The sequence below is a fragment of the Rhinoderma darwinii genome, chromosome 1 (assembly GCF_050947455.1).
Source record: "Rhinoderma darwinii isolate aRhiDar2 chromosome 1, aRhiDar2.hap1, whole genome shotgun sequence".
NCBI lineage: Eukaryota > Metazoa > Chordata > Amphibia > Anura > Rhinodermatidae > Rhinoderma > Rhinoderma darwinii.
The window spans coordinates 170897939-171019834 of NC_134687.1; the positions used below are offsets into that span (position 1 = coordinate 170897939).

Sequence of the window (121896 nt, forward strand, 5' to 3'; positions counted from 1 at the left end):
TTCACCAGAGAAAGTGTCAATAGGGTTATATGCAAGTTTCTCATATGTCTGTCGATCTTTTAATTGGCGGAAAGCCTCTCTTTCGTATAGGTTCATCGGCCAAATGACAATGTTCCCCCCCTTGTCTGCTGGTTTATATACCACGTGATGATTGGTGACCGAGTTCTCGTGGTCTATGCAACAATCCCGCGCATGCGCCGTGGACCTCTGATGAGGACTGACACCCGGAACTTCTCTTCTATCCCTCCTCTTTTCTGCGATCCAGGCCGTGGGACAATATAAAAGGGTGGACAGGATATAGTTTAGATCAGACCCCCTGAGGAAGCTGATACAGCGAAACGCGCGTTGGGGTGGCCTTTCACTGTCTGTGGATCACGACTTCATTTTCCTTTAACCATGGGTGAGTGTACGCTCCCTGGCTCTATCCGGTGACTCCGGAGTAGTAGCCGTGCTTATCATGTATACTTTTGCACACAGAGTGCAGTCATTACAATAAGTCCTTGGACTCTTTAGACTGGATGGCACTTTGTACCATTATTGGGGATCTCCCTGTACGGCACATTCACTTTTGATGTTAAGACTTTATGCTGTTCTCTTTCCCCTGAATATCAGTAGTGCTGGTTAAATTGCTAACTGTGCATTTGAGCAATGAATTACATTATTTGGATGATCCATCTTCCCTCTCTTGAGATGATGGAGACACACTAACGTGAGCTATAAACTTGACAAATAGCAGTTTACTTTTTGTAAATATCCATTATTATACTATATACCTGTATGCTCTTGTGTCATCCATTTTCTACGATACTAATGCACCCATGGTCGTATACTTTCCAAATGTGACCCACAGGCATATTTCTTCTTTTTAGAAACCTCGCCATGTTTTTTATCAAATTATTCATGTAAATTATATTTAATAAAATTGTCTTTTGTTCTCTATATATAGCTTATGACTCTTTCTTTCTCATATATATGCTATGCTATCAGTGAGTTTGCTATCTCATGACACTGTGGGGGTACTTTATACCAATGTGGGTTGTACCCAACCAGCTATCTGTCCCTGTGAGACATCTGTTTATATCTATGAATATTAGCTTGCATTTAAATTAAACATTTATTGAAACATGTATGTTTTTCATTCTGTAGGGTCAGACATTATTGAAAGTCAGTATTGAATATATTTCCTTTTATGATTCTTTCTTTTAAACAGGCTAGATTTTCTAAGTGGAAAAATAAAGATGATATTTCCAAGAACATCTGGATCAGCCTTAATTCCAATTTTGGAATCAGATGATTCAGCCTTAATGGAAAAAAAAAGTTTGAACTTAGGAAATTCAGAACTATTTCTCCATACAAGAGTTTATCCTCGGGGCTTGTTTTTTATTCTTTGTTAAAGTTCTTCCAAAGTTTAGCACAGCCACGAACAATTATTGTTTCTACTAAGATAAACCTATTTTAGGAGTAGTTTAGTGCTTGTCTTCAATAGGGTACATATAAAAATAGTTAATTGTGATCTGCTGGGGAACTGTATCCGATATATCACCTTCTATGGCTGTAAAAGTAAAGACTACTACTACCTACTACTACTACTACTACAATATTTTATTTGCAAGCAGAATGTTTACACACCAGTTCCCTAGAATAGAATCTGCACTCGATGACATTGGGTAGAAGTGTCTGTGTCCTTCATTCATCTTGACAGTGAGTCATTTTGGTAGTATCATTTAAACCACATCCTAACCAGCTGCTAAAATCTCTGCAATGGGAGCACTCCAGTCAATACGCCTCTTATAAGCCTGTGCCCAGGTTGCTTAGAGCTCCAGGATATAACAATATTTACACGGATTCTGTTGCATGAGCTAATTCTAAGATTTAGAATATTTAATGCAGGATAGATATAAAAAACCACTACCTGAAAAACAAATCTAACTCGAATATTTCTAAGCAAATGAAAAAACTAGCATCTCTGTATTACATCATTGTTTTTATGCTATTTTTACTTAATTTTTAGCTAATATTTGCAGGCTCTATCTCTAATTCTCAGCTGTCTCTGAACTAGTGAGAAGAGCCTAACTGTGATCATGTCTTCTATACACTGCACACATAGAAGAGGGGAATCCTGCTCTTTTAGCTCTATCTTTCGCACATTATATATATATATATATATATATATATATATATATATATATATATATATATATATATACAGTGAAGGAAATAAGTATTTGATCCCTTGCTGATTTTGTAAGTTTGCCCACTGTCAAAGACATGAACAGTCTAGAATTTTTAGGCTAGGTTAATTTTACCAGTGAGAGATAGATTATATAAAAAAAAAAAAACTGAAAATCACATTGTCAAAATCATATATATATATATTTTCATTGTGCACAGAGAAATAAGTATTTGATCCCTTTGGCAAACAAACTTAATACTTGGTGGCAAAACGCTTGTTGGCAAGCACAACAGTCAGACGTTTTTTGTAGTTCATGATGAGGTTTGCACACATGTTAGATGGAATTTTGGACCACTCCTCTTTGCAGATCATCTGTAAATCATTAAGATTTTGAGGCTGTCGCTTGGCAACTCGGATCTTCAGCTCCCTCCATAAGTTTTCGATGGGATTAAGGTCTGGAGACTGGCTAGGCCACTCCATGACCTTAATGTGCGTCTTTTTGAGCCACTCCTTTGTTGCCTTGGCTGTATGTTTCGGGTCATTGTCGTGCTGGAAGACCCAGCCATGAGCCATTTTTAATGTCCTGGTGGAGGGAAGGAGGTTGTCACTCAGGATTTGACGGTACATGGCTCCATCCATTCTCCCATTGATGCGGTGAAGTAGTCCAGTGCCCTTAGCAGAGAAACACCCCCAAAACATAATGTTTTTCTTGGTGACTGTGGTTCCAGCTGCCTTGAGATCATTAACAAGTTCCCCCGTGTAGTTTTTGGCTGAGCTCTCACCTTCCTCAGGATCAAGGATACCACACGAGGTGAGATTTTGCATGGAGCCCCAGATCGATGTCGATTGACAGTCATTTTGTATGTCTTCCATTTTCTTACTATTGCACCAGCAGTTGTCTCCTTCTCACCCAGCGTCTTACTTATGGTTTTGTAGCCCATTCCAGCCTTGTGCAGGTCTATGATCTTGTCCCTGACATCCTTAGGGTATGTTCACACGTAGTCAACCAAAACGTCTGAAAATCAAGAGCTGTTTTCAAGGGAAAACAGACCCTGCTTTTCAGACTTTTTTTACCAACTCGCATTTTTCGCGGCGTTTTTCGCGCCGTTTTCGCGGCGTTTTTTACGTCCGTTTTTGGAGCTGTTTTCATTGGAGTCTATGAGAAAACAGCTCCAAAAACGTCTGAAAGAAGTGTCCTGCACTTCTTTTGACGAGGCTGTATTTTTACGAGTCGTCGTTTGACAGCTGTCAAACGACGACGCGCAAATAACAGGTCGTCTGCACAGTACGTCGGCAAACCCATTCAAATGAATGGGCAGATGTTTGCCGACGTATTGGAGCCGTATTTTCAGACGTAAAACGAACCATAATACGCCTCGTATACGTCTGAAATTTGGCCGTGTGAACATACCCTTAGAAAGCTCTTTGGTCTTGCCCATGTTGTAGAGGTTAGAGTCAGACTGATTAATTGAGTCTGTGGACAGGAGTATTTTATACAGGTGACCATTTAAGACAGCTGTCTTTATTGCAGGCACCAAGTTGATTTGGAGATAGTAACTGGACTGGAGGAGGCTGAACTCTTAATGGTTGGTAGGGGATCAAATACTTATTTCTCTGTGCACAATGCAAATAAATATATATAATTTTGACTTTGTGATTTTTTTTATTTTATATAATCTATCTCTCACTGGTAAAATTAACCTAGCCTAAAAATTCTAGACTGTTCCTGACTTTGACAGTGGGCAAACTTACAAAATCAGCAAGGGATCAAATACTTATTTCCTTCACTGTATATATATATATATATATATATATATATATATATATATAAACACACTACCGTTCAAAAGTTTGGGGTCACCCAGACAATTTTGCGTTTTCCATGAAAACTCACACTTATATTTATCAAATGAGTTGCAAAATGACTAGAAAACATAGTCAAGACATTGAAATAATGATTTTTATTTGAAATAATAATTTTCTCCTTCAAACTTTGCTTTCGTCAGAGAATGCTCCATTTGCAGCAATTACAGCATTGCAGACCTTTGGCATTCTAGCTGTTAATTTGCTGAAGTAATTGGGAGAAATTTCACCCCATGCTTCCAGAAGCCCCTCCCACAAGTTGGATTGGCTTGATGGGCACTTCTTGCGTACCATACGGTCAAGCTGCTCCCACAACAGCTCTATGGGGTTGAGATCTGGTGACTGAGCTGGCCACTCCATTACAGATAGAATACCAGCTGCCTGCTTCTTCCCTAAATAGTTCTTGCATAATTTGGAGGTGTGCTTTGGGTCATTGTCCTGTTGTAGGATGAAATTGGCTCCAATCAAGCGCGGTCCACAGGGTATGGCATGGCGTTGCAAAATGGAGTGATAGCCTTCCTTATTCAAAAACCCTTGTACAAATCCCCCACTTTACCAGCACCAAAGCAACCCCAGACCATCACATTACCTCCACCATGCTTGACAGATGGCATCAGGCACTCTGCCAGCATCTTTTCACTTGTTCTGCATCTCACAAATGTTCTTCTGTGTGATCCAAACACCTCAAACTTCGATTCGTCTGTCCATAACACTTTTTTCCAATCTTCCTCTGTCCAATGTCTGTGTGCTTTTGCCCATATTAATCTTTTCCTTTTATTAGGCAGTCTCAGATATGGCTTTTTCTTTGCCACTCTGCCCTGAAGGCCAGCATCCCGGAGTCGCCTCTTCACTGTAGACGTTGACACTGGCGTTTTGCGGGTACTATTTAATGAAGCTGCCAGTTGAGGACCTGTGAGGCGTCTATTTCTCAAACCAGAGACTCTAATGTACTTGTCTTGTTGCTCAGTTGTGCAGCGGGGCCTCCCACTTCTCTTTCTACTCTGGTTAGAGCCTGTGTGTGCTGTCCTCTGAAGGGAGTAGTACACACCGTTGTAGGAAATCTTCCGTTTCTAGGCAATTTCTCGCATGGAATACCTTCATTTCTATGAACAAGAATAGACTGTCGAGTTTCACATGAAAGCTCTCTTTTTCTAGCCATTTTGAGAGTTTAATCGAACCCACAAATGTAATGCTCCAGATTCTCAACTAGCTCAAAGAAAGGTCAGTTTTATAGCTCCTCTAAACAGCAAAACGGTTTACAGCGGTGCTAACATAATTGCACAAGGGTTTTCAAGTGTTTTCTAATCATCCATTAGCCTTCTAACACAGTTAGCAAACACAATGTACTATTAGAACACTGGAGTGATGGTTGCTGAAAATGGGCCTCTATACACCTATGTAGATAATGCATTAAAAACCAGACGTTTGCAGCTAAAATAGTCATTTATCACATTAACAATGTATAGAGTGTATTTCTGATTAATTTAATGTTATCTTCATTTAAAACAACTGTGCTTTTCTTTCAAAAATAAGGAAACGGTAGTGTATATATACATACATATATATATATATATATATATATATATATATATATATATATATACACACACACACACACACACACACACACACACACACACATACAGGCGTACCTAGGTTCACCTGCACCCGGGGCAAATTTTCAGTTTGGCCCCCAACTTCTTGCACAACATCTCCTTCCCCCTCGCCATGTTTGCTTTCACTACCAATCAATGAGGTGTCATTTTTTTTCACATTTTCTTTTATGTAACTCGAGCATAAAACCATTTGTACATTTCACAAGCAACATAGTTATATAAGGGAGTTAACATAACAACACATTAAAAGAAAATAATTTAAAGTGGTCAGTGTGCCGGACTAAAACAGATTGTATAACTGAGGCTAATGAGAATATATAGTGAATATAATGAACAGCCTCCTCTTGTAGACACCCCACTGTAGAAAGTGCCACACACCCTTCTTTGTAGATAGTGCCACACAGCCCCCCTGTAGATATTGCCACACTCCCCCCAACTAGATATTGCCACACACCCCCTGGTAGATAGTGCCACACCCCCCTTGTAGAAAGTGCCACACCCGCCCTTGTAGAAAGTGCCACACCCGCCCTTGTAGAAAGTGCCAAACACCCCCTGTAGATAGTGCCAAACACCCCCACAACCCGTAGATAAAGCCACACAGGGGCTCCAGGAAGAGTGAATTGCAGAGCAGGGAGCGAATAGTTTCCTGCCCTGCCATAGTATTTAAAGAGGCTCTGTCACCAGATTTTGCAAGCCCTATCTGCTATTGCAGCAGATAGGCGCTGCAATGTAGATATCAGTAACGTTTTTATTTAAAAAAAACGAGCATTTTTGGCCAAGTTATGACCATTTTTGTAGTTATGCAAATGAGGCTTGCAAAAGTCCAAGTGGGTGTGTTTAAAAGTAAAAGTCCAAGTGGGCGTGTATTATGTGCGTACATCGGGGCGTTTTTAATACTTTTACTAGCTGGGCGCTCTGATGAGAAGTATCATCCACTTCTCTTCAGAACGCCCAGCTTCTGGCAGATCACGCTGTGACGTCACTCACAGGTCCTGCATCGTGTCAGACGAGCGAGGACACCGCCACCAGAGGCTACAGTTGATTCTGCAGCAGCATCAGCGTTTGCAGGTAAGTAGCTACATCGATTTACCTGCAAACGCCGATGCTGCTGCAGAATCAACTGAAGCCTCTGGTGCCGGTGTCCACGCTCGTCTGACACGATGCAGGACCTGTGAGTGACGTCACAGCGTGATCTCTCGAGAACACGCTGTGTCTGCACTTCCAGAAGCTGGGCGTTCTGAAGAGAAGTGGATGATACTTCTCATCAGAGCGCCCAGCTAGTAAAAGTATTAAAAACGCCCCGATGTACGCACATAATACACGCCCACTTGGACTTTTACTTTTAAACACACCCACTTGGACTTTTGCAAGCCTCATTTGCATAACTACAAAAATGGTCATAACTTGGCCAAAAATGCTCGTTTTTTAAAAATAAAAACGTTACTGTAATCTACATTGCAGCGCCTATCTGCTGCAATAGCAGATAGGGGTTGCAAAATCTGGTGACAGAGCCTCTTTAATTGTATCTGACGCAGATACAATTGAATATGGAAGTTGCCGGGAAATATCTGAGGCGATAATTTGCAGGGACAGTCTGTGTAAATTCTGGACAGTCCTGGCAAATTCGGGACTGTTGGCAACTATGCTCGTGCCCCCTCCTCCTTCCCTCCTATTTGCTACCGGGTCGCATGCCCTGCCCTCCCACCCCCCCCTAGCTATGCCTCTGATATATATATATATATATATATATATATTTATATATTTATTTTAGCAGTTTGGGGAATGGAGATAGGCAAAGAGACACTCTCAGCGCAGTATTCTTGTTTAAACAGGACTTTAGAAGCTTTATTTCTCTTTCAATCAGTGAAATCCTATAAACACAACGGTAGCCTGTCTCATAAGCATACACACAGGTTAGAATAGCAAGAAACGTTTCACGTAACAAAAGTACAGGTATAACTCACACAGTCCAGCCCTTTGCAGGGGTTAGTGCTCACCCCTATGTATACACCGCGTTCCAAATTATTATGCAAATGTTATTTTTCGCTGATTTTCCTAAATAGTCGATGCAAATGACAGTCAGTATAATCTTCAAGCCATCAACCGTTGGAGTATAATGCAAATTTTATTGAACAAATCTCCTAATGATAACAGATTTTTTTTTAGAAGTAAAAAACTCAAAATGCACTGTTTCAAATTATTATGCACAACAGAGATCAAAACATTTTAAAGGTTGTAAAGAGAAATAAAATGGTAATTTGTTGAATTTGCAGCATCAGGAGGTCATAAAAAACTTAGCAGGCCAAGTTAGATGTTAACATAGGACCCCTTCTTTGATATCACCTTCACAATTCTTGCATCCATTGAATTTGTGAGTATTTGGACAGTTTCTGCTTGAATATCTTTGCAGGATGTCAGAATAGCCTCCCAGAGCTTCTGTTTTGATGTGAACACCCTCATAGATATTTTGCTTGAGGATGCTCCAAAGGTTCTCAATAGGGTTGAGGTCAGTGGAACATGGGGGCCACACCATGAGTTTCTCTCCTTTTATGCCCATAGCAGCCAATGGCACAGAGGTATTCTTTGCAGCATGAGATGGTGCATTGTCATGCATGAAGATAATTTTTCTACGGAAGGCACGGTTCTTCTTTTTGTACCACGGAAGAAAGTGGTCAGTCATAAACTCTACGTACTTTGCAGAGATCATTTTCACACCATCAGGGACCCTAAAGGGGCCTACCAGCTCTCTCCCCATGATTCCAGCCCAAAACATGACTCTGCCACCTCCTTGCTGACGTCGCAGCCTTGTTGGGACATGGTAGCCATTCACCAACCATCCACTACTCCATCCATCTGGACCATCCAGGGTTGCACGGCACTCATCAGTAAACAACACGGTTTTAAAATTAGTCTTCATGTATTTCTGAGCCCACTGCAACCATTTCTGCTTGTGAGCATTGTTTAGGGGTGGCCGAATAATAGCTTTATACACACTTGCAAACCTCTGGAGGATCCTACACCTTGAGGTTCGCGGGACTCCAGAGGCACCAGCGGCTTCAAATACCTGTTTGCTGCTTTGCAATGGCATTTTAGCAGCTGATCTCCTAATCCTATTAAGTTGTCTGGCAGAAACCTTCCTCATTATGCCTTTATCCGAATGAACCAGTCTGTGCTCAGAATCAGCTACAAATCTTTTCACAGTACGATGATCACGCTTAAGTTTTCTTGAAATATCCAATGTTTTCCTACCTTGTCCAAGGGATTGCACTATTTCACGCTTTTCGGCAGCAAAGAGATCCTTTTTCTTTCCCATATTGCTTGAAACCTGTGGCCTGCTTAATAATGTGGAATGTCCTTCTTAAGTAGTTTTCCTTTGATTGGGCACCCCTGGAAAGCTAATTATCACAGGTGTCTGAGATTGTTTACAATGGTCCAAAGACACAATACCATCCATGAGTTTAATTGAAAAACTAATAATTAAATGTTTATGACACTTAAATCCAATGTGCATAATAATTTGGAACACGGTGTATATCAGGTCTGTTCAGCAGCAAAACCAGTCTTCACCTTCCTGCTTCGCCCTCACTGACACACACTCCTAGCGTGCTTTTCTTTAGTTAATTACCCTCCACCTGTGTGGAGGGAAGACCCTATGCTATATCCCAAGACGCCTATTAAGGGGTTATCTCCCTTGGTAGATTAACCCCCTGAACAGAGGCGGAACTAGGAAAGACTGGGCCCCATAGCAAACTTTTGACTGGGGCCCCCCTCCGCTGGGTATCACACAACCCCCCCCCCCCCCCTTGTAGATAGTGCCTCCCTATAGATTCCACCACACAGCGCCCTCCCTATAGATAGCACCATACACAGCCCCCTGTAGATAACGCTATACAGCCCCCCTGTTGATAACGCCATACAGACCCCCCCTGTAGATAACGCCATACAGACCCCCCCTGTAGATAACGCCATACAGAGTCCCCCTGTAGATAACATCATACAGAGTCCCCCCTGTAGATAATGCCATAGAGACCCCACCTGTAGATAACGCCATACAGACCCCCCTGTAGATAATGCCATACAGACCTCCCCATGTAGATAACGCCATACAGACCCCCTGTAGATAACGCCATACAGACCCCCCCCTGTAGATAACACCATACAGAACCCCCCCCCGTAGATAACGCCACATAGCGCCCCCCCCCCCCCGAAAAAAAAACAAAAAACGGCCGATAGCTTGTCCTACAAAGGAGATGCATCCCTTATCCACAGGATAGGGGATACATGTGTGATCGCTGGGACGCCCAGCGATAAGGAGAACGGGGGACCGAAAGTCCCCCCAAGTTCTCCATGACTAACCTCGGACTTCCGGAGTCTGCGCAGTTCAATAAAAATGAAAGGTGCGCTGGTCACGCATGCGCAAAAGCGCGACCAGTGCACAATTCATTTCTATGGAGCTGCAGACAGACCCCGGAAGTCCGAGGTTTGTCATGGAGAACTTCGGGGACATGGGGCGTCCCAGCGATCACACATGTATCCCCTATCCTGTGGATAGCGGCTGCTATAGCGGTATTTACGCCACTGCCCCTGAACCTGTTACACAACCCCCCCTCCCTTTGCTCCAGGCCGCAGGACTGGACACTTACTCCTACTAGGCAGTGTATCCTTTAGAGGGCATCCGCATTCTGATGTCTTCTCCCGGCCCTGTGCTCTACTTTCAACTTATACTCCTCTTGTTTTTGGGGTTGGGACAAGGTAGCTGCCACTTTCACTTTGTTTATCACATTGTCACCACCTTTTTTGGGCACTATCCCTGTGGACAATGACTCCCTCTCCTTCCAGGGCTTAATCAGGTTGACATGATACATTTGATATTGTTTTCTTTTAGATGGCTGAAACACTTTATAATTCACTGGGCCGATTCTCTCTATAATTTCAAAGGGTACCTGTGACTTAGCTAAAAGCTTGCTCTTGACCGTTGGGATAAGCACTAACATGAGGTCACCAGGGCTGAACTCACAGATTTTAGCAGGTTGATTGTATATCCTGCACTGAGCTTCCTGTGCTGGGAGCAAGTGCTGTCTGGCTACGGGCCTTATGGCCTGCATTCTGTCCTGCATCTGGGACACATGTTCCACCACAGTTTTCTAAGGACTGACCTCTTGTTCCCAGGCTTCCTTAACCTCATCATTTTACAATTTTTACATTTTCAAAAGCTTTTTTTACTTGGGTCTCTCAACTGTGCAGGGCCAAAATTTGTTCTAGGAACTCCCAAGTCAGGGATTTCCTGCTCAGAGGGAGAATCCTCAGGCTCATCACCAGCTAAGAAACAAAAGGGGAACACCTTATGCCCAATGCTATCAGCAATAACATTATCATCATTTAACCAGATAGATGAAGGCTCGTCCGTATCTGTCAGTGTCTTTTCCCACAGTAGCCAGAATGATGGAAAGTCACAGCCGAAAATCAGTTCATGTATCAATCCAGGTACCACCCCCACATCGCAAGTAACAGTCCCACTAGAGGTTTCCACAGAGACCTGCGCAACGGGGTACTCTTTTGTTTCTCCGTGTACCCACTGTACCGCCATTTTTTTTCCAGGGTGTACCACCTTATGGGGAATGGTAGCTCGGAGTAAGGTGACCGCGCTGCCTGTGTTAAGAAGGGCTACAACCACACAAATCTGCCGTTGGTCTGGTGCCATTGCAGGGCCCACAGAGGGGAGAAACAGTGACTGGCGCATGGCCAGAGTACAGCCTGTCACATTGGGTTCGTGGACCCACTGGGCCATAGCCACAGGTCACAGTCCACAGTTCGTATAAGGTACCTGTGGCAGCTCCGACAGTAGCAAGGCCGGCTCGGCTGGGACTAGGCAGCGGGTAGACGTCAGGCGTGGAGCAGCAGGACAGGCATAGATACAGAACAGCACGACTACAGCTCTGCACGGCACTTGACGAGGATACCACAGGATACATTTGCTTAGACAAACTAGAATATGACAAACAATGCTCAGGCAAGGATCAGAAGGGCAGAGGCCCTCTTATAGTCCAGAAAATCATGTGAGTTGATGATGAGGATTCTTTTCATGTGCGCGCGATGGCCCTTTAAGAGCGGGCACGAGCCTACAGGACACAGCGGACCGGAGTGGAAGTGAGCGCTGGCGTCTCCTAGGAAGCAGATGGGAACCAGCGCTCAGATCCATGGCTGCGGGCGTAGGGAGGTAAGTAAACCGGACGGCCCGTGGCCATGGACTCTACAGTATCCTCCCTCTTACGCCCCCTCTTCTTGGGGCCAGAGCGAGAGAGGAATTTCTTCAGAAGGGTAGGAGCATTGAGGTTCTCCTCTGCCTCCCAGGACATCTCTTCAGGACCAAATCCCCTCCAGTCCACCAAATAAAAAGTCTTTCCTCTCACTTTCTTGGTGTCCAAGATCTCATTAACCTCGAAGGTGACTGAAGGACGGCTGGAGGCAACCGCAGGGCTAGGAGTCTTGGTAAAGCGGTTCAGAACCACCGGTTTCAGGAGAGAGACATTGGTACAAGGAATTCGGGATCTTGAGGGTAGGAGGCAGCCGAAGCTTGTAGGCGACTGGGTTGATCTGCTGCAGGATCTCGATGGGTCCGAGGAACCAGGGAGACAATTTGTATGATGGCACCCTCAAACGAATATTCCTGGAGGACAGCCAGACCTTCTTGCCAGGAAGAAACTGAGGAGGTTCTCTTCTCCTAGTGTCCGCCTTCCATTTCATGTGGTCGACTGCCAGCAGGATGGAGGATCGAGTCTGCTGCCAGATCTGCAGAAAGTCCCTAAAAGCAGTGTCAGCAGCTGGTACCTCGGACGTATCAGGCAGCGGGAGAGTAATTCTGGGGTGTTGGCCATAGACAATAAAGAACGGTCTTCTGTGTGGACTCGCTGGTGTAATTATTGTAGGAGAATTCAGCCCACGGGAGCAACTGCACCCAGTCATCATGCTGCTTGGAGATGAAGTGGCGTAAGTAGTTCTCCAAGATCTGATTAATCCTCTCGACCTGAGCATTGGACTGAGGATAGTAGGCCGAGGAAAAGTCCAACTTTACACCTAGGAGTCCGCAGAGGGCTCTCCAGAATTTCGAGGTAAACTGAACCCCCCGATTAGACACAATATGCTGCGGCAAGCCGTGAAGGCGGAAGATGTGTTGGATGCGTGGCCAGTTGAGGAGCAGAAGGAAGACCGGTCAGAGGAACGAAGTGGGCCATCTTAGAAAAAAATCGATCCACCACCACCCAGACAGCACTGCATCCAGCAGAGAGAGGCAGGTCAGTAATAAAGTCCATAGCTATATGCTGCCAGGGAGCATCAAGCACAGGCAATGGCTGGAGCAGGCCAGCAGGTCTGGGGTGAGCGACCTTGTTAGCTACACACTGAGAAGGAAGAAACAAAGTCCATAATGTCCTTGGGCAGCGTGGGCCACCAGAAATGACGGGCTATAAGATCCCGAGTCTTACGAGTACCCGCGTGACCTGCCAGTCTAGAGGAGTGTCCCCAGCAGAGGATTCTCCCTCTGTCAGTCAGGCGCACAAAAGTCCTCCCTGGAGGAATGTCCCCAACTTGCAGGGGATTGACAGAGACAATGCAAGACGGATCAATAATGTTCTGTTGAATCTCCATGGTGTCTTTTGTCTCAAAAGACCTGGACAAGGCATCGGCCTTCACATTTTTGTCGGCCGGGCGATAATGGAGCTCAAACTGGAATCTGGTAAAGAACAGTGACCATCTGGCCTGACGAGGGTTCAGCCGTTGGACCGTCTGAAGATAGGTGAGGTTCTTGTGGTCCGTAAAAATCAGGATGGGATGAGCTGCGCCCTCTAGTCGATGTCTCCACTCCTCCAGGGCCAATTTGATGGCCAGTAACTCCCGATCCCCCATCAAGTAGTTGAGTTCTGCAGAAGAGAAGAGCTTAGAGAAGTATCTACATACCATTGACTTGCCCTTGGGACCTCTCTGGAACAGGAGTGCACCGGCACTGACAGAGGATGCGTCCACCTCCAACGAGAACTGTAGGGAAACATCTGGATGATGGAGGATAGAGGCTGACGTGAAGGTGCTCTTCAGGCTATTCATTGCGGACTCAGGAGTCAACACCTTGGCATTCATGCCCTTCTAGTTTGGAAAAAATATTGGCACCACGTATACGATAAAACAGTTAAGAGATCAGTGGCAACGGATACTTATTTTTCACCGTCATTTGGTTTAGACCCCAGTAGTCAATACAAGGACGCAGGGAGCCATCCTTCCTCCCTGCCGGGGAGCAAGACTTCCGTATGAAGCCCCTCTCCAAGTTCTCTTTAACATAGGCGGATATGGACAGAATCTCTGGCAAGGAGAGAGGATATATCCTACCACGGGGAAGGGATGCACCAGAAATAAGCTCGATAGGACTGTCATACACCCGGTGTGGGTAATCCTGCCAATGACAGAGGAGGCTGAGCCGAACAAATCTGCACCAGGCATCGGCTGTGACACTCGGGGCCCCACTGGAGAACCTCTCCAGAGTTCCAGTTCAGGACTAGGGCATGTAGTCAGAGCCAAGGCAGGCCCAGCAGCACAGGGTTAACGGCCTTGGACAGGACATAGAACGGTAGAAGTTCGGAGTGGAGAGCCCCTATTTGGAGCCTCAGCGGCTTGGTCACAGCTATAACTGGGTCTGGCAGAGGTAGTCCATTTATTGATGCAACCATCAACGGTCTCTGCAGAAGGGTAGTGGGTAATTGAAGAAGGTCCACCAGGTCTCTACAAATCAAATTAGCAGTGGATCCAGAGTCCAGATCCGCAGAGACCTGATGTGTTTTTTCACCGAACACTATGGTCACGGGTATGGATAATTTAGACGAGAGCCCTTCTTTGCCCAAGGTTGTATCTCCTACCAACCCTAGGCTTTGGGGCTTTTGGGGACACAGACGCACAAGATGGCCTCCGAGGCCGCAATAAAGACAGAGTCCCGAAGTGCATCTGCATTGTCTCTCCTGGGAAGATAGCTTACATTGGTCCATCCTCACAGACTCCTTAGGAGGATCGGCATCTGAGGACGGCAGGGGCTGCTGCAAGGTAGGAACCGGACTAGGAAGACCTCCCTCCCGACTAACCTCTTGGAGCCGTTCTCGGAGCCTTCTATCAATCTGGGCAGCCAGAAGGATGAGGTCATCCAGGGTAGATGGCAGGTCTGGAGCGGCAAGTTCGTCCTTAATTTTAGGAGACAGTCCATGCCAGAATGTAGCCACCAGGGCCTCATTGTTGAAAAACAGTTCTCCCGCCAGAGTGCGGAAGTGGATGGCGTACTCGTCCACAGAGATGTTTCCTTAGCGCAGGTTCAGCAAGGAAGCCGCTGCAGAGGAGACTCGTCCAGGCTCCTCAAACACCGTGCAAAATGTCTGGAGGAACCCCTGGAAGTCACAGGTCTCTGGTCCTTGTCTCTCCCAGATTGGGTTTGCCCATGCAAGGCCCTTGCCAGCAAGAAGAGAGATGATGAAAGCGACCCTTGCGCCATCAGATGCTACAGCGCCCTGTTGTCCAGCTGCCATACCGTCAAGGCGGTACGGCCCAGTGGGTCCACGAACCCAAAGTGGCAGTTGCTGCACATTGGCCTGTTGATCCTGCACAGTGGCCTGTACCAGCAGCTGGATTAACTCCTCCATGTTGGCAGATGGCATAGACATCAGGGTAGCAGCTTTCACCCAGGACATATATTCACTGCTTGCTCTTGAAAGTGTTTCTCCTAGCAAACACGAACTAGCGTAGACAGTACGCCCGTATTCTCCACCATATGTAGCAGTTTGGGGAATGCAGATAGGCAAAGAGACACTCTCAGTGCAGTATTCTTGTTTAAGCAGGACTTTAGAAGCTTTATTTCTCTTTCTCGTCCACAACGGTAGCTTGTCTCATCAGAATACACAAAGGTTAGAATAGCAAGAAACGTTTCACATAACAAAAGCAGGGTTGCCAACTGTCCATAAATTTATGGACAGTTCGCAAAAATGGGTGTTTTTTTCTGCTGTCCGTAGCGTCCAGCAGAAAAAAGCACCGTCAGGGATTTTCGGCAGTCTCCCGTCACTTTGCATTGCGCATGCGCCAAAATTCACCTGTGCAGTGCAAAGGAGTTTTAGGCCGCGGCTGGGGATAGTTTCAGATTCGGTGGAACCTGAAAATATGCAGGCCGGCCGCTGCCAAGTGAGGTCGGTGCTGGGAGTGGACCAATCCAGTCACCTGACATGAGGTCAGGTGACTCAGGTCAGGTGACTGGTCTGGTCCAGTACTGTGCCGTCACTGTCGCCGACCCCATTCAAAGTGATCCTCCGCCGCTTCGCTTCACCGCATGATCACCTCCTCCTCCTGACGGTGAGTGGTGTCAGGCAGGGCGGAGAGTGGTAGCGTTAGCCTACCGCTCTCCACTCTATTTGCACTAAGTAAAAGGAAAGTGTGTGCTGTGTGTGGCTATCTACAAGGGGAGCTGTGTGGCTATCTACAAGGGGGCGATGTGCGGCTATCTACAAGGGGGGAGCTGTGTGTAGCTATCTACAAGGGGAGGAGCTGTGTGTGGCTATCTACAAGGGGAGGAGCTGTGTGTGGCTATCTACAAGGGGGAGCTGTGTGTGGCTATCTACAAGGGGGGAGCTGTGTGTGGCTATCTACAAGGGGGGAGCTGTGTGTGGCTATCTACAAGGGGGGAGCTGTGTGTGGCTATCTACAAGGGGAGGAGCTGTGTGTGGCTATCTACAAGGGGGGAGCTGTGTGTGGCTATCTACAAGGAGGGGAGCTGTGTGTGGCTATCTACAAGGAGGGGAGCTGTGTGTGGCTATCTACAATGGGAGGAGCTGTGTGTGGCTATCTACAAGGAGGGGAGCTGTGTGTGGCTATCTACAAGGGGGGAGCTGTGTGTGGCTATCTACAAGGGGGGAGCTGTGTGTGGCTATCTACAAGGGGGAGAGCTGTGTGGCTACCTACAAGGTGGAGAGCTGTGTGGCTATCTACAAGGGGGAGAGCTGTGTGGCTATCTACAAGGGGGAGAGCTGTGTGGCTATCTACAAGGGGGAGAGCTGTGTGGCTATCTACAAGGGGGAGCTGTGTGGCTATCTACAAGGGGGAGCTGTGTGGATATGTACAAGGGGGAGCTGTGTGGCTATTTACAAGGGGGAGCTGTGTGGCTATCTACAAGGGGGAGCTGTGTGGCTATGATCAAGGGGGAGAGCTGCGTGGCGCCATCTACAAGGGGCGCTGTGTGGCTATCTACAAGGGGGAGCTGTGTGGCACTATCTACAAGGGGGCTGTGTGGCTATCTACAAGGGGGAGCTGTGTGGCGTTATATACAAGGGGGGCTGTGTGTGGCGCTATCTACAAGGGGGGCTGTGTGGCGCTATCTACAAGGTGGGCTGTGTGTGGCACTATCTACAAGGGGGGCTGTGTGTGGCACTATCTACAAGGGGGGCTATGTGTGGCGCTATCTACAAAGGGGGCTATGTGTGGCACTATCTACAAGGCGGGGATGTGTGTGGCGCTATCTACAAGGCGGGGCTGTGTGTGGCGCTATATACAGGGGTGCTGTGTGGCGTTATTTACAAGGGGAGCTGTGTGGCTATCTACAAGAGGGGCTGTGTGTGGTGTTATCTGCAGGGGGCATGGTTACTGATGGGGCACTTTTATTGTGTCGAGCACTGAGGGATCATTATTACCATCTGGATCACTGGATTACGAGTTTGTTTAGAGGATGGGGTGTAGGTGGGGAGGTGCTGGAAAAGCAAGACCCAACATGTCTGTGTGTCAAATTCTGCAGAGATGAGTCGTGGAAGTGAACGACTAATCAGAGAAAACATCACCTAAGTTAGCGGGGGAAAGCTACAAGCGGAGCTGTGATTGGTGAGTCACTCCTAGAGCACTGCACAGCCAACTGTCTCTGTTACCGGCCTGGGGACCAATCAGCAGGCCCCCATGCCGGCGATTGCTTTGATTGGTCAGTCTCTGAAGACTGAACAATCACAGCCGTTTCTGACGTCGTCTACAGGAGAAAGCTCCTGTCAATTTCTCTGATCTCATTTCTGTGAGATCCGTGAGATCAGAGAAAGACATGTAAAAAAAATTAAAAAAAACGTTTTATTAACCCCTACCCGCAAATGGGCGTATAGTAACGCCCTGAGGATGAAGCGGGCACAGGAGCTGTGCGCGCTTCATCTTCAGCGGGTTTCGGCTGTAATATACAGCTGACATCCCGCTGCAACGGCGGCGATCACTGTTCTCTCCGATCACCGTCGTTTAACCCCTTAAATGCTGTTGTCAATAGAGACAGCGGCATTTAAGTGATTGATACAGAGGGAGGGAGCTCCCTCTGCACCCCGTAGGCCCCCCACAAAAAATTGCGGGAAGCCGGTGGTTGCTATGGCAACCAGGAAGCGTAGTAACGACTTCCTGGTCGGCCAGGGATGGAAGACTATTAGGTCCTGCCAAAGGACTTAATGGACTGACTGTCAGTTGTAAAATGGCAGTTACAATACACTGCACTACATAAGTACATACATAAGTAGTGCAATAGTGCAATGTACTTTACAGGGGATCAGAAGAGCAGATCTTCAAGTCCCCAAGTAAGTGTAAAAAAAAATTTTTTTGAAAAATAAATAAATAAAAGTTTTATCTAATAAAAACTAATAATTATTATTCCTCTAATAAACACCCGCCCTATGTTTCCTTGATCAAGTCCTTTATAATTAGAAAATATTTATCGCCGCATTCGTATCGGCCTGAACTATAAAAATATCACATTATTTATCCCGCACGGTGAACACCGTAAAAAAAAAAACAAAGAAAAAAAACAATGGCTGAAATTCCTTTTTTGGTCACGTCGTTTCCAAAAAAATGGAATAAAAAAAGTGATCAAAAAGTCGCAAGTACCCCAAAATGGTACCCATAAAAACTACAGTTTGTCACGCAAAAATCAAGCCCTCACTTCGCTCCGTTGACAAAAAAATCAAAAAGTTATGGCTCTCAGGATATGGTGACACTAAAACATTATTTTATTTAGTAAAAAGCGTTTTTATTGTGTAAAAGTAGTAAAACATATAAAAACTATATACATTTTGTATTGCCATAATCGTATCAAACCGCAGAATTAAGTAAACATGTTTATACTGCACAGAGAACGCCGTTAAAAATTGATAAAGAACAGTGATAGAATTTCTGTTTTTTGGTCTCCCCACCTCCCAAAAATGTAATAAAAACTGATCAAATAAAAAAATCACATGTACCCCAAAATGATACTAATAAAAACTACAGCACGTCCCATGAAAATCAAGCACTCACACAGCTCGTCAACGGAAAAATAAAAAGTTATGACTCTCGGAACGCAATAATGCAAAACGATGGCCCAGTCTAATTTATATGTGCAGCGGTTCTTCAACTAAAACCCCACTTGATTATTTGCAGTCCCCACTGGTAGACCCTGTAAATGCAGCGGAAACTAAGACATTTTGGGGTCTGTGCTACATATGGGGCTAGTGAAGAAGTCAAAGATTAGGCAATGCTGGAGTGCAATCCCACGGAAAACCCTTTAGAAGTGTGACTCCTGCACCCCAAAAATCCGGCCTGTGCATAAAGGATTGGTTCAAAGCGGACGTCACTATCCATGGATCATTTTAGTATTAATTTACCCCATTATTACATCATCCTATTATGACCTGATGTTCTAGGCCCAGTTTACATATACCCTGATGTACTCTGCACAGCTTACATATACCCTGATGTACTCCGCCCAGTTTACATATACCCTGATGTACTCTGCACAGTTTACACGTATCCTGATGTACTCCTCACAGCTTACATATACCCAGATGTACTCCGCCCAGCTTACATATAGCCTTATGTACTCCGCCCAGATTACATATACCCTGATGTACTCCGCCCAGATTACATATACCCTGATGTACTCTGCCTAGCTTACATATACCCTGATGCACTCCGCACAGCTTACATATACCCTGATGTACTCCGCCCAGATTACATATACCCTGATGTACTCCACCCAGCTTACATATACCCTGATGTACTTCACACAGCTTACGTATACCCTGATGTACATTCGCCGCCACATTATAAACTGAAACACCAGAAAAACACAAAACTATTACCAAGCAAAATGTGCTCTCCAAAAGCCAAATGGCGCTCCCTCTAGGCCTGGCAGTTTGCCCAAACAACCACATATGGGATATTACTGTACTCTGTAGAACCCACTTAACAATTTATGGGGTGTGTGTCTCCAGTGGCACAAGCTGGGCACAACACATTGGGCACTGAAATAGCATATATGTGGGAAATGGCATTTTTGAATCTGCAACATCTACTGTGTACTAATTTCTGCAAACCCTGTGGGGTCAAAATGCTCACTACACCTCATAATAAAATTCCTTAAAAGGGGCGTAGTTTCCCAAATGGGATAACTTCTCAGGGGGTTTTCACTATACTGGTACCTCAGCGCAATGCAACATGGCGCCAAAAAACAATTTTGTAAAATCTCCACTCCAAAAACTAAATTGCGCTTTTTCCCTTTAGACCCTTGCCTTGTGTCCAAATAGCAGTTTACAACCACATATGGGGTATTTCCCTACTCAGGAGGAATTGTGTAACAAATTGTGTGGTGTCTTTTCTCCTGTATTCCTTGTGGATATGAAAAATTATGAGCTAAATCTACATGTTATTGGAAACAAAATAATTCTAATAAAATCTATAAAACACCTGAGGGATCAAAATGCTCACTACACCTCTAATTTAATTGTTTGAGGGGTATAGTCTCAAAAATTGGGATCACACCTGGGGAATTTCTACTATTCTACTGGTACTTCAGGGGCTCTGCAAATGCGACATGTCCCCCAGAAACCAATTCAGCAAAATCTGAGCTACAAAATCCAAATGGTGCTCCGTCCCTTCTGAGCCATGCCGTGGGTCCAAACAGCAGTTTATCACCACATATGGGGTATTCCTGTAATCAGGAGAAATTGCTTTACAAATGTTGGGGTGCTTTTTCTCCTTTATTCCTTGTAATAATAAGGAAATTCTATGTTTCTTCAGAAAATAAGTAGATTTTCATCTTCACAGACTAATTCCAATAAATTCATCAAAAAACCTGTTCGGTCAAAATGCTAACTATACCACTAGAAAAATTCCTTGAGGGGTGTAGTTTCCAAAATGGGGTCACTTTTGGGGGGTTTCCACTGTTTAGGTCCATCCAGTGCATTGCAAACGCGACATGGCAGAGAAAACCATTCCAGTAATATCTGCACTCCAAAATCCAAATGGCGCTCCTTCCCCTCTGAGCACTGCCGTGGGTCCAAACAGCAGTTTATTACCACATATGGGGTATTTCCGTAATCGGGAGAAATTGCTTTACAAATTTTTGGGTGCTTTTTGTCATTTATTCCTTGCAAAAATTAGAAATTTCTATATTTTTCCAGAAAAAAAGTAGATTTTCATTTTCACAGACTAATTCAAATAAATGTAACAAAAAATCTGTTGGGTTAAAATGCTAACTATACCACTAAATACATTACCTGAGGGGTGTAGTTTCCAAAATGGGGTCTTTTATGGGGGGTATCCACTGTTTTGGCACCACAAGACCTCTTCAAAACGGACATGGTGCCTAAAATATATTCTAATAAAAAGGGCCCAAAATCCACTAGGTGCTACTTTGCTTCTGAGGCCGGTGTTTCAGTCCATTATGTCACTAGGGCCACATGTGGGATATTTTTAAAAACTGCAGAATCTGGGCAATAAATATTGAGTTGCATTTCTTGGGTAAAACCTTCTCTGTTACAGAAAAAAATGTTTTACAAATTAATTTTGGCAAATAAAATGAAATTTATAAATTTTACCTCTAATTTGCTTCGATTCCTGTGAAACGCCTTAAGGGTTAAAACACTTTCTGAATGCGTAATCATAATTTTTGCACATTTTCTCAAAATGTTGGTGTTTTTCACAAATAAGCAATGAATTTATCGACCAATTTTTTCCACTAAGATAAAGTACAATATGTTACTCAATCTCATAATCACTTGGATACATCAAAGCATTCCCAAGTTATTACCACATAAAGTGACACGTCAGATTTGAAAAAATGGGTCTGGTCCTGAAGGCCAAAATGAGCTTGGTCCTCAAGGGGTTAATGATACACTTTATAAGCCAAAAGAATGTGCATATCCCTCCTAATCATTGAGTTCAGGTGTTTCCACCACACCCATTGCAAACAGGTGCATAAAATCAAGCACACAGCCATGCAATCTCCATAGACATACATTAGTAGTAGTATGGGTCATACTGAAGAGTACAGTGACTTTAAACGTGGCACTGTCAAAATATGCCACTTTGCCATAAATCAGTTGGTAAAAATGTATCATCTGCTAGATTTACCCGTCAACTGTAAGTGCTATTATTGCGAAGTTGAAACGTCTAGTGGAAGACCATGCCCAACTTATCACCTGTTCCCTGTTGCATCACACACTAGAGTTCGAAAATCCCTCTAGAAGTGACCTCAGCAACTGTGCCTAAGGAGCTTCATGAAATAGGTTTCCATGGTTGAACTGCGGCACACAAGCCTAAGATCACCATGCACAATGCCAAGCGTTGGCTGGATTGGTGGAAAGCACGTCGCTACTGGACACGATCTGGCAGTCTGATGGACAAATCTGGGTTTGGCGGATGTCTGGAGAACACTATATATCGGAATGCATAGTGCTCATTATAAAATTTGTTGGAGGAGGGATAATGACTTTTTGCTACTCATTGCATGTAACTATTGTTGTTTCCATGTGGAACAGACAGACAGTTTTTGTTTATTTTAGCTTGTTTATATAGAACAGCTTATGGTGTTGATAGAAGTTATGTATTCAGCATATTCTTCCCTCAACGTTAAATGGGGAATGTGCTGTTATTTTACACAGTTAAAAATGTATCCTAATGTAAAAAGAAAAAACAAGCTTGGCTAAAAAAAAATGTCTTCCTAACAGAGCCAAATATCTCATCAATCAATTTGTAGACAGACCATCTGCCTTAGACATGTGCACATAATTGTAATCTTATATATTGTACATTGCATAACACAATACAGAATGAGACAGATGATACAGGGAACATCGGGAGTCCTGTCAAATCAGATAACACAGGACCTGTAGAGCTGGACGCTTCACAGTCTACAATGTAAACTGTCATTGCTGTAAACTGTGATTCTATTTCATTATTTGTGGGACAAAACGTAATCCACAATTTTTGAACAACAGACAAAAAAATTTAAATAATTTCTTCTTTCGACATAAAGGGGTTATCCCAAGATCAAAATTCATCACATTTCCACAGGATAGTGATCGTGGCACTTAAAAGGACCCATACCTAGTAATTCCAGTGACGCGATAAAGGCCCAAACCTGGTATGGGCAGATAGCCCATTTCCATTGAAAGACCCCAGGGCTGTCTGTCCCCAACAAATGAATGTATACTATTAGTACATAGGCTAATGTACTGACATATAAATGTATGCCAGTACATTATAGTTAAAAAAAAAAAAACAATCTAAATTCTAAATCCCTCTAAGTAAAATAATTTTAAAAGTAATTTAAAAAAAATTGGTCAACACCCCCACCAAAAAAATCACACATTCGCATTCTTTACAATAAACTTTATTAAATATAAGTCCCAAAACATATTGTCACGACCGTGACAGCTTGTACAATATCATAATTTATTATGATCAGTGTACTTCATAAATAATAAATATTTAAAAATTGTAGTTAAATTGCTTTCTTTCTGTATTTTTGCCAGAATGAAAATTAATATAAATGAACCACTTCATTAACGGGTTCACCCCGCTTAATTGCCAAGCCTATTTTAGCAGAATTTTTTACATTTTTGCATCATTTCGCATTTATATTTTTTCATTGATGTATCTGTATGAGGGCTTGTTTTTGTGTGTCGTGTTGTATTTTTCAATTTGTGTTACATAGAAATTATTCATTTACTTTTATGAATTTTTTGGGGGAATAGAAAAAATCCCCAGAAATTCCGCCATTGTTTTTTGCCTTATAAACTTATGCCGTTTACTGTGTGGCATAAACAACATGTTGCCTTTTTTCTATGGCTCGGCACAATTATGGCGATACCAAATCTGCACAGTTTGTTTTATGTTTTACTACTTTTGCACAATAATAGCAAATTGAATGGAAATAAATACATTTATTTTTCCTTTGATGTAGCTGTATGTAGACTTCTTTTTAGCAGGATGAGTCATATTTTTTTAATAGAACAATTTTCAGGGAACATATCAATTATTGATTAACCTTTCATACATTTTTTTTGCCATTGTTTCTTGTATTTTTTTTTCACCGTGCAGTTTAAATATCGTCTTAACTTTATTATATGGCTCTAATTATTTTTTTGTCCCAGTAGAGTACTTCACAACACAATGTACTGATCGCTTTTATGATGCTTTGGCATACTCAGTATACCAAAGCAGTATTGCATGTCAGTGATAGGCACGGTCTAATAAGCATATATCTATGGCAATCCTGGGTGCCTTTGTTAGGCTGGGTTCACACCTGCGTTGTTGTGCTCCATTGTTCTGCTCCGTCCGAGGAGCAGAACAAGGAAATAACGGAACCAGCAGGCTGCACTATTGTCTCCGGTAAACCCTGCCGGATCTGCGACGGAGGCCCCTAATGGAGCCTCCGACACAGATGTGAACATAGCCTTAGGTCCCGCTGCCATTATAACCCATCGGCACCCTGCGGTTGCATCGTGGGATACCAATGGGATGACAGAGGGAGCTCTCTCCCTCTGTCTAACCACCTAGGTGCTCCAGCCGCTATGGACCGTGGCATTTAGGGGGTTATTGGCGTAGCAGTCTCGCACGACTACCATAGTAACAGTGTGGTCACAGCAATCTGCAGGTAAAGAATCATCCATTTACAAATGGTGGCCCACAATTAATTGCCTACCGCTGTGACATATATAGTCATTCAGCGGTAGGCAAGTGGCTAAATACTAAGGTATATGTACCAAAAAATTACACCTACATAAAGTACAACTCGTCCTGAAAAAAACAAAGCCTCATACAGCTACGTTGAACAAAAAAATGTAAAAAGTTATAACTGCTGCAATGTAAGGCTGGGTTCACACGATCATGTTACGTCCGTAAAGGATGGAACGTATTTCGGCCGCAAGTCCCGGACCGTACACACTGAAGGGAGCCGGGCTCCTAGCATCATAGTTATGTACGATGCTAGGAGTCTCTGCCTCTCCGTGGAACTACTGTCCCATACTGAAAACATGATTACACTACGGGACATTTGTCCTGCAGCGAGGCAGGGACTCCTAGCATCGTACATAACTATGATGCTAGGAGCCCGGCTCGTTCGGTCCGGGACTTGTGGCCGAAATACGTTCCGTCTTTTACGGACGTAACATGCTCATGTGAACCCAGCCTAAAGGAGGAAAAAAAAACTCTAGTCCTTAAGGCCAAAATTGGCCCGGTCCTCAAGGGGTTAATGAAGCACTCCAACAAACGTTTTTATTCTCTGGCCCATTGGAAAGGCACATTATGTAAATTGTGGTGAAGGTAATTTTCTTACCGGTGGCTGTATTTGTGAGTTATCCACTCCCTTTCTCAATTCATTCCTATAAAACTCACATCGAGGCTGTGATAGTAATGAATAGAGAAACTGACTTAATGTCCACACATGAAACGCTGTGGCAGTTGGAGAGTCCTATTGCTGGTCACATGACACAGCTGAGGACAAGAAGGAAGTCGATAACTCACAAATATAGCCACCAGTAAGAAAATTAAGTTTACCGCAATTACAAAATGTGCCTCTCTAATGGTCCAGAGTATAAAACATTTTGTGGGAATGCTCCTTTAAAGATCAGTAAAAGTACACTTTAGTATATTGGCAGGTTACGTGTTTACATTTTGCAGCATACTTATTTGCATGAATTTTTTCCTCACCTTTTAGTTGTGCTTTGATTAAATAAAGCGTTGGTCCTTTGTTGACTTTGTATTATGTATGGAAATGACATCAGTGGACGGGAATGACTTTACTTGCTCAATAAGGTGCTACCGTGGGGCTTTACATAAGGGCATCCATTAGAGGAAGGCAAAATAGAGCGCATGCCAAGCTCCCTCTGTATAACTCCCTGACCCAAAGTTTGAGGTTGCTAAATGCCCAAAAGGCTGCACCTGTCATTTTTCTCTCTGGAAATAAAAGTAGTGACTTGACGGGTTGCTATAGACAACTTTTCCTTTGCTCTAGTTTTGATAAGCCCCTCACCTGTATTTTGTCATCTAAATTATCTGCACAAAAAAGGACATGGAATTTAGAAAATGTGTCAACAGTGTATTTTTAAATAGAAATTCAGAATTTTGTGTAAAAAGGGACATTAACCCCTTGCCTAATCATGACATGCCGGTACGTCATAGCGGAAGGGGGAAGTATATAGCGGGATACGCTGTGGGTGTCAGCTGTGTATAACAGCTGGCACCTCGCTACAGAGTCGGCACCCCCTGTCACACAATCGGCCCCCTGAGAAGCGATCGCAGGTGTCAAGTAGGGTCTATGGATCCACTGGACAGTACCGCCTTGGCGGTATGGCAGCTGGCCAACAGGGCGCAGGTCAATGTCGATAGTTCGTATAGGGTACCTGTGGCAGCTCGGACAGTATCAAGGCAGGCTCGGCTGGGACTAGGCAGCAGGTAGACGTCAGGCGTGGTGAAGCAGTTCAGGCATGGAATACAGCGCGACACGACTTGTGGCTCAGCACAGTACTCGACCAGGATAGTACGGAATGCAGGGAACAGGAACACACTAGGAGACCATTGCATAGACAAACTAGGGAAACAACAACAGAGCTCAGGCATCAAAGCAGGGGGCTGGACCCCTCTTATAGTCCAGGGTACTCACGGCCTGATGCTTCATCAAAGTCTGGTGCGCGCGCTGCCCCTTTAAGAGCGGGCACGAGCCGCGTGCGCACCCTACGGGATTCGGCTGAGGTGAGTGGAAGCGAGCGCTGGCGTCTCCTGAGGAGGAGACTGGGGCCAGCGCTCGCTGACTCGTGGCTGCAGCTGTCATGGGGAGAGTGGCGCTGATGGCCCGCAGCCACGGACATGACAGCAGGGTGCCGATGGTGGTCACGCGTGCACGACCTTAAAGGGCCAGTATGCGCACAGTTGCAGAATACTGCAATTAGCTTAGGGACTATAAAAGGGGCTCTGCCCTCTCGATCCTTGCCTGAGCGTTGTTGTATTACCTTAAGTTTGTCCTTGCAAATGGTCTCCTAGTGTTTTCCACTTCCCAGTGTTACCCGTTCCTGCTGCCTGTATCCCATGCTACCGTGTCTCTGTGCCTTCAAGAGTTGGAGTCGTGTGCATCGATTGTATCGCACCCCGCCGGGTGTCTGTCTACTGTCGAAGCCTCATCTTAGCCTGAATCCACCGCTACTGTCTACATTGCCTCAAGTTCCCTTTCTGAACTAGACATTGCATTGTACCTGACATGGCTTTCACAGATTTCTAATGTTTTAAAAAAGGATGAATCCATAGCCACAGGTGCTGGCAAACAGAAAAATTCTAGAGAAACCAAAAATGCCTTTAGAAATCTCATCCATAAAAGAATGAAAGCTTGGTGAAATCATGCATTTTTACAAAATTATCTCCAACGCAATCTTATACCTAGGGGATTATTTATTCAGGTTTTCCCATCATTCCCCATAGATGATGATAATTTCACATCTCTGTGGTAGGATATCTGTAGCTCTTGTTCCCGTCGTATGATGGAATTGTTGATTGATTTAAACAACAAATCGCTTGACAATATGGATAGCAACTTGGAGATAATTCAATTACGACTCAAGACAGAAATGTCAAAAGAAAGTCTTGAGAATTTTAATATGCAATTGGATCAACAATGTACCATATGGGAAAAAGAGATTCAGTCCGCTAAGACTAAAAAACTCATCCGAGATCATGATGATTATGCCCAAAAAAAGATGTATAGTTGGAATCGGAAAACAACTCATGCCAATATAAGTAGTTTCTCCTCTATCTCATCCATGTCATCAAGTAGTGATCATCATGAAATGACTCTACGTAGCACTGGCTCAAGGTATGCCACCACTAGACAAAAGCGGAAGGCAAATTATAATAACTCGATATATCCAAAGAAAAGGACCAATAAGGGAATTGAACATGACTCCAGACATCAGGATAGTGGTTCTGGCCTGGGACAACAAGACATGAAGGTGATTAATTTGTCTAAACACCTTTTGACCAGCAGTGATATTTCTCTGTTGGAGAAGGGTCTAACATTTTCTCCTGCTTCCCCCTTTGATCTTTTTTCGGCAGTGAAACATTTGCATTTATTTGGGAGATCATTGATTTTTCAAAAAATTGTACAATCAGGATGAATCCATACCTAAAGGTGAGATACCAGATTGTATCAGGATTAAATCCACAAAATGTCCTGCAGTGGACCTTTTTGTGAAATTGGTTTCTGATGAATGGAACACCATACCAAATAAGATCAAAAATGATAATTTAACCATATCTGAGAGGGAGAATTTAGCAAAAATTAGATCATGGGATGATGTAGTAATAAAACCTGCTGATAAAGGGGGTAACGTGGTATTATGGCCACGTCAAATGTATATCAACGAAGTCAATCGCCAGTTAAGAAATTCCTCTTGTTATAGAAAGCTCGCCTTCAATCCTTTGTTGTCCTTCAGGTTGGAACTACTTCGTATTTTACAGGAGGCCATGGATGATGGGATTATCTCAAAATCCCTGAGGGACTCTCTAAATGTAGCGGAACGCTATATTTATTACCAAAAATACACAAGGACGCCAAGAATCCACCAGGTAGGCCCGTTATATCAGGCACTGGGGGTCTGACTGAGAAAATATGTAGATGGATAGATTTTCACCTTAAACCATTGGTGGAATGTCTTCCATCCTACCTTCGTGATTTAGCTGATGTATTGCTGAAAATCGAAGGAATTCACCTTGATTCAGACTACATTCTAGTAACATGTGACGTTGAGTCCTTATATACTAGTATCAAACATAGGGACGGTCTACATGCAGTGGCTAATTTCTTACTAATGAGTGACATCGAGAAGGAGGTCTAACAAACTAATTTAGTCCCTATTGGATTTTGTTCTTCAACATAATTTTTTTACTTTCAATGTTTCCTTCTTCCTACAGCTCCAGGGGATGGTAATGGGGGCAGCATGCACTCCCTCCTATGCCAATTTGTTCCTGTGGCTGTGGGAGAGGGATCTTTTTCTGTCAGATCGTGGACCGTCAATGGTCCTCTTCTGGGCCCGCTTCATTAACGATATTTTCATGATTTGGCAGGGAACTCCAGATGAATTATTGTTATTCATTAATACACTGAACCAGAACTCGCTTAACATCAAGCTTACTTGCAAGTGGAGTCATCATAGCATTGACTTCTTGGATATTTTCATTAAGATGGACTTGAATGTTTTTTTACAGACTGATCTCCATCGTAAGGAAACGTCAACCAATTCGCTATTGCATGCGACCTCTTCACATTCCCGACACACCATTAAGGCAATTCCAGTTGGACAGTTTTTACGTGTCAAAAAGATCTGCTCAACTTCGGAGGATTTTAAATTTCGATCCAATGAGCTAAAAGGATAGATTTATCCAAAGAGGGTATAGTCATCGTAACTTACGCAAGGCCCATTACCGACCGCTAAATACCTCTCGAGAACAACTCCTCCAAATTACTCCCAAAAAAGAGCATAAAGCGAAGGTGAGATTTGTAACAACATTTAATTCTCGTTGGGCTGAGAAGCGTGATGTAATGTGCAAATTCTGGCCGGTGTTGTTGACCGATCCAACGTTACAAAAAGTGTTACCCAATTATCCTGCTATGGCACCTCGCAGAGCACCTAATCTGCCGTATGCCATAGTACATAGTTATTTGACACCAACTAAACCTGGTAAAATGTTTGGTACAAAAGGCCCCAAATGGGGGTGCAGATCATGGGGGGATTGTTTGAGTTGTCCCAACATTGAGCGCTCTGAGTCTTTTGTTGACTCAAGCGGTACTAATCAATTTAAAATCTGCTGGCCAATTACTTGTAATACAAAGGGCGTCATCTACTATGCGACATGTTCATGCCCTAAAATTTATATTGGCATGACTACTCGCGAGTTGCGGATTTGTGTTAGAGAACACGTTAGAGATATAGCAAGCGCTAAAACGGCAATAGACGTGGAACAATTAAAAACAATCCCCAAACATTTTCGACTCCACCACTCATGCAATTCTAGATTATTTAAGGTATTTCACTTTTTCACTTGTCTTCACTCTTCTTTTTTCATATATTTTTTCATGCACTTTTTGTCATATTGATTTTTTGTCAATAAAATTGTTTCACTCATTTATTTATTAACTTTTTCACGCACTTTCACTTTATTTTTATTTTCACCATACACTTACACTTTTTTGATTATTTCTATATTCATCGTATAGTCATATTCAGGGTTTTCACTGTTCATATATATATATATATATATATACACATACACTACCGTTCAAAGGTTTGGGGTCACCCAGACAATTTTGTGTTTTCCATGAAAACTCACACTTATATTTATCAAATGAGTTGCAAAATGACTAGAAAACATAGTCAAGACATTGACAAGGTTAGAAATAATGATTTTTATTTCAAATAATAATTTTCTCCTTCAAACTTTGCTTTCATCAAAGAATGCTCTATTTGCAGCAATTACAGCATTGCAGACCTTTGGCATTCTAGCTGTTAATTTGCTGAGGTAATTGGGAGAAATTTCACCCCATGCTTCCAGAAGCCCCTCCCACAAGTTGGATTGGCTTGATGGGCACTTCTTGCGTACCATACGGTCAAGCTGCTCCCACAACAGCTCTATGGGGTTGAGATCTGGTGACTGCGCTGGCCACTCCATTACAGATAGAATACCAGCTGCCTGCTTCTTCCCTAAATAGTTCTTGCATAATTTGGAGGTGTGCTTTGGGTCATTGTCCTGTTGTAGGATGAAATTGGCTCCAATCAAGCGCTGTCCACAGGGTATGGCATGGAAAAATGGAGTGGTAGCCTTCCTTATTCAAAATCCCTTTTACCTTGTACAAATCTCCCACTTTACCAGCACCAAAGCAACCCCAGACCATCACATTACCTCCACCATGCTTGACAGATGGCGTCAGGCACTCTTTCAGCATCTTTTCAGTTGTTCTGCGTCTCACAAATGTTCTTCTGTGTTATCCAAACACCTCAAACTTCGATTCGTCTGTCCATAACACTTTTTTCCAATCTTCCTCTGTCCAATGTCTGTGTGCTTTTGCCCATATTAATCTTTTCCTTTTATTAGCCAGTCTCAGATATGGCTTTTTCTTTGCCACTCTACCCTGAAGGCCAGCATCCCGGATTCGCCTCTTCACTGTAGATGTTGACACTGGCGTTTTGCGGGTACTATTTAATGAAGCTGCCAGTTGAGGACCTGTGAGGCGTCTATTTCTCAAACTAGAGACTCTAATGTACTTGTCTTGTTGCTCAGTTGTGCAGCGGGGCCTCCCACTTCTCTTTCTACTCTGGTTAGAGCCTGTTTGTGCTGTCCTCTGAAAGGAGTAGTACACACCGTTGTAGGAAATCTTCAGTTTCTTGGGAATTTCTCGCATGGAATAGCCTTCATTTCTAAGAACAAGAATAGACTGTCGAGTTTCACATGAAAGCTCTCTTTTTCTAGCCATTTTGAGAGTTTAATCGAACTCAGAAATGTAATGCTCCAGATTCTCAACTAGCTCAAAGGAAGGTCAGTTTTATAGCTCCTCTAAACAGCAAAACTGTTTACAGCGGTGATAACATAATTGCACAAGGGTTTTCAAATCATTCATTTGCCTTCTAACACAGTTAGCAAACACAATGTACCATTAGAACACTGGAGTGATGGTTGCTGGAAATGGGCCTCTATACACCTATGTAGATATTGCATTAAAAACCAGACGTTTGCAGCTAGAATAGTCATTTAGCACATTAACAATGTATAGAGTGTATTTCTGATTAATTTATTGTTATCTTCATTGAAAAAAACTGTGCTTTTCTTGCAAAAATAAGGAAATTTCTAAGTGACCCTAAACTTTTGAACGGTAGTGTATATATATATATGTAATTGTACACTTTTTATTTGTTTTGTATTGCATGCTCTTGAAGGGTAGATGCATCATGCAGCTTTAATCCTTGAGATTCCTGTGATATACTGATCATCAATGAAATGTAACATTTGTGCTTTGTTTTGATGGGTTCCACTTACCTGTTCCAGCGTCTGTGCTCTCTGCGCCGCTCTGTCATTGGTGCGTGGTGACTGGCCCCCGTCTTCGTCACTCCCGACGCGCCGATTACTGGACTCACGTGACCGAGTCTGCTGACTCGGTGACGCGTTTCCGGTCTTGGCCCCTCGCGACTGACGACTTCGGGGGTGTGGTCGCTTCACTCTCCGGGATACAGCGGCCGGTTAGTGTACAGTGAAGCTAATCAATTATGACAGAGTTTTTTCAGCTGACGCTTTGACACGCAATTGGTCCGTTTCCATTTAAATAGTACTTGTCTGTTGTTTAGCACCACCCCCAGACGAAGGCATTTGTGCCGAAACGCACGCTGGGGTGGACTTTGACTGTGTTCCCTGCCGTATCTACCATGGGTATGACATATCCTGCTTGATATGTTGCGTTAAACTCTGCAGATAATTGCTCCTTTTCTTCAGTCTTTATTGACCATATATTTGCTTAAACCTATGTCAATGTTTTGCATGGCTCATTAATATTATCATATACACCTATTGTGTTTATATAGCACATTGCTGCACTTATATAGGGTCATTACATTACCTTTATGCCCTCTTTTGGGCTTCATTTGCACTTGCACTTTCTTGAAGGTCTACTATAGGTACAAACTTGTACTCTGTATTCATTCAGTAGTTACACAGTCTCTTGTCCCGATTTAACTGTGGTTTATGGATTCCTCATTTTAATTTACTGTTTATTGTTCCTTGTGTATTTCAATAAAGTATTTTTCTATTTTCATTATCCCTTGTGTTTTGCGAGCATCTATTTCTTTTAGGTTATATATACTCAGTTTTGATTCTTTTGGATATACACCCTTAAATCAGCCCATATAGATTATACTACTTCTACTTCTCATACTCTATATGTTTGGGCCATATTGATTCATGCTCCTTTTTCGGTTAGATTGCATTGTACCTGTTTGGCCAGCTGCTATCCCGCTATGCGGTACGGCACAGTGGGTCCACACCCCATGCCGTGACAGTACGCGCAGGCCATGGACCCCGCTGGTCAATCCAAGGGACTGTCACCTTCCCAAGCCATGCAAGCGGACCTGCAGGACCTGCGAACACGACAGGATCAACTCCTTGTGGCAGTAAACTCCATGGCACTACAGCTAGGGGCACTAGCTGCTTCCTCCTCTGCTCCTGTTACAGTTTCTCCGACTGATCCTCCAGCTACACCTCCTGTCAGCACCGGTTCTGATCCTCGGTTCTTGATGCCATTACCACCTCGTTTCTACGGAGATGCAAGCGCGTGCCGGGGATTTCTCAACCAGTGTCATATCCACTTCACCCTGCACGCCAGAGCATTTCCCTCAGACGGCGCCAGGATCGCCTTCATTGTTTCTCAGCTAGCCGGCAAGGCCCTGGCGTGGGCGAACCCAATCTGGGAACGACAGGGACCAGAGACCCGAGACTTCCAGGGGTTCCTGCGGTTATTCCGAACGGTGTTCGAGGAGCCTGGACGAGTTTCATCAGCAGATACTTCTATACTGAACCTTCGCCAGGAGGACAGCTCCATGGGCGAGTACACCATCGAATTCCGGACACTGTCAGGAGAGCTGTCCTGGAACAACGAGGCGTTAGTAGCTTCCTTCTGGCATGGTCTGTCATCCGAGATCAAGGACGAACTAGCTGCTCGTGATCTACCACCTACCTTGGACGACCTAATTTTACTTGCCACCCGGATTGACATGAGGCTCAGAGAAAGATCCCAAGAGGTTCATCGAGAGAGAAGGCGTCCTAGGTTGGCTCCCAACTTCCAGCAACCCCTCTTGTCCTCATCTGTTGCTCCACCCGAGGTTCCGAAGCAAGTAAATCGGCTTAGACGATCTGTCCAGGAGAAACAGCGCAGGCGCACTTCTGGACTCTGTCTATATTGCGGCCTCGCTGGCCATGTTGTGCGTCTGTGTCCCCAGAAGCCAAAAAACTGCAACGCCTAGGATTGGTTGGAGAGACAACCCTGGGCGAAACAGCATTTGACAAAGAATTCTCCTCCAAGCTGTCCATCCCTGTGACGATTGTCGCTGGCAAGAGGCCCCATCTGGTCTCTGCCTATCTGGACTCTGGCTCTGCAGTCAATTTTATATGCGGAGATCTTGTGGATCTTCTTCACTTGCCCACTACCCTTCTGGAGAAGCCGTTGATCGTTGCCTCAGTAGATGGACTGCCGCTGCCCGATCCAATATTGTCTATGACCAAGTCGCTGAGCCTTCAAGTGGGAGACCTTCATTTTGATCTCATCTCTCTGTTTGTCCTGCCCAAGGCCGTCAACCCTGTGTTGCTGGGTTTGCCTTGGCTCCGTCTACACGCCCAAGTCCTGGATTGGAACTCCGGAGAGGTTCTCCAGTGGGGCATCAAGTGCCTCAACCGCTGTCTGGGGCATATCAATCCGCCTCAGTCTCCTCCGCATCGGTCATTGGCAGGGTTGCCCTCTTGCTACTCTCAGTTCTCAGATATTTTCGACAAGAAGGAGGCAGAGACGTTGATACCACATCGAGCGTATGATTGTCCTATTGACTTGGTTCCTGATTCGTCTCCTCCTCGTGGTAGAGTATACCCTCTCTCCTTACCTGAAACCCAGTCGATGTCTGCCTATATTAACCCCTTCCCGACATCCGCCGTATATATAGGGCGCTCCCGGGAAGGTGTTGCCGCAAACCGCAGTACAGTTACGTCGCAGTGACGGTGCGGGCTCAGAAGCAGAGCCGGCACCATCACCGCGGGGTGACAGCTGTATTATAGATAATGGCGTCCGAGTCTGCCTTGTACAGGAGCCGATGAGGACCCGCCTGCGGCGTGTCCTCATAGGCTTGCTGTCAGTGAATAACTGACAGTGCTAATACACTGCACTACGTATGTAGTGCAGTGTATTAGAGTAGCGATCTGGGCATCAGGCCCTCAAGTCCCCTAGTGGGACAAGTCAAAAAAGTAAAAAAAAGTTAATAAAAATGTCGTAAAACAATAAAAACACACACGTTTCAAATTAAAAAAAAAGCTAAACCGACTTTTTTCCCCATAGTAAATGTTTTCTTATGGGAAAAACCGTAAAAATTAAAAAAAAAACTATAAATAATTGCTATCGCCGCGTCCGTAACGACACAAACTACAAAACTATTATGTAATTTATGCCGCACAGTGAACGGCGTAAAAAAAAAAACCATGAAAAACAACGGCAGAATCTTTGTTTTTAGGTCACATCTCCTTCCAAAAAATGCTATAAAAAGTGATCAAAAAGTCACATTTACTCCAAAATAGTACCAATAAAACCGACAATCCGTCCCGCAAAAAATAATCCCTGACACCGCTTTGTGCATGCAAAAGTAAAAAAGTTATGGGTCTTAGAATATGGTGACACAGAAAACAAATGATTTTATAAAAAAAGGGATTTTATTGTGCAAAAGCTGCAATACATAAAAAAAAACTATAAATTTGGTATCGCCGTAATCGTATCGACCCGCAGAATAAAGCTAACATGTAATTTAGGGCGCACTGTGGATGCCGAAAAAAAACCCAATGAAAAACTATTCCAGAATTGCTTGTTTTTGGACATTTCCTTTACAAAAAAATGAAATAAAAAGTGATCAAAAAGTCGTATGTGTTCTAAAATGGTACCAATAAAATCTACAGCGCGTCTCGCAAAAAACAAGCCCGCACACCGCTCAATCAACTGATAAATAAAAAAGTTATGGCACTAGCAATGCGGTGATGGAAAAACATCTCAATGCGCAGGCTGGAGGGGAACATTCCTTCAGGGCCCTAGTATTTAGGAACTAGGAAAGGGAAGGGACATAGCACATCCGCTGGAAGTGAGGGTGCCCGTATTATACCAGTGCAAAACTTTCCCAGCAATATTTCCCAAACTACGAAGGAGAAAAAGTCCCCAAAAGGTGCAGAACGTCACAAAAGGGGGATAAGAAAGAAAACCGTTTATCAGTGTGACACCGGCCTGCGCATAACAGATTGCTTCACATCGTAACACACATCTATGGATAATTGTATTATTTACCCAATTATTATACCCTCTTATTATGCCCTGATGTACTCCGCACAGATTACATATGCCACCACATTAGAAACTAAAATACCAGCAAAACCCCAAACAGAAATACTACCAAGCAAAAAATGGCGGTCTTTCCCTTCTTAGCCCTACAGTGTGCCCAAACAGCAATTTATGGCCACAAGTAAGGCATTACCATACCTGGGAGAACCCGCTTAACAATTTATGGGGTAAGATTCTCTAGGGGCACAACATATTGTGTGGTGAATGGGCAGATCAGTGGAAAAATTGAAATTTTCACTTTGCACCATCCACTGCGTATTCATTTCTGAAAAACACCTGTGGAGTCTAAATTCTCACTACACCCCTTGATAAATGTCTTTAGGGGTGTAGTTTCTAAAACGGGGTCACTTTTGTTTGGTACATCAGTGGTTTTGCAAATGCAACATGGCGTCCGCAAACCATTCCAGCAAAATCTATGCTCCAAAAAATAAATACTGCTCCTTTTCTTCTGAATGCTCCCATATATGTAAACAGCCGTTTATAACCACATATGGGGTGTTGCCGTACTCGGGAGAAATTACTTTACAAATGTTGGCATGCTTTTTCTTCTTTATTCCTTGTAAAAATGAAAAATGTTGATCTAAAACTACATCTTGTTGGAAAAAAAATATATTTTTCATTTTCATGGCTTAATTCTAATTAATTCAGCAAAAAACCTTTGGGATCAAAATTTTCGCTATACCCCTAGATGATTCCTCAGAGGGTGCAGTTTCCCAAATGGAGTCACTTTTGGGGTGTTTCCACTGTACTAGTACTACAGGGGCTCAGCAAATGTGACATGGCGCCCATAAACCATTCCAAAATCCAAATGGTGCTCCTTCCATTCTGAGCCCTACCGTGTGTCCAAACAGATGTTTATGACCACATGTGGGGTATTGTTTTACTCGGGAGAAATTGCTTTACAAATGTTGCGGTGCTTTTTCTCCTTCAGTCCTTGTGGAAATGAAAAAATATATATTTTAAAAAAAATTTAGATTTTCATTTTCACAGCCTAATACCCAAAAATTTCTGCAAAAAACTTGTGGGGTCAAAATGCTCACTATACCCCTAGATAATTTCCTCAAGGGGTATAGTTTCCAAAATGGGGTCACTTGTTGGGGGTTTCCACTGTTTTGTCCCCTCAGGGGCTTGCAAATGTGACATGGCCTCCGCAAACCATTCCTGCTAAATTTGAGCTCCAAGAGCCAAATGGCGCTCTTTCCCTTCTAAGCCCTGCCGTGTGTCCAGACAACAGTTTATTACCACATGTGGGGTATTGTTTACTCGGGAGAAATTGCTCTACAAATGTTGTGGTGCTTTTTCTACTTTAGTTCTTTTGGAAATGAAAAAAAAATTAGCTAAACCTACATTTTTTATTTGAAAAAAATGTTGATTTTCATTTTCATGGCCTAGTTCCAAAAATTTTTGCAAAAAAACTGGCGGGTCAAAATGCTTGCTACACCCCTAAATAAATTCCTCGAGGGGTGTAGTTTCCCAAATGGGGTCATTTTTGGGGTGTTTCCACTGTTTTAGTTCCACAAGACTTCTTCAAAGCTGACATGGTGCCTAAAATATATTCTAATAAAAAGGAGGCCCAAAATCCACTAGGTGCTACTTTTGCTTCAGAAGCCGGTGCTTCAGTCCAGTAGCACACTAGAGCCACATGTGGGATATTTCCTAGAACTGCAGAACCTGGGCAATAAATATTGAGTTGCATTTCTCTGGTAAAACCTTCTGTGGTACAAAAAAAATAGATTCAAAATGAATTTCTGGAAAAAAATCATGAACTTTGTAAATTTCACCTCTACTTTACCTTAATTCCTGCGCAATATCTAAAGAGTTAAGAAACTTTCTAAATGCTGTTTTGAATACTTTGAGGGGTGCAGTTTTTGAAATGGGGTGACTTATTGGGGGTTTCTAATATCTAAGGACCTCAAAGCCACTTCACAACTGAACTGCCCCCTGTAAAAATAGCATTTTGAAATGTTCTTGAAAATGTGAGAAATTGCTGCTAAAGTTCTAAGCCTTGTAACGTCCTAGAAAAATAAAAGGATATTCAAAAAACGATGCCAAACTAAATTAGACATACAGTGAAGGAAATAAGTATTTGATCCCTTGCTGATTTTGTACGTTTGCCCACTGTCAAAGACATGAACAGTCTAGAATTTTTAGGCTAGGTTAATTTTACCAGTGAGAGATAGATTATATAAAAAAAAAAAATGAAAATCACATAGTCAAAATTATATATATTTATTTGCATTGTGCACAGAGAAATAAGTATTTGATCCCTTTGGCAAACAAGACAATACTTGGTGGCAAAACCCTTGTTGGCAAGCACAGCAGTCAGACGTTTTTTGTAGTTGATGATGAGGTTTGCACACATGTTAGATGGAATTTTGGCCCACTCCTCTTTGCAGATCATCTGTAAATCATTAAGATTTCGGGGCTGTCGCTTGGCAACTCGGATCTTCGGCTCCCTCCATAAGTTTTCGATGGGATTAAGGTCTGGAGACTGGCTAGGCCACTCCATGACCTTAATGTGCTTCTTTTTAAGCCACTCCTTTGTTGCCTTGGCTGTATGTTTCAGGTCATTGTCGTGCTGGAAGACCCAGCCACGAGCCATTTTTAATGTCCTGGTGGAGGGAAGGAGGTTGTCACTCAGGATTTGACGGTACATGGCTCCATCCATTCTCCCATTGATGCGGTGAAGTAGTCCTGTGCCCTTAGCAGAGATACACCCCCAAAACATAATGTTTCCACCTCCATGCTTGACAGTGGGGACGGTGTTCTTTGGGTCATAGGCAGCATTTCTCTTCCTCCAAACACGGCGAGTTGAGTTAATGCCAAAGAGCTCAATTTTAGTCTCATCTGACCACAGAACCTTCTCCCAATGACTCTCAGAATCATCCAGATGTTCATTTGCAAACTTCAGACGGGCCTGTACATGTGCCTTCTTGAGCAGGGGGACCTTGCGGGCACTGCAGGATTTTAATCCATTACGGCGTAATGTGTTACCAATGGTTTTCTTGGTGACTGTGGTCCCAGCTGCCTTGAGATCATTAACAAGTTCCCCCCGTGTAGTTTTCGGCTGAGCTCTCACCTTCCTCAGGATCAAGGATACCCCACGAGGTGAGATTTTGCATGGAGCCCCAGATCGATGTCGATTGACAGTCATTTTGTATGTCTTCCATTTTCTTACTATTGCACCAACAGTTGTCTCCTTCTCACCCAGCGTCTTACTTATGGTTTTGTAGCCCATTCCAGCCTTGTGCAGGTCTATGATCTTGTCCGACATCCTTAGAAAGCTCTTTGGTCTTGCCCATGTTGTAGAGGTTAGAGTCAGACTGATTAATTGAGTCTGTGGACAGGAGTCTTTTATACAGGTGACCATGTAAGACAGCTGTCTTTAATGCAGGCACCAAGTTGATTTGGAGCGTGTAACTGGTCTGGAGGAGGCTGAACTCTTAATGGTTGGTAGGGGATCAAATACTTATTTCTCTGTGCACAATGCAAATAAATATATAGAATTTTGACTGATTTTCTTTTTTTTTATAATAAATCTCTCACTGGTAAAATTAACCTAGCCTAAAAATTCTTGACTGTTCATGTCTTTGACAGTGGGCAAACTTACAAAATCAGCAAGGGATCAAATACTTTTTTCCTTCACTGTATGTGTGCAGTGTATAGAAGTTGAGAGGTTTGAGGAAGAAACGGATTTTCCCTGGCGCTGCTAAATTGTAAAACCCTTCTTGAGTAGTGAAGATTTAAAACAAACAAATATAATATCAGATATAGATTTATTTACGACGCATTTCGGGGCCGGACCAGCCTCTTCATCAGGTAAAATACAAACTTCTCAACTACCATTTACCACTGGACCCTTTGGATCCGGATCGGAACCCAGGATGCAGCAATATTTTAAAACACGCTTTCATGGATGTTGTGCTCCTAGCACAACCAACCAGGTCAGCAGAACTGATCACCTATCAGTGGATTTTTCCTATATCACTTGATGACAACGGACCCGTATTTACAGGCACGGGTTCGTAAATACGGGTTAAAAACATGTGACAAAGGACCTGTATTTACGGGAGGGAAAAAATACGGTTGTGTGCATGGGGCCTTATATACCCGATCACTTGACAGGTGCCATGGTAACCAGATAATCATTGTTATTGACTTCACCTGTCAGTGGTTTCCATGTTACGGCTGAAAGGTGTACTATGCGCTTAGTGTCCACACACGGACCTTCTTTCAGCTGCAGTCCTCAAGGTTAGTGTCTGAGTATATATGTATGTAGTGTGCGGCTAGTTCTCTGCGTGGTTTTTTACATAAGCATGCATGATATGTTGCTATTATGGAACCTTTGGTTTGAGTCCTGCCAAGATTGCCTCCCTTCCATACTCTTAGTTTAAAAGTCTGCCTGAAGTTCAATAATCTGAGACAGATTGGTTGCTAGGTACATACTGCCTAGCAACCACCTTAAAAAGATTGTGGCTGGTATGCACTGTTGCTATAGCAACCAGAAGTGTTTATCTCAAAGCTGGCTTAGCATTGTGCTGACAGCAGAGAAGGGGGAAAGCAGCTTGGCAGCAGTTGGTTCATGCTTTTCCCCATCTCAGATTGAGCAGACTTTTCTAGAAATAAAATAACAAGTTTAGAACAATATTGCGAGCCTTGTACGGTGTTCCAGCCAGATCTGAATTCCAGACGTGTGGAGAGAAGGCCATACATAACCTACCACTGGACGGACCAGTGACGCTCCCCCACCCCTCACAAACCGGTCTGACAGACAGACCACACCCACCACCTGCCCTCAATGGTAAGTGGCCAATGGCATTAGCCGCGACTGGAGGCCCCGCCTCCGCACGTCATGTACAGGTGAGCTCCCGGAAAAAGAAAACAAAAAATAACAACAGGGCGGTGTAACGTGCGTCCAGCTGACAGCCCGAGAGAACACGGGATGATGAGACTCGGCAGCACCAGACTTCAGCAGCGGGTTACTGACGGGGTCTGCACTGGATGAAAATCTACGAGCTCCTCCTTTCGTTTCCTGAAACCAGAGAGCTGCTCCTCCCCCGGACGGCGGCCGCCGCCTCCTTCCACACGTCTCCCCTGCTCCTTCTCATCGCTGTACAGAGCTGAGCTGCTCCGGGACTACATAACACGTGTGCGGTCACCGGGAGAAGATGGAGCCTTCCCGACCACTAGGGGCAGGAGAAACACCTGTGTGAGCGCGCTGTGTCTGGACGTACCTGCTGTGCCTTGTGTAACGTGCGCCGCTCCTACCCTGCCGGAGGGACATGGCCTGGGTGAAACTATTCCGCCGGCAGGCGGGGGGAAACCTGGGAAAGGTCTACCAACCTGGCAGTGTACTCTCTTTAGCTCCGACTAAAGGCCTGTTTAATGAGCCCGGCCAGAACAGCTGCTTCCTGAACAGCGCCGTACAGGTAAGCGCCCATACATACCTAGGTGTAACGATGTTGGTTGCCTTCCGCTAGTTGTCGTAAATAGCTGTGTGTACATGATGCTGCTCGTGATATGTACCTGTGTGTGTACGTGATGCTGCTCGTGATATGTACCTGTGTATGTATGTGATGCTGCTCGTGATATGTACCTGTGTGTGTACGTGATGCTGCTCGTGATATGTACCTGTGTGTGTACGTGATGCTGCTCGTGATATGTACCTGTGTGTGTACGTGATGCTGCTCGTGATATGTACCTGTGTGTGTACGTGATGCTGCTCGTGATATGTACCTGTGTGTGTACGTGATGCTGCTCGTGATATGTACCTGTGTGTGTACGTGATGCTGCTGGTGATATGTACCTGTGTGTGTACGTGATGCTGCTGGTGATATGTACCTGTGTGTGTACGTGATGCTGCTGGTGATATGTACCTGTGTGTGTACGTGATGCTGCTGGTGATATGTACCTGTGTGTGTACGTGATGCTGCTGGTGATATGTACCTGTGTGTGTACGTGATGCTGCTGGTGATATGTACCTGTGTGTGTACGTGATGCTGCTGGTGATATGTACCTGTGTGTGTACGTGATGCTGCTGGTGATATGTACCTGTGTGTGTACGTGATGCTGCTGGTGATATGTACCTGTGTGTGTACGTGATGCTGCTGGTGATATGTACCTGTGTGTGTACGTGATGCTGCTGGTGATATGTACCTGTGTGTGTACGTGATGCTGCTCGTGATGTGTACCTGTGTGTGTACGTGATGCTGCTCGTGATATGTACCTGTGTGTGTACGTGATGCTGATCGTGATATGTACCTGTGTGTGTGTGTACGTGATGCTGATCGTGATATGTACCTGTGTGTGTGTGTACGTGATGCTGATCGTGATATGTACCTGTGTGTGTGTGTACGTGATGCTGCTCGTGATATGTACCTGTGTGTGTGTACGTGATGCTGCTCGTGATATGTACCTGTGTGTGTGTGTACGTGATGCTGATCGTGATATGTACCTGTGTGTACGTGATGCTGATCGTGATATGTACCTGTGTGTGTGTGTACGTGATGCTGATCGTGATATGTACCTGTGTGTGTGTACGTGATGCTGATCGTGATATGTACCTGTGTGTGTGTGTGTACACGTGATGCTGCTCGTGATATGTACCTGTGTACGTGATGCTGCTCGTGATATGTACCTGTGTGTGTGTGTGTACGTGATGCTGCTCGTGATATGTACCTGTGTGTGTATACACGTGATGCTGCTCGTGATATGTACCTGTGTGTGTACGTGATGCTGCTCGTGATATGTAACTGTGTGTGTACGTGATGCTGCTCGTGATATGTACCTGTGTGTGTACGTGATGCTGCTCGTGATATGTACCTGTGTGTGTACGTGATGCTGCTCGTGATATGTACCTGTGTGTGTACGTGATGCTGCTCGTGATCTGTACCTGTGTGTGTACGTGATGCTGCTCGTGATATGTACCTGTGTGTGTACGTGATGCTGCTCGTGATATGTACCTGTGTGTGTACGTGATGCTGCTGGTGATATGTACCTGTGTGTGTACGTGATGCTGCTGGTGATATGTACCTGTGTGTGTACGTGATGCTGCTGGTGATATGTACCTGTGTGTGTACGTGATGCTGCTGGTGATATGTACCTGTGTGTGTACGTGATGCTGCTGGTGATATGTACCTGTGTGTGTACGTGATGCTGCTGGTGATATGTACCTGTGTGTGTACGTGATGCTGCTCGTGATATGTACCTGTGTGTGTACGTGATGCTGCTCGTGATATGTACCTGTGTGTGTACGTGATGCTGCTCGTGATATGTACCTGTGTGTGTACGTGATGCTGATCGTGATATGTACCTGTGTGTGTGTGTGTACGTGATGCTGATCGTGATATGTACCTGTGTGTGTGTGTACGTGATGCTGCTCGTGATATGTACCTGTGTGTGTGTACGTGATGCTGCTCGTGATATGTACCTGTGTGTACGTGATGCTGATCGTGATATGTACCTGTGTGTGTGTGTACGTGATGCTGATCGTGATATGTACCTGTGTGTGTGTGTGTGTGTACGTGATGCTGATCGTGATATGTACCTGTGTGTGTGTGTGTACACTTGATGCTGCTCGTGATATGTACCTGTGTACGTGATGCTGCTCGTGATATGTACCTGTGTGTGTGTGTGTACGTGATGCTGCTCGTGATATGTACCTGTGTGTGTATACACGTGATGCTGCTGGTGATATGTACCTGTGTGTGTACGTGATGCGGCTCGTGATATTTACCTGTGTGTGTACACGTGATGCTGCTCGTGATATGTACCTGTGTGTACGTGATGCTGCTCGTGATATGTACCTGTGTGTGTGTGTGTACGTGATGCTGCTCGTGATATGTACCTGTGTGTGTGTGTGTACGTGATGCTGATCGTGATATGTACCTGTGTGTGTACACGTGATGCTGCTCGTGATATGTACCTGTGTACGTGATGCTGCTCGTGATATGTACCTGTGTGTGTACGTGATGCTGCTCGTGATATGTACCTGTGTACGTGATGCTGCTCGTGATATGTACCTGTGTATATGTGATGCTGCTCGTGATATGTACCTGTGTATGTGATGCTGCTCGTGATATGTACCTGTGTGTGCATGTGATGCTGCTCGTGATATGTACCTGTGTGTGCACGTGATGCTGCTCGTGATATGTACTTGAGTGTGGGTACAGGATGCTGCTCTCCTCGTATGTACCCGTCTGTGGGTACAGGATTCTGCTCTCCTGGTATGTACCCATGTGTGGGTACAGGATGCTGCTTTCCTGGTATGTACCTGTGTGTGGGTACAGGATGTGTGTGTGTGTGTGTGTGTGTGTGTGTGTGTGTGCGCGCGCGCGAATACAGAATTCTACATTCGTTGTGTGTACAGGATTCTACATTCGTGTGTGTGTGTGCGTACAGGATTCTACATTCGTGGTGTGTACGGGATTCTGCATCGTGTGTGTGTGTAGGGGAGTCTATTTGTGGGCGCAGGATGCGGCTCGTGGTACGTACCTGTGTGGGTGCAGGATGGAGCGGCCGTGGTACGTACCTGTTTGTGTTTGGATGCGGGATGCTACGCTCGTACGTACCTTTGTGGGTGCAGGATGCTGCGCTCGTACGTACCTTTGTGGACGCAGAATGAAGTGCCCGTGGTAAGTACCTGTGGGGTGTAGAATCCTGCGCACGTGGTACGTACCTGTGTGGGTGCAGGATGCTGCTTGTAGCGTGTATGTGTGGGTGCAGGATGCTGCTTGTAGCGTGTATGTGTGGGTGCAGGATGCTGGATGTGGCGCTTGTGGGGGTGCAAGATGTGGCGCGCGTTTGGGGGCCCAGGATGTGGCGCTGGTGCGTGCGTGCAGGATGCTGCACTCGTGGTACGTACCTGTTTGTGTGCAGGGTGCTGTTCTCCTGGTGTGTGGGTGTGTGTGATGCTGCGCTTGTGGTACATTAAAAGATAAATAATATATGCCTAAAGATACGGATATGAATACAGTAGCATTTACTATGAACTGTACAATGATGATGATCCTAATAACCTGCACAAGCTCCTCCAACTTTAAAAAATATGGACACCTCAATAAATTATTATTTTTTTTATACTATCAACACAGAAAAAGTGTCTCTTTATTGACTGACCGCGAGTTTATGAATAGTTGTCAATCCTGTGTGTCTCGGTACATACGTATGCGTGGGTACATGATGCTGGTTGTGCATGCCTTTGTGTGTACATTATTCCAGTCTTGAAACAATAATGTAGCTGTATGTTCCTATGTGAGTACATGATGCTAGTAGTAGTCGTACATGATACTGGTTGTTACACTTGCCTGTGTGCGTACATCATTGCAGTCTTTGTACATGTCTGTGTGGGTACGTGATGCTAGTAGTAGTCGTACATGATACTGGTTGTTACACTTGCCTGTGTGCGTACACATCATTGCAGTCTTTGTACATGTCTGTGTGGGTACATGATGCTAGTAGTAGTTGTACATGATACTGGTTGTTACACTTGCCTGTGTGCGTACATCATTGCTGTCTTTGTACATGTCTGTGTGGGTACATGATGCTAGTAGTAGTTGTACATGATACTGGTTGTTACACTTGCCTGTGTGCGTACATCATTCCAGTCTTTGTACATGTCTGTGTGGGTACATGATGCTAGTTGTGGTGCTTACATGAATCTTCCCCAACTGTGTGTACGAGATGCTGGTTGTAGTGTACACTTTTTTTGTTTATTTACATGAGACTTGTATACTGTCTCTGCAGGATTGCCCGTGTGTTCTTCATGTGTGCGTTTTCACCATGTGGCGGTACTGGTGTGCGTACTGACAAGAGCCAGTTTTACTGGTTGTGTGCAGGATTTGGCTGTGTGTGATCCCTGACCTGCTGTACTTTTTCTGGGAGTGTGTGTTGTCTGTGTGAAGATAAATCCTGTTATGACTGGTGCCACAATGTTTACAGGTTATTTGTTTATGTAGAAATACATTTTGGGCATATACTATTGTGTGTGTGTGTGTGTGTATAATATATATATATTTGTTCTGCTGTCATTTGTCGCCTCGTGTTGTATGCTTGGCATTTCTTTCTTTTTTAACAATGGACATCTGGGCTAATAAATATCATGTACATACTGATGCTATTTGTGTCCGGGATCATATGGAATGTTCTGGGACTTCCACATTTTGGCACGTTAGGTCCCTCGTGTTTTTTTACTCTGCGTCAGGTGGCATTGTAGTATACATTCAGCAAATGTGCCTTGTGTTCAAGACCAAGCATACACTGTAATGGCAGGTTCCTCCCATTGCTTTCCTTCGTTCATAGCATTGTTTTCATCTGACGGGAGGTGCCGGTAACAAGTGTCCATTATCATGTGAATAATTTATATTGGCAAAGCACATCATGTTTTCCTTTCCTATTGATGCGGCGTCGTACTTATTCCTTGTCTTTGTTCTTCATTAGGTTTTATTCAACTTGCTACTTAATGAATTACTGGACAGTGGCTTCATGGCCGTGTTCTGTCAGCATGACCATCGTCAGTCACTTGCTTTTTTGTTTGCAGGGGAACATGTCTGGTTGCATCTTAAAACAGCACTCTGTTTTTATTTTATTTTACTAATGTAAATATGTAGTTATGTTTGTCGGCATACCTGGTGCTGTATTTCACGGGTAGCCACTTTATTCCGGGACACCGTTGGGTCACGTGATCATCAATCTGACTCGGTTGTTGAGACTTGCATTGAGAGACCGACTTCTGGTTTCTACAGCAGACATTGTAGGATACAGCAAGTCAGAATGAAGATTATGCGACACAATGGCGGCCCGAAGTGGAGTGGCTACCCATAAAATATAGCACCAGCTAAGCCAATACACATGGCCACATTGCACAACATCACGTTTGCAAATGAGCGGGGAAAAAAACAAGCTGGAGTGCTTCTTCAAGCTGGCAGTATTCTGACCCAGTTGGTAGATAAATTACGCTAGACTTTAGGAGCCATCTTGATTTCTTCAGTACTCCATTCTGAGAACCATAGTTGTAGGACAAGTGTTACAAATGGAACTGTGGTACAACACCTCACAAATAGTCCACACTGCATGACCCCAATCCACGTGATCCTCATCATCTGTTGGTACAAAGTGTGTTTACCTTCTGGTTCTTGGTCTGGACTACTGGTCATGGATGACAATACAACACGTCTCTATTGCTATGTCGTAACTTGCACTCTTCTCGTCTAGGAAGTCATTCTGAGACGCTCACCTTGAAGATACATAGTTCTCCCACCTCCATGTTTGCAAAGTGCATCATATTGGGCCAATGATGGCACATTCATTATAAGATTGTAAACCCTAGGCTGTGTAGAAAGGAATGAGATGTTGCCGAGTTGTTTCCAGCTAAAGGCGTAACTCTGTTCTCATGGGTCAGGTCACTTGTTATGAAGTACTGCTACCTGCCATGTTCTACCAGTGATGATACATGTGAGGGGTCCATGTTGTTAGAGAGGCTTCTTATGTAGTTTTGTATTCACATCTTGCTCTGTAACGCCAACCATCCCACTCCCCGTTGCCTCCCCTGTACAATGCCTGACATCTCCTCCAAGCTGCTGCATGATCGTCCGCCTCATCTGAATCCTGCGTTGTGCAGTCCGTATCCATGTCGGGCAAGTGTACATGCGTGGTAACTGAGGAGGGGGGAGTCCGAGTAAGGCCTCATACACACGGCCGTAGCCGTGTGCACAGTCCGTGATTACGGCCGGCCACGTCAGTGTCATCCGCCGGCCGCAATTGCAGCCCCTTTCACGGTCCATGTAAACCACGGTCGTGTGCATGGGCCCATAGAAATGAATGAGTCCGCAATTCTTTTGCAATTTTACGGATGCAAAAACACGCATGAGGCCTAAGATGCAGAACACATCCCTTGTCCAGGGGACTCTGTGCTTAATTGGCATACAACGCACGGATGAGTAAATGTGTTTAAGCCTTCGTTCACATCTGCGTCGGGATACCATTTATGGGTTCCGTCAGACCTTTGTCAGTTTACCCATGAATGGAAACCATAGCTTTCAGTTTGCATTACCATTGATTTCAATGGTAATGCTTCCGTTGCTAATTGTTTCCGTTTGTCTCCATTCCGTAAGGTTTCTGTTTTTTCAGCAGAATCAATAGCGTAGTAGACTATGAACGGAACACCCGACGCAGATGTGAACGAAGCCGAAGCGTTTAGAGAGCGTGATAGACTCTCTTTAAAAAGATTAACAATTGGATGGTTCCTTGATCAGCACAGAATCCTATTTAAAGGGGTTTTCCACTTTCTGACAACTGATGACCTGTCCACTGGATAGGTCATCCGTATATGATTGGTGCGTGTCTGACACGCGGACTCCGCACCGATTCGCCACGCCGGCTGCCTCCAGGTGCTGGGCGATTTTTGCCGGAAGCAGATGGCTTCGGTCAAATAATAGCGGCCGAGCTGCAGTATTGCAGCTCTGCTCCTATTCAAGTGAATAGGAGCAGGGCTGCAGTTCTGCCGAACGGCCGCTATGCTAAGCCATCTGCTTCCGGCTCCAACTACTGCATCCGGACTACGGAGGCAGCCGGAGTTGTGGATCGGTGTGGGGTCCGGATGTATGACACGCACTAATCCTATGGATAGGTCATCTGTCTTCAGAAAGTGGACAACCCCTTTAAGTATTTCTATCCTGTTAACAATACCATGTGAATAATTTCAAAAATGTAAAATGGTTGAAAACCAGTGTGACCAATAGGAATGAGCCTCTATTTTTTTTTTTTTTTTTTCTAACGACCAGTAAATGCAAGCTAGTTATCAATTCGGGTTTACTTTTGTAATCTGTCTTCTTTCTTTTTTTAATTGTTTTTTTTGGCCAGCTTTAAAGGGAATGTTCACCTTCGTAGCCCCTTTCTACTTGTTACAATGCATCTGAAATGAAGAATGAAGCAATTTTACAAATAGTCTGAATTAGGAATCGATCGGTGTGTCTCTAAACTAACAGGTTATAATCCCTTCCATCCCTCTTCTTCTACTTCTTGCTAATCTACCAAATGTATGTTATTACGAAGTAGGGAAAGGTGGAAGTATGACTGCAAAATCAGATTACACAGGACTGGTTTGTAATCTGGAACTATGGAGACCTAGGGTTGACTGTTGTGCGCCTGTGATCAGGAGCGGGATAATAGCTGTGATACACGGCTGCAGCGCCGCTCTAATGGTACATCGCGATCCAAGCGGATTGTGGCATTTTAAGGGAGAGACTAATGGGGGGGGGGGGGGGAAATGAAACCCCCCTTCAATTTCTTCACAGGAAATCCCTGGAATGTGATTCAGGCCCATATTTAGTATGGTCACAACCAAGGATGCATTTAAAAAGGGTTTTTGAGACATTTATGACATATCTACAGGATGTCATAAATGTCCGATAGATGCGGGTCCCACCTCTGGGACCCGCACCTATCTTTAGAACAGGGCTCCCTAAACCCTGTTCTGCGCTCTGTGTTGCGGCTAGAGCAAGAGATTTCTGACCATGAAGAAGAAATCGGGGTAGCTTGCATGCTACGCTGTTTTCGTAACTGCCGTTCACTATGGGACTTCCAGAAACCGCATAGCTCAGCGAGCTATGCTGTTTTCGGAACTCCCGACCATAGAGTCGAAGTGGTCGGGAGGCAGCGGGAGCAGAATAAGGTGGAACGGGCTTCAGCCCCCGTTCTAGAGATAGGTGGAACCCACACCTATCTGAAACTTCTGACATATCCTGTGCATATGTCATAAATGTCCCTGATGGGAAAACCTCTTTTAAACCGGCTCTGTCACCACATAAGTGCCCTATCTTGTACATAATGTGATCGGCGCTGTAATGTGGATTATAGCTGTGTTTTTTATTTTAGAAAAACGATTATTTTTTTACGGAGTTACGACCGATTTTAGCTTTATGCTAATGACTTTCTTAATGGACAACTGGGCATGTTTTTACTTTTTGACCAAGTGGGCATTGTACAGAGGAGTGTATGACGCTGACCAATCAGTGTCATACACTTCTCCCCATTCATTTACACAGCACATAGTGATCTTGCTAGATCACTATGTGAAACACACACGTACGTATGTTACTGAAGTGTCCTGACAGTGAATAGACACCACTACCAGCCAGGGTGTGATGTCTATTCAGAATCCTGACACTTCGGTAATGTTTGTGTGAAATTTACAGCACAGCAAGCGTACTCTCGTTTTAAATGACAGTTTACAGCGTAATCTTGCGAGATTACGCTTGCTGCGCTGTAAATTTCGCACAAATGTTACCGAAGTGTCAGGATTCTGAATAGCCATCACGTCCTGGCTGGTAGTGTTGTCTATTCACTGTTCGGACACTTCAGTAACGTTAATATGTGAGAAAGTGACTGCACATAGTGATCTAGCTAGATCACTATGTGCTGTGTAAATGAATGGAGAGAAGTGTATGACGCTGATTGGTCAGCGTCATACACTCCTCTGTACAACGCCCACTTGGTCAAATAATAAAACACGCCCAGTTGTCCATTAAGAAAGTCATTAGAATAAAGCTAAAATCGGTCGTAACTCCGTAAAAAAATTATCGTTTTTCTAAAATAAAAAACACCGCTGTAATCTACATTACAGCGCCGATCACATCATGTACAAGATAGGGCACTTATAATGTGGTGACAGAGCCTCTTTAAGTACTCCGGGTCCGTCTGTTCATGTTTCCTCTGGTTGGGGCATACTTACAGGCTAATGTACAGGCAACTATAATGTACATTATAGTTAAAAAAAAAAAATTCCAAATGAAACCCCCCCGCCCCCCCCTATTAAAATAAAAAAAAATCGCTAAAGAGAACACACACAAATACACATTTTGTACAATAAATAAAAGTATTAAATAATATACATGTATTTGGTATCATCATGGCTAACAATAACCATTAAGATAAATTTGTAGCATAATTTAAAAACAACAAAAAAATTGCAGCAGAATTGCGTTTTTTTTTTTTTCTCCCTTTTCAACCAAATAATAATGAATAGAAATTAAAAGCTAATGTATATGTGCCAAAAAATGGCACCTGCATGAAGTCCAACTCGTGCCCGAAAGAAAGCTTCATACAGCTACGTCAAGTAAAAAAGTTATGACCGCCAGAATGCAGAGGAAAAATCTAAAAATGTTTGGGTCCTCACGGGGTTAAGGAGCCGTAACCACAATATATTTAACCTAACTCGTCAGCCAGCCAATGCTAGACTTTTCCTGTTTACACCTACAATTTTGGATATTTATTTTATTTTTTGTAATATTTGTGGAGCCTCTTCCCCCTAATAGTCGCTGCCTGATGTGTATGTCAGTCCAGTCTGAGGCAGCAGAACAGCATTTGCATCCATTGACCTTGATATTTATTAAAATGATATGATGCAAGCATTTGGTATGCCAAGATGTTCAATTTGCCTGTGCTAGGGTACGTGACGGCACGTGAAGCGATGTGGTTGTACGTGATTTCACTGCTCTTATTAATTCATAGTAGATTTTTGTGCTGTCCGTAAAATAAATAGGATGTGAACCGTTATTTCAAACCAGTTCTGAATGTGAGACTGGTCTTACTTTGACATGGGAAACTGAAGTTTCACGCAGAACGTATCTGATTCATTACAGAACGATTCCCAATTGAATGGTGACTTTTCCTTAGAGATCTAGATAAAAGCGGTCAAGAGACCTTTTAAAATAAAAAGGAAGGAAATGCTTTTGAACTCCAATTGACTCAGAAATACATTTCCTTTATGAGATGAAAGAAAATACTCGTCTTAATGAAACCACTTGTAACCATATTTGTATGAGGAAATTGTTTAGGAAAATGTAGCTTAAGTATTGCTTGTTCTTTTTTCTAAGGTCAAAATAAACCTACAATATGAACAAATTAAGTTTGTGAACTGTTATTTTCCTGGCATATCCACGACGGCACTCACAGGAGGATTCTCCGTCTCTCAAGGGACAGGAAACAACATGGACATGGAAATAAGAGGCCCCTCCTCTATACCTTATCCAGTTGTTTCCGGTCAATCTGGGAAGCATGGACATCTCCTGCCAGTGTGGAAGAGCAGGAAAGACATTTTTTCGCCCTGTCTGATCTTTGCCCGGTCCTAACCAGCGGTGCGTTTTGGAGGGCTGGTGCAGTGAGTGGGTGGCTTGCAGGCTTCCCTCCTGCCCTGTGGCATAAGTCCTCCGCTGGAGGCAGCCCCGGGCCCGGTCCCTTCCTCGTGCAGGAGCCTGGATTCAGTCGCAGGTGTGACGGGGATTCCTCAGGCAGGGAATCCCTCTCCTCCTCCTGGATCTTTGCGTCTCCGGTCACATGGCTTGCATCTGACACGCACGTCAGCGTCATGACGTTGATACCCAGATGAGCGTGCTGATTGGCCGAGACAGCCAGGGGACGGAGCCTAAGTGAGAATGGGCACCAAATTCAAAATAAAAGACGACCAGTTGTATATTCCAGCGTCACCTGAGCCATGTCGGTCTCTTCTGATGTGGTGGATCCTCCGTCTCCGTCTCAAATCTCTGGCAGACTGAAACAGGTTTTCCTCAAGAATTGCCCTGTATTTCCTGCCGTCCATCTTTCCTTCAATCTTGACCAGTTATCCAGTCCCTGCCGATTGAAAAGCATCCCCACAGCTTGATTCTGCCCCCACCATGCTGCACTGTGGGAATCGTGTTTCGGGGGTGATGAAAGTGTTGGGTTTGCACCACACATAGCGTTTCCCATCATGGGCAAAAAGTTTCATTTTAGTCTCGTTTGACCGGAGAACCTTCTTCTATGTGTTTGTGGAGTCTTCCACGTGCTTTCGGAAGGCACTGTATATGCTGCCTCGTGTTGTCGGCTCTTTACCTGAGTTATAAAAGCTCTTATTTGTGGGTTTTTGCTAGCGAACTGGTTTAAAGAGGACTTGTAGCGCTCCTGCCATGTATGTTATAGTAAATACTTTTCCACGGGAAATAACCATTTTGGAGCATTTATTAAAATTCTTTACTGTTCCAGTCCTCTATTATTCCTCGTATGACATTGACAACTGGGAGTTACCCTTGTTAATGTGTATCCCTACAGAGTCTGAGACTTTTAGGGTCCGTGTCCGCACCCAGCAAGTTCGGGCAGATGCCGGGGCCCACTGGAGGAGGGAGGGCCTACTGCTGCTCTCTCTCCTTTGCCCTGCATTTCTTTGACACAGGGCAGTAGGGGTAACTGCACAGTGCTCGGGGGGGAAGTCTCTATATGTATATTAGTCTTTGCCAGTACGTTCTAGGCACAAAAAAAAAAGTCTGTGCTGAGGGCACCATGTTAAAGGCACTGCTGCACAGACCCTGGGGCACTTTCAGCCACCTGTCTAGACTCCCTCCATCTTTGAGATATTGGTGCCGTTCTATTTGGTGCCCGATATGTGAATTGCCCCAGGTAGCGTCAGTGGGGCGTTTCTTTTTGTGGAAAGGGCAGGGGACGTGATACTTGGCGCTCTAACACTGTCCAATCCGCTACGGACCGTGTCAGAGGATTGTACTGCGTGATCTCTCGCGTGAGATCAGTCTTGTCATCACTGTCTGACGAGAGGAGAACATGCGCGCGTACCGCTCCGCCGCCGCTATGAAACAGAAGAGAAGAATTCACGTTGTTCTCTACTCTTCTGTTCCGTGGTGGTGGCGTCTGAGCTGTGCGTGCGCGCGCCCTCTCCTCTCTCTAGCTCTTGTCAGACCATGATGACGAGACTGTTTGATCTTGAGAAAGAGCTCACACAGCACATGCCACTCTGACACTGTCCGTAGCTGATTGGACAGTGTCAGATCGCTAATTCACGCCCCCCTGCTCTTTCTCTGCAAAGAAACGCCCCACTGACAGTACAGAGGGTAATTTACATATCAGGCGCCAAATAAAATGGTACTGATATTTCAAAACGAGGAGACTAGACAGGTTGTCTGTGCCGGGTCTGTGCAGCTGCGCCTATAACCTGGTGCATTCAGCTGTACATGTATGGGTAGGGAAAGGCTATCCAAGTATTTTTTTTATTTTATTTTTTTAAATGTATAGTGACTCGTTTTTGTTTGGATTTGAGGTCCTTTTTGATAACCGGTCTGATTGCAGGACACAATGGGGGAGATCTATCGAGCAGTATTAATTAGAACTTCCAATCACATTTTGTTTTTTTTCCCATGGGCCTCTAAAAATTTAGCTGGAATTGGATTGGTTGGCAAGCACGATGCTGGCACTTTTTCCTTGCACTAGATTTGTTAAATCTCCCCATGGTCTGTTACCAGTGAGCGTTCTTCATATGATCCGTGATACTGTAATAAGTATGTGGTTATATATGCCATTGCTGTTAATCACGTCTGGCAGCCAGATCTTCATCTCCTTTTTCTGTAGCTATTAATTTGCTTTGCATAGTTATGTAATACCATCTGATGTCAAAGCAGACATGTCACTAGAATTGTCTGTGTTCATCAAGAGCAACTTTAAAATAATTCTATGTCTATCAAGTTCAGCCTTTCTCGCTTATAGGAAATCTGTCAGCAGTTTTAAGACCCGGAAACGATATAGGCGACGGCATTGTAAACCTACCCTATAGTCCCGGTCATGCAATTTGCGTGACCGAGTAAGCAACGTTTGATTCCACAGGTGTTGCAGTCGCAAGTGCCACACTCTGCTCTGATTGACTGCTCTAGCAGCCAATCTGGAGACAACGAAAGTAGTCACTCATGGCAGAAGGGCAGGACTGGCAGTGAGGAGAAGCCAGGAGCACTTCACACATCAAGCGCCCGCCTTTGTGGGGTAATTGAATGTTTTTACGATGTCCTCCTCTATATGTCTCTGTCAGCAGGCTTTAACTGCTGACAGATTCCCTTTAACCAGAGGTAAGGCGGAATATCTCCTCAGGCAATTGTGGCCAATTTTACCTCATGGGAGAAAAAAGTACTTCCTAATCCCCCCCCCCCCACCCCCCAAGGTCTGCGTCATTGACTGAAACGTGGCTGAGCAAACACCCCATTCCTTTCTATTTACATTAACAAAATACGGAATCTAGAAACCTTGTGTAAACCTGATCAATATCTAACTGGCTTGAATAGTGACAAATGTGTGTACAAGTGAACATTGTGTAGAGGTCTCCAACACAAACCCTTGCAAATCTCAATACATGAACTGTCCTTTGAATCTCTTAGGCTGAATTCACATGGCTGTATTAGGTCCGTGAGACACCGACCTTATGATGGCCGCATTTCACAACCAAACACTGTTCAGGGAGCCAGACTCTTAGCATCAGTCATCCACGATGCTGTAAGTCACTGCCTCCCCGTGGGAATACTGCCCTGTACTTAAAACATGATTACAGTATGGGACAGTGTTCCCGTGGAGAGGCAGTGACTCCTAGCATCCTACATAACTAGGATGCTAGGAACTCTGGCTCCCTGAACGGGGTTCAGTCTAGAGAATGTGGCCGACATACAGTTTTTATCTCACAGACCGAACACGGCTGTATGAATCCAGCCTTGTAGTAGTGCAGACTTCCGTTTGGGCTTGTAACTTCAATCCTTTCCCGCTTTGGGGCGTTTAGAGTTTGAAAAACGGTTGAAAATCGGCCTTGTGGACATACCCTTATATCTCACCCCAGTGCTGGATTCTCCACTACACTGCTCATTACTGCTGTATGATATCCTCCGTGTTGCTGCATATAAATGTGAATATTATTTTTATATATATATATATATATATATATATATATATATTTGCAGAAAAGGAGAATCCTGCTCTTCTATCGCGAGATCACGCATCATACAGCTTCTACCCTTCCCTGCACAGAGCTATATCCGCTTCAATCGCGAGATAACGCAGCGTTTACACATCTGGCCGCAGCACCTTTGACACATCGCCCCAGCGCTCATCCAGGGACAGTCTTCCTAGGTGATTGCTGAGGCAATGTGTCAAAGGAGCTGCAGCCAGAAGTGTAAATGCCGCGTGATCTCGCGATTGAAGCGGATATAGCTCTGTGCAGGGAAGGGTAGAAGCTGATTGGACAGCGTCATACAGACAACATAAACACTGCCCACAGAGCAAGCAACGTTACCACTCCTTTGGCTAGTATAGCCTCATTTGCATATTTAGACATATAAGCCCATAACTTCTAAAATAATAAACTTTTTGGAACACAATTTTGAATTATCAGTGTGACGGTGCCTATTAGATTAGTTAGGAGGTTGGGCATTACTGAACTAGTGACAGATATTTTTTGTCTGCGTTCACACAGGACGGATACGCTGCGTAAAAGCATGCAGCATATCAGTCCTGTGTGCCGCAGGGAATTCCGGGCGAAAAACTGCACCAAACTGTGGTGCAGTTTTTTTCGCTCGTAATGTCCGCTGCAGAAAACTGCAGCACCAGCAAGCTGGCCGCCAGGGGTGACTTCTTATCCCTGGAGACCGCTGCAGCCTGTGATTGGTTGCAGCGGCGGTCACCTGGGATGAAGTGTCATCCCAGGAGACCGGCCTTCTGACGTCCCCAAGGCTGGCCTCCTGGGATGACGTTTCATCCCATGTGACCGCGGCTACAGCCTGTGATTGGCTGCAGCGGTCACATGGGTTGAATCGCCATCCCAGGAGGCCACACTGGAGGGAGGAACACCGACTTCTGGGTAAATATCAGGATTTTTTTTTTTTTTGTGGCAGGATCGCTGCGAACCCGCTGCAAAATACGCAACAACTGCTATTTGTTGCGGGATTTCGCTCCCCATTGAATTCAATGGGGAATTCCTGCAACAAATGGGCTGCTTTTACGCAAATACAATTGACATGCTGCTGAATAAATCTCCGCAGCAGAAGTCAATTTCTGAGCGTTTGTTCCGCTCCATTTTTATACAGCGTGTGGATGAGATTTGTTCAATCTCGTCCACTTTGCTGATACTGTATTCTGCTGCGTTTCTTCCAGCCGCAATTCCGGACTGAAAAAATGCAGCAATTCCGCAACATCTGAACAAGACCTTTTACGTAAGCTTGGATATGAACTACGGTATGCACCCTGGATGCAGTATACTAGTCCTTCTCAATGAATTCGAATATGATCAAAAAGTTCATTTATTTCAGTAATTCAATTAAAAAACTGAAGCTCATATATTATATAGATTCATTACACACCCAGAGTGGTCTATTTTTTTTCTTTTAATGTTGATTATAGCATTTAATGAAAACCCAAAATTTTGTGTCACAGATAATTAGAATATAAGCCCGATTTTTAATACCGAAATGTTGGCCTACTGAAAAGTCTGTACAGTATATGCACTCAATACTGCATCAATGCGGCGTGGCACGGAGGCGATGTTATGGAAGCCCAGATTGCTTTGATAGCGGTCTTCATCTCGTCTGCATTGTTGGGTCTGGTGTCTCTCATCTTCCTCTTGACAATACCCCATAGATTCTCTATGGGGTTTAGGTCAGGCGAGTTTGCTGGTCAATCCAGCACAGTGATACTGTGGTTATTAAACCAGGTATTGGTACTTTTGGCAGTGTGGGCAGGTGCCAAGTCCTGCTGGAAAATGAAATCGGCATCTCCATAAGGTTACATTCACACGACCATGAAAAGTGGCCGTGTGACGACCGATTTTTGAATGGCCGTCAGACGGCTGTTTTCAGAACGGTGATGTTCTATGGGTGTATTCACACTGCTGTTTTTTTAATGGCCCCTGAATATTGGCCATCAAAAAATAGGACATGTCCTATTTTTAGCCGTTTTCACGGCCAGACGACCCCCATAGAAGTCAATGGATCAGTTTTTAACGGTTGTCGATACGTGTAACAACCGTTAAAAACGGATCTCTGTCATGGGGGTTCAAGAGGCAAAAGAACTATTGGTTCCCTTCCTGGTTATCGGCGGCGCAATCGCACATCATGATGACGGTGTGCACTTGTCAGGACTCAGGAGGGGGACAATGGCTGTATTACACAGCTGCAGTCCCGCTCCCATACATTCATATGTTACAATGCTAAGCTGTGCGGCCGCACAGCTTAGTATCGAAATACATGAAATAACCGTATTGAACCGTTTGGGGGTGCACAGTGTCGAAACTTTGATGCTTCGTGCATCCCTAGTTGGGACAAAAAAACATGACAAACGAAATTCATCAGGTTTTTTTTTTTTGGTATTTTTTTTTTATGACCATGAAAAACCGATGCAAACTGGATGTTAGACGGACTGGAAATTAATGAAATTCGAGACACACTGATGCAAAATGTTGATCAGTTTTTAATGTTAAAGAGACTCTGTCACCACATTATAAGTGCCTTATCTCCTATATAAGAAGATCGGCGCTGTAATGTAGGTGACAGTAATGCTTTATATTTAGAAAAACGATCTATTTTAAACCACTTTATGAGCGTTTTTTAGCTTTATGCTAATGAGTTTCTTAATGCTCAAGTAGGCGTGTTTTTACTTTAGACCAAGTGGGTGTTGTACAGAGGAGTGCATGACACTGACCAATCAGCGTCATGCACTTCTCTCCATTCATTTACACTGCACTAGCGATATAGTTATATCGTTATGTGCAGCCTCATACACAAGCCCTAACATTACTGCAGTGTCCTGATAATGAATATACATTACTACCAGCCAGGACGGGATGTTTATTCAGAATCCTGACACTTCTGAATCTTTTCTGTGAGATTCCAGCAAGTCAAGCGTGTATATAGCTGCACATAACGATATAACTATATCGCTAGTGCAGTGTAAATCAATGGAGAGAAGTGCATGACGCTGGTTGGTCAGCGTCATACATTCCTCTGTACAACACCCACTTGGTCTAAAGTAAAACACGCCCACTTGGGCATTAAGAAACTCATTAGCATAAAGCTAAAAATTGCTCATAAAGTGGTAAAAATAGATCGTTTTTCAAAATAAAAAGCATTAGGGTATGTTCACACGGCGGGGGTCCGTAACGGCTGAAATTACGGGGATGTTTCAGCCTGAAAACATCCCCGTAATTTCAGCCGTACCGGCATGTGCAGGCGCTTGAACGCTGCGTCAATTACGGCCGTAATTAGCGCTGCTATTCATTGGAGTCAATGAATAGCGGCTCCAATTACGGCCAAAGAAGTGACAGGTCACTTCTTCTACGCGGGCGTCTATTTACGCGCCGTCATTTGACAGCGGCGCGTAAATATACGCCTCGTGTGAACAGACAAACGTCTGCCCATTGCTTTCAAAGGGCAGATGTTTGTCAGCGCTATTGAGGCGCTATTTTCAGACGTAATTCGGGGCAAAAACGCCCGAATTACGTCCGTAAATAGGCCGTGTGAACATACCCTTACTGTCGCCTACATTACAGCGCTGATCTCCTTATATAGGAGATAGGGCACTTATAATGTGGTGACAGAGTCTCTAAGCTGTACTGCCAGTAGATAAGGTGCTGTTTTTATTTATTTTGTGATCATGGAATCAGGGCTTTTATAGACCTCCATGGAAACCAATTTATGATGTTGGTGGTCCAGCAGCAGATTTCTAAAAACAAACCATAAAACACACTACACATGCTGTCTATGAGACCGTATTCCCTGTCCCAGCTGCCAACCAAATTTTCACCTGGTTTATATTAGGATGTTTGTTTAGCCTTCTTCTTTTCTATAATCTATAGTACCCCTTCAAGCATTTCCGTGTCAGTTTATTGTGACATTCTCTTATATCTTGCAGGTTTTGTGGCAATTGGACATTTTTCGGCGCAGTTTACGTGGGCTCACTGGGCATGTTTGCTTAGGAGAAGCATGCATATTTTGTGCTTTAAAGGTAGGTTATTGTATTCACAAATCTAAATTAACATTTTAATGGCATACCTTCACTTTTACCTCACAAGATTATATGTTAAATAGAGACATATATACACACACACTTTCCTCCAGGCCACTTAACTTTTCCCGTCTAGCTTTAAAAAAAATAAAGGATAAAAAAGGAGATGGTTTTAGGCCTTATGCACACGTATGTGTTTTTGCTGCCGCAATTCACCCACAAATCTGCGGGTGAGTTGTGGTTCCTTTCACTTCTATGGGCCCATGCACACCACCGTGGTTTCCACAGTCCGTGCATTGCCCAGGAGCCTGGACCGCAAAAAGATATGACGTCCTATATGGGCCGCATTTTGCGGACCGGGCTCATTGAAATGAATGTACATGGCCATGTGCATGGCACGTGATTTACGAGCGGCCCGCGGATGACACTCCGCGGCCGTCCGAGCCGCAAATCACGGGCCGTACACACCACTACGGTCGTGTGCATGAGGCCTTAGGACGCATTAATGTGGAATTTTTCTCTACTTTATTCTGTTTCATTATTACAGGGAAAAAAAAAAGCAATGGGTGTATTGAGACTTGCCAGTTTTGTGCCCTCTTTTTGCAGCTATTATCGCTAATTTGTGGCACAATGTTGTGGTTTGAAAAAAGTTGCCTTTTTGCTGCAGACTTGTGTAAACACTGCAGGTTGTTTTGTGTTATTTTTGTGCATTTTGCCTTAATTGCTACAAAAAAAAGGCACACAACCGAATGTATTCACGTGTGCCAAAATAACTTTTCTGTTCGCAACCCCATTCATTTCAATGGGGTTTTATTAGGTGGCATCAGTTGGCATTTGTGCTACCAGGTTTTTGTTACTTTTGGCAGGCAAATAATAGTCTTCTACTCCCAATTAGCCCAGTGAAAAAGGGAAGGGTGACGTTCATTGAATATATGCTTTTTTGTTTTTTTTCCTCCTACATAAGGTTTCCGTCTTTTTTTTTTTTTTTTTTTTTTTTTTTGATTTTATTTTTTTTTTTTGTTTTGTTCTGTTTTTCCCCCCCTCCCCCCTTTTGCATGGTTTCTCAATCAAACCGGTTTCACATCTTATTTGCATTCACTTGGAAATGCCTGGATAGTGTCAACTACTAGAATTTTTCCCATGCTTTAGCCGTTTTCTGCTGTGGTAAATTTTTCAGCCAATATGACATGTAATTGTTACATATATACTTTTCATATTCTTAATATGTTAGGGAGGTTCTCCAACTTTATTAGGCTGGATGAGGAATAATGTGCCCACTACTGCCAAGTTCCCTTCTCTGCTGTCCGCACAGTGCCAGTCTAGCTTTAAGCTGAACAGATGACTCATGTTGTTCTGCATTCTTTGGCTACCGGCTATAGCTGTTGCCAGACAGCATGTCCATAGCAACCAGTGTGTCGCAGGTTATGAATTTCCTTACCTCACAGTTGAATCGGTGCTGAGGGCAGAAAAGTGGCAGGTTGGCTTTGCTGTACTGTGCTCTTCTTTGTCGTCTTTATGTATTTAAAATTTAGGTGGAAATTCTCTTTAAAATTAATTCTCAAATTGTTGATCTCGAGCAGTATGGATGCATTGCTACCCAAATTCATTGTTAAAAGTAAAAAAAAAAAAAAAAAACGTGTGTGTGTGTATATATATGTATATATATATACATATATATATATATATATACACATACATACACACACACACAGACTATTCTGACGTCTCACACATCAATAGTCCGAGGGAGTTTTGTAGACTTCACCCATATTGTCAATGTGAGGTAGAGGTAGATTAATGTCATGGTCATGGATTTTCTTTGACATTTGGAACAGTGGGGAATATTTAAAGTTTCCGAAAGTAAAAAAAAGTTGTAATCTCAATATTAATGAAGGACCCATCTACTTTGCCGATACAAAATTTCTTGTTTGTGTCGATTTTAAAAAAAGGCGAAAAGGTGGTAGTAAACCTGGCATTGTTTAAGATTGTGCTCTCTCTTACCCACTTTGTATTCTACAGATTTGATGGCGTATTAGAATTTGCAGCTATGCCAGTGTCTGTTTTCTGGGTGTACTATAGGACTGCAGTAACCTACTGAGCTATCATGGTGCACAAAAGAATTGGTTAAAGGAGTTTTCTGGTTCTTTAAAATTGATGGCTGCTTCTAAGGATAGACCATCGATATTAGGTTGGTACCCCCATGGATCAATGAGCGCCACATCCCCTTTACCAGGCACAACTACTAAAAGTACAGAGCTCTGCTGTTCATAGCAATGTAAGCAATAAAGCCCCTTAAAACAGAGGCTATGCAGGGTTGTTGAGTCGGGCCCCCATTGATCTAATATTGATGGCCATCAATTTTAGGGAATCTGAAAACCCCTTTTTAAATATCATATCTCTGTTACAGTAGAACTTATTTTCAATGGTAACAACTCATAAAATGACGATTGTAAAGCTGTTACTTTGCTTCTCTTGCCTACAGTCCATTTTTTCCCAGTTTCAAACTAGTCGGGAGAAGGTGCTCCCTTCTGATGCTATGAGGCTTGCCCTTGCCGAGAGCTTTAAAGATGAGCACCGCTTCCAGCTTGGCCTAATGGATGATGCTGCTGAATGTTTTGTGAGTATTTTCTACTGGTCCTTAAACTATAATCAAGTATCACACAGAAAATTTAGAATTTATGCACCAATCATGACTAAATACAGTGCATTCGGAAAGTCTTCAGACCCTTTCACTTTTTTCACATTGTTATTTTGAGGCCTTGTATTAAAATAGATTTAAAAAAATCACCTTTTTCCCCCATCATTCTGCACTCAATACCCCATAATGACAAAGTGAAATTCTTGCAAATTTATTAAAAACTAAAAACTCAAATTTCACATGGACATAAGTATTAAGACCGTTTACTCTGACACTTGAAATTTAGCTCTGGGGGCCTCCCATTCTCTATATCATCTTTGAAATGTTTCTACACTTTTATTGGAGTCCACCTGTGGTAAATTCATTTGATTGGACATGACTTGGAAAAACACCCCTATCTATATAAGGTCTCACAGCTGACAATGCATATCAGAGCAAAAACCAAGCCATGAGGAGGAAAGAACTGCCCGCAGACGCAGACAGGAGTATGTGGAGGCACAGATCTGGAGCAAGGTACAATTTTATTTTTTATTTTTTTTATGCTGCACAAAGTTCTCAAGATCACAGTGGCCTCCATAATTCTTAAATGGAAGAAATTTAGAACAACCAGGACTCTTCCTAGAGCTGGCCACCCCACTAAACTAAGTAATCGGGGGAGAAGGGTCCTGGTAAGAGAGGTGACAAAGAACCCAATGGTCACTTAGGATCTTTGGATCTCAGCCAGGGTGCAGATGGGAGGTCAACCATCACTGCAGCACTCCACCAGTCTGGGCTTTATGGCAGAGTAGCTAGAAAGAAGCCTCTCCTCAATAAGGGTATGTTCACACGGCGGGGGTCCGTAACGGCTGAAATACGGGGATGTTTCAGCCTGAAAACATCCCCGTAAATTCAGCCGTACCGGCATGTGCAGGCGCTTGAACGCCGCGTCAATTACGGCCGTATTTAGCGCTGCTATTCATTGGAGTCAATGAATAGCGGCTCCAAATACGGCCAAAGAAGTGACAGGTCACTTCTTCTACGCGGGCGTCTATTTACGCGCCGTCATTTGACAGCGGCGCGTAAATATACGCCTCGTGAACAGACAAACGTCTGCCCATTGCTTTCAATGGGCAGATGTTTGTCAGCGCTATTGAGGCGCTATTTTCAGACGTAATTCGGGGCAAAAACGCCCGAATTACGTCCGTAAATAGGCCGTGTGAACATACCCTAAGGCTACGTTCAGACGAGCGTGTCTGATTTACGCACGTAAAAATTGTGGCTTTTTTTTCTACATTTCATGTCCGCGTGCCATCCATGTGCGCTGCATATTGGCATCAGTGTGGTTTGCGTATTGCGTGCGTTTTTCACGTCCATCCAAGCGCTTTTTCTGCATTTCTTTGTAACTGATGCGTGAAATACGGACAGCACACGGATGTCGTCCACGTGCTGTTTATGGTTTTTACGCACCCATAGACTTCAATGGGCGACTAGGTGCGCAAAAATGCACCAATATAGGACATGCAGTGAGTTTTATACAACGGACACTCGCTGCGTGAAAACTCACGCATGTCTGAATAGCCCCACTGAAATGTATGGGTCCGTGTGCTGTGAGTTATTTCAATGCACAGCACATGGACGAGGAACACTCTCGTCTGAATGAGCCATAAAAGACGCAACGAAAGAACAGATGGAGTTTGCAAAAAAACACCTAAAAGACTCAGACTGTGAAAAACAAGATTCTGTGATCTGATGAAATCAAGATTGAACTTTTTGGCCTCAATTCTAAGAGCAATGCCTGGTTTCCTCCAGACATGATGCATCACCTGCCCAATACCATCCCTACAGTCAAGCATGGTGGTGGCAGCATCTGGTTGCGGGGGTGTTTTTCAGCGGCTGGGACAGGGAGACTGGTCGGAGATGAGGGACAGGTGAATGGAAGTACAGAGATATTCTTAATGAAAACCTTACCAGAGTGCTCTGGATCTCAGACTGGGCCGAAGGTTCACCTTCCAACAATACTATGACCCTAAGCACACAGCCAGGACAACACAGGAGTGGCTTAGAGACAACTCTGTGAATGTCTTTGAGTGGCCCAGCCAGAGCCTTGACTTGAACCCAATCGAACATCATTGGAGAGACCTGAAAATGGCTGTCCACCGACGGTCCCCATCCAGCCTGATAGAGGTGAGAGGATCTGCAGAGAAGAATGACCGAAAATCCCCAAATCCAGGTGTGCAAACGTTGTGGCATCATACCCAAGAAAACTGGAGGCTATTGTCACTGCCAAAGGTGCTAAAACGAAGCACTGAGTAAAGGGTCTGAATAATTATGCAATATTTTTGTTTGTTTTTTCAATAAATTGGCAAAGATTACTGACCTTCTGTTTTCACTTTGTCATTATGGGGCATTGAGTGCAGAATGATGGGTACGTTTTTTTTTTTTTTTTTTTTTTTTTTTATTTTATCACAAGGCCTCAACATAACAAAATGTGAAAAAATTGGAGGAGCTGGATTGTCTATCCTCTAAATGTGGTCTGTGGATTAAAGATCACTTCACGGTTTAGGGTAGGGCCACACGGAGTCTCCTGAAATCTGCAATAAAATTGCTGCTTTATGGTGACTTTTGGGGAACGTCATTTTGGAAAGAAAGTTGCGAGCGACCTTGTAAAAAAAATTTCTCCATATGGAAGAATTGAAGTCGTGGTAATGCAACACTTTTACTGCGGATTGAGAGCAACAGTGTGGAGCCTGTGCCTTACATTCATGGACTTCAAATTTCCAATATGCATGGACACATTGGGGGAAATTTATTAAGACTGGTCTTTCATATGCCAATGTTAATAGAAAGAAAATTGGAGTAAGATGCGCCACAATGTGTGGCATCTTTCGGCCAGCCGTGTGCCATCCATTCCCCGCCCCCCCCCCCCCCACCTGCCATAAAATAAAACTTACTCTTCTCACTCCTCCTCCTTCTCCCCTCTTGGCCCCCCTCAGCCTGCCATGCGGCTCATACGAGGTCCTGGCGGGGAGCAGCTTCTGGGCCTTATACGTGATGCAGCAGTCAACGTCATCAGTGCTGCGATCCATACAATGTCCTGATGCTGCCTGGCGGTAGAACGTTGTATGAGCCACGTCATGCTAAGTGTAGCGTTGAGGTGAGCATTAATTTAGATTTATTTTTTTAATTTCAGTTAATTGTGGGATGGGGAAGACGGATTGGGGGGTTTTGGGTGTAAGATACAAGCCCTAGCATGGGCCTCTACCTTGCTATTCCCCCACAGAGTGAAATCTACAACAACTAGGAGCTGGCGAAGATTTCCACTCTAATTTGCACCAGCTTTCTGTCGTAAATTATAATAAACTTGTTGGCCCATTGTCACCCCTTTTTCTGAAGCCACACACCCCTTCCACAAAAGTGGTGAGGGCGTAAATTGCGACTTTTGGACTTGCGATATTTCAATGCCAAAAAACACGTAGAACGATCAATGAATTTCACCCGTTAAATGTTGTGTTGTATAAAAATTGCCACAGATTAGAAAATGGCACACCCACGTGTGCAGTAATTTACAACATCGGTATACTAGTACTATATAGTACTGGAGATACGTTTACATATGCATGCCTGCCATTTTTATGAATCTTGATCAAGGCTGATAAAATCTGTGCCATTTTTACGGCCAAGAAACTGCCAGCCAAAAGTCATAAATTTTTTTTATTTTTTTGTACATGTGCTCCATTATTATGGCTGGGTATTTTGATGATATGATTATTTACATGAAAATCTGATAAATCCATAAATGGATGCCTTTTATTTGTCTGCCTTCTGTGCTTTCAATAATTGTCTTTTCTATGTGCCATTTACAGGAAAACATACTGCAGCGAATTCATTTCCATATTGTGCCAAATAGTGAGGGTGACATGTGCACTTCAAAATCTTGCATTACACATCAGAAGTTTGCGATGACTCTATATGAGCAGGTATTTAAAGCTTTCTTTGCATTTCAGATTGCAAATATTTGCTCCCTTTTAATCTTATTTTGCTTATGATTTGTGTTTGATTTCTACACAGTGTGTGTGTCGGAGTTGTGGAGCATCATCGGATCCATTGCCTTTTACAGAGTTTGTACGTTACATTTCCACTACTGCACTTTGGTAAGTATTTAATATAAAAGAAAAACTAAAAGATTCACATTGTTATAAACATTTTGACATTGCTTAGACATAAACTGGCCTACTCCACTTCTCTCCGATACAGCTCTCTATACGGGTCTTGGTTAACCTAGTAATTTTTTAGTAAGAAGACCATGCTGAAACCTCAACCCTTTTATCACCTTTGTACTTTATTCCTTAAAAAACAAAACTTGTTCTAGTTGTATTAAATAAAAGAACATTTTCTTATAATTCATCTTTATGTACCCCAACCCCTTACTGCTTAAAATTGAAAGTTGGGAAGATTAAGAGATCGAATTGTGAAATGCAAAAATCTTTTTAGCTGTAGAGCCACATTCAAAGATAACAGGTAATCTGTTGGATCACATTGGGTAGTAAAGCAAAAAAGGATATTGCCAAAAACAAATTTACAAGAAATGACTAATGAAAACAAATAAAAACAAACAAACATGGAACTTGGTGAATGTCGACCCGATGTCTGTATAGACGAGCCATTCCCAACCGAAGTTCTGCGATCCCCTGTGGTTCCATGGGGTCCCGGACCAGAAATTGCTGTCCTACACCTAGTGAACGTCCTAAATCTGCCGCTGTCAGGATGTTGTATTCAGCGGCACATCATACAACATCCTGACGCTGAAAGACGTCAGGGCGTTCATGCAGGGCAGTGCGCGCCACTATAGAGGAGAAACGGTGAGCGAGACAGCAGAGGTAAGTATATGGGTTGGGTGTGCATCGTGGGGTATATTTAGCAGATTAATACTTCATATAAATTAAGACCATATGTAAGGTCTTCTCTAAATATACACCAGCCCTGCACGTGAATAAATAGTATATGCACTCAGGCCTAATAATATAAATATATATATATATATACACACACACACACACACGCATACATTAATGGTGTGTCTGTCAAAAATCAGGCTACAATTATTTTGTGCCAGAAGAAGCAAGCCTAGGTGTCATTCTAAAAGGCTAAGTTCACATATCGCGGTCAAAATGTGTGTTTTTGCCGTGATTTTGTAAAAATCGCAGCAAAATCCACGGTATTCCCGCGAATGGCAATGTTTTTTTTTATATATAAAGTACAGTTAAAGTGCTATTGGTGCTTTAGAAGTATTGCATCTTACTCTGTTAGCCTCTTTTTGTCTTCTGTAAAAAAACAAAAACATTAATTGGTGAAGGTTCCCTGAGTTTGGAAACACTGGCATAGGCAATTTTTTATTAATAAAAAAAACAAACTACTCCAATTGGTGTGCCGGACACTTTTTTTCTTATTCAGAATTGGGTTGGGCCCCTATCCGTGCACCCACCCCCTGAGCTGGTGGTATCTGAAACTCTACACTGGTATAGGCAGTTCAGACGTGGTGGAAAATGTTGCACATTTGAGGGTTTGTTCAGACGTGGCGGATTTTGCAGCGGACTTGCTGTAGATTTCAGCCTTTGCAATGCAAAGGCTGAAATCTGCAGTCAAAATCCGCTGCTTCTCTGCAACAGACTGTGCATGCTGTGGAATGTGAATTCCGCACCGCCAGCTACTTTACACACCGTTGTTTACCTCAATGTCTGCCCTAACTTAAAGGGGTTGTCTGGGCATAAGGCTGTTTTTCATACTGATGACGTATCCACAGGTACTTGAATAGGAGCAGAGCTGCAGTGTTGCAGTACGGCCGCTAGACAGTGGTCAGAGCCAGAGGCAACTGTAACAGCTGATCGGTTTGGGGGTCTGGGTGTTGGAACCACACCGATCAAATACTGATTGTTCTGTGGATAGGTCATCCGTATGAAAAACCGCCCCATGCTCCGACAAGCTATTTAACTAAAATGCTATGGAAACTAAAGGAAAACATGTCTGTTTCGGATTTCCACTGCTGCCTTTCTGCAGCGGAATTCCGCAGCAAATCTGCCACGTCTGAACAATCCCTTAAATTATAAAATGCTGACTGCTTGATGCCACTACTGTGGGGGTTTTAGGAGATTACTGAATATTGTTTATAGATTTAAATGAATAATAAAACCGCATTGAGTAATCTCCTAAGCTCCCTCTAGTGGCCGCTGTAATTAGCCATCCTTTTATCATTTATCCATGTAGTGGATTTGAAGCTCTCTAACAGGAATACTGCTCCAAACGCTTTAAAGCTATATTAATAAATTAATCCGGACAAAAATTTGGATCGAAAAACAACACGGGGGCAGATAAACTATTCAAGATGCACCGTAATTCTGTGCGCCACCCCACCTTTTTCGTTTTTTTTTTTATAGTTTTTTTTCTCCAGCACGCTGCCAAGTGGGACTTAGAGGTGTAGCTTAAATGTGACATTGTGACATTTTCTGACTGCCTTGTCTAAGATTACACTGTCTAAACTGTATTAGTAAACCTCCATCATTTAACACACTAGGGGTGGATTTACCAAGTGTGCAAACATTCAAGTGTGGCAGAGCTTGGTGACGTGTCAAGGTGACTGACCCAGGAGAAAAGTGCCAATGATCTGGTACTGGCCCCGGGTGAAAAAGTTTCAGTAGCCATAATACATTAGTGTGAATAAAGATAAATGCTGACACGCCATCTCGTTTGTGCATGATCGGATCTACAGTTGGGGATCCACTTGTTGGTGCCCGGAGAGACTCGCGTGCTCACAAGTCACTGGTAGGGCAAAAGTTGTGTAATCATAATTAGCAAACTGGTGGATCTTAATGTTTCAAAGCGAAGAACGAATACGTTATTCTCCTCGCCAGCCTTCGTAGTGCTGCTCTCAACTTCATCATCTAACTTTGTACTTCCGTTTGTGGCTGTTGTCTGCTATGAAATTCCAGTGGTGTGTGTGTGTGTGTGTGTGTGTGTGTGTGTGTGTGGTAAATGTACGGCTCTGAAGCCTTTTTACTGTGCGTTTCTTTAAAACTCTGTTACTTAGCCTAATAGTAAGTTTTACGCAGCAATGATATCTGGAATCTGTCAATGGGGAGCGAATAGCTTTCGGATATGCAACGTGTTTTTATTGAGGACCTCTCTAAAGCCAGCGAGCAATTCTTCAGTATCTAGCGTTTTCAAATTAGTCCTGTCAAAAACACATTTCGCTTTGTGTTTCAGCCATGAGTGGCAGGAAATTGCGTCACTCCACATTCTTATTTCAAGTGAGTCAGAGGCATTATAGGCTTTGTTGGGAAAAGTTTTTTTTTTTCCAATCTTCCGATAAATAATGCGCAGTTACCGAGGCGTGGGAGGATTTTAGCATGTTAATGTTTTATTTAAATTGCAGCCTTTTTGATTTGTGACTCAGGCTGTAAGTGTACCATGTTATTTGGGCCCAGGGTTCCAGACACAAGCAGATGTTCTTTCTTTGGGCTGCTGTGCTGCCTCTTTTGTACGAACCACCGCGAGCATTTAGCTTAGAAATTCTGACCTCCGGAATGGAACTCTCTTTTACTGTCAACGTTTAAAAGAACATCTACTTACATCATGTCTGAATGGGTGATCTCTGCAATTTAGCTGTATCGCGGCGCTGCTTATGTGCTTTAACCTTTGCGAGAAATGAGCCCATGTAAATATAATTGTATGGCGAGAAGGTATAAATGCCTCGTCTCCTGTTGCTTTCAAGCAGGTTCCCACATCGTCCTTCTTCTCGTTCCGTTTCTATATTCATTGCGACCAACTAGTGCGCTGTAGATGGGTTACTTAACCAGGGGAAGTAGGAATGGATAGTGCGTGTCATCTGCTCATTTCACATGTTTTGTCTTAAAATTTGCTGGATCTTCTTATGGAAAGCTGACAAATGGATGCAAAGACTTTTGTGCGTTGACTCGATGGAAACCTGAGGTTTACACTCTGTATAAGGGATCATGCACACAAGCGTGTTTTTTGTGGGGGTTTTTTTTGTGTGCAATCTGAATTGTTTGTGGATAGCACACTAACCCCTTCGTTTCTATGCACACGTCAGTGGTTTTTTTTGCAGTTCCATTCCACAAATTATAGAACGTGTCCTGTCCATTTTTGTGGACCCATGCCACGTTTTATGTGTCTGCAAAAATTAGTCCATACACAAAAGCCATCAGTGTGCTGTTCGTGTATTGTGTATATATTGCTAGGAAACTCCTTGGTTGAAATCAGACATTCCTTTGGGTGCGGACAGCAAATACGCATGACACACGGAAACAACACAGTCGTAATATAAGGAATGGTTCCGAAAGCTACTCGGAGGCATTATGGACACTAGGATCCGTAGTTTGCGACCCGAACAACGGCCGCGTTCGTGTGCATGAGGCCTAAGTGTTCGTTGCAGGGGAATACTATGTATTGTTTATATGTATACAATGCTGAGAGTGTGACACAGCTGAAATATTCAGCCAGTGTTTTAGCCATAGGGATTGCAGACATAGCAATCAATTGACCACAACACCTTGGAGACACACTCAGCCACATAAGGAGGAATAGAAGAATGTGATGCCATTTATTTCTTCCGAATGCACAAAAATGTAATTAAAAAAGTTACAGCCATATGTATACAAATGATTATAGCGTATAATGTATACAGAATCTATATAGTATTTCATCTTTATGTTCAGTGTAATGTAGTGGGTATTTTAGTTCTATGTAGGGCCCCAATGCAAAATCAGAGGCGGTCTTGTGTGGTGAACTCAGTGTATTGACCATATCAATATTTGACCTAGGATACTACTGTTAAAATCTGCCGTATTAATCTAGGACTTTGTTAGATGAGTTTACATTTGTCCGTTTTTTTATACATAAAAGGAAACCGCAGTGAAAATGAGAGCCCTAGGTATAAGTAATCACTATGGCAATAGATAGTAATGAGAAACGGAGCGTAGAATACATTGTAAAACAAGAGAATCCCAGAAGAGGATATATTCTCTAACCCCGGTGTACTTTCTATGTGTTCTCTAGTAATGAAGTTGATAGAATGCTGGAGAGACATGAGCGCCTGAAGCCAGAGATGTTTGCGGAGTTACTACAGGCTGCAAACACTGCGGATGACTATAGAAAATGTCCTGTAAGTACAATAAGATGATCGTATTTCAAGTCGTATCACTGTGAATTTATAGGAGACTTCTTGTTACCGTGGGCGGAGTCTAATAGAAATGACGGAGCGTGCCAAAGCGATCTATAGAATCCTTTCATTCTAGAAATCTGTGGCTATACAGGATTAGATCTTCAAGTCCAATCTGATCTTCTCACATGTACTGTAGACCTATCAGAAGGGTTTTAATTGTAATATGTGTATTTGTTTAGAGCAATTGTGGACAGAAGATAAAGATTCGGCGGGTGCTAATGAACTGTCCAGAGATAGTAACTATTGGTCTGGTGTGGGATTCTGAGAACTCCGACTTGACAGAAGATGTTGTTAGGAATTTGGCTACACAGCTTTACTTACCTGGGGTATGTATCCTTTTTGTAGTCACTCAATCCAAGCGCTAAATATCACCCAATATATTTTTTGTTTATACATAGAGATGGATCCGGAGATGTTCTAATATAACCTATATTAATATAAATAAGACTTTTATTATTACTTCAAATGTGGTGAACTAAAGAATTCCTGTTCTTTCCCTAGTTATTTTTTAGAGTGACTGATGAAAAAGCAAAAGAAAGTAGACTTTACCTTGTGGGTATGATCTGCTATACGAGCCGACACTATTGTGCCTTTGCCTATCATACAAAAAGTGCCAGATGGGTTTTATTTGATGATGCTTCTGTGAAAGAGGTAATTGTAGATTTCTTGATTTAAAATGACTCTAAAGGTTTTAGGAACTTGTAACTTTGATATTTTTGCATGTTCGTGTTGTGTTAACTAGGTGTTTTTTTGTTTTTTTTTTCTCCTGGTTATTCAGGTTGGAACCAAATGGAAAGATGTAGTCACCAAGTGCATTCGGTGTCATTATCAGCCTTTGCTACTATTTTATGCAAATCCTGATGGCACCGCAGTGACTACAGATGACGCCCTCAGGCAGGTGATGCACTGGACACCGTACAAAAGACTCTTCACCAATGAGGATATAGGTGTGTATACAAATATTGAAGGATGTGAATGTGCATGGTCTCGATTAGGAGCGTTTTATGCTGCGTTTTGATGGTAAAGGTTTACTATGGTATTTCCTATTTTTGGTCTGTATTGACATGAGCTGGGGACTGTATTTTTAACTTAGTTCAAATCCTGGCAAAACGAAAACCTGCCCCAAAAGGTTTTCCTTCTTCCCTCTGATGGACAATAACAAGCTGCCTTTTTAAAGGGGTTTTCCAGTTCCTAAAAGTTGATGGCCTATACTCAATAGCTGATCGCTCGGGGTCCGACTGCCAGGACCCCTGCCGATCAGCTGTTTTTGAAGGGGCCACAGCGCTCGTATGAGCGCTGATTCCCCTTCATTCCGGTCAATGCTCGTATTATAGTGGCAGTTCACAGTATTACAGCCTTTTCCCATTCACTTCAATGGGAGAAGGCTGTAATAATATGAATCGCCGCTACTGCTGTGTCGGCGATTCAGAATACGAGCAGTGACTGGAATGAAGGGGAAGCAGCGCTCGTACAAGCGCTGCGGCCCCTTCAAAACAGCTGATAGGCGGGGGTCCCGGCAGTTGGACTCCAAGCGATTTAGCTATTGAAAACTGAAACTGGGGATAGACTATCTTCTTCTCCTCCTCCTCCTCCATCTCCTTCTCCTCCTCCTCCATCTCCTCCTCCCTGAAGTTTTGTTCTGGCGTTTATCTGATGCAATCTAAATAACTCCTGTTCTTGGACCATGTATCTTTTTTATTGCAAATATTTCCGTAAATTGCTCACTTTTTCCATCATAGCCGCTGTTTTCTGTTATGGAATTAATTATTTGGAGCAGCTATCACATTGAAATCAGATGAAATGATGTATTTATTCTCACCTTCCCATTATATTAAATATATAATACAAATCTATACACAAAAGTAAATTACACCTGTATAGGAAAAATCTGAATCCATTAGGTGTTTGGGGTGTATATTTTAATCTGCTCTGTTTACCGGAGTGAACATTAAGACAGTGTGAGATTACCATAACCTGCTCTGATTATATGACAAAAAATATTTATTATGCAGATGTAGGCTTGGTTTCCAAATATTTGCTAAACACTGTATAAATAATGCCCTGCTTGACACTTGCATTCCCACTGTTTGTTAAAAAAACATGGGAGCGGGTGATCTAAGAGGGGTGAATGAGTGAGGATGGGCCGGAATGTAGCGTACTGCAGGCAATACCACATAGCCAGCACCTAATCTCACCCCTTCTTTATCACCCACGTCTATTGTTTTTAAACAAACCGACCCTATACCACCTTTTGTAACTTTAGCACTCGTTTTTTTCTTTCCTCAAAGCCAATGATAGAATGTCATCAACATCAAAAAAGTCCGACTACAATAGAGATCGCGATTTAGAAGAACATATCTATCAGAACAGTGGTTACAAGTATGAGAATGATGATCCAGGATTTAATCGTGGTGTTGTTCAGTCAAGTGCTGGCAGAGGACCTGGTATGTACAACTGTCCTTAAGTCACTGTTTTATGCGGCAACTTTTAACTTTTAGGCCTGGCTACACACAGACTCTTAATAGCGCTACTGATTTTGTCACGTGACCACTACAGTCCAAAATATTACATGCAACTCCAATGTATTCCTTTGGACTGCGGCTGTAGCTTGATGGTTAAAACCAATTAGTTGCATGACAAAAATTCAGGCCAGTATATAGGAAAATGTTTTTTTAGTTGGATGCAGATCTGATTAATTGCACAGGAAGGCGTTTTTTGTTTTTTTTGGTTTGTGTTAGTTAGGCCCCATACACACGATCGTATTTTTCATCAGTAATTACGGACCCATTCATTTCTATTGGCCACGGACACCTTTCAGTATATTTACTGATCGGTGTCCATGCTGAAAAAATTATAGAACCTGTCCTATTGTCAGTAATTACGGCACGGACTCTCCCATAGAAGTCTATTGGAGCTTCTGTAAATATCGACGGCTACGGATGTGCATCCGTAAACTGTCCGTATTTACGGAAGCGTTGCTAGGCAACATGTTGGTCATTGGCAGTCATCTATTTTTTTAATTTTATTTTTTAACGGATCCATATATACGGACCGTATTTTCGGATACCAATCCCTATATACGGATGAATTACGGATCCGTATTTATGGACCGTATTTACTGCTGAAAATGCGGTCGTTTGCATGGGGCCTAAGACTGGTTATTCACAGATGTATTCTGACATAGGCTTCATGCACACGGCCGTGCACGTAATCATGGCCCGCAATTGCGGGCACGGCCGGCCGCCGCATTTTCGGCCCGTGCTCCCATAGTATGGGAGCACGACCCGTAAAAAAACGAAAAGTAGGAAATGCTCCGTAATTCCCGGAACGGTTCTACAGCAAGAGCACTTATCCGTAGCGATACAGAAAGGTGTCCGTGGCCAATAGAACCGGGAGGCTCCGTATTCGCGGACAGACGTGTGCATGCGTCCATAGAGTATGAACACCCTGCCCTTACAGGCAGCTACATTGCTTATATTTATTGAAAAGTTGGTTAAAGTGTACTGAGACCAGGATCGTCTTGGAGAAAAAAAATACACTGCATGTATCTCTAGTAGACTAATGGGTAAATAAGTATACACTTATCTTTTTATTTGTTTTAAGTTAAATTAGGTCGTAATGATCATCAAGAAAAGTTAAAAGACTTGTCTCGGGAATGCGCCCACAGAGCGAATAACCTAAAAAGTGCATCATCTTCTCAAAGAAAAATTTTGGATAAAACACTGAAGAAGGAACCTGCCAGGCCCAAAGGTAGTTGGATTAATTTTAAAGGGGTATTCACGGACTCGACATTTATCAGCGATCCCACTCCCACAATCACTATCACTGTCAGGAGCTTCCTCAGGGCCAAAGTCTGTGGGCAGAGTTCTTCTGATGCTCTGCCGATGGACTCCAGCATTGAAAAGCTCCTGATGTCACTTTCCATATATGGACAGTAATGTCGGGAGCTTCAAGACCTATATAACATATACCTGTGACGGAAGCCATGTAGTGGCATCCGTCTCCCATAGGCTCCCATGGGTAGCTTTCCCAACATACACTAGCGCAATGTGAAGGAGGCCTAATGCTCTTGATTTACTATAAACTAATTTATTGCATGTCCAGGTTAGAATTTTATTAGAAAACATTATTGGCTTTACTGGAGGCTTTCTAGAGCTATATCTATATACATTAGGTAACTGTTTGCAGATCCCATCTTTTTTTGCCAGTCTTATCTGCTGTCAGAGCAACATATAGCCACGACGTAGGCAACCATATGCCTACGGTTGCCAATTGGTTTGCATTGTAAGAAAATAAACGTTTAGCATTCTCCCTTTGTATTGAAAAGCCTAGTCAACTACACTTCTGTTACCGCCAAGATATGACACGTTACAGACTATGGACACGTTCAGTGTATGTCATGAGATTTCCTCAGGTATATGGTATACATACATGGCGGCCTAAACAACAATAAACATCATGTTTGATTACAGCACGCTCAATTGTTTGCTTCCTTTGACAAATGAGCGCAGATAGAAATGTATGGTAGCCGTTTAGCTCCTGCTTCCTAAACATGCGTGCCATTAATATCCCATTCTAGCAAAATGAAAATCACAGAAAAAGCTCCATGTGAAAACATCCGAACAAGTGATATTGCAACATTCTGCAATATTGATCATTACAAATCTAATGTAATACCTAGAGATTGGTGATAACTTCTTTTTTACATTTCCCTGTTTCAGAACCATCATCTGGAGGAGTGACATATCACTCAAAATCCTTCTCTGGAACACAAATGAAACCTGCATCTTCTCCTACTAGAAATGGCTTCAGGCAGTATCCCGACCCCCACTTCTTCAGCAGCCAAGGAAGAGGACCATATAAGCAGCAGAGATCTGAACAACAGCCCAGGCACATTTCTTCCTCCACTACAGAGCAAGCTACAGTGCCCGAATCCAGCCAGTTAAGTAGAGTGAAAAACAATGCCTCATCTGGCTACGATACAGACAGCAGTCAGGAATTCCGAGAAAAGACAAATGGCAAAAACCGAAAGCCCTGGAGACCAATGCGAGAGACTCTGAATGTGGACAGCATCTTTAATGAGAATGGGAAAAGTCAATCAAGCCCACGGCATATAACACAGCCTAATGGTAAACACCAGGCTGTCAAGGATCAAAATCTTAACCACTGTTCAAAGGAGAGTCCTAAGAAAAAAGTCCTAATGACCATCTATGAGGATGAAATAAAACAGGAATGTGGCAGTAGGAGTTCCTTAGAATCTCTAGGGAAAGGTCATATGGACAGGAACAAACTTAATTCAGATTCCAAGATCTACCACCTTGACAGCTGGCAAATACAAAGAGCAGAGTCTGGATATGAAAGCAGTGATCACATCAGCAGTGGCTCAAGTAATCTGGATTCTCCGATAATTGAAGGAACTAGCTTTGCTGATATGAAGGGACTTCAAGAAAGTCTATGCAGGTAAATTAGAATCTAGTAAGAATACCTCCAATACAAACTGCATCCAATGGAACCATGCCATAAGTTTTATAAAATGTTTCTGTCTGCTTCTGTACAAGCCCGTACTAAAGGCAAACTGAGGTACAGTAAAGGCTCCATGCACTACCATGTGAGCCCTACTACTGCTCCGTACAAAACCGAGCTGTAATATAGACGTGTACATGAGGCCTAAGGTGTCTTAACGTGATGGAGTCTTCTAATAACCGTGCCATTAAAAGTTTACATGAATAATCCAATTTAGAAGTTCTCCACCTCCATTAAAGGGGTATTCTCAGCCTAGACCGTTATGACATATCCACAGGATATTCCATAATTGTATGATAGATGCAGGTCCCAGCTCTAGGACCCGCACCTATATAGGGTTCACCTCACCCCCCATTTTGCCTAGTGAGGTGGCCGGTGGCTGCAGATTGCAAAGAGGAGGCCGTGCATGCGTGCGGCCCTCTTCATTCTGTTCTCTGGGATTTACGTAAACAGCCAAGCCGCGATTGCTTAGCTGTTTCTGTAATTCCAATTAAACAGAATGGGGAGAGCCGTGCAGCCCACTCTCCACTAGTCCAGGTGTTATATCGGTTTAGCTAGGCCTGCAAACGTGGCTGCCCGTTCTTTCTTTTGTGATCTGTTTTCTTTTCCCCGTATTTTTGTTTTGCTTTTTGTTTTGAGCAAGCATCAGTGGTGGCCAAAGATATAACCATCTTTTTTATATAGTAATGAGCAAGTGGCATAATTGTAGATTCTGTTTTGTATGCACAATCTAATCTCATTGAATCTTCTGGAAGGGCTGTCAACATAAAGGGAGTTGTCCCGCAATTAAAGGGGTTATCTCATGAAGACCTTGCCTGTCCATATGCCCCATCATAAATGCCTTACTGGTTGTGGCTTACCCAAGCAAAATCAGCTGTTTGCCAGCAGTGAGACACCTGGTGATGAGATTTTTCTGTTTAATCCCAACGTGTCGACTGGTGGTAGGCATGCATACCCAGTAGCCTAGTCCCACATTTCGGTTCCTCTCCTACACAAATGACAGTGATTCCTGCTATTGTGAAATCCAGCCATTAGGTATCGGTGCACTAGAGGAGGCTTCTTCTCGCCAGTAATGGACACATTAGCTGGCTGTTCTACAAGGGAATCAAAAGCACACCAGAGCCTGCCATAACGAGGCTGTAACCGCAATATCTACAAGAACACAGGAGCTTTTTGTTTTATTTTCTTCAGCAAGGGCTACACACGTCTTTGGCCGGGACACAGGTCATGCGGCCAGATTGCTGTGTGATCGCAGTGTCACACTGGCTGCATCACAGCAATGAAAGTGAATGTGGCCGCATTGCGACACGCCGCTTGCCGTGAGCGCAACACTACATGAGCAAGAAATCCAAAATATAAGCCTAAAATGCTTTAACTAAAAACAATTTTTTGCCTGATTTTAACAGAGAAATGTAATATTTTATTGTTGCCCAGCCCCTTTAATTCCACATGACTCCCAGCTAAAGGGGCGCAGAGCTTCTAAAAGTACTGGAGCCCTTTCATTCTAGTGATCTGTGGGGGGCCCCGCTCTGTATTGCTGATTTTTGTAAGCGAACAATGCATGCATTGTCACATTTCAAGTAATCTGGGACCGATTTTGTTTAAAGTTCACGTAGCATAAATATTTCTGCCAAGTTTCAGTATTTTTAGTTGTGCCAAAAACAACATGGTTTGTCATGAGCTACAAACGATCAATAATGTGGGATTGTGACCTGGACGACTGATGCCATTGATAACAATTTTCTGTAGGAGAGGGATGTAAAACCTTGTTTGGTCCAAGCGTCCCCTTGTCAGAATGTACTACTTGGATGGGCCACAATATAATTATCACACAATACATATAGCGTTCACTTTGGTCTCCGTGAAATAAGCTTTATAGAAATCTTTCCCACTCCTTTAACTCTACTTTGGAGCTCTGAGTAAGGCTACGGCTCTATAGACACTTGTGAGTCACTTCTGTCTGCACACAACTTGATACTGTAGCCTTGTGGTATTTTAAGATAGAAAATATAACACAAAAAGCAGACACTGCCAATACTGTTGTAGCATCACCTGCTTCCTGTGCTGCAGTAGAGACTCTGGTAGTATAGTTGCATGCAACAGATAGCACCTGTAGCATATATATATATATATACATACACACACACACACACGTCCCGGACTCAGGCCGCCTGCTCTGCTGTCTCAACCCATTGTTTAAAGAGATTAGGTAAAGTCTGCTTTGGTCCACCAAACAACTCCTCATATCCCAGCTTCCTGGACCCTTAAACTACATTCACTCGAGCCTGCCTGATTTACGTGCGTAAAAAAACGCAGTGTATTTCTTGCGTTTCATGTCTGTGTAAGCACTTTTTATTTTTATTCTGATGTCATCCGTGTCTTGTCCGTGCTTTTCACGCACCCATAGACTCCAATGGGCGACACGGTGCGCAAAAACACACCAATATAGGACATGCAGTGAGTTTCACGCAACGGACACTCGCTGCGTGAAAACTCTCACATGTCTGAATAGCCCCGACCCATTCATTTCAACGGACCGCACACGGACGAGGATTACGCTCGTCTGAATGAGCCCTAAGGCTATGTTCCGATGTGAAAGAAAATTTCCACAGTGGATTTTTCTGCAAATCTCAGGCAAAATTCTGCATGTTGCATGTGGAATTAGCAGGGGATTTTACCCTTTGCTACACACGGGGTGAAATCCTTGGCGAAAATCCACAACAAATGGAGCATGCTGTAGATCTTTAAATCTCCAGCATGCGTTGTGCTGTACTTTGTTCACAATCCACAAGAATTACACCACATATGAATATGGTATTAGTGTGACACCGGGAAAGTGAGATATTTTAGGAAGTGCAGTCACACTTGAAACTTCAGTTTTGAGTGGAGTAGGGATTCCCTGCAATGGTGCCGCGTGCCACAGGCGACAGTCATTGAATGCTGGATATTGCGTATGTGTGAGGTGTGTAGGCTGTAGTGCTCGCTTTTGTGCAATTGTAGTAATTTGAGCATGTATGTGTATAAGGAGTGTGGTATTTTCCTTTTGTGTTCAGTAAATCTGTATCTGAGCAGTTGTGTATTTGTTAAAGGAGCTGTCTGCGTTGGACAAGCCCTATCCGTTTCCATAGCCAAGTCCCAGCACGTCTGAGCATTAACTAGATAGCCCATTGATCGACGAAGGCCACAGCTAGGCTTTTTATTTTAATTTTTTTTTTTTAAAGAGTAATACAGATCTAATTGATTTTTGCAAGAAATTTTCATATTGCGCTCTAGAGAAAAAAATAAGCTACTACTTCTTAAAATCTCTCTGAAATACCAGCATGTAGCGAATAAAACAAGAAATCGCTAGCGACTCGCTTGATTGAAAATCTCTTCAAAATTTCTCTAATCTACTCTGTGCATTGCTATGGACCGCGATCTCAGAGCAATTTATTGTAGTGAGCGATAAAAAGTGTAGATGTGGCCCTCACCTAATGCTTCTAGTAAGGACTCACCGGCAACTTCCATTGACGTTCGCGGTCCTGACAATGAGCTGATCAGCGGTTTACACAGGAAAATGTAATGACTTGAGACTTTTGTTTTATTCCGTACATGAAAGAATTGGATGTTCACAAGTATTCATTGGTATCATATATGTATTTCAGTGACCATCAGCCGCCAGGAAATGGATTTCTTTCTACCTCTCCGCACAGTGCAAGTCAATTAAATGGTAAGCGATTGGGAACGTATCTGAACTGCAATCATTTAATGTAACTGTTGGTTTTGTATGGATAGGGTTAATCATTAACATAAATTCTGACCTTGAGAAATAACCTACAAAATCATGGGAAATGCCGGCTCCCCTGCGCTGTATATCTGTCAAAAATACAAGCTGCCGTTTATTCCTTTCCTGTTTTTACTGCAACACCTGCACTTGTAAAGGGAGTCGGGTTCTATGATCGTGGTGGTGTAGATCATTGCTTTTTATGCGTTTCCTTAATATGTCGGCTACTTGCGCTTTAAATGGTCATTACCGTTCTATCAAACTTCATATAAATCCATAATACAAGCGAATATAAGACACTTTGTAATCTACCTTATTAGAGAAAAATGCCTCTCTCTACTCCTCATACTCCCCCCGCCGCTCACTCTGAATTTACTGGCCGTAAAAGTATAGAGGGGAGAAGGGAGCAGAGGGAGAGGCAGAAAGACAGAGACGCAGCAGCAGCTATGTTCACACTGCGTTTGTAGTGTACGTTTAACGTATACGTTAAATTCGTTCACAGGCCCTCATTTACCCAAAAGAGGTCAAGAGTATCCTTTTGGCCTCAGTCGAGGGAAGTATAAGGCAAAAAAAAAAAGTATGGAATAGCGTAGTGGACTATTCTTTTTCCATTCAACGGTATCCATTAAAAAAAAAACAAAAAAAACGTATACAGCACGGTATAAAGTTGTTGTTTTTTTGTTTTGTTTATTGGTCCCTATGGGCAATGTATCTCACTATATGCCTATACAGTGGGATACGTCTCAGCCTCTGTCTGAGGTATACTGGATCCTACTCATCCGGGGGAGGACTTTTTGTTATGAGAAGCCACACACACGGAGCAGAAACTAGAACAATTGTCCTGGCCGCACATCCGTGTAAAAGGCCTGAAGCCCCTGGTCAGCAGACACCTAACTGTCTGTCCCTGGCACTCACTGAATAGTGGCCACACTGGTTACCCCCATCTATATCACCACAATCACCCCTGTTTGAATCGGGGACCTAGTCAGACAGCCACATCTATCTAACATCCCAGCAGCATTTTGGCACGCTTATTGAATAATCGTAGTCCTACTTCAGGACCACAGCCCACCTGATTCAGGTTGTGTAAATTTCCATTCTGGTCAGGGGGACGTCTGCTGCTAGCAGAAGTGATTTAGTATATTAGAAAACCTCTAGTATTATGGAACAAGTAAGATGCTTTATATAGATTAAAAAATAATGAAAATGCTTTTGGAGGTTTAAAAAAGACAAAGAAAACCGGTTGAGTGAAATCATAAAGTGGTCCTATACTCCATCCAGCGCTCCACTGTAGCCGTGATAAATACATGGAAGCAGGCAGAGCTTCAGAGGTGTAGCTAGGTTGTCCAGCACCCAGGGCAAAGATTCAGTTTGGCGCCCCCCCCCCCCACAAACCTCTTTCCCAACATCTCCTGCCCCCTCGCCATGTTTGTTTTCTCTACCAATCAATGACGTCTTTTTTTCTTTTCCACATTTTTTTTCATTTTACTCGAGCATAAAAACATTTGTACATTTTACAAGCAATATAGTTCTATACACAACACTGGAACCAAGCTCAGTACAGAAATACAGCCCCAGAACCAAGCTCATTACATATATACAGCACCAGCACAAATACAGCTCAATTTAGTGCAACCCCTGACGTATAGGTTTGCACTAAATTGTTTCCAGCTCCCAGCATGGCCTGAACAATGGTAAGGATATGCTGGGAGATGCTGTTTCACAAAATTAAATCCAATCATAATTATACCACCCATCATCTCACTGCAGATCATACAGTAACTACAGTACTGATGCAGAATAAAAATTTACATTAAGTGACTCATCGGTGACGTCTCGGACTCTAGTTCTTTTTCTCCATCCGGTCCAGACCTCTATGGTGGCTTCTCCCGGTCACAGCCCATTTCTGCAGTTTGCTGCTCAGATATCTTCATCTTCTCACTTTTCCAACATTTCTACACCTATAAATAAATATAAAGTTATCATTATACCACACACTACGCCCCTAAATATAATCGCACACGATACACTGTCTCTCTCACACACACACACACACACACACACACACACACACACACACACACACACCATGCCCCCTGTAGAGGGTGCCCCCATATAGCCCACCCCTGTATAGTGTCCCACAAATAGCTCCCCCTATAGTGCTCCACAGATAGCCCCCCCCCCCTGTAGATAAAGCCACCGCCGTAGATAAAGCTACACACTTTTTTATTACAATAAAATAACAAACTATTTAAACCCCCCTTAATCCCGTCCGGCAGTGATGGAGACCTGCTCACTTCTGCGCAGGTCTCCTGGGGTTGAACGAAGCATCTATGAAAGGCGCTGATTGGCTGGGCAGAATGACTTTCCCTGTCATTCAGCGCCTTTCAACGACGCAAGCGGCGCAATGTATCGCGCCGCTTCACTCGTAGAAAGGCGCTGAATGGCCGGACACTGAACGTACCCGGCTATTCATTGCTTCTAATTGTACCTGTGTCCTATAGACGCAGGTATAATTATAGTGCAGGAGGGGGTGGCACTGGCGCCCCCCTCTAAGTTGCGCCCGGGGCACATGCCCCGCCTGCACCCCCTAGCTACGCCCGTGCAGAGCTTCATAAACTACACAGAAGAATTACCAGAGCTTTACAAGGTGGGCAGTTTCCTGCTGGACCTAGTCACTGGAGATGTCAATAGGCGCTATGCAGATTGTAATAGGGGAACATCTAATGCTATAAACGCCTGGTGAGGTGGACTGCTGGCTGTTTCCGATGGGGACTGCGTCGACAGATGGCCGCATGCAGCCAAGTTTCCGTAACTCCTAAAGAACATAATTTTGTGTCACTCTCCAATTAGTCCCTGCATGGAATTGGCAGCCAGCGGCCACCTGATCAGGTGGGACGGGGTCGGGTGACCATCCGTTCTCGATTTTATAAGTGCGTGTGTTAGAGCTGGGACCCACATCTATCAGACATTTAATGCATATATTGGGGTCATGCCATAAATGTCTGTGTTGGGATTAACCCTTTAAGATCTTATTAGGTTCTGCTTAAAACGAATAAGTGACTTTGCACATAAAGTTATACTGAGTAGTAACAGATTCTACAGGCCCGAACGCGAACATCTGCCATATTTAGTTTTGTAAAGAGCCCTGGTCCAAGCTTCTGAGCCGATTCACTAGCTCGTTTTAGTCATGCATGGTTCTCTGTGTCAGCAGAAGAGAAAAATAACGCTTCTATTTTTAAATGGACTGGAATCCTGAAGACAAACCCTTCTGCTGTCAGGGAGCATTGCTCACTGGAAGGAGTGCTTCTTCCATAGTCTGTAGTGTTTCCCCGGTGGATCATTGCTGCCACCTGCTGTGCGGTTCCTCTAACTGCAGCTGAATATTTCTTTGTCACACGCTTCAGTCCATTACATTTCTATGTTATCCGTCTACTCATTATCTTATTAATGGGAAAATGGTGTATTGTACAGGATGTCAGTCACGCTTTATGAAGTTACAATCTTATATTAAGAGTGAGTAAATTTGTTGTACCAATGAATACTTTTTAGAATTGTTTTTACTTCTTTAATTTTGGGAGGGGGGGTTGAGGTGGTGGCACTTGCAAAAATGAAAAACAGATTTTGTTCTAGTTCGTTATAAATCTGTTACCTATTTTTGTATCTAAGGTTACTTCAAAGATTATAATGGCTTGGAGCGTAATAGATATGAAGATCGGTTATCCCCTATTCCACGTGAGCCCTTGCACGTGCACAGTCCAACTATTCAAAGGTAGGGGGTCAAAATTTTATTTCTTGTTTGTTTTTTAATGTTTTTTTTTTCTTCATGTGTTTTGTTACCAGAGCAAACTTTTTGGTGTGCGTGCGTGCGTGCGTGCGTGTGTGTGTGTGTGTATTTCTGCGACCTATATATGGAAGAACATACAGTAAACCCATATAACTAAATCCGGCATCTGATAATCCAGAAAGTCTGATTATCTGATGCCTGTTTCCATCTCACGACTGCTATGTCATGTGAAGTTTCTCAAGACCAGAAGCAATTGACTGAGCAGAGACACTCCTATTCTAGCAACAGATTTTGTGCTGGTCATTTTCTTTTGGGCCTTCCTGCTGAGGGTCAATGCGCACGATGCGTGGCAAAACCGAAGCGTAATACAGTACCAGCACAGTCAATGAGATTCCAGGTAATCTCATGTCCACGCTGTGGTATTATTCGGTATGTAAATTGACCGTCTGTGCGTACATTCAAAACCGCAGCATGTCAATTTATCTCGCGGTTCCGCTTGCGAATTCTATCCCTGTAGTCCTACATAAATATGCAGCAAAATCCACAGCATGAAAACGCTGGGATTTACGCAGTAAAACGTAAAAACCGCACCTCAAACGCACCATCAGGTGTTTTGTTTTTTTCTGCGAAGTTCTTGCGGTATTGCTGCGTATTTTCGCCAGCAAAATACGCAATATGTGCATGTAGACTCAAGGTTTCTTGACACATACAAGGGAGTTGTGTGCACTTTACTATGGCCATCTGATCAATAATATTTGATAACCTGGCACCAGTCAGGTCCCATGGATGCAAAAGGAATCTCGCTGTACTTGTATAGGTTTTGCTCAGTAGGCATTTTGGCAGCCCAACACCTAGTGCATGAAAGTGCACACAATGTATTGCCACACAGACTATACATATAATAATTATTCACCTGCTCATATACAGAGTGTACACTCGATCTGTACAGAATACTGGTAATGCTTATACACACAATGTTCTTACCAGGCCTTTTCTGGATAAAATTCACCAGTTCTGTCATTCGTGGTTCCACTGCTAGTGGAACTAGGGCCGGATCCTGCACCACAACCTCACTGGGGGAAAGGGGAATGAAGTTTTGAAGGAGTTTTCCCATCAGAGACATTTATGACCGATCCACAGTATAGGTCATAAATGTCAGATAGATGCGGGTCCCACACCTATCTCTAGAACGGGGACCCCTAAGCCCCGTTCTACCTTTTTGTCTGTTCTCGTTGCCTCCCGGCCGCTTCCTGGTTATATGGTCGTGGGTTACAAAAACAGCTGTTTCCGTAACTCCCATAGTAGTGAATGGCCGTTATGGAAGCAGCGTAACATGCGAGCTACCTTGTTTCCATAATTACCATTTAGTTCTATAGGACTTGCAAAAACAGCGTAGCTCAGCGAGATATGCTGTTTTCGTAACTACCGATCTTTTTCATGGTCGGAATTCAGCCTCAACACAGGGGCAGAACGGGGTTTATGGGCACCCGTTCTAAACATAGGTGTGGGACCCGCATCTATCTGACATTTATGACACATCGTGTGGATTTGTCATAAATGTCTCTCATGGGAAAAACCCCTTTAAGCTAGAGTTCAGGGAAATGCTCTTAGAACCGCTTCTACTGCAATGACCGTACAATATGTAATCCATTTTTTTCAGGCTTGTACATGGGTGACTTGATCCAGTGGTTTTCTGCTGTATTACGTGAACGAGATATTCTAAAAGCATCCCTTCGCATGGGCACTGTACTGTAACGTCATTCGCGCTCTGAAATTGTACTCATTTAATTAACTTCTCGTTCTCTTTAAGGAAGCAAATTGTTGATCGTAAAAAGGACATTCGCTCGCCAACCCTTTCGTTACGTAAAGATTACAACATCAAAGAGGTGCAGGTGAACAAACTAGAAGACTCCCGAGAACGGTCTTATCTGTCACCATGCTCTCCAGAAAATTGCTGTTTGCACATTGAACATTCACCATTGGTGCAGACGAATGGGCAAGCAAACCCTCCTGGCAGTCCTTCACAGCCAGCTGTACAGTGCAATAGGGTGCAATACATGAACACTCCATACTTTGCATCTGATGAACAGCAGGTTCACGTCCGAGAGGACGGCTGCTATTTAAATCATCGTGACTCTAACAATTTACCTCCTCCTCTTCCCCCTAAGAAGTATACACGAAGTGCTATGTCAAGAACTGAGCAGAGTTTTGCACCAGCGACCTCTGCTACACATCTGGACACATTGTCTCATGTACAGTCTGTCAGCGCTCTGAGGCATTCACCTGGTGAGTTCGTCAGAACAGAGGCCGAAATAGACTACTATCCAAAGAAAGACTCGTTTCACAGCAGTGATCTACAAATAAACATGCCAAATGTGTCTGGATCTTCAATGTATGACTGTCGGTCAAAGATGCTTCAGCAGACTATGGATATAGATCCCATTTCTCATGGAAATGATACGGTCTCCCTCACTACATACTTCTCTGTGGACAACTGTATGACTGACACATATAGGCTAAAGTACCATCAGAAGCCCAAGGTCTATGTGACTGAAAGTACAGCGTTCCATCGGGACCCTGGGCACTTAAAAGTACCCGAGACCGTTACTGAGCCTTCTTACCACAGAAACCTTGATAATGTCCATCATTCACTTTCAAGATCAAAAGCCGCTTTTGGGAGTGTACCTTGTAATAGATAGACTGAATGAGCACCATGTGAATTATGAGAATAAGTTACCCTAAATAGAGGTTTCATCTCTGCCCTGGACAACATCTGATCGACCAGTTAGTTGACTTGCCTAAATGGCATACATGTTACTAGAAAAAAACGCGCACATCTAGATGCAAAATTGATTCTGAGCGGTTTATCAAACAGTCCATGTATGGGGCAACTCCCATCCGAAACTACACCGGGCACAATGCATGGCAGAAATAGGACATTGCTCCTTTTGCACCGCGTCTATCTATAGCCATGTATTGATCGCCTCAGATCGATAGGCTGGGTTTAGATCTAGGAATTCCGAATTTGCTATAAATAAGCCAGCATTTCACTCCAGTTAATAATCACCAAAGTGTTAACTGAATGAGGTCTCAGGTCAGGTTAGACCAGTTAATAAATAAATATATAAATAAATATATATTCATATTTCAGCTAGTCAGGTCTTACTGCACAATTTTGAAGCAGAGGTGGAATTTTATTGGGGGGGGGGGGGCATTCGTCCCCCTACTATTCGTATACATTGTTGGCTAGTAATTGGCAAATCAGTTGTTTTACATAGTAATTGTATTTTATATTTTTCATAAGGAAAGACAAAGTATAGTATATTATTGGTTGGCATGGTGTGATATATATATTTTTACCTTCTGTTCTACTGCTGTCTCACCTACTGTGTTTCAGTGAGCGTAAAATGAATTCCGTATTTACAGGGTGCAGACGGACTACATGAACTCATTGGTTACTAGGTGCATTACCATGAATATTGGTTATGCCCATGAGGTGATACTGCCCACTGTTGCTGCCACGCCTTGTAAAGCTGCCCATACACTTTAGACAGCTATTCTTTCCGACTTCCCCATATACATGTTCGTTCGTTCGTTCGTTCGTTCGTTCGTTCGTTCGTTCGTTCGTTCGTTCGTTCGTTCGTTCGTTCGTTCGTTCGTTCGTTCGTTCGTGCGTGCATTTGTTTTCCATGGGGAGCGGGGGACTAAGCTGCTGCCGGACTGAGCTGCTGCCGGACTAAGCTGCTGCCAGACTCCCCTGGCAATTGCTTTCCTCCCTCAGGAACAAAGGATCAAGCATTTTGAAATCCATCATGCCTAATCCTTCTTTCCCTCGACATCTGCTAATGAAAGGTGGGGTGGGGGGGGGGGGGTCAGTACACCCCCATACACATTAGTCGACCAGTCCAGCTAAAAATTGGCGGGTTTGGCTGTCCTTTTTTCTAATGTGTATGGACACCCTAAGCTTTAAATATGAAGAGGTTTAAATGCAGGCCTTGCACATATAGTTTTAATATGTATTTTCTATAAAAAGAAATGGTCCGTTTTCTATATGCACTATTTTCCATGTTGACACTAGCTGGATCAAATTAGTAAAAACCCATAAATCGGCAAAAAGGAAAACTGTACATTTTGCATCTAGAATTATTATTTTCCCCTCTCCTTACCCCTGTTAAGTGTCAATGCACAGGATGCAGATCACATGTGGTTTTGCTACACGTATTTACGTGCAGCAAAACCGCAGCGTAATATAGTACCTGTATTGTCCATGAGATTCCAAGAAACCTCATGTACACACTGCGGTATTTTTCTGCGTGTAAATTGACCTGCGATGCGGATTTTAAAATCTGCAGCATGTCAATTTATCTTTCGTTTCGGCTTGCGAATTTTATAGCCTAGAGCTGAGGAAATTCACACCAAAATCCGCAGCATGAAAACGCGCTGAAAAACGCACAATTAGGTGTGGTTTTTACCTGTGAATTTCCTGCGTATTACTGCGGTATTGGTTTTCCGCAGCAAAATACGCAACGTGTGTGTGTAGCCTTAGGCTAAATGCACACATTGCGTATTTACGTGCGGATTTCACGCGCATATTTTCATCCGGCAAATCTGCAGCGTAATACAGTACCAGCAAAGTAAATGACATTTCAAGAAATCTCATCTACACGGTGCAGAATTTTTCTTGTCGTACATTGACCTGCGGTGCGTATTTTAAAATGCGCAGCATGTAAATTTACCGTGTTCCGCTTGCGAATTGTATCTGACTAGTGTAAAGAAAAACGCACCAAAATACGCAGCATAAAACCAACTGCACCGATTTCCGCAACGAAATGTAAATACTAAAAACGCATAAAAAAATGCAACATTAGGTGTGGAATTACGAGCGTACACCTGTGGTTTTGATGCAGATTTTCTGCATTAAACTACGCAACGTGTGCATGTAGCCTTATTACAGCTATAGACACAGTTGTGTTTTTTTCATATTTGGCTACCAAAAGTCTGTGAAGGTTAAGTAAATATCCATCGTTGAATAGCATTGACTTTTTCTTTGGGTGGGGTTTGGGAAACCGCTTTTTATAGTAACTTACAATAACGTGGGCACAGTGGCATACAGAGTTCCCATTGTCCTAATTGCAAACCATGTTCTGATATTTGAAATTGGAGGCACTCCGGTATAGTACCTGCCCATAGCAGTCTAATGGCACCATATTATGGAGTCCCAGAACATGCATCTGTAATATGGGCATCTGCATGGGCACTTAGGCTATATTCACGTAGCTGCACCACTACTGCAATAAAAAATAGCTGGGAGCTGTTGTAGAAATGTTTTTGGAAATGCATCTACCCCAATCTGGTACGTAATGCGTTCAGTAGACCCATAGCCCGTTAAATACACAATGGTGTACTTATGTGAAGGTACCAAGCAGAAACTCCAATCTTTCAACAGCAGCTTGTTTCCAGGTAGTAAAAAGATGTTTTTTTTATTGCTACACTATATAGAGAATTAAAAAAAAAAAATAGATCAAAACGGGTAAGGATTATTTTGCCGACTGTATAGCTAGTCTTGGTCAGAGGTGAAGCTCCACTTTAACCTCAATAGACATTAGTGTAATCTTTTTGGGCTGTGCTTTTTATCACAATTATTCATGATGATCCAACTTTAAGGTTGCTTTTAGGTGGTGCATCTTCGCGCCTGTGTTACAATGGCAATTCCCAGACCACCTGCAGATCTACTGAACAAAGCTTAGATCATGATAGGAATCTATGGTGATCGAAGTCCGGTTTAGTAGAACAGCCGGAGAGCTGGGTATTCCGGTAGTCACTTGACGGATTTAGTGCTGATTTTTAGTGCAAATTACAGTACAATACATGTAAGATAGTGTTTTCAAAACCCGATCCACATGTAGCAGGAAACATTTACACAGAATTCAGAGCATTCTTTGGATTTAAAAATTGTTTCAAAATTGCCGCAGACTTCACCCTTGCAAAAGGATGACGTCCACGGTAAAATGCACGTAATGCATCCAGATTTTGCTAAGTATTTGTGGAAAAATTTAGCCGCGTTTTGCGCTCTAACACGAAGACTAAAATTAGCGTCTGTATTACGGCAATTAAAAAATTGACTTAGGAGTGCTTCCAGGACACCCTTATGCATTACCCACTTGTAAAGAGGTTGATTCGATAATATTATAATGGGTATCCCTAATATATCCAGGAACGATTTTGTCACTTTAAATCCAGTTTAAAACTAAACTTGTGTTATGGTAATATGATCTATAACAAAATGATGGCCTATAAGTTTGTTTTTTATTTTAAATCCTTTAACACTGGTTAAAAATGTGTTTTATATATATATATATATATATATATATATATATATATAAAAAATTTAAACGGTGAATGCACGTTTTAAGATCCTTTCTGGATTTGACACGATTCAGAAGTGAGCATACATAAGTTTGCCCAGCCCTGTCTGGAACAGAGGCCTTGAGTGCGCTGACTGCTTTAAAAGCATTGCCTGTGTAAATTTAGTTTGGTCTCTATACAGTTGAAGCCTTTCTTTAGATACACTCCAGTAAAAGTGGCTTTACTAAACTTTGGAGCCGCTATTTCTTATCAGTTTTATAGTTTTAATGAAACGTGTCTTGAGTACAAGTGACAACCTGTCCGTCGTTTTTTTTTTTTTTTTTTTTTTTTTCATTTGTACGGCTTTGCTTCTGTGCCTATTTATACATATATATTTTCTGTCCTGGGACATGAAAATATAGATTTGTACTACAGGAAATTCTATTTTTAAATGGCTTTTAATATTAGAACAACATATGTCGTAACATTTCCTTGTATGTGTTGGGATTGAAATTTGAACTGTTTGGTTTTTTTTTTGTCTTTTTTTATGTTTAACTTTGAAATTGTTTTTGAATTTTGATGTTTCATATTTTTGTACATTGAGAGCCAGACAATATTGTGTTATCAAAAGAACGTTAATGTGCAATATTTAGTGGAAAAAAAACTACTTTTATAGAGTGATTTACTAACCATATGAGTCTAACATAGATATTTTTATATAGAGTACTCTGAAGAATCAAAATGAAATTTATCAACTTCCTCAAATTGTGAGATGTCCAAAAGTAAAAATTTTGTGGCCATGAGATGTGAAAGTTTTTGCACAATTTTTCTCTGTTTTGTAATAACTCCAGATGAATCCACATTTTATAATAAATTAAATGCAAAGTATTTTCTCATGAATGTAACTGTTGGATATTTTTAATGCTGGTAAAGCGTTATCAGGGATATAGGGTCAATTTGAGTACATTTTATTCTTGATATCAAAGTAACTCACACAGAGACAAGCACAATACTTTTCCTTCATAAAATATGGTACAAATATCTAATTTGCCTTCATGTATAAAGTTGGGGCAGTAAATCTGACAAACTCTACTACTGTATGATTAAAACTTGAGAGCTTTAAATTGCAAAAACGGGGGGGGGGGGGGCATACTTTATATATTTAAGGGCAAACTTTGCACTATTGCCATCTTCATTCAGCACTATTTAACCAACTGTGGCACAGAGAATGATTGTGCCATCCTGTAGATCACAGTAGGTTAGTCGCTGCTGGTGACAGAGTTGTTCCCATTCTACATAGCACATATATGTACTTGTCCAGCAAGGATGATGGACTTTTGTATGTGACAAGTGTTCTCGGTATTAAATAGTAACAGACCTTGAAAGGCAGGCATTACATTGTTTCACAACTAGATGTCAGTAATTGTATTTATCATGATATGCTCTGTATAAAGCCGCTATGGAAATGTCCACATGTGAAGACAATCAAAGAACAAATGTTTCGGTAATAAAATGTATTTTTTTTTTCCAATACGTGTACTTTTTCTCCTTTTCGTGTTACTGCGGTAAAGACAATTTGTTGAGATTTTGTCATGTGAGAACGACTTCTCATTAAGTGGGTCACTATATATGTACGTACGTACGTACGTACGTACGTACGTGTGTGTGTATGTGTATATATATATATATAATGCCTTGTCACTTAGGATTCATGCACGTGGCAATATGTATGGCTTTGTTCTGTACAGAGCTGTAATAGGGCTGCCATTGAGGTCCATGAGGCCACTCCTGTACCTCCTGTATGCTTACGATTTCATACGGTATGCTCCATTGCAATTTGTATATACAGAGGTATTCTTCCCTAAAAGCATACCTTCCAGATTGCATCTAGCATTGCTTCTAGGGGAGAATATCTCCGGACATAGCGATTCCAATAGAGCCTGTACAGTAGTGCATGGAGGCAATGCAGCTCTATCTAAGGAGCTTCACATTCTCTGTGTACTGCCCTACAGGCTCCATGCACAGGGCTCTATTGAGTTCATGAGTCTTAGGGTATGTGCACACACACTAATTACGTCCGTAATTGACGGACGTATTTCGGCCGCAAGTAGTGGACCGAACTCAGTGCAGGGAGCCGGGCTCCTAGCATCATACTTATGTACGATGCTAGGAGTCCCTGCCTCTCCGTGGAACTACTGTCCCGTACTGAAAACACGATTACAGTACGGGACAGTTGTCAATTACGGACGTAATTAGTGTGTGTGCACATACCCATAAAGCGTAGCTGTTTCAGGTAATTTATTTTTAGAATACGCTGTCGTGTGTACATGAGGAATAATACAATTTCTGGTGTGTGAGAGCACTTACCAGAAGCTTCAGCAGTGTTGTGTCTGTCGCTGTCTGTGTCTCTCTCTCTTTCTTCCCCTTTCCCCCCCCCCCCCCCTAGGAAAAATAGGTCTTCCAGACTTTGTCAGCTAGTGTGTATTGTATCCGTGTAGTATTCAGAGTGGCGACTCCATTCTGCCGAAAACTGTGGTTAGATCTAGAATTCGACTTGATTTGACCACTCCATATCATAGGTTTTAATACTGTGAAATCACTTGCCCATTAACAAACTACACCTTACGGACCTGGCACAAAATGAACAGGAAACTCAACATCTTGACGAGTGTTTGTGGTTTGATGACATTCTTATTTCTAAATCCAAATAGATTCAGATCTCTGAAACGCAAGATTTCTGATGATACCATGTTGTCTATATTTCCCGCACCCCGCCTAATCGATTAACATCACCATAATTCCTAAACAATTAACTTCCTCCTTACCCACAAATACCGAAAGAATATACAGTTATAAAAGACAAAGAGACTGTCACCACATTATAAGTGCCCTATCTCCTATATAAGGAGATGGGCGCTGTAATGTAGGTGACAGTAATGCTTTTTATTTAAAAAAACGATCTTTTTTCACAACGTTAGGAGCGATTTTGGTTTATGCTAATGAGCTTTCTTAATGCCCAAGTGGGCGTATTTTTACTTTCGACCAAGTGGGCGTTATACAGAGGAGTGCATGACGCTGACCAATCGGCATCATGCACTCCTCTCCATTCATTTACACTGCACTAGCGATATAGATATATCACTATGTGCAGCTACATACACAAGCCCTAACATTACTACAGTGTCCTGATAATGAATACACATGACCATCCAGCCTGGACGTCATGTGTACTCAGAATCCTGACACTTCAGAATCTTTTTTTTTTTTGTGAGATTCCGGCAAGTGAAACTAAATCTCGTTTAGCTCTGTGATCTCGCGAGATTTCGTATCCGTTGCTGGAATCTCTCAAAAAAGATTAAGAAGTGTCAGGATTCTGAGTACACATGACGTCCAGGCTGGATGGTCATGTGTATTCATTATCAGGACACTGTAGTAATGTTAGTCTTTGTGTATGTAGCTGCACATAGTGATAGAACTATATCGCTAGTGCAGTGTAAATGAATGGAGAGGAGTGCATGATGCCGATTGGTCAGCGTCATACACTCCTCTGTACAACGCCCACTTGGTCGAAAGTAAAAGTACGCCCACTTGGGCATTAAGAAAGCTCATTAGCATAAACCAAAATCGCTCAGAAAGTTGTGAAAAAAGATCGTTTTTTTTTAAATAAAAAGCATTACAGCGCCCATCTCCTTATGTAGGAGATAGGGCACTTATAATGTGGTGACAGAGTCTCTTTAAGATCTGTCACTAGTTTTATTAGTGCCCTGATAATGCTAACTGCAGATAAACTTTGAAAAAAATTACACTGTAGAGTTATGAGCATTTTTCTAAATCTGCTAATTTTGCTGTACTTGCCTAATGGGAGGTAGCTTTCTTTTCACTCTGGGCGGTCCAAACAGCGTCTTACAGTTCTCCTCTTCCATGCCCAGCAACCCAGCGTGATCATACAGTTGGGAATGGAAGCTTTATACTATATTTTCAACTGGTGATACCTCCGGTTGTTTCACAGAACTGCAATCCTGGTGCCATATGAAAGATTAGAATCTCATCTTTCATATCCCACCAGATCCACAGCTGGAGATATGGCTGATTGAATTGATCCCCCTTCCCTCCAGCCTCAGTCTCTCACACTGTGTGAAGCAGCTTCATGCTGATAGGACAGCGTCAGAGGCTGTGAGGTAGCTCCACCTCAGGAGAATTGCTGATGTTCACACCCACTTGTCTAGTATAGGCTCATTTGCATATTTAGAAAAAAAAAGCAAACTTTTAAAATAAACTTTTTGGGACACAATTTTCACTACCATTATCCGTGTAACTGCGCCTATTAGATTAGCTAGGAGACTGGGCATTACTAAACTAGTGACAGATCCTCTGAAAATTGGCCCATATTTTCATGGCCTCTAAAAAAAAAAAAAAAAAAAAAAAAATGTAAATTACCAACCCTTGCTTCAAGCTTTTGTCCCAAAAAACCCAAACTAAGATAGACATAGTATCTATCTAAAGTCTTACAATTTTGACTGTTCATTCAAGATAAACCATCATGCATCAAGGAGTGGGAAACTAAACTAAATACTACATTTACCTTACAAGAGATCAAATATATATTAAAATAAATTCACTCCACAGTATCCTCTAGAATTCGGGAACTAAATTCTAAATGGATTTCCAGATTGTATAAAACACTTGACTTTTTACCTAAAATCCACCCAATCTTAAGCGCTGTGCCAAAGAGACAGATGGCTATTAGACATCTGGCTAACGTACCCCATTATCCAACCTTATTAACAAAAATGACGCTCTCCAAAATTAAGGTTGCTCAACCTGGATAGTTTACACCAGTTGTTAAACAGCATCTCATTCCCTCACAGAAGAATAACCGAAAGAATTTCTCCGCCCTGAAAAACAATAGGACAGGTAGAGTTTGTAATGGAACCTGACACTATATAATTCCAGTAAACGCCACCGCTATTGTGTTTTCCCTACCAGCAGTAGGACAAGTGGCCATTCGGTCTACTAACTTATTTTTCAGATCCTGGAATACTTTACTGAACCAGAGTAAGTTTTGTTAACTGTAAGGGTATGTTCACACGGCGGGGGTCCGTAACGGCTGAAATTACGGGGATGTTTCAGCCTGAAAACATCCCCGTAATTTCAGCCGTACCGGCATGTGCAGGCGCTTGAACGCCGCGTCAATTACGGCCGTAATTAGCGCTGCTATTCATTGGAGTCAATGAATAGCGGCTCCAATTACGGCCAAAGAAGTGACAGGTCACTTCTTCTACGCGGGCATCTATTTACGCGCCGTCATTTGACAGCGGCGCGTAAATATACGCCTCGTGTGAACAGACAAACGTCTGCCCATTGCTTTCAATGGGCAGATGTTTGTCAGCGCTATTGAGGCGCTATTTTCGGGCGTAATTCGGGGCAAAAACGCCCGATTTACGTCCGTAAATAGGCCGTGTGAACATACCCTAAGTGTTTTTTTTTTTCTCCTACTGCTGCGGTCTTATTTCAGATTACTATATATACACCCTAATTTGTTTATTTATAGATGTCCAGCATGAATGCTGCTCCTAAAGAGTTCTGGGAAGGGAAGGAACTTGTCATGAAAAGAATGTGACACAACTCTTCCAGATGGGAGTAAAACACATGATTGCAGACCTGTGAAGCCATAGGATAGCCGCCGTGGCCCAAACCCCCCTGATATTCTATCTTCAAATAAGATTTAAAAAAAAGTTCCTTCCTCAAAATAGTGGCTGTCAATAGAGAAGTTTCTTTCGTAGACGTTCCCCACAGAGATTTCACGACATGTACATAGCGACACAAAGTATGTATAGTTAGATTTCAAGTTTTACTACTTTTACACGCACAAAAAATAGTTTTTACATCGCCACATTTCAAGAGCCATAACTATATTTATTTTTCAGTTAAAGAGGCTGTCTCCAGTTTATAAGTGTCCTATCTTCTACCTAATCTGATAGGCGCTTTAATGTAGTGAAGTAATGTTATTTACATTTTTTTTTAACTATTATGCATTTTGCTGATAATTCCCAAATCAACCAAGAAGTGACCCAGGCTATGATCGCCTCAACAAATTGACACCCCTTATTTCCCTCCTAAGAGAGTCATTTTTAAACTTCTATACCCCAGGCCAAAAACTAGCGGTAGACGAGTCTCTTATGTCCTTCAAGGGCCGTCTATCCGTTTGTCAATTTATCCCCTCCAAAAGAGCCCGATACGGTGTGAGACTTTAGAAGGTGTGCGAGAGCACAACGGGCTACACCTGGTTTTTTTTTTTATTTCTGAGGGCAGGTACTGCTATCTTAATCCTCCAGGATGCCTAGAGGATATTGGCATTAGTGGGAAAATTGTCTGGGAACTTGTGTTGTCATTCCTACAGAAAGGGTACCATGTGTACACGGACAATTATTATACCAGTGTCCCCCTGTATAAGTCCCTCCATGCTGCTAGTGTATTTATTTCAGACAAACTAATTTGACCCCTTTTATGATTTTTTTATTTTTTTTATACAATTCTTGGACAATTAAATCCTGGACATGATCACTCACAAATGAATACAGTTTATTGTGCAGGAGTCCACATCTGTCTATTCAGAACATGGACCCCCACAAGTGTTCTTGAAATAAAAAATAAATGTGGGCATAAGTCCAGGCAAAAGATTATGGCAACATGTAGGATATTTCTAAAACCAGGAAACAGCATAATAATTAGAGACCCGTCTTTTCACGGTGGCAGAAACTGGGCACAACATATTCAGCACTAAAATGGCGTATCTATGGAAAATGTGCACATTCAGGGCTTATTCAGACGAACGTGATATAAGTCCGTGCAACGCGCGTGATTTTCACGCGCCTCGCACACATTTGTTAGTCTATGGGGCCGTGCACTGTACGTGAGTTTCACGCAGCGTGTCTGCTGCGTAAAACTCCCGACATGTCCGATATTTGTGCGATGGGTCAATGGGTGCGTGAAAATCACGCGCAGCACACGGAAGCACTTCCATGTGACGCGCGTGATTCGCGCAACAGCAGTAAAAACTATGAATGAAAACAGAAAAGCACCACGTGCTTTTCTGTTTACAAACAGTGTCATAATGATGGCGGCTGCGCGAAAATCACGCATCATACGCGGCTAACACACGGAGCTGTTAAGTACTTTTTGCGCGCACAAAATGCAGTGTTTTTTTGCGCGCGCAAAACGCACACGCTCGTGTAAATCCGGCCTCACTCTGCAACATCCACTGCACACTAACTTACACCTGCGTGGTTAACATGCTTACTACACCACTGGATGAATTTTTTGAGGGCTGTAGTTTCCCAAATAGGGTCACTTGTGGGGGGGGTTTTCACTGTTCTGGTATCTCAGAGGCTTTGCAAACGTGACACAGCGTCTACAAACCATTCCAGTAAAATCTGCGCTCCAAAAGCCAAATGGCGCTCCATCGATCGGAGTCCTGCTGTGTGTACAAACAACAGTTTATGACCAAATACGAGGTATCTCCATACTTGCGGGAATTGCTTTACAAATGACAGGGTGCTTTTTCTCCTTTATTTCTTGTCAAAATTAAAAATGTTGAGATAATCTACATCTTATTGGGAAAAAATATATGTAACATTTCGTTTTCACTGCCCGATTCTAAAAGAGTGAGAAAAAAACTGTTGGGTCAAAATGCTCACTGCACCCAGAATAAATTCCTTAGGGGTGTAGAATCAGGCTTATAAACATTGAGTTGCGTTTCTCTGTTAACACATGCTGTGTTACAGAGAAAAAGGATTACAATTTAATATCTGCAAAAAAAAATAAATTTCTAAAAATTCTAATTTTACCTTCACTTTGTTTTCATTCCTGTGAAACTCCTAAAGGGTTGTGAAACTTCCAAAATGATTTATGAATACTGAGGGGTGCAGTTTGGTCCCTAAAACAATAGGTCTTGGAAATGTTCTTGAAAATCTGAAAAAATGCTGCTAAAGTTATAAACATTCTAAGGCCCTATGCACTCGAACATAAAAACACCTGTAATTACGGGCCCATGGACTTCTATTGGCCATGGGTACCTTCCCGTTTGCTTACGGGAAGGTGCCTGGGCCGTTGAAAAATATGGAACATGTCCTATTTCAGGCCGTAATTACGGCACAGGCAGGCCCATAGAAGTCTATGGGGCTCCCGTAATTACGGGTGGCTACGTGTGTGTGCACCCGTAATTATGGGAGCGTTGCTAGGCGACATCGGGGGATAGTCACGGTCCAGGGTGCTGAAAGAGTTAACTGATTGGCAGGAACTCTTTCAGCACCCGGGACAGTGACTAGCGCTGGAGTTAATAGTATTACAAGTTAACTTACCCAGAACTCCCTGCTTCTTCATCCAGTCCGGCCTCCCGCGATTACGTTTCATCCCATGTGACCGCTGCAGCTAATCACAGGCTGCAGCGGTCACATGGACTGCCGCGTCATCCAGGGAGGTCGGACTGGATGTCAAAAGAGGGACGTGTCACCAAGACAATGGTCGGGGTACGTATGAACCTCTTTTACTTTCAATCGCTGCGGAAACTCTGCCCCTTCTCTCTATCCAGCACTGATAGAGAAGGGGCTGCCGATTAGTGCAGAGAAAACAGGTCTGTAAATACGGGTGGAATACTGGTGACAACGGACCCGTATTTACGGGCACGGGTCCGTAAATAGTGGTAGAATACGGGTCGAATACGTGTGACAAAGGACCCGTATTTACAGGAGGAAAAAAATATGTTCGTGTGCATGGAGCCTAACGTCCTATAAAAATAAGGTTCAAAAAAACGATGCCAACATAAAGTAGGCATATGGGAAATGTAAAAGGGGTTGTGCCAGAAATGTAATTGCCCTCTAAAAAACTCATGTGCAATTAATCAATTTGTCTATAGGAACCTTCTTAAAATATTGTAGAGATTTATATATTACACTCACACTCACTTTTAGGTTAGAGACCTCTGCTGTTGTGCACTGACCCGTTCACAGACATCAGTTCAGGGAGGTTGTGAAGATGACGTGCATGTGCAGTAGATCAGCCAGGACTATCCTCCTGGTGCGCAGTGATACAACCTCCTGGCTCTGATTTGTGCTAGGGCAGGGGAGCCGAGGACTAGGCATGTGAAACGTCCCCGTCTCTTGTACTCAGCTTTCCCAGCACCAGAAAAGCACATTGGAGTCTGTGTTCACTCTCTGCTGTGGTAGGAGAGCCCAGGAGACCTTAGTAATAGAATCATATACAGTAAATCCCTCCTCTGCCAACTGTCCAGAATACTGGCCATGAAGTGGGCACGGCCAAAACGAACCTGCTCATTTTAGGGGCAGGGCCTCCAATTTGGGGCCTAGGCTAGTTGGTAAAAGCAATAGTCGTTACTGTGCATGCATGTGTCTCTGGTACTCAGCTTTCCCAGCTTTTTTTGTTTGTTCATCTAATCTATCAGAAAAGTCCAAAGCAGCAGTGAAAAAATATGTAAAAGTAACAAACTTTAGGGTGCACACTATAAGAGTCCGGCCAGAGTCCTACGTGAATATGTTCATAAAAGCGACAGCACGCCAAAAAAATTATAATAAATTCTGGGTTTATTCCATGCGCTACATTTCGGTTCCTAATCTGGAACCTTTCTTAAACCCTGGCGTAGCATATGGAATAAACCCACCAATAATTTACATTTTTTTTGGAGTGCCACCTCTTTTTTGAACAGATCTATCTTCCTCTCTCTCTATACATAAATATAGAAATACAGGGCAGACACATACCATTAGGTTACAATGATGGTGGGGGCAGCCTATTATGTTTATTCAGCTAGTGTCTGGAACTCCAGTTAGGCCCTATTCACACGACAGGATTCAAACAGCCACAGTAGGAACAATAGACCCCAAATGGGGCTATACACACACGACCGAAAATGGGACATGCCCTATTTTCGGCCGTTCTCCCGGCCCCCATAGACTTCTATGGGGCCATGTAATACACGGCCATCAGTTGAATATGCTGCAAGTAACGGCCGTGTCTTCCGTCGCTCGCTCTCTCTCTCTCTCTCCTCCTCCTCACAGTGTGAAGTGCATGTGAGGGGGAGAGTATTTTTTTGTTCCCTGTAGGTGCGGAATCCCCAATCCTTTGCCACAGCTTCAGCAAAGCTGTGGCCGGGGATTGGGGATTCCGCTCCAGGAGAAGTCCCTGACTTCACTGTCCATATATGGACAGTGACGTCAGGGACTTCTGAAGCGGAATCCCCACCGCTGTGGCTGGGGATTCCGATCCAGCAAAAGTCCATCACTTCACTGTCCATATATGGACAGTGAAGTGAGGGACTTCTCCAGGAGCCATCCCCTACAGGAAGGAAGGGGGGTGACTATGTACAAGGGGGCTGTGTAGCACTACCTACTGTGTGGCATTGCTTACAGGGGGGCTGTGTGGCACTAACTACAGGGGGCTGTGGCAGTATCTACAGAGGGCAGTGTGTGGCAAAAAACGGATGCAAAACGGGTCAAAATCGGCCGTTAAAAACGGAAACACGGAACGGATGCAAAACGGCTGGGAAAAACTGCCATTTTTATCGGCTGACACTCGGACCCTGTTGTGTGAATAGAGCCTTAGGCTATCAGACAGCTAGATAGGCGCTATTTTACAGTGAGGATGGAGACTGGCACACCGTGATTACCCAGGAGGGGGCGGGGTAGGCTGTAAAGACTGCAATGCATGATGGACATTGCAGTCTCTAGCTAGAGCTCTGGTCACATGACATGCTGTGCCTACCTGCCCACAACATGGAACTTTCAGAGGGAAAGAGCAGGAGAAAAACAGATCAGAAAGAATGCTAAAAAGGTTATTCTGGGGCACAAAACCATGTTACATGTTGGTGGAGACTTGTCAGGACATAGGCAATGTATTTTTTTTTTTTTTTTACACTAGCTCGTGGCACAACCCCTTTAACTAGTTACTATTTTATAAAGATGCCAATTTTTCCCAATTTTCTCTAAATATTGGTGTTTTCAAAAATAAACACAATGTATCGACCAAATTTTACCACTAATATAAAGCAAAATGAGTCACAGGAAAACAATCTCAGAATCACTTGGAGAAGTAAAAGCACTACAAAGTTATAACCACATTAAGTGAGACGTCAGATTTGAAACATAGGGCTGTAACAGGATGTCAAAACTGGCTGCAGCGGGAAGATGTTAAAGGGAACCAGTCAACAGCATTTCACCTATTACAACAGCAATACCTGGTGGTAGTGGGTGAAAAATAATTTCTATATAACCTATAATTGTCTTCTTAGTCGGCTCCGTAGCTTTAGTATTCCGTTTTTTAGTGTTCCCACACAGTATGCTAATGAGCATAAGAGTCATATCTTCATTCAAGTCTTCCTGAGTTTACCCCGCCTCCAAACTTTTGATTGACAGCTCGCCTACCCCCAGCACACACAATCCCGCGCTTGTGCATTGATGCCCTCTTCTGGTGTGTGCAGACCACGGGACACCGGATTATTCCGATAAAAATCACGAAATGTTTGCAGACCGTTATTTACAGTCGGAGGAGGAGTTCAGGAGATGGGATAACGGCAATTAACTTTTGATAGCAGCGACCAGTGAGGGACATGTAAAGTTCAATAGGTGAAATACTGGTGACAGGTTCCCTTTAAGGTAGAGATATTATTTATGCTTCTCTTAGGATAAATCATTAAAAATAAATTTAACCCCTTCCCTCCACAGCCATTTTTTGGATTTTCACTTCTGACAGAGGCAGTGCTTCATAGAAGTACAAAGATGGTGGACTTCGTCGGGCCCCCAGGCTGCCGTGCCAACCAATGGCTCCCCGCCAATCTCACCGCAGGGGTGGGCCGTTGGGACAATACAGTGGGTCGCTCACCATTTTTAGTAATTTAAAATGCCACAACAGGTTAAACAAGCGGAATCGCGCTCGTTACCCGGAAGTGTCGGCTGTAACGCACAGCCGACACACTCGCTCTATGGAGCGGTCTCAGCCCGTGAGCCTGCTCCATATTCCCCCACCCGGTGTGCGCCGTATATATACAGCGGATGTCGGGAAGGGGTTAAGGATGATGTGTTTATACCTATGCATACTTAGGGCCTGTTCACATCTTCGTTGGGGTCCCATTCTGATGTTCCGTCGGAGCTTTCCATCAGGTCGGGACCCTTAACAGACTCAAACTGACACAGACGGAAAGCAGAGGTTTCCGTTTCCATCACCATTGATTTCAACGGTGACTGAGCCCATGATTTCCGTTTGTCTCTGTTGTGTACCGGACCAGTCGTTTTGCCAGAAGCAATAGCGCGGTCGACTACTGTCAGATCAGGGTGCCATTCTGACGGAAAGCTCCGATGGAACGTCAGAACGGGACCCCAACGCAGATGTGAACAGAGCCTAACTTGTATGTAGTCGGCCTTTGCTCTTTTAGGGTATGTGCACACGACCTATTTTCAGACGCAATTCAGGCGTTTTCCGCCTGGAATTATGCCTGAAAAGACGGCTCCAATACGTCTGCAAACATCTGCCCATTGCTTTTACGATGTTCTGTTCAGACGAGGTGTAATTTTACGCGTCGCTGTCAAAAGACGGCGCGCAAAAATATGCCCGCGTCAAAGAAGTGCATGTCACTTCTTGGGACGTTTTTGGAACAGTTTTTCATGGACTCCAATGAAAAACAGCTCCAATTATGTCCGTAAAAGACGCCGCAAAAAACGCGAGTACTTGCAAAAACGTCTGAAACCCCAGGAGCGGTTTTCACCTGAAAACAGCTCCGTAATTTCAGACGTATTTTGCGTTTGCGTGTGAACATACCCTTAGGCTTCAATTCGGATCTACACCTTTTGTTCAGAACATATTTTCTCTGTGAATATGCTCAGTGTAGCAATATGAAAATTGTACGTTAAGGTTTTGATTATTTAATAGAAAAGTCTTCTTACGTAAAGGGAACAGCCATGTTAAACATGCAGTCTGATGTGCAAGCAGAATGTTATAGATCAAGGGGAACTGAGCGAACATCTAAACTCTTCTAAATGACTGAACATTGCTGAATAAGTGACAGACTGCTGAAATGAGAGTGTCCGTCACTATTTTATGCTGCCCTCAGACTGGGCGGCATAAAACCCCACAGATTCGCTTTAAAGCCCATCCACTATTCGCCCCCAAAACAACCAGAAACTCCCCCTTGATTGAAAGAAAATAAACATAAACCCAGCTCCTTTTGCCAGCCAATTCATTATATTTTGGGTGGAAATCCGCTTTCAAATTCTCCCGATAGAGTGCGCATTTCAATCCAAAAAGAGCTATAGCGTTTTCCAATAACATGTATGATTTTTCTCATGGAAAATATATCTTTATATTACAGCACATTTTTCTCGAGCGTCTACCATGAACGACCGTAACATTTTCGGATTGTTAATAATTTGTATGTCTATGGTCAGGTTAAGGCATATGGCGGAGTCCCTGGGGCTCCATACTATGCCGGCACACCATGTCCAGCTGTATGACGCCATATTACAGAGCAAAGCTTTAATGGAACACGCCCCATGGAGCGGTAATAAGATAGTGTGCCAATGCCGAAATCTGACAAGTAAACATTTATAAACAAGCAGCACGATGGCTCAGTGGTTGGCATGGATGCCTTGCAGCGCTGGAGTCCTTGGTTTAAATCGGACAGTAAGGGCAGTATCTGTATAGAGTTTGTACGTTTTGTATAGCTCTGCGGAATATGTTGGAACAATATAAGCAACATAAAGGAAGTCACAAACATTCCATATAACAGAATATTATATTTTCATAAATAGTTATTTTATAAGAATCTTAAAGTACAGCATTAATATCGTCATTCTTTAATTATAGCTTCCTTACACAATTTAGGTAGATGCGTTTTGCTTTTACAATAGTATGAAATCTTTTGATAAATATATTTAGAATATTGTAACCTACTTTCTAAATGGGATTACGCTACGTGGGAACCCGGCCTTAAATAAACGCTGCAGAGTTTCCGCAACGGAATTCTGTGCAGAAATTCCACAGCATTTGCGGTAGCAGCAAAGTGGATGAGATCTCATGCCCGCGCTGCGGAAACAAACCGCAGCAAAAAAGTTAATAAATTTACATTTATTGACACCACAATATAGTGCGATTTTTCAGACGGAATGTACTGCGGGTTCCTGGTCGGACACGCCGCATGATTTTTACGCAGCATATCCGACCCGTTACACGTCATCTTTCCTTTAAACAGGTAATTTTGGTCTTTTTTTCTGTGACCTTCAATAAAAGTCAAAACGCACACACATCAGGTTCCCATTTTGAACTTCTTTGGTAATTGCACAGCGCACGACTGGCTACATTTTAAAACAAGTAAAAAAGCATACACCTCACCTCTCCTCCGGGTCCTATCAGCGTGCTGCGGCTCATAGAAGGTCCTGACGGCGAGCAGCGCTACGCCACATACAACGTCCTGAATCTGCCCGGCGTCAGGACCTTGTACGAGCCACGTCATGCTGAGGGGACCTGGAGGGAAGAAGAGGAGCAGTGAAGGGAGCATGAGTTTTTACATTTTTTATTTATTCGTCCAAAAAGGAATGGGGGCGGGGGGTTGTCCGACTGGAGCGGCAAGGTACGGGCTTGCTAGGACCTACAGGGTAAAGTCGATGCCAGCTAGGAGCTGGCGTAGTTTTCCACTATTATTTACGCCAGTTTGTCAATCCCACTGTGACCCTGTCCCCTTTTGCAAAGCTTCACCCCCTTTTCGCAAATGTGGCGATAGTGCTGTAAAAAGGCTAAAGACTTTTGGGCAAATTTGCGACTTTTCTCTGCCAGAAAACTGGCGCAGAACGGTTGATAAATTCCCTGAATGTCATCAGTAGATGCACTTGTACTATATATTCTTAACTTGTGCCAGTCTGATTTACAGTACGTGCCAATTTGGTCCTGGCAGCTCGTCTGTAGGGTGTTTGGCTTCAGGACTATGCTCACAGTTCCCTACGCTCAAGTTGGAACATAGCATGAATGACAAGTGTAAAAAGTTGTCAACTTTGCTGGGATCTTCCCAGGATCTTGAGCCACTACTCGGTGCTTGATTATTTTCCCTGCAGCATCAATGACACAGTCAGCACCTATTGAAGTCACACAATTGGATTTAAAGGATGATGGCATGGATATATTTTGAAGGAAATAGTGAATTATGAATGTAGGTTTTCCATGATTTAGGACAATTAAATTACAAAATACAACTTTAGAAAAGAAATAGTTCATAAATGGAAGAAAAGCAACAAACAACGCTTGGTTGGAGAAGCCGTCTTTCCAAAGCCCACACGATCAGTTGAGGGATTCTTTTGGAAACGAGGGTCTTCATTTCTGACAGTTCATGCTCTACTCAGAACAGCAAGCAAGTAGAAGACAACTCATCTCTGGAACGTTCCGGAGCGTCCTGCAGAAACATGAAGATGCAAAGCCATCGGTTAGGAATAAATCTACAGGACTTCATATTAGTAATCCAAATGAAAGATTTCTCAGCCCTAAACTGGATCTAAACTCTATTGTGACACCCGTTAAGCCAGTTTTTCAGCTCCATGGTGCATCACCAAAGCCGGCGCTATAAAAAGTAGACACGAAAATCCGTATGTAAACCTTTAAAGAGAATTTTTTTTTTTTAAATAAATCAATGTGTTATGTGTTTTTGAACAACTTTTAACCCCTATCCGCACCAGGACGTAACTGTACGTCGTTGCGGGAAGTTACTTCCCGCACGAGGACGTACAGTTACTGAGTTAATCCCGGTGCACACTGTCGGCGACAGTGTGCACCGGGAACCAGGAGGTCAGCTGTCGCCGACAGCTGACACTCCCCTCTTGCCGGCCAGCGGTCCTTTGCCGCTGATTTCGGCGCATTAACCCCTTAAATTCGGCGATCGGGTGCAATCGCCGAATTTTAGGGGTTTCTAACATATCGGCAGACCCCCGTCCGAAATCGCGGGGTCTGCCGATAGTTAGTATGGCAAACGGAAGCCAAACAATGGCTTCCGGGTCTGCCATGGACAGAAGCCCATCAGGACCAACCTTCGGCTGGTCCTGATAGGCTTCCTGTCAGAGTGACAGGAAGTCACTGTGTCGTTCCCGATGCACACTGTCGGCGACAGTGTGCATCGGGAACTTGGAGATCAGCTGTCCCCGACAGCGGACACTCTCCAGTGTTGCCGATCAGCGGCTCATCGCCGCTGATTTCGGCAATTAACCCGTTACATGCGGGGCTCGATTGCAATCTCCGCATGTAGCGGGTTTGTAGCGCATCAGCAGCCCCCATGCAATCGTGGGGGCTTCTGATGCTTGTGATGGCACCCGGGGGCCAGACAACGGCCCCCAGGTCTGCCATGTATGTCAGCCTATGAGGATCAGCCTCTGCTGATCCTCGTAGACCAACTGTCAAAGTGACTGTGACGTCACACTGACAGTTGGAATACATTACACTACCTAGGTAGTGTAATGTATTCTAGCAGCGATCAGAGCTGCAGGTCAAAAAAAGAAAGTGTAAAAAGTAAAAAAAAAAGTTAATAAACAAAAATATAAAGTGTAAAAAGTAAAAAAAAGTTAATAAAAATGTTTTATAAAAGTGTAAAAATAAAAGGTTTTGTTTTCCTATAATAAATCATTTATTATAGGGAAAAAATGAAAACGTTAAAAAAAAGTACACATATTTGGTATCGCCGCGTTCGTAACGACCCAATCTATGAAACTATAATGTTAATTTTTCCGCACGGTGAACGCCACAAACAAAATAAACTGAAAACTGTCAGCATCGCTATTTTTTGGTCACCACCCCTCCCAAGATATAGAATAAAAAGTGATCAAAAAGTTGCATTTACCCCAAAATGGTACCAATAAAAACTACAACCCGTCCCGCAAAAAACAAGACCTCCCACAGCTTTTTTGACGAAAAAATAAAAAAGTTACGGCTCAGAATAGCGTGTCCCAGAAAATAAATTATTTTATAGAAACTTCATTTTATTGTGCAAACGCTGCAAAACTTAAAAAAATCTATACACATATGGTATCGGCGTAATCGTACCGACCGGCAGAATAAATTAAAACGTAATTTATTGAGCACGGTGAACGCTGTAATAAATAAAGAATTTAAAGCGCCAAAATCGCTGTTTTTTGGTCACCCTAGCTCTAAAAAACATCCTGAGGGGCCAAAATGCTCACTATACCCCTAGAAAAATTCCTTGAGGGGTGTAGATTCCAAAATAGGGTGACTTTTGGGGGGTTTCCACTGTTTTGGTCCCTCCGGGGCGTTGCAAACCCGACATGGCACTGAAAACCAATCCAGCAAAATCTGCTTCCAAAATCCAAAAGGCGCTCCCTCCCTTCTGAGCCCTGCTGTGGGTCCAAACATCAGTTTACGACCACATATGGGGTATTGCCGTAATCGGGAGAAATTGCTTTAAATGTTGGGCGGCTTTTTCTCCTTTATTCCTTGTAAAAATGAAAAAATTCTATGTTTCCACAGAAAAATAGGTGATTTTCATCTTCACAGACTAATTCCACTAAATTCTGCAAAAAAACTGTGGGGTCAAAATGCTAACTATACCCCTAGAAAAATGCCTTGAGGGGTGTAGTTTCCAAAATGGGGTCACTTTGGGGGGGGGGGGTTTCGGCTGTTTAGGTACCACAAGACCTCCTCAAACCTGACATGGTGCCTAAAATATATTCCTAAGAAAAGGAGGCCCCAAAATCCACTAGGTGCTCCTCTGCTTCTGAGGCCGGTGCTTCAGTCCATTAGGACACTAGGGCCACATGTTGGATATTTCTAAAATCTGCAGAATCTGGGCAATAAATATTGAGTTGCGTTTCCCTGGTAAAACCTTCTGTGTTACAGATTTTTTTTTATTACAAATGAATTTCGGCAAAAAAAATGAAATTTGCAAATTTCACCTCTACTTTGCCTTAATTCCTGTGAAACGCCTAAAGGGTTAAAATATTTTCTGAATGTGGTTTTGAATACCTTGAGGGGTACAGTTTTCAAAATGGGGTGATTTATGGGGACTTTCTAATATATAAGGCCCTCAAAGCCACTTCAGAACTGAACTGGTCCCTGAAAAAATAGCCTTTTGAAATTTTATTGAAAATATGAGAAATTGCTGCTAAATTTCTAAGCCTCGTAACGTCCTAGAAAAATAAAAGTACGTGAAAAAAAATGATGCAAACATAAAGTAGACATATAGGAAATGGTAACTAGTAACTATTTTGTGTGGTATTACTATGTGTTTCACAAGCAAATACATTTAAATTTAGAAAAATGCTAATTTTTGCACATTTTTGCTAAAATTTGAAGTTTTTCACAAATAAATATTGAATTTATCGACCAAATTTTTTCACTAACATAGAGTACAATATGTCACGAGAAAACAATCTCAGAATCGCTTGGATAGGTAAAAGCATTCCGGAGTTATTACCACATAAAGTGACACATGTCAGATTTGAAAAAATAGGCTGTGTCCTGAAGGCCAAAACAGGCTGTGTCCTTAAGGGGTTAAACTGACTGTATTTTAAAAAGTAAAATATTTTTTTTAATAAGCTTCTAAGTCTGAGTAGCGTCCGCCAGTCCGGCTAAACTGACAGCTCAGCTGAAAGCTGGTCCTGCGTGTCTCTAACACACAGGAGGTGCATGAACCAGCTTTTAGAGGAGCCGTCAGCTCAGCTGAACCGACAGCAGCGGCTTTGACTAAAACGATACGGCTTCTATGTATACAGGATACATGGAAGCTTTATTGTAAAAAGCGATTTAAAAGTTGTTTAAAGTCACATAAAACATTTTAAAAAAATTATCTTTAAAAGGTTTACAAAGCCTTTAACCCTTCCAAATTTGTAGACATTTTTGCTTCTTCTTTCTAAAGCGTAATTGCCTTTTTTGGACTGTTGAGTTCTAAAGGTGACATAACCAAATGAAAAATGCACCCAAATTTGGTGACAAATGGCGCTAAAATAATGAAGTGCATGGCGCGAGCAAATTTATTAAGAGCTTTTAACACTTCTTTTGCCTACAGTGAGAAGTCCTAAATTGGTAAGGAAGTGAAATGTGTCCATAGCGAACTGTAACAAATATACTATGCCATGTGCACTTTTTGATGAGTTTGGTACAATTTGTGGCATTTATTTCTGGACTACATATAATGCCACGATTGATACCCATTCCCCAGTATATTTTGACTTTTTTTGAGCCTCAAAGAAAATTTGGCACAAATAGGGAAAGAAATAAAAGAACCCTAAGGGCCAGTTCACACGTTGCGGAAATACTGCAGGATTTTTCGCAACGGAATTTGTTGCGTAAAATCAGCAGCAAATACAGTAGCAGCAAAGTGGATGAAGTAAAACAAATCTCATCCACACGCTGCGTAAATACTAAGCAGAAAAAGCGCTTAGAAATTGACCTGTGGTGCAGAATTTTATTCCGCAGCATGTCAACGGTCTTTACGAAAAACGCTGCTTATATGTTGCGGGAATTCCCCATTCAATTCAATTGGGATGTAATTCCCGTATCAAATAGCAGTTGTTCCATTTTTTGCGATGGGTTCGCAGCGATCGCGCCACAAAAAAACGGGACTCAGACTCCTAGGTAAGTTTAATATTTTTTGTTTTCTGTGTTTCATCCTCCTGGGATGACGCTTCATCCCATGTGACCACCGCTGCAGCCTGTGATTGGCTGTCAGACGTCATCCCAGGAGGCCGGCCTGCTAGCATGCATTCTAAGCGCTGCAGTTTTTGCAGCGGACATTCCAGGCGAAAAACTACACCACAGTTTGGTGCGCTTTTTCGCCCGGAATTCCCTGCGGCGCACAGGGCGGATATACTTCATGCTATTACGCAGTGTATCCACCCCGTGTGAACTTGGGCGTTGCGCATTAGGGACGTGAAAAATAGGACATGTTCTTTTTTCTCACAGACCCTTCACACGGTCCGTTGAAACAATGGCCGTCACACGGACCTATACAATTCAATGTGGCCGTTCACACGGCCGGTGTTTCAACGGACAGTGTGAAGGGTCTGTGAGAAAAAAGGACATGTCCTATTTTTCACGTTCCTAATGCGCAACGCCCAAAAAAAAAAACACAGCGTAAAAGTTAATAAATTGACCTGCAGTGCAGAGTTTAATTCCGCAGCATTTAAATTTATGCTGCGTTTTCGTTGATTTTCTGTTGCGGGTTTTGCATCCCCATTTAATTCGATGGGCAAACCCACAACAGAAAATCAACGAAAACACAGCATAAATTGACATGCTGCGGAATTAAATTCCAAACTGCAGGTCAATTTATTAACTTTTACGCAGGTTTTTTTTTTCCCCGCAGCGTGGGCATGAGATTTTGCTGCTACTGTAAATGATGCGGAATTTCCACACACGATTCGATTGCAGAAATTCCACAGCGTTTACGCCTTATTCACACGAAAGTTTTAAATGTACGCGTGACGGCCGTCCCACGGACCTATATAATTCAATGTGGCCATTCACACAGCCGTTGTTTCCACAGCCAATGTGTGTGTGTGTGTGTGTGTTTCTGTGTGCAGCAGAGCCGAGAGTGTGTGTGTGTGTGTGTGTGTGTGTGTGTGTGTGTGTGTGCAGCAGAGCAGAGAGTGTGTGTGTGTGTGTGTGTGTGCAGCAGAGCCGAGTGTGTGTGTGTGTGTGTGTGTGTGCAGCAGAGCCGAGTGTGTGTGTGTGTGTGCGCAGCAGAGCCGAGTGTGTGTGTGTGTGTGCAGCAGAGCCGAGTGTGTGTGTGTGTGTGTGTGTGTGTGTGTGTGTGTGTGCAGCAGAGCCGAGTGTGTGTGCCAGTGTGTAGCAGTGCTGAGTGTGTGTGGCAGTGTGTAGCAGAGCAGAGTGTGTGTGGTGAAAGGAATGGACTCAACATTTCTTTATTTACACAATGCGTTTTTTAAAAACGCGTGTAAAAAAGCACATGACTCCAGAAAAACAGCTCCAAAAACGTCCGTAAAAAACGCGAGTTTGATTAAAAGATGGCTGAAAATCAGGAGATGTTTTCCCGTTGTTTAGTAAGCGTGTGAACATACCCTCCCAAAATGGCAGCCGGACACGGCTTAGCAATTTGAAGACCCCTTTTCCTGGCTTGTGGGAGGGGGGGGTGAGATTCCCTCCCACATTTACGGCAGCTGTGAGTCAGGTTGCTTTGCCTTATTCACCTTGTTGTAATTCTGGGAAGTGCTCCCTCTGGTGGCCAACATAGGAAAACATGTCAAATTATTATTTAACCCCTTAAGGACGCAGCCTAGTTTGGGCCTTAAGGCTCAGAGCCCATTTTTCAAATCTGACATATTTCACTTTATGTGGTAATAACGTCGGAATGCTTAAACCTATCCAAGCGATTCTGAGATTGTTTTCTCGTGACACATTGGGCTTCATGTTTGTGGTAAAATTTGGTCGATATATTCAGTCTTTATTTGTGAAAAATTGCAAAATTTAGAGAAAATTTACAAAAAATAGCATTTTTCAGAATTTAAATGCATCTGCTTGAAAAACAGACGGTTATACCACCCAAAATAGTTACTAGTTCACATTTCCCATATGTCTACTTTAGATTGGCATCGTTTTTTGAACATTATTTTATTTTTCTTGGACGTTACAAGACTTAGAACATAAACAGCAATTTCTCAAATTCTTAAGAAAATTTCAAAAGCCTTTTTTTGAAGGTGCCAGTTCAGTTCTGAAGTGGATTTGAGGGGCCTATGTATTAGAAACCCCCATAAAACACCCCATTTTAAAAACTAGACCCCTCAAAGTATTCAAAACAGCATATAGAAAGTTTTTTAACCCTTCAGGCATTTCACAGGAATTAAAGCAAAGTGGAAATGAAATTTGCAAATTTCATTTTTTCTGCTGAATTTCAATTTTATTCAATTTTTTTTTAGTAATAGAGAAGGTTTTACCAGAGAAATACTACTAAATATGTATTGTCCAGATTCTGCAGTTTTTAGAAATGTCCCACATGTGGCTCTACTGCGCTCGTGGACTAAAACACAAGCCCTAGAAGCAAAGAAGCACCTAGTGCATTTTGAGGCCTCTTTTTTATTAGAATATATTTTAGGCAGCATGCCAGGTTTGAAGAGGTGTTGAGGTATCAAAACAATGGAAACCCACCAGAAGTGACCCCATTTTGGAAACTACACCCCTCAAGGAATTCATTTATGGTTTTTGTTATCATTTTGACCACACAGTTTTTTCACAGCACCTATTTGAATTGGGCTGTGAAATGAAAAAAATGATATTTTTTCCAATAAGATGTCATTTTTGATAAAAATTTCTTATTTTCACAGGGAACAACATACCCCATTTTGTTGCCCAATTTGTCCTTAGTGCGGCAATACCCCATTTGTGGTGATAAACTGCCGTTTGGGCCCATGGGAGGGCTCAGACGGAAAGGAGCGCTATGTGTTTGTTGGAGTCCAGATTTTGCTGGATTGGTTTTCGGGTGCCATGTCGCATTTGCAGAGCCTCAGAGGTATCAAAGCAATGGAAACCCACCAGAAGTGACCCCATTTTGGAAACTACACCCCTCAAGGAATTCATTTATGGTTTTTGTTATCATTTTGACCACACAGTTTTTTCACAGCACCTATTTGAATTGGGCTGTGAAATGAAAAAAATGATATTTTTTCCAATAAGATGTCATTTTTGATAAAAATTTCTTATTTTCACAGGGAACAACATACCCCATTTTGTTGCCCAATTTGTCCTTAGTGCGGCAATACCCCATTTGTGGTGATAAACTGCCGTTTGGGCCCATGGGAGGGCTCAGAAGAAAAGGACCACCATTTGGCCTACTGGAGCTTTTCTGGTGCTAAGTCATGTATGCAGAAGCCCCTGAGGTACCAGTACAGTTGAAACCCCCGAGAAGTGACCCCATTTTAAAAACTACACCCCTTAAGACATTCATCTAGAGGTGTAGTGAGCATTTTGACCCCACAGGTACTGTGTAAAAGATAATGCGCAGCAGATGGTGCAGTGTGAGATTTGCAATTTTATATATATATATGCCATTTCAGTGTCCAATATAGTGTGCCCAGCATGCGCCACCGGAGATATACACCCCTTAAATTGTAATGTGGGTTCTCCTGGGTACGGCAATACCCTACATGTGGCTGTTATCAGCTGCCTGGGCATACGGCAGGGCTCAGAAGGGAAAGATGAGGGGGGTAAGCTGTGCGGAGTGCATCAGGGTAAATTAAAAATCAAGGGATGTATGATACATTTTAAAACAATCTTTCATACAGAGCCCTGGTTTTTCGGGACACATGTCACATTGGTATATTGTGTTCTTCCTTATCCCCCTCTTATAGCAGACTCTGCACCTCTTTTGACTCTTTCCCTTTCCACCGGTTTGGGGAACTTCTCCTGGAAAGTGTTGCCCTGGTACGATGCGTGTGGCCTCGCTTCCAGAAGTACTGGGTGCCCCCCCTTCCTGGTCCCTAAAGATTAGATCTTGAAATTCCAGGAAAGTTCCCCTCTGGCCTGCACATCGACGTAGCACGTACGCATTGTACAAAGCCATCTGTATGATGTGCCCGGCCAGCTTCTTATACCACACCGCATGGCGCTGTAGGGCTTCAGGACTTGATTTGACAAATCCATCCCTCCCATGTACCTATTGTAGTCCAGGATGCAGTCTGGTTTGGGGGTGGCCTTTCCTTCATATATCCTAAATCTGTAGGTATACCCTGATGCACTCTCGCAGCTTATACATCTTCATGCCATACCTTGCCCTCTTACCCGGCAGGTACTGGCGGAATTGAACCCTCCCTTTAAAATGTACCAGGGACTCATCAATAGAAAAACACTTCTCGGGGGTGTATGCTTGGGAAAACCGGGCACTGAAACGGTCTAATAGGGGTCTCCGTTTATACAAACGGTCAAAACTGGGGTAATCTCGGGGTGGGCACGGCTCATTATCAGTATAATGTAAGAAGCGAAGTATTGCCTCATTTATTTATTTTTTTAGGTTCCAGTTCATTTCTGAAGTTGCTTTGAGGGGCCCATATATTAGAAACCCCTATCAAACACCCCATTTTAGAAACTAGACCCCTCAAAGTATTCACAACAGCATTTAGAAAGTTTATGAACCCTTTAGGTGTTTCACAGAAATTTAGAGCAAAGTAGAGGTGAAATTTACTCTTTTTATACCATTTTTTTTATAACACAAAATGATTTATCAGAGAAACGCAACTTAATACTTATTGGCCAGATTCTGCAGTTTTGAGAAATATCCCACATGTGGCCCTAGTGCGGTAATGGACTGACGCACCGGCCTCAGAAGCAAAGGAGCACCTAGTGGATTTTGAGGCCTCTTTTTTATTAGGCACCATGTCCGGTTTGAAGAGGTCTTGTGGTGCCAAAACAGTGGAAACCCCCCAAAAGTGACCCCAATTTGGAAACTAGAGACCTTGAGGAATCCATTGTAGTTTTCTTGGGGTGCATGCGGCTTTTTGATCAGTTTTTATTCCATTTTTAGGTGGCGTGGTGACTAAGAAACAGCAATTCTACTATTGTTTTTGTATACTTTTTTTTTTTACATCGTTCACCGTGCGCTATAAATAATATATTCACTTTATTCTGCGTGGCGATACGATCACGGCGATACCAGATGTTTATAGTTTTTTTTTATGTCTTATGGCGTTTGCACAATAAAATACGTTTTGTAAACAATCATTCACTTTTTGTGTTGCCTTATTCTAAGAGCCAGAACGTTTTTATTTTTCAATCAATAAAGCTGTGCGAGGACTTATTTTTTGCGTAACGAACTGTCGTTTCGATCAGTACCATTTTTCGGTACATGCGACTTTTTGATCTCTTTTTATTCCATTTTTTGGGAGGTGAAGTGACCAAACAATTGTGATTGTGGTACGGTTTATTAATATATTTTTTTACGGCGTTCACCGTGCGGGATAAATAACAAAATAATTTTGTAGTTCAGGCCGTTACGGACGCGGCGATACCAATTATGTATAGTTTATTTGTTTGTTTATATATTTAAATTAATTATAAATGACTGATAAGGGAAAAAGTGGGACTTTTACTACTTTTAAAACTTTTATTTTCTTATTTTTACACATCTTTTTTTAACTTTTTTTTTACTTTATTACTTTGTCCCACTAGGGGACTTGAGGGCAGGAGGCCCTGATCGCTATTCTAATACACTGCACTACATGCGTAGTGCAGTGTATTAGAACTGTCAGCTACTCACTGACAGCAAGCATAGTGGGTCCTGACGTTGTCAGGACCCACTAGGCTTCCGTCTATGGCATAGCCGGACGCCATTGTTTGGTGTCCGGTTGCCATAGTCACCATCGCCGGCCGCTATCGTGTAGCAGGCCGGCGATGGCGGATTAACCCCTAAGAAGCCGCGATCGCTATTGAACGCGGCTTCTGAGGGGTTAATCGGCGGGGGAGCTCCGCGATCGGTCCCGGCACATTGAGCAGTGATAGTCTGCTGTCGGAAACAGCAGCTATCACAGCTCATGAACGCGCGCCGCGCGAACGGCGCCGTGTTTACTCCATGACCTACTATTAGGTCACTGAGCGCGAACGCTACAGTTAGCATGACCTAATAGTAGGTCATGGAGCGTTAAAGGGTTAAATTTGTAATACTTTCCATGTGGAAGAAAAAAAAAAAAATATAGCAAAAATCTTAAAAAATATAATAGAAATAAGTAACGGTTTAATTGGCGACACATTCCCTTTAATGACCAAGTTATTTTTTACGTTTTTCCATTGTCTTATTCAAGGAGCTATAACTTTTTTTATTTTTGTGTCGACATAGCTGTATAAGGACAATTTTGGGGTACATATAATTTATTGATTAACTTTTTTGGGGGGCTTTTTCAACACACTTTTTAGCGTCTTAAATTTACGCCGTTTACCGTGTGGTATAAATAACCCAATAACTTTATTCAGTGGGTCATTACGATTGTGGCGATACCAAATTGATCGTTTTCTTATGTTTTACTACTTTTACACAGTAAAACACTTTTTATAAAAAATTATTTGTTTTTGTGTCTCCATATTTGAAGAGCCATAACTTTTTTATTTTTCAGTCGATGCAGTTGTATGAGGGCATTTTTTTTGAACGACGACTTGTCGTTTTTATTGGTACCATTTTGGAGCACATGCGACTTTTTGATCACTTTTTAGCACATTTTTTTAAGGCAGGATTCACAAGGATTCACACAAAACAGGAATTTTTCCATTGTTTTTTTTATTTATTTTTACGACGTTCGCCGAGCAGGTTAAATAATATAATAACTTTATCGTTGGGGTCGTTATGGACGCGGTGTTACCAAGTAGCTGGAACTTTTTTTTTTTTTAAATAATAATAAAGCAGTTTGTAAGAAGAAAAAAGGGTGTTTTTATTTTTTTTTCTCGCTTATTTATTACTAATCCTCTGGCTGCCATACAAGACACCGGTACCCTGTGATCACACGCCGGGTGCCGGTGGGGTGAGAGAGGGAGCTCCCTCCCCATCTCCAAAACCACTCATATGCTGCGCTCGCTATTGAGCGCCGCATCGGAGGGGTTAAACAGGCGAGATCGATACGGATATCGTTCTCGCCCGCTCAAGCAGGGATGCCCCAGCCCTCAGATACTTCCGGTAGCGGAAAGCAGGGAGATCTGCCCCCCTCGACGCTGTTCATTTATTCTGATGCAGTGCCGTAAAAAAGCGTATGCATCGGAATAAAGCCCAAAGTTGTATTGGCCGTCACTAACGTGTTAAACGGGCCCGAGACACAAGAGGTTTGTTACCTGATGACGATCTCATGCGTGAATACAATCGGACAGGATGGATTTACAACCTGTGGGATCTTCATATCAGTTACCGTCACCTACGTGAATAGAGATGGCAGCAGCTTTGTGTGACTCATCAAGGTGATACCATTATTTGCCTCACTAGGTCTCGACAAAGCTCATTCTCTACTCCCCGGTATCTGCATATTCTACAGAAACCACGTGAGGGCAGTGCTGCCACATCCACCAATATGCTTAACCTCTTAATGACGCAGCCAATTGTCGGTTTTTCATTTTTGTCTTCTAAAAGCCCAAACTTATTTTTTCGTCGACCACTATATGAGGGCTTATTTGTGCGGGACGAGTTGTAATTTTTCATGGCACCATTTAAAGTATCATATAATAGACTGGGAAACTGAAGAAAAAATTGTGGTGTGAAACGGGCAAAATACAGCGATTCCGCCATTGTTTTTACTGCGTTCATCGTGCGGTAAAAACGAAGTTAAATTGATTGTACGGATTGATACGTTTTTGTTTACATATATATTTTTTATCGTTTAGCCACATTCTGACAGCCATAACGGTTTTATTTTTCCGTCGATTGAGCGGTGCGAGGGCTTGTTTATTGCAGAATGAGCTGTAGTTTTTTTTGGTACATGTGACTTTTTGATTACTTATTCAATGAATATACATGACCTCCAGCCAGGACGGGATGTGTATTCAGGATCCTGACACGTCTGTGATTTACAGCATAGCAGGTGTAGTCTCGCGAGATTACGCTGTAAGCTGTCATTTACAGCGAGATCTCGCTGTGCTGTAAATCACAGAGACGTGCAGAGAAGTGGTCAGGATTCTGAATACACATCACGTCCTGGCTGGAGGTAATGTATATTCATTGTCAGGACACTGCAGTAATGTTATAGTGTGTTTATGTGGCTGCACATAGAGATATAGCTATATCGCTATGTGCTGTGTAAATGAATGGAGAGAAGTGTATGACGCTTATTGGTCACTGATTGGTCAGCGTCATGCACTCCTGTGCAACGTCCACTTGGCCAAAAAGTAAAACACGCCCAGTTGTCCATTGAGAAACTCCTTAGCATAAAGCTAAAATAGGTCATAACTCCGTCAAAAATGATCGTTTTTCTAAATAAAAACACTGCTGTAATCTATATTACAGCGCCGATCACATCATGTACAATATAGGCCACTTATAATGTGCTGACAGAGCCTCTTTAACGGCTGCCACGTACATTGCATGTCATTAAGGGGTTAAAGGGAACCTAACAGCAGTTTTCAGCTCTCAAAACTGCCGACAGTACTATGTGTATGTGTATATATATATATATATATATATATATATATATATATATATATATATATATATATATATATATATAGTGAGTAGGAGATATATATATAGGGCGAGTAGGATATATATATATATAGGGTGAGTAGGATATATATATATATATATATATAGGGTGAGTAGGATATATATATATATATATATGGTGAGTAGGATATATATATATATATATATATATATATATATATATATGGTGAGTAGGATATATATATATATATATATATATATATATGGTGAGTAGGATATATATATATATATATATATATATATATGGTGAGTAGGATATATATATATATATATGGTGAGTAGGATATATATATATATATATATATGGTGAGTAGGAGATATATATATATATATGTGGGGAGAGTAGTGGAACCATACCTGTCCTGCCCAGCGCTGCGATCACAAGTACCACTCTCTGCTTTCAGTGACGGCTGTAGCGGTCTCCTGATTGGATGTTAGATCCGTCACTCAGAGGAGAGGGCTGGCAGTGTACAGTGCAATGCTTGGGACATCAACAACACAGATATTGTACACTGCTCTCCCACCCTGTATATAGCGCTGTAAGCCGTTTCGACAGGTCAAATCTGCTAACAATTTCCCTTTAATACCACTAAAGATCAACATTGTCCTCCAGTCAAATGGTATTAACTTAACTGGTCATCTGGATCCTTCCGAATCAAACTACTTAGGCCCCATGCACACGAACGTGCTTTTGCGGCCACAATTCCCCCGAAAATCCACGGGAAAATTGTGGCCCCATTCATTTCTATGGGGCCATGGACACGACCATAGTTTTTACGGTCCATGCATGGCCCGGGAGCCCGCACCGCAGAAAGAACGGATTACGGACGTGTTCTGCGGTCCGGGCTCATTGAAAATAATGCACGCGGCCATGTGCAAGGCCCGCGATTTGCGGGCGGCTCGCGGCAAACAGTCTGCTGCCGGCCGCCCCGAAAATCACGGCTGTGCACATGGCTACGGTGGTGTGCATGAGGCCTTACACGAACACTTGTGTACGGAGCACAAAGGCATCAAAGAACAAAAAGTATGCACACAAACTTGGTGCCATCAAGTCAGCCATAGCCCAGCCGATTGCTGCAGGACTACCTGCCATGAGCTGGCATCACCAGGGTGACCCACATTTCCCTACAGCAACAATGAAGGGTCACACCTAGTCCAGATCTGCGGCCTAGTGACTATCCATTCTGACTAATAGCGGTATTATGAGGTACCTGCTGTAATTGGTGCCATCAGAATAAAGCTGCTGTTTATGGCAGCCTGTACGAATGGCGCAGAACACAGGCCATTACAGTGTCGGACAACAGCCCTCTGGTGATTGGAGAAGACACACGGGCTGACCAGACACTCACCGATTCACGGCAGCAGGAAGATGAACGCCAAAAGGACCAGGTCAAACAGGAAAAAGATCCATATATCAAACCAGTAAGAGTGACGAGACAGAGTCAGCAGGCAGCCCTGTGCTTCCCTCCTCCGCTCTGCCAGGTCTGCGGGCATCGTCCCCTGACCGCCTTCCTTATGCTGCCGAGTCTCCATGCTGTACTGTGCAGGTGCCTCACAGGGCGGTGGTCGAGCAGTAAGGACGTACACAGGGATCCGTCATGTGACAGGAAGCAGTGACTGACCGGGCGCGGCATCGCTTCAGGCGGGGGTGAGGACAGTACTGGTTGTCACTATGGAAACCAAGTGACTTGTTGCAGCGAGTGACATAAAGGTGGCGTAGTACAGGTGCCTTGCAGTCTGGAGAAGCCGCTGGCTGGAAAGGCAAAGACGTCACTATAGTCCTGCCTTTATTCTGGGTACAGTTTTCCTAAGAAAATTGGGTTCACACGCAGTTTTTTGCAGTCGCAAATTCTGCCTCAAAATTTTCCTCTCCCTGCACGCCAATTTTCGCTGCGTTTTTCGCCAGCGGCCATTGAGTGCCGCGTAATACGCTTTCTCTGCCTTCCATTGATGTCAATGGGAGGTCAGGCGTAAACGCCCGAAGATAGGGCATGTCCCTTGGCTATGTTCACACAGAGTTTTTTGACAAGTTTTTTTACGTAGAAACCGCGCCGCAAAACTCGTCAAAAACGGCCCGAAAATGCCACCCATTGATTTCAATGGGAGGAGGAGGAGGTGGCGTCTTTTTCCCGCGAGCGGTAAGACCGTCTCGCGGGAGAAAGGAGGGACATGCCCTATCTTCGAGCGTTTACGCTTCTGACCTCCCATTGACATTGGGAGGCAGAGAAAGCGTATTTCGCGGCGTTTTATGGCCGCGGGCGAAAATCGTCGTGCAGGGAGAGGAAAATGTAGTCCTAACTTTTTTTTTTATTCCGTCGACATAGCTGTATTAGGCCTTATTTACATGAGAGTTTTTCATGTCCGTGATACACGCGTGTGAAAATCACGCACGTCGCACGGACAATGGGGCCATTCAGACATTCAGTGTTTTTCACGCAGCGTGTGTCCGCTGCATGAAACTCACTGCATGTCCTATACTTGAGCGTTTTTTGCACATCACGCACCCATTGAAGTCAATGGGTGCATGAAAATCACGGACAGCACACG

The 121896-nt window shown here is 43.2% G+C and overlaps 1 protein-coding gene and 1 long non-coding RNA gene across 2 annotated transcripts; one reads left to right on the forward strand and one right to left on the reverse strand.

Moving 5' to 3' along the window:
- Window positions 1–40903: 40903 nt before the first annotated feature.
- On the forward strand, window positions 40904–92691 carry USP53 (ubiquitin specific peptidase 53). Its single transcript, XM_075860589.1, has 15 exons — window positions 40904–41535; window positions 59798–59890; window positions 62373–62507; window positions 66371–66484; window positions 66576–66658; window positions 71577–71682; window positions 71922–72068; window positions 72244–72393; window positions 72521–72689; window positions 74031–74186; window positions 75346–75492; window positions 76464–77202; window positions 80910–80974; window positions 84698–84800; window positions 86626–92691. The coding sequence occupies exons 1-15, from the start codon at window positions 41389–41391 to the stop codon at window positions 87512–87514; spliced, it is 3243 nt and encodes a 1080-aa protein (XP_075716704.1). The 5' UTR covers window positions 40904–41388; the 3' UTR covers window positions 87515–92691.
- Window positions 92692–104939: 12248 nt separating this feature from the next.
- On the reverse strand, window positions 104940–121217 carry LOC142757072 (uncharacterized). Its single transcript, XR_012883028.1, has 2 exons — window positions 120699–121217; window positions 104940–106605 (listed from the first exon to the last, which is right to left on the reverse strand). It is a non-coding gene; the product is annotated as an uncharacterized LOC142757072 (long non-coding RNA).
- Between the last annotated feature and the right edge of the window lie 679 nt (window positions 121218–121896).

Coding starts and splice junctions, on each gene's coding strand:
- USP53 (XM_075860589.1), top strand. CDS start 41,389: ATGGCCTGGGTGAAACTATTCCGCCGGCAGGCGGGGGGAAACCTGGGA. Junction 66,659..71,576: donor ATTTCCACTACTGCACTTTG/GTAAGTATTTAA, acceptor TGTGTTCTCTAG/TAATGAAGTTGATAGAATGC. Junction 75,493..76,463: donor GGAACCTGCCAGGCCCAAAG/GTAGTTGGATTA, acceptor TCCCTGTTTCAG/AACCATCATCTGGAGGAGTG.